The sequence below is a fragment of the Leptodactylus fuscus genome, chromosome 2 (assembly GCF_031893055.1).
Source record: "Leptodactylus fuscus isolate aLepFus1 chromosome 2, aLepFus1.hap2, whole genome shotgun sequence".
NCBI lineage: Eukaryota > Metazoa > Chordata > Amphibia > Anura > Leptodactylidae > Leptodactylus > Leptodactylus fuscus.
The window spans coordinates 64,643,522-64,787,700 of NC_134266.1; the positions used below are offsets into that span (position 1 = coordinate 64,643,522).

Consider the following 144,179-nt stretch of genomic DNA (forward strand, 5'->3'; position numbering starts at 1 on the left):
GTATCCAGGCTAGAGGCAGCCCAACAAGACACTAGAGACTCCTTTCAGTATTACAATTTTCCTCAGTAAACTTGTCATTTGTGAACTTGTCTAATATTAGAATCACTTACATACATCATTATAGTAATACAAAGTTTCATTCTGTTTCCTCAACTCCTTCTTGTATTTGTTAATTAGTGTATTTTACCAGCCTAATTGATGCCTGAAAATTACTCAGAAGTACATAGAACAAGGTAAGGTAAGTGAGCAGACATCTCATGACTCTCTCTGCAGATAGGTGAGGCCTGGTTCACATCTGCATTCGGTATTTCTTTTGGAGAGTCCGCTTGAGGACCCTCTGAATGGGAATACTGAACACATTAAAAAACGTTTAGCTAAAAAACCACACGGACCCCATAGACTATAATGGGGTTCATTAGTAATTTTCTCTCTGCATGATTCATGTGGACTCCATGCATAAAACACACAGACCCCAATATAGTCTATAGGGACATGTGGTTTCTTAGTTAACTGCTTTCTAATGTGGTTGGTATGCCATTTAGGTGGCCCCCCAGTGGACTTTCTGAACTAAATACTGAACGCAGATGTGAACCAGGCCTAAGTACTCTCTAGTTCCTCTTCAGCTGCAGGTAGGACTGTGGGGGGCCAATTATTCAGAGTGGGACCACTGTGGAGCATATTGTATTTTTTGGGGCTTCTCAGGAGCATATTATACTCTGTGGGGCCACTGTGAAGCATTATATTGTGTGGGGGTGGGCTCTGGGGAGCATATTATACTATATGAGGCTACTGTGGGGAGCATATTATACTGTGTGGATCCACTGTGAACCATTATACTGAGGGGGAACTGTGATTAGCCTTTTATACTGGGGCATATTATATTGTGTGAGGCTGCTGGGGAGAATAATATACTGTATGAGGCAACTGTGGAGAATTTTATGATGCTGGAGCTCTGGGGAGAATATTATACCGTGTGAAGTGTTACATACCGTGTGGGGCCACTATGAAGGGCTCAGGGGAGCATTTTTATACTGTGTGGGGCCACAGTGGAGCATTATATACCATGTGAGGACACTGTGGGAGGCTCAGGGGAGCCCTTTATACTGTTTAGGGCACTGTGGAGCATTACACAAAATTCCTGCTGGCAGCCCTGTGTACTACGTCTGCATCACAACTCCCTCACTATAATCTTGCACATACATATATAGCATGTGGCATCTATTGAGGCCTGCACAGTACTTCATGGAATGACGATGCAGGGAGCATACTCATATGCAAGATGTCAGTGAAGGAACAGCGGTGTATGCTATTAGCAGGAACAATTATCTATAAGGGGGCCTCTATAAAGGGAAATTATATATGGAGGGCTATTAAATGGGAAAACCCCATTTAATACCAGAGGAGAGGAATTCTACAGTTACTAATTCAGCACCGTGTTGGCGACTTTAATGCACTATATGCATGAGTACTCTGTGACCATATTTCAGTATATAGTGGAAGGCAAGAACCAGAGGTTCAAGATGAAGTGGAAAAACTGTGCTCCCTGGTTGTTGATAGATAGTGACACAAAGACCAATTGTCCACGTATGGATTTATTGAGAAACAAAAGCACGACTCGTTTCGGACCTTCAAGGGTCCTTCTTCAAGTGCAAGAACAAAGCTTGACACGTCAGGCTAGATGCATAGCTATGCCTCTCTCAGCCATCAGACCTCCCTGCTGTGTGGTTACAGAGGTCATTGTTTGCCATGGCAGCTGGAGGCTGAACAATGGCCTCCGTACCTGCCGTATACAAAAACCTACTAGGTATAGACAAAGGTTATACGTAATAGGTAGTTTAAGTAGGTGAAAATGACAGATATAATATATTGGCATACAAAAGCATGTTGATTTAATATACAGGTGAACAAATGCTGGCACAGTGTTGGACTAGAAAAAAAATAAGTAAAAAAAATAAAGTAAAATGTTTTTAGAAACATAAAAAAAATATATCATAAAACGGCACCTGCAATTTGCCCCATCAAGACCTTCATAGGAAAAATAAAAATAAGAAACCCCCCAAACTTTAAACCCCTTATCGCCACAGGCATTTTTCAATTTTTGCATTTGACTTCCCACCTTCAAAACCCCATAACTTTATTATTTTTCTGTTCAGAGCTTTATGAGGTATTAATATCTGCAGGACAAAATATACTTTGTAATAGTACCATTTAATATTCCACACAGTGTACTGGGAAGCTGGAAAAAAAAAATTCAGGATGGGGTAGCATTGGAGAAAAACTGAACTCTATGGGTCGGTATAATTCCATACCATGTTTATATAGTTTGTTTTCATGTTTTAACCACTTAAAATACCAACCTTTGCAAAAATAAAAAATTTCTCTGAATCGCAATATATATATAACTTTCTGTATAAGGCTTCTTTTTTTGCGGGACCAGATGTGCTATATATTTAGACCAATTTGGGGACTGCCTATTACTTTGATCTGATTTTATCTAAACTTTTATGGGAGTTTGTAAACAAGCGTTATTTTAATTCATTTAATAGTAGTTAAATGAATAGTTAATATAATAATAAAGTAAATAAAATAATGTCCACATTACCACATTGCGAACCGTGTAACACAGAGAAACCATAAAACAATGGAAACATTGCTGATGGTTAGTCATGGCGACTATAAAATTAATGAAAATTAAAAACTACAACTCATCCCACAAAAAATAAGCCCTCAAGCAATTCAGGTGTGGCCCTTAGAAGATAGTAATGCAGAAATGTATTTTCTAAACTATAGAGTAAAATTGAAATCAGGGACTGGTGCAGATATAATTCATGCAAGTTTTCATTTTCTGGTGTGAGGTATAGTATATTGCTCTACCCACTTTTCTTAAAAGTGGCAAGAGGTTTGGATAATGGAAAAAGTGTTGCATTTTTGCCAAAAATATACTATTTTTGCACCAGAAAAGAAGACCTTGTGTACTGGGCCATGGCAGTAGTTCCATTCCTGATAGCAGACCCGCTGGCACATATTACCTGTGGAAAATTTACTGGTCCTAACATTTAGAGAGTGTAACGTTATAGCAGGGAAGCTAAAGTTGTGCCAAACTGGTGAAAATGGCTCATGCTGCAATACAACTTACCATCTTCAAACACTTGTGTCTAATTTTACACTAACTTGGCACACATTGGTTCTTAGGTCTGCACCTCTCACACTGCAGAATAAGGGAACTACTATTAGCATGGTTGGCTAATCCCTCTGCAGTTCTTATCTAATCTTATCAGATCTTATCTAATCTCTTAAAGAAGCAACATAGGAAAAAGGAACTTAACAGCAAACCTCAATTTAAAGTGTAATCCAACCAAGATGGTTTTGTAAGTTTTTGAGAAGCTTTCATGGTTGGGTAAAGTTTACTTAACATTTTATATATCCTGCCAAGTCTTCTGAATTTATTTGATGTTACAGTTAGGGAATATTAGTCAGATTATTAAAGGGGTTGGCCACTTTCAGACCAATATTGACAAACAAATGTACAATAAAAAGATATACAATTTTCCAATATACTTTCTGTATCAATTCCTCATGTTTTCTAGATCTCTGCTTGCTGTCATTCATTCTGTTACTTCTAGAGGATAAAAGTCTGACCATGGTCATGTGATTTACGGTCCATGGTCATGTGATTTACGGTCCATGGTCATGTGATGAGCACACAGGTGCACAGCTGATTACCAGGCAGATGTCTCATTATTGTGCTGTGATTATAACGAGCGGCAGCTGTGTGCTCATCACATGACCATGGACTGTTAATCACATGACCATGGTTAGAATATACCTCAAGTGGTTTGTAAAATGGAAAACGATTTGGCTCCACTGGTTAAAATGGCCCAAATGCAGATTAATGTCTTGTGAATGTAAAATCATGCGCTTGGGGAGAAGGAACCCCCTATCCATGTATTGTATTGGCAGGTCTGTTTCAACCAGGATATCGGGGTCCTTCAAAGTGAGTCAGCAGTGTAGCTAAGTAGCAGGGAAAGCAAGGCAGGTGCTTGGCTGTATAGCTAAAGATATAACCTGTAGCGAGACAGATTGAGATACTGCTTTATAGAGCAGTGTGATGAGACCATGTATGATATACTGTATCCAGTTCTAGAGGCCCCATCTACAAAAAGATCTTATAAAACTACATTTCATAAATCTCCTCCTCCATCATAGGCTTCAAACAGTAGATGTCAGGTCTTTAAATATGGCGTCCGCTCATATAGCTGAAACCCAGTGGTAATTTGATCAAATAGTAGCCATATGTAACCCTATTACATATGTTTGTGTCAAACCTGTACCAAACCTTTTCCTTGGTCACCTACAAAAATTTTAAAAAGAATAGGACCAAGGACAGACCCCTGAGGTTCTCCCCTTGTCAGTCCTCAGAATGTAACCATTAACAACACTCAGATTCTATTTATCAGCCAACTATGGATCCACTGAACTATACAAGAATTATATCCAATCCTTATCTATCTATCTATCTATCTATCTATCTATCTATCTATCTATCTATCTATCTATCTATCTATCCATCTATCCATCTATCCATCTATCCATCTATCCATCTATCCATCTATCCATCTATCCATCCATCCATCCATCCATCCATCCTTCTGTGGCACTGTTTCAAAGAGATGTGGCTTGTGCAGCGACAATGTGCAAAATTCTGTCACAAACTAAAGCAAGTAATAGGTGGTATAAACATAGAGTAGACAGTCTACAGATGCAACACATTTATGATCTAGCATTATCCACTGTCATAAATCTGGTGCATTTTAAGACTGAAAAGTTTGTACCCTACCCCACCCCAGAAGTTGCCCCACCACTTCTCTTCTACATAACTCACAAGATATTACCTGTAAATGCATGCGACTGGAAGGAAACGATTATGGAGGAAACCAAGAGAAAAGACCAAGATAATGAAAATATACTTTATTATATTAAAATGTATTTGCGTTTGTAAACAATGAACATGTTGCAACACCAATAGGCGTCACTTAAAGTTTTCAAACAATTCATGGGCGTTGACCCAAACCTTCAAAACAAAATGCAACTTCTTTTCCGCTTGAAACATGCAAAATAAATAACATGAACACAGAAAGCATCAAAGTGCTGGCCTTGTGGTACAAAATGCTGGTTACAAGTACACAGTAATGGCTCTGATGTGGGGAGAGGAGAAGAACGGCAGGAAAGATGGAATACGATGCTCTCCACGTGGCTATGAATACATCACTCTGGCATTAAACCAACAACGCCATTGTCTGTTCGGAGCAGATAGGAGTTTTGTAAACAAGTTAAAAAAAAAAACAAAAAAAAACAAAATTAACCATTAAAATAAGGCAAAGGAACATTCAGTTTTTCCAACATGCACACGACATAACAAAGCTATTTTCCTTGAAAACGAGTAAGCGCTATCAAGTCTCGCCGAGGTCGCTATTTTGGCGTTTATTCTCTCCCGTATTGGAGGGAGCGTTTATGGCAGAAAGAATACTTTCTACCCAGCATTTCCCAAGACGTGGCATAAAAGTTAGGGAGAAAACAAAGTGCAAACATTCCTTATGGTCCTAAAAGACATAGTCACTTATCAAGTGCACATGGTATGAGCCCTGGGAGCCACTTAAGTATATAGCACAGAAAAGATTGCAGAATCCAGGCTTCTGGTTCCCTTTTGTAGCTCGTAGTGTATCAGTGCTTACAATCTGTTTCCTGTTCTCACAACGAATTCAGACACCATCCATGTACATTCATAGTGATCTCTTGCTGTCACAGACACCAAGAAACGTCTCACAAGCCATTTACCAATAAATACTATTTACAAGTGGCAATGCTGACCAATACCAGACAGGCCAACAAATGGACAGTGGCAGACATAAGTTTATCGCTGCTTCCACATCGTGAAGTGATATTATTGCTGTATGACAGCTTGGACACGCCAGGCCATATTTACAAGTTCTTTCCGGAGGACCCTAGCTTTTTAAAGAGTTTTCTTCCTTTAGAGAAGAAGCTTTTTTTTTTCTTTGTGGAGGCGATTCCTTGATGTAAATCTGCTTTTTCAGAATTCTCCTTTGATTTGACAGCTTGCTCACTGGGTTGGTTGGGAAGAGAGTTTGGCTGGTCAATGGCTGCGCTAAAACTAAACTACAAAGAAAAGAGCAGACGGACAAATTAGTATAAAAGAGGTTGTGCAGAAGTATTCTAGAAGCAATGCTGGTACTAAGAAATTCTAAAGACAAAATGACATACTTTTATTGTATGTGCTCTAGGTGGATGTCTACGTTGAACTAAATAATGAAAATTATACCAGAACACAATTTTTTTGTAGCATTTCATAGTGTTTTTTTTTTTTTACTATTGTCAAATAAATAAATAAAATTAGAAATCTTTTCTAAATACCAAAACGCAAAATTAAAAAACTTACTTCTCCAAGCACCATTGCTGAGAAGCGATAAACTACAAGGTTACACCGGTACCATCCTGCTGACAGTTAAGGAGCTACTGACCAGATTTAGCTTAAAAGGATTCTACCATTAAAAATCAATTTTTTCTCGTTAAGATGTCGGAATAGCCTTAAGAAAGGCTATTCGTCTCCTACATTTAGAAGTCCTCTCCGGACCGCCGTTCGGTAGAAATACCGGTTTTTACCGGTATGCAAATGAGTTTTCTCGCAGCACTGGGGGCGGGCCCCAGCGCTCAAACAGCACTGGGGGTGTCCCCAATGCTGCGAGAGAACTCCCTACAGCGCTGCCTCCATCTTCGTCAGCAGCATCTTCTTCATCCTCTTCTTCCGGTTCAGGTTTCCGACTTGTAGGCCTCAGGTAGAGCAGACTGCGCATGCCCACAGGCCACGAGAAAATGGCTGCTTACAATACTGTGCAAGCGGACATTTTCTCGAGGCCTGTGGACATGCGCAGTCTGCTTTACCTGAGGCCTAGAAGTCGGAAACCTGAACCGGAAGAAGAGGATGAGAAGACGCTACTGACGAAGATTGAGGCGGCACTGGAGAGAGTTCTCTTGCAGCATTGGGGACGCCCCCAGTGCTGTTTGAGTGCTGGGGCCCGCCCCCCGTGCTGTGAGAGAACTAATTTGCATACGGGTAAAAGCCGGGATTTCTACTGAACTGCAGGCCAGAGAGGACTTCTAAAGGTAGGAGACGAAAAGCCTGTCTTAAGGCTATTCCGACGTCTTAACGAGAAAAAAAATTGATTTTTAATGGTAGAATCCCTTTAAAAGGAGCCTTATGATAATCCACTAAATAGGTGATAACTGCTAGATTAGTTGGGACTCCTACTGATCGCCACAACAAGGGTCACATGTTCCCAGTCTTAATGGAATGCCAATTGAGCAAGGGAGAGGGTGGAGGGGGCAAGGGACACAGGACCCCTGTTATGGTGAATGATTGGTGTCCCATTGATCGGACCCATACTGATATAGCACCAATTACTTTTCCAGTGGACAGGGAAATACCCTTTTGAGTACATTTTTTGTAACTATTGTGCTGTGTTATAACATCAGGACACTTAAAACATAAGCAGAACTATGACATCTACAGAAAAAATGGGAAAGGAGTACAAAATAGGTTTTCTACTTTTGCTAGGAAAGGCGTTCTCACTTACATGTCTGTCTGTCCCTTTCTGTCTAAATCTATCACTTGGTTCTTCTTCTCAACCTCTGTTGATCCCAAGAATGATACATACAGGCACAGACAAAAAGATAACATCAATTATACTGAAAGCAGCACGATGACACCAAGAACAAATGCTGCAGATTTAGGTGGGACACAATAACATGGTAGAATCTGCCCCATTTGTCCTTGAAATACGATCATAACTTTCGAGGTTTTAAAACATATTATTTCCAATACTTTTAGCAGACGTTTACGTATGACACATTGTCATTACTACACATCTCCTCAGCCAACTAATGTATTCCTGCATTACATAATCTAACTGCATTCTTACAGGTCACCAGAGGGAATTCTTACCTCTTTTTCGCCTTTTTTATTGGCCACTTCTGGACATTTTGACTCTGCGATTTGAGTTTGTGAGACCTCTAAGTAGTTGGATGGCACCAGTCCCCTGCGACCATTAAGTTCCCCCTGTTCAGAGGAGTGATAATTATTAATGACATACAAGATGCTTCTAAAAATAATCTTCTGAATCATGTTCAGCTGTTACACAACTTTTTGCCTATGCTTTAACTAAAAGGTGATCTAAGCAATAGACATTTCCCAAAAGGGTATAACTAAAAAGTACATCTGGCCCCGCAAAAAAACGCTCTATACATCCCCGTACAGCTGCAGGGCAACACTACAACTCCCATGTATTAAATATTTTACCATTTTTTGCTGCAAATTTTTTTCCTATTTTCCTCCTCTAAAATCTAGGTGCATCTTAAAGTCCGAAAAATACGGTAGTTTGCTTGAACAAATTCCTATAAGTGCTCATTCCTGGTAACTGGCCCCATAATCTTGTAATGTAAAAGGACATGTTCACAGGAATCAAACACATGTGGGAAAAATCTGAAGTGTATTTGCAGTGAAATGCAGAGCAGAAAGGAAAGCTGGGTTATCTTCGGTGGGTCCACATGTAGATATAACCACATTCAATGGGGTTAATCCCCATCGGTCAGTAGCTGCAGTTTCACAGCTGAAAAGGTATCAAGATTAGAGATGAGCGAACACTAAAATGTTCGAGGTTCGAAATTCGATTCGAACAGCCGCTCACTGTTCGAGTGTTCGAATGGGTTTCGAACCCCATTATAGTCTATGGGGAACATAAACTCGTTAAGGGGGAAACCCAAATTCGTGTCTGGAGGGTCACCAAGTCCACTATGACACCCCAGGAAATGATACCAACACCCTGGAATGACACTGGGACAGCAGGGGAAGCATGTAGGGGGCATAAAAGTCACTTTATTTCAAGGAAATCCATGTCAGTTTGCGATTTTCGCAAGCTAACTTTTCCCCATAGAAATGCATTGGCCAGTGCTGATTGGCCAGAGTACGGAACTCGACCAATCAGCGCTGGCTCTGCTGGAGGAGGCGGAGTCTAAGATAGCTCCACACCAGTCTCCATTCAGGTCCGACCTTAGACTCCGCCTCCTCCGGCAGAGCCAGCGCTGATTGGCCGAAGGCTGGCCAATGCATTCCTATGCGAATGCAGACTTAGCAGTGCTGAGTCAGTTTTGCTCAACTACACATCTGATGCACACTCGGCACTGCTACATCAGATGTAGCAATCTGATGTAGCAGAGCCGAGGGTGCACTAGAACCCCTGTGCAAACTCAGTTCACGCTAATAGAATGCATTGGCCAGCGCTGATTGGCCAATGCATTCTATTAGCCCGATGAAGTAGAGCTGAATGTGTGTGTTAAGCACACTCATTCAGCACTGCTTCATCACGCCAATACAATGCATTAGCCAGTGCTGATTGGCCAGAGTACGGAATTCGGCCAATCAGCGCTGGCTCTGCTGGAGGAGGCGGAGTCTAAGATCGCTCCACACCAGTCTCCATTCAGGTCCGACCTTAGACTCCGCCTCCTCCGGCAGAGCCAGCGCTGATTGGCCGAAGGCTGGCCAATGCATTCCTATGCGAATGCAGACTTAGCAGTGCTGAGTCAGTTTTGCTCAACTACACATCTGATGCACACTCGGCACTGCTACATCAGATGTAGCAATCTGATGTAGCAGAGCCGAGGGTGCACTAGAACCCCTGTGCAAACTCAGTTCACGCTAATAGAATGCATTGGCCAGCGCTGATTGGCCAATGCATTCTATTAGCCCGATGAAGTAGAGCTGAATGTGTGTGCTAAGCACACACATTCAGCACTGCTTCATCAAGCCAATACAATGCATTAGCCAGTGCTGATTGGCCAGAGTACGGAATTCGGCCAATCAGCGCTGGCTCTGCTGGAGGAGGCGGAGTCTAAGGTCGGACCTGAATGGAGACTGGTGTGGAGCGATCTTAGACTCCGCCTCCTCCAGCAGAGCCAGCGCTGATTGGCCGAATTCCGTACTCTGGCCAATCAGCACTGGCTAATGCATTGTATTGGCGTGATGAAGCAGTGCTGAATGTGTGTGCTTAGCACACACATTCAGCTCTACTTCATCGGGCTAATAGAATGCATTGGCCAGCGCTGATTGGCCGAATTCCGTACTCTGGCCAATCAGTGCTGGCCAATGCATTCTATTAGCTTGATGAAGCAGAGTGTGCACAAGGGTTCAAGCGCACCCTCGGCTCTGATGTAGCAGAGCCGAGGCTGCACAAGGGTTCAAGCGCACCCTCGGCTCTGATGTAGGAGAGCCGAGGGTGCACTTGAACCCTTGTGCACCCTCAGCTCTGCTACATCAGAGCCGAGGGTGCGCTTGAACCCTTGTGCACACTCTGCTTCATCAAGCTAATAGAATGCATTGGCCAGCGCTGATTGGCCAATGTATTCTATTAGCCTGATGAAGTAGAGCTGAATGTGTGTGCTAAGCACACACATTCAGCTCTACTTCATCGGGCTAATAGAATGCATTGGCCAGCGCTGATTGGCCAGAGTACGGAACTCGACCAATCAGCGCTGGCTCTGCTGGAGGAGGCGGAGTCTAAGATCGCTCCACACCAGTCTCCATTCAGGTCCGACCTTAGACTCCGCCTCCTCCAGCAGAGCCAGCGCTGATTGGCCGAATTCCGTACTCTGGCCAATCAGCACTGGCTAATGCATTGTATTGGCGTGATGAAGCAGTGCTGAATGTGTGTGCTTAGCACACACATTCAGCTCTACTTCATCGGGCTAATAGAATGCATTGGCCAATCAGCGCTGGCCAATGCATTCTATTAGCGTGAACTGAGTTTGCACAGGGGTTCTAGTGCACCCTCGGCTCTGCTACATCAGATTGCTACATCTGATGTAGCAGTGCCGAGTGTGCATCAGATGTGTAGTTGAGCAAAACTGACTCAGCACTGCTAAGTCTCTGCATTCGCATAGGAATGCATTGGCCAGCCTTCGGCCAATCAGCGCTGGCTCTGCCGGAGGAGGCGGAGTCTAAGGTCGGACCTGAATGGAGACTGGTGTGGAGCGATCTTAGACTCCGCCTCCTCCAGCAGAGCCAGCGCTGATTGGTCGAGTTCCGTACTCTGGCCAATCAGCGCTGGCCAATGCATTCTATTAGCCCGATGAAGTAGAGCTGAATGTGTGTGCTTAGCACACACATTCAGCTCTACTTCATCAGGCTAATAGAATACATTGGCCAATCAGCGCTGGCCAATGCATTCTATTAGCTTGATGAAGCAGAGTGTGCACAAGGGTTCAAGCGCACCCTCGGCTCTGATGTAGCAGAGCTGAGGGTGCACAAGGGTTCAAGTGCACCCTCGGCTCTCCTACATCAGAGCCGAGGGTGCGCTTGAACCCTTGTGCAGCCTCGGCTCTGCTACATCAGAGCCGAGGGTGCGCTTGAACCCTTGTGCACACTCTGCTTCATCAAGCTAATAGAATGCATTGGCCAGCACTGATTGGCCAGAGTACGGAATTCGGCCAATCAGCGCTGGCCAATGCATCCCTATGGGAAAAAGTTTATCTCACAAAAATCACAATTACACACCCGATAGAGCCCCAAAAAGTTATTTTTAATAACATTCCCCCCTAAATAAAGGTTATCCCTAGCTATCCCTGCCTGTACAGCTATCCCTGTCTCATAGTCACAAAGTTCACATTCTCATATGACCCGGATTTGAAATCCACTATTCGTCTAAAATGGAGGTCACCTGATTTCGGCAGCCAATGACTTTTTCCAATTTTTTTCAATGCCCCCAGTGTCGTAGTTCCTGTCCCACCTCCCCTGCGCTGTTATTGGTGCAAAAAAGGCGCCAGGGAAGGTGGGAGGGGAATCGAATTTTGGCGCACTTTACCACGTGGTGTTCGATTCGATTCGAACATGGCGAACACCCTGATATCCGATCGAACATGTGTTCGATAGAACACTGTTCGCTCATCTCTAATCAAGATCGGATATACAGTTTTTTTTAGCCTATGATGTAGAAACTATGCTTGAGTTTCTCAATGGAAAGGGAGGCAGCATGAAAAGCACAAAAACCTGCATCAATAAGATGCTTTGTGAACAAACATACCCTTAGGCTAGGGGCACATGGACAAATCCAGCAGCTTTTTTTGTCATGACAAGTTTCAGCAAATTATACTGCTGAATTTCCCAGTCTTATATAATCTTTATTTAATTACATGCTATTAAAATATATTGTGCTCACGTTTCCACTATATACTGGAAATGTTATACACCTATCTAAGCAATCTGAGGTCTATGTGTTTGCATGTGGCATGGTTCTGAAATGCTTCTTATACATTTTAGCAACACACAATACAACACAAACTTTATAAGTCATGTATAATATAGCTCACATAGTAAAATCCATCTTCATCCATTGGTCCGAATACTGTGATGACATCTCCTGCAGTAAAACTCAGCTCTGCCTGTAAAAAAAACAAACAGACAAAAACCCCAAACTAACAAATAAAACATGAACAAATTCTAAGATTTAATATCTCATGTAAAACTACTGCCAATTCTGAAGTAGCGTACAAATAACACATCACATTATTTGTTAAAGATATGCTATAAGCCACAGCAAAACGCTCATTCTTATTTCCATGCACACAAAAGTGTGCGAGCTGCGGTTTTCACGGCTAGCACCCATTATAATCGAATGGCCACATACACATGCCTATGTATTATTACAGGTCCATGTATGGGGCCGTGAACCAAGGGCAAAACGTTTCCAAATGTTACTACAGTTTTGAAAAATGTACCTCAACATCAAGGTTTGGAGAACTTTCTTTCGGGTTATAGTCGAATATAGCGACCATTGACATGGAGTTGCTCAGATCAGATTTGCTGGCCTTCGGCTGTATTCCTATTAACAGAAATTCATTAATTAATATTTCACAAAATAAAATAAAAAATAAAAAAAACACAGAGACCCACATAGCCACAAATGAAGTTACACAAAACTCAAAAAAAAATAGCCATCTTGATGTTCTGCAAGCATTTTATATATTTTCCCAAAGCTGATTACACCTGCATGAAATATAGTTTGACGGTGTATGATTTTAGAAAACTGTGTCCAAATGACTTCCATATAAGAAGACACAATACATAGTAGTGATATGAGAAGGGAGAATAAACAACTGCATGAAAACAAATGAGTGCCCCTCCACCAAGGGGGGACACACCAATGAGGCGAGGTGAGGCGGCTGCCTCAGGTGGCACTTTCGGAGAAGGCGGCAATTTGACCTTTTTTTTTTCTAAAGTAGCCCAATACAGGCCGCTCTGAAAACAAAACTGAGAGGACCTGTCTTGGGCTGGCTTAGACCTCTGCGAATCAGCGCATGCGGCGATGATAAGAGGTCATCACGCACCCAGCAGACATCTAATGCGGAGCTGGGTAAAGAAGAGGAGGCGGAGGTGGGATCACAAGGTAGGTGAGTGGATACTTTTTATTAGCAGGTAATGGCCTATTTCCCTACCTACTGCCCAGTCCTGCTCATGATCGTCCCCCGCTTTCCCTTTTGCTATAGGATGCAAAAAGGGGGAGCAGAAGCAGCTGAGAGCAGGCCCAGGCTCGTGAACCCCAACAACTACTGCTGCTATTATACTCCAGCGTCTTTTCAGACCACAAAGTATAATAATAATCAGAACCCCAGGGGAGGTGAAGAAACTTAATAAACATTGTTACTAACTCACCTCTCCTGTATCCGGTGTGACTCCTAGCAGGTTTCGGGCCTTTATGGTAATGTCCCAGTCATGTGACGTCTGGGATATTACCATAAAGGCCCGAAGTCTTTAAACTGCAAATAATAAGATGGAATATTTGGAGTCCTGTTTGCTAATTCTAATTTTAATGGGCCTGATATGAAGGCAAGCTGGTTAGATCTCCATAGTCTTGCAACAAGGTTCTCTTATCAAGTGAGCTGCAAATATGACTATAGTCACAGCTCAGCAGTTCTGCTATGAAGCACACAAGCTCACAGAATCAAATTGAAGCCCATAGAAAAAAAAATTCTGTTCAGTTATAATGACCATTGCACAGTATATAACCTCTTCTAAAAGTCACAGCAGCACAAAAACTAAACTGGGAGATTTATGGATTGAGTCCTAGTCGAAATGACAAGTGTCAACTTGTTAAATATTATATATTTACAATATTCTCTAGCAGACATGGGGTTAACACTCTACTGACATCATATCTGTTGTATTTTGGGTACATGGGTGCGGTTAGAGTACACCATTTTAGAAATCTCCTTACATAGCTACAAGATGGAAGGTAACACCCACTCTCATGAACATAAATGAGTGACAGACACACACGTCGTCGTCGTCATCCATGGGGGGGATCCATGGGGAATCTATGGCAGGTCTGTCTGCCATCCCTCTCTGTCATCCTGGACAAGATGTTGTGAATATCCCAGATGACCAGACCAGATGACAAGCATGAACCAAGCTGTAACTACAAGATATCCAGATGATGTAACTTCTCTGAAGATGTAAGCTATTGACAATTGACTGATATTTGTGTTATTTGGACATTTTCCCTGTTCCTGTGTTTTCCTTCAAGATATTAATAAACCTCTACACTGATTTATAACAAGCTGACTTCTTCCTATTGTGGATAAGGCCTACAACACGTGACACAAGTCTATCCCACAATTTCAAGGCCAGGTACGGATATTTAACAGTGGACACAAGTCTCACCGGCAAATACAAGATATTTAACACAACTGGAGAGGGGTACAGTATAGGTAAAGTACAACTGATGTATACGCTCGTCATTCATAATTCTGGCCGTTTTGGTCCAAATAACGAAAATCTTAACACTATAGCATACCGTTACAATCTAGAGAACAGTGAGCTTTCTGTGCTAGCTGCTTCAAAATAGTCTGCTTCTGTTTTTTTTTTTATTTGTTAGTTTTGTGAGGAACTTGCAAGGTCTGCAGAGAGGACCTCAACCCCATAAAACTGCTTTAGGATGATCTGAAAAGCACACTCTAATAGAAAGGATTAGCAGAATAATGGAGACTATTAAAGCCACAAATGGACAGATGAATTCCAGAATAATGTTGATGGTTTAATTGAGATAATCTAGCCACATACTTGGCTATGGAACTTATTTTTATCATGTATTTTAGAGCAAATGTTTTAAGACCAATGTCATAACTCAATATGACTAGTAACATAAAATGCTATATGATCAGGTGATATATGGTTAATTTTACCAGAGGGTCACAATGTATTATAAATTATGTATTAGAGGACCATGAAAATACATGGTTGTGTGTAAGAAATGAACGGTGTCAATGTGGTAGTCATGAAAAACATGGCTAGCACATTGACAATGCAAATGATTGTCTGCAAGAGGCCTAAACATCAGGATGTTACTTTTGGGAGACAGTATTGATGCATGAGGACATGCTAATATTGGCTTATGGATATGTAATAAGCTCACTAATATTTACCTGCTGCATTATTCTCTTCAGGGGCAGATGAACGTTGCACTGAGAAAATAAAGAAAAAGGTAATTAACATATTTTAGGAAAAATATGACCAAATAAGAAGAATGTGCCATTCTCAAATTCCCTAGTAGAGCTGTGTGTGTAAAGTCGCTTTTCCACTGCATAGTACTTGTTCATCTCCACTCAACTCCATTTGAGTACCATGTGGGGATTTTTTTTCCATTCCAGAAAGTCCCCGCTCCATGTAGCTGGCTGTCATATAAGAGACAACCAGTTGGTGTTTGGACATGTGATATTCTAGTACCACTCTGATACAAAGTCTGAAGTAGGTTATAAAAAAGGTACCTGGACTTTCTGACAATGGAGAAAAGACAAAAGCAGAAAAGGGTCTTAATAGCACTTATCAGGCCTTAAGGAACCAAGCACAAAGACTGGAAAGCTGGAAAGACAAAAAAAAAAAAAAACTGGCTCAGGGGGATCATGACATGCCACGTGTCTCCACAGAACCAGGAAGAGTTTCCTATTCAGTCCTGCTGGTTACTGGGTACAATTGTACCACTGGCATCACGCTGATGGCCTTCTCTTAATACGTTTCTCATATTGATACGCAATTAAGCAACAGCCATTTTCATGCCAAAATCTGTACTTTTTTTCTCATGTAACCGATATCCCAATAATGCAGCGAGCTCACAATTGATGTTCCCAAGAAGAATACGTTCATATGGCCATATTGGTGGCTGTTTTTGACAAAGGAGGAGGATACAATTCAGATTTTGGCAAAAAATAAGAATTTTTTTTCCCCCCGCTAGAGATTTTTTTTCAGCTAGCGGGAAAGAGAAGCGACATGCTTATCTTCCCGCGGATTCCGTGGCTGAATTAGCTGCGGCGTCCGCGGCTGGAGATTTACTCCTGGTTAGGTCCAATCATTCAGGCCTAATCAAGAGTGGGATGTTGATGCACCCCACTGCGGCTAGCCATGCAGAAAAATCACACGGCGGAAAAGGTTTCCACTGTGTGAACTTACCCTTAGAGTTACTAAAGGGTGGCACTCCCATTAGATCATTATTATCATCAGATTTTGATGGGACCAGCCAAGCACCCATGTCCTAACTCCTCTTGGATGGCAGATACCAGATTAAAGAATAATGGTGCGTGTTGGGTTAACAAGCATTTGGCTGAAAGCTTTATTAGGTATATGGCTAACCTTTGTTCCCAAGGTGAATACTAGACGTAAACCAAAACCAAGTCTTCAGCTAGAAAGCTAGACAAGTCCACTCAAGATTTTTACTGAGGCATTTCTGGTGGTCAGTTTCATAGAAAGTATATGTAAAGAAGCACAGCACAAGGAGGCACAGACCTTTCTTGGAGCGCCGGGGTTTTGGCGGAGGAGTAGCGAAGCGGCCTGAAGGAGCAGGAGGAGGAGAAGAAGGAAGAGGAGGAGAAGGAGGAGGAGGAAGAGCAGAGAAAGCTCCGATTTCTTTAAGACAAAAAAAGCAGCACAAACAGAAGCAGTAGAGTAAGCGGTAGTCCTACAGAAAAAGCAACAAATACATCCCAAAACAAGCAGCAAACAAAACAGCATAAAAAGCGCTTAGCTATAGTGAAAATAAAAAGCATAAGATGGTGTCTACACCATGTGCAGAAGAAATGTCACAGCATAAATGAACATGCATATGTTTCTGTCGATTTACCAACTTCGTACACAAAAGGAGTTGTCCAGGAAATATCTGAATGTATTAGTTACACCACATAAAGAACAGAAAAGTTATGATTTCTGTATCACAATACTTCTCAAACATGTGATAGCAACGATCCTTCTGTAAAGATGTGACATACGTGCGTACTTCTTTAAGTACATGTCCAACCAATGATTCTACAGAGACACTTGTGAATAGACTGATCCCAAGAATGAGCAAATTAATACAACTGTGTAAAAAGATACACAAATTCTGTCGTATACTGAATAGTCCCCTAAATCTAGGATTTGGAGCAGTTTGTGTAAAGAATACATACATATCACAAAGCTTCAAGGACAAGCCGACCTCTCGACAGGTTAATGTTACATTATTTTAGGGTAGCAAAGGATAGCAGAGTAGCAGTCATATGTAGGTTTATACTCCATAGTGTAATATTTTAGAGTACTGAGTGATGAAAGGTAGACTAAACATGAAAACTGCCAAAAAAGTCAGCCATAGAAGTCAGGAGCATGCTGCGCATGTGCAGTACGGCCGGGCACTTCTCCACGAGAAAATGACGCTCAGGGGGGTGTTCGTTGACCCTGAGGAATGCCCAGGATGCTCAGTGAGCATCATTTGCATATCGGTTTTACCGATATGTAAAAAAAACCCAAAAAAACCAAAACAAAACAACAAAAAAAAAAAACAGGGAGCTCTTTTCAGGCTATTCAGGCATATCACTATCTATACACATGATTTTCCAATGACAGAGCCCATTTAACATTTTTATTTTTTTACTTGAATAGGAGCAGGGCTTCTTCCAGCTGTACACTCAGGGTTTGGGTGTCGGGCTCTAACCAATCTGATATTAGTGATCTATCCTGTGGAAAGGTCATCAGTATCAAAGATGTTCAGATCCTGGACAAACCCTTTAATAATGTTTGTATACAGTGGGAAATGAGACTTGCAGACTCAAGCTGTAAATCTAACAAATTAAAATTGTATTTTGAGATAAAATAATGTAATCTGCTAACAATTCTGTTAACGGGAAACTGTAAGGTGAATTTGAAACACAATAATAATTATAATAATTTTTATTTATATAGCGTGAACATATTCTACAGCACTCTACGTTGGCGCTATATAAATAAATACAAAAGGCATGTCCTTATGGATTGATGATTAGACGTCAGACTCGCCTCTAGGTATTAGTGTTAGCACATATTTGGGACACCAAATTACCAGCAGGTCCTTATGGAGCGTCTATGGCTTAATAAGACTCCACACACCTACATGGGGGTCTCTCCCTAAGGAGTGACGATATCCCCTTAACCCTGTCTAGAAGCCTCTCACCTCTGACAAGTCAGTCTTCTCTACGCCGGGCTGAAGAGATCCAAATAGATCGAAACAGCTGTCCTTGGCTGAGAGACTGTAATTGGTAAAATCCCACATCATTACAGCAAAGGCCTCTGGGAAGGTCGGGCATGATGTTAAAGGGAGCGCCCTCTATTGGGCTGTATGACTGAGGCACTGTCTACCTATTTACATCATGGAAGAGGGATTTGCGTATTCTTCCCATGATCTCTGACAGTGGAGCGTCTATGGCTTAATAAGACTCCACACACCTACATGGTGGTCTCTCCCTAAGGAGTGGCAATATCCCCTTAACCTTATGGACAAAAAAAGGCCTACTACACTGAAAACCCTGAGATTCATTTATAATCCTCTCTAGGCACTTTGAAATTCTGCTACAAACACCCTCTTAATTTTTGTGTCCAACGGTTACACTAAAAAGCACAAAATATTTGTATTGAGGACATGAAAAACTTTTTATAAGAATGAGAAAAAAGTTTTGTGTTCTTTTTCTGATAAATTTGATGTTAAAAATGGCATGAAAGGTTTTATTGTACTCTGCACACAAGGATCAACCATATTGAAAATCTCTATAGGATTGTATATAAATCTAATAAGTAAAATTAATGGGACGGAACAGCAGCATTGCTGTATAACAACGGACATGAGGTCACTTCCTGGGAAGAAGAAAGCAGCCATGTTTTCTAATCCTGCACAACTCCTTTAACATGGGATCAGAAAGTAGAGACCAGTAAAGACCCAGTAAGAATTGGACCAGAAGCAGCAGAGGCGAGGTTCGTATTGCTTCTTTTTTACCCCGCTTTCATGTATTTAGCATTTTTTTTCCCTGCTGCTAAAGCCACATGTAGCAAGTCTAATGCTGACTTTTTGATGCCCAATCCTTAGGGCTAGTTCACACGTTAAAACCTCCTGGCTTATTTTGGTCCTGAAAAAAACCGCTTCCTAATTAGGAAGCTTTTTTTTTTTTTACATTGCCAAGCTTTTTTTGGAGCTTTTTTTTTGTAAAAACCGCTTCCAAAAAAAAAAGCCAGGCTGTTTTCCCCTCCCATATGAGTGAATGGGCTGAAAAAACTGCTAGCGTTTTTTTTCCGCGCGTTTTTTTGCAAAAAACCGCGTCGCTTATTTTTGCAAAAAAACGCGCAGAAAAAAAACGTGCGTTTTTTGCCTCCCATTCACTTCTATTGCTTTCTTCAGGCGGAAAACGCCTGAAGAAAGGTCATGTCGCTTCTTTTTTCTGCTAGCTGAAAAATAACTAGCAGAAAAAAAAAGCTAGTGGGAAAAAAAAGCTAGCGGAAAAAAAAAAGCTAGCTGTTCACATAGGGCTCCATTGTAAAGGGGCTAATTTTGAAGCGAAATCCGCTGTCAAAAAACTCCCCTTTGCCCATGTGTGAACTAGCCCTTAGGATTCTTCATCAATAACTGATCAGTGGTGGTCCATCACCCAAAGCAACACTGCTCAAAGCAACAATGGCAGTAGCAATACCAAGAACAGGAGCTACACAATGCATGGCGTGGTGTTTGGTATTCAGTGAAGTGGCTGCAGTGTCTACCCAAATCACTGCACTCTCATCAGCGGATCGCTGGTTGTTCCCGGGTGTTAGACACCTGACAATCTGATATGGATGATGGAAGATATTATACCTCAAAGGTTTTGCTCATACTTAAAAGGCTTGGATTTTTTTTTTTATCTTCACTACAAAAAATGTAATAAAAGTAATAAATGTATGCATTTAGGAAAAGAAGACGATGTTACAACGGTTCTCGCTGAACAAGATATGGATTTAGCAATCAACATCATCTCATTCATCTACTCAGCATATCCGAAGACGACTCAAACTATTTTTAATAGATTACCATCGGGTGTGATAGTAATGTAGGAAGCACATTTATTGGGTTGTAAATAATATAGGGAGCACAAGCCATTACAATCTAATGAAGCAATGACAAATGCAGAGACAAACAGAACAAAAACAATATAGCTGTTGGCTAATGCTCATTTGGCTGGCACCTATTCCTCCTGATAGCCCTATAAATTTGCAACTCTAGGCCAATTAAAGCATGCATATGTTCTCAATGAAAATTGGGGTATAAACGGTTACCAGACACCTCTGGAGGCAGCTTACCTCCTCTGTCAAAAGACTGAATATGTTGAAATCTAACCTGTCTGATCAGTCTCTCCTCCAGAATCTTCCATTAAATGTCTACCACCTCCATACACTCTATAAGACTATATGACTGGCTAGTCCCTTTAAAATCAGTATGGTTATTTGAGGACCATCTAATGGGCACCTTTGGACACAATGCCTACCAAGTCTGGCAGCAATTACACAACACACAGCACCCATTCAAATCAATTGGATGTCTATAATGCAAGACAGGATAGGTCCCCTAGAAAGACCTGATTATTGGTAATCACTCTCATCTCTGCTCATGACCAGAGCCCCCTACTCCTTTTATCAACTCAGAATGAATACCATAACACATTGATGAGCCCAGTGCAAAGGTTTCATATGTACCCCCCATTCCCCATCACTTAAACAAACCTGACTCACCCAAATTAAAATGGCCCCCACATAGTATAATTCCTAGCTACTAGCCCCATACCCTGCACTTATAAATAGTAGTCCCCCCTTATAAATAATATGTCCTGTTCACAGCTAATTGCACCCTTAATAATAGGGCAGTCATTACTCCTATAAATAATAGTCCTCTTATCAGTAATAGTCCCCCAATCATTATCAGTAAATAGGGGAACTATTATTGATACGGGAGGACTATTAGGGCCTGTTCACACGGAGATTACGGGCGCGCAATCTGGCACGTATAAACGTGCCAGAGTTTGTGCGCTGAAATCAGATTCCATTCATTTCGATGTCGGGTTGCGGGCACAAAATTACGCGTTATATGCCCGTAATCCAACAATGAAATGAATGGAATCTGATTTCAGCGCGCAAACACTGACATGTGTATACGTGCCAGATTACGCGCCCGTAATCTCCGTATGAACGGGCCCTTATGAGGAGGAAATTTATTTGTAAGGAGGGCTCTTTTAAAGGGGAACTATTGTATATAAGGAAAAAAAATTCTATGTACCCCCACCCAGTATAATCCTCCTACAGTCACCCTAACATTATATGTCCCCACAATATTAATTGAACTTGTTTTCTTTGCATTAAGGTCTGACAGCGCTGCTTCTTTGTTATTATTTTGACGATTTCTCATTTACTGCAAATACGGTACATACAAAATTTGTTGCTTTAATGTCGGAGACATATTGTCAGTAGTGTATATAATAAAGGAACAATGTACATTTTACTCAAAAATATATCAATGAAGAGAAAAATCAGAGAAACTGAAAATTTTGCATTGGTCGCATTTTTATTCCAGAGCTGTGTGTGTGTGTGCATAATATATATATATATATATATATATATATATATATATATATATATATATATATATATATATATATACACACACACATATACACACACACTAGCTGTTACCCTTTTTTTGCCCCTATAAGTTTTAACAAACAGAAGATGTGAAAACACATCTTGATTCAGATCATGCAATGTGAATACACTATTAAGGAAGAAGTTCTTTGCTAATCTAATGTGACCACATTTTCTACAGAATGCCTCAGCACTACGTAACAATGTTATAAAATACTCCTCTTCCTTTTTTGCTACAATTTCTTCAGTTCTAAGCAATTTCAGATAAAAACAAATTCAAACTAAAAAATGAAAAATTTGTGTTATTAAAATATTACTTTCACTGCCAAACATACATACGATCCAAAGCAGAATCCAATCACAAAACAGAATAATCCTCAATTTTAGGACCATAAAAAGTCTCTTCTGCACAAATGGAAGAGGTCTGTATTTATGTAGAAGTCTATAAACGCTCTTTCAAAAGGGAAGTGAGCCTGTGAGCAGTGTTCAATTCTGAAGGATCGTAACAATAACTGCACAAAAAGATCTATATAACCATTGAATTGTTAATCTATGTTAAAGGGCTTATCCGCCTTCTTATCACTACTTTCTATGGGATGCTGCTACAATACACACAAACGCAGCTATTAAAAGTATGGTGAATGAGAACTGCAGTTTGTGTGAGGACTGGAAAACAGCTGATCTGTGTGGTTCTGACAGTCGGACCCCTGCTGATCTAAAATTGATATCCTATACATGTAGACATATAGTTGCATACAGTCTGAAAACCAACATGACCAGCACTAACAACAAACATTTACATTAGCCTGTCTAGTGCTGTTCCTGAATAGTCATAAAGCTCATTTGCAACTATTCAGAAAGTCATGATTGGCAGCTATATAGTTAAAAGCACTTTTCTTTTTCTAGTCATTATTGTTGTAAATATGGAAGAAAACTTTATTTGTACATATGTATAAATCTATGCAGCCTAAAAACTAGATTTATACACATACTTAAAATTGTGAAACATGATACTGAGGTATCCACAAGAAAGGGACTAACTGTATGATTGGTGGATTTCTGACCACTGGAACCCCCACCAATCCAGATCTAGGACCCCATTTGACCCATATGGATTGTTGCCACTCCATTCGGTTTATGTAACTGATGGAGATGTCGTGTGGCTTCTCTTCAGCAGTCTTATAGAGATAAATGGACCAACAGGGTACAGGTATGATCTGCCGTTCCATTTATGCTGGTAAAAGGGGACTGCAGTGTTCACAAAAAATGGGGTTCCCAATAGTCAGACCTAGACAATCAGTTATGCCCTATGCTTGAATGGGGGATAGCTTTCAACTATTGGAATATCCTTTAAGGAGCAAGAAGAAGGATAACACTGTGCATGAGACAAACTTCACCATGTGGTTAATGATTGAAAGATGTAAGAAATATGGAGAAGACCACAATGAAGACAGCTTACCCATGTCATTCAGTAGAGAAGATGGCGATAGGTGACCCTGTTTCAAAAGCTGAATTCTGACTTCTTCACTCTCAATATGTAATTCAGAGACCATGTTGCAAGGGATGTATCCAGTTCTTTCAGCACATTGCCCCTGATAAAAGCCGTCAGCATCTTTATCACCAAACACCTGCAAGATATTGAATGGGTTTATTTTTGCGCATGTGAGGACCACTTTAGTTTCCTAAAGATTAGCAGAAAGTCTCCTGCATGAAGCATACAGTCTGAGATCTATAGCAAGATAAAGGTCATTATGAGATACCTGCAAAATCTGTCCCTCTTTAAAGGGAAGTTCTTCCATATAGGCCTCAGGATTAGGTGACATCGTCTCTGGATCGTAATCAAAAAGGGCTACAAATAACCTCACAGATTCTGCTTCCTGCTCATTTGGAGGACAGTCTTTATCTTCTAATATTTTTTCTTGACAATACTCTGGCTGAGTCAAATGTGCAGCATCTGAAAGGGAGAAAACAATAATGTGGAAGGGGCTTTCAGGGTTTAGATTCCCGATGAACTATTCTTAGGATGGATCACCACCGATCAGTTGACATCAAGAGCTGCAGGCAACAGATCTATCTCAAGGTAAGGACACAGACACGGACACCGCCATACACTATGTAGTCCTACTGCCAGCTTACTACAATTCAGGAGCCATTTACTTACATGATAGCAGGGCTACAGTATTCAGACATTTCCAGTAGACTGTGTATGGAGCTATGAGTGTACAGATCTGTATACTGTGCTTCCTCCTGTATCTGTAGGTCCCAATATCAGCTGATTAGTGGAGGTACTGGGTGTATACAGTGGCTTGCAAAAGTATTCATACCCCTTGAACTTGCAAACCACTGTACCCTCACTAATAGGATATTGTTGAACTTGATATTGGATATTAATGGTGAGGCACAAATATCTATATTCCAAAAATCAATTTACGGTAACCACCCCAAAAATGAAATGACAAATCATAAAGAATATTTAAATATGCACCGGACTCAGAGTCTGAAGGCAGGCGACTTGTGCTGGGCTTTCTGTTTGATGCCATGTGTCCTGTAGGATTCAGCTGCAATTGTATGGTTGGATCTTCATTCAAATCCTCCTGCAAAAAAGTCCACAGAATAAAGAAAAGGAATGTTTTCTCTTTCAATAAATAATTAACAAGTCACATCACAATTTGTTAATAAAGTGAAGACCAAACAGCACATATAACTTGTACATGTCAAGGAACTAGGATTCCATACAATACTCCTCTCTTGAATTTACATCCATCTTGGTTTATGGCCGATACATTTTAATTGTCAGATCCACTTTCAAAGTTCTTGAAATACAACTTTTATATATATGTATATGGAGTATACATAATTTTTGGTCCTATAGCCTTGCATGTTTTGCTTTCATCACTATAAATATAGCTATTAAGTATTGAAGAGAATCAAGATCTTACGAGTAACTATCTGTAACCAGCAATGAGGGCACAACGTTTTAGTAGTTAACTTTAGATTTGTTACAAAATGTTAACCCCCATGTAAGTATGCAGTTGATTGTAGCCACTGTTTTGCTTATCTTTAAGGTAGGTCAGTGGGAGTCTGACTGTTGGGACCCCTGCTGATCAGCTGTTTTTACAGGACTCCAGCTGAGGACAGAACACTGCTGTAATGCTCAGAAGGTCTCTGATGCAAAAAAGATTGTATAAAGGATACACCCCCATGCCTAGTTGTCAACTTATCCATACATGTCTAGGGGAGTGGCACAACAGTTCTGAGAAATGACACTGGAGAACTGTTATTTCGTGAGGATTACAGTGGTAGTAGTGAAAGGCCCCCCTGAGACTAGATTTATAAATGATAAAAGCAAATTATGTAAGAGTTTTTAGGAGGAATATTGTATCTTTTAAAACATCACTCTACAAAGCACTTAATGCAAAGCAAGGAGTCGCAGCACAAGCCCCTGAATGCTTTATTTATTCTTTTCAGCCGACTGGCTTTTCACAACACATAGAAGCCAACAAGATAGCTATGGTGCCAATAAAGCTACAGCCACTACATACAGCATCTAGAAACCAGGGAAGGAAGGCAGCAGATAAGCACATAGCCGTAAGCAATGGGAGTACAAGCATCACCTTTCCATCACATTCCCATCGAACAGATCGCATACTTCTACTACTTGATGCTTTGCTAACTGGATCATCTTTTTTGCACCTTAGCTGAGCTAATCCAGCTTGGGAAAGTGAAGTCATTCCCTTATGGTATTCTCCTGTGCTCTGCTCTTTACTAGGCCTCTTCACCTCATTACGCCTTCTTGTATATTGGATGGGCTCGGAGTAACCAGAGCTTTCACTCCAACCATCCCTGTCGGTGTGAGAGCCATCTTCCCAAAGATCAGCTTTAACCCTGCTAGTAGTAAGGGCTGGGATTGGCGCCTCTTCCTCATCTTCTGTATCATATTCTACATCAATTTCTAAATCTCTGCTGCTGGAAGAACTACGAGCTTTTGGTGTGACATTTGTGGAACGTTGCAGGTGACGTCTTTGAGAATGTTTGGACGGTTTATTCTTAAAGCTCTTGTGGTTTATTTGGGAGGTGTCCCGAGCTGTGCCACAAGACGCTGGTTCTTTTAGTTTGTAGGACCTAGAATTGTAGCATGCTCCTTGACTGGAATTTGTGGCCATACGACTGCACTGCTCCCGACTATCATTTTGCTTTTTCCGGTTTGGCTCGGTGAAACCGCAACCTCTATCATTATCAAAGCTGATCTTTTTGGTCTTCCACACTTGGGTTTCAGAGATTGGTGACCTTATGTCAGAAAGAGATGGATAAACACAACTCTTTTTAGGACAAAAATCCTCCTCAAGAAAGACACAGTCTTCGTCGCACTCCATTTTCTTGTTATTCACAAGGCTCACTTTTGGAGGCTCTGTGGGGAAGTTTAAACAGCTTATAGGTGCTGGTTTTGGGGGCAAGGCTTTATGAGGGTTTCCATACTGGTACTTCTGTGGCTCCATGTTACACTGCGGAGCTTTAGAAACAATGTGAGGGGAAAGATCATCATCTTCGTCCTCTTCTTCGGTCACCTCTGGGATGCTAAACAATTTCTTACTGCATTGTTTCTGTAAAGGTAGATCCAAAATCCTTTCAAGGATTTCCTCATCGCTGTCCGTTTCACAACAGTCCAACTACATGAATTTTTAAAGGAAACCAAAAAGCAAAATCATGTAATGTAAAAATGGTAAATACAATAGAACGTTACAAAAAATTAAACAGATAGCTGAAGTTTTTGCTACCTGTAGCTTTAGCCTTAACTGGATTTTACCAGGATTTTGAGGGTCTGTCTGTCAATATCAGGTTTGTGAAGGATCAAGAATCCCCAATCAGCCGCGGCCAGTCACAGCTCTGCACTTTGTGAAGTGGTTGTGTCTCAATCCCATTTACTTGAATGAGACTGAGCTGCAGAGAACTACAGTACCAGGCAGTCACTATGAAATGTACAGAGCTTTGCCTGGTGAACAATGAAGGTTATGTGAAGTTTTCCAGTTTGCCGCAGCTCTACACACTAACTAATAGGTCATCAATACAAGAGTCCCAGCAGACCTCTATATACTGTATAATGCAGTCACATGTCTGCTTTATAACAGGTCTACATTTTGTAGTCTGTTTAAATACATTTTATAATGCTAATACCTAGGACTTTTATATGACCTACCTTCCCAGAACTGTTTCCACCTGTTTTTGTTGAGGAGTGCCCCCATGTTTTAGCACTAGGAACAATGTTGCCATCATTTTCTTCCATGTCCTCCTCTTCCTCAAGGATATCGGAGAGATTAGAACTACGGCTATGATCAAGGTGTACACTTGAATGTGTTTCCAACGGCAATATGACGGCATCCTAGTTTCATTTGAAAAAAATGTAGGAGATTCAGAATTATCCTTAAAAAGCAACAAGCACCATCAACACTTCATTTCAAACACAGGCTCTTAATTATGAAATATTAATAAACGAAAAAAAAAAACTACAATTTTTATTTTAACATGAAATTATTAGATATTCTTGACACAAATTTGTTGGCATCAAAAAGAGTGTTTGGCTGAAGTATTTATGTGGGATATGACAGATCAGTGACCTAAACACTGTTCTATGCAAAAAAGTAATGCTGTACCAAAAAAAATCCTCTCTCTAAAGGGAAGCTTAGGGTACATAATTACAGAAATCCACTTTTAATGGGAGAAGTCTTGATCACACTATATTAAGAAGTCTAACAATTGGCCCCCCACTGATCAGTCATGCACAACACTCAATGTAAGGCTCCGTTCCCACGGAGTAACGCGCCGTGCATTCAGACACGTATCAGAGTGTGAGCGCTTAAAACAGATCCCATTCATTTCAATGGGTGCCAACTTACGGGCGCTACACATTGAAATCAATGGGAGGCTTTTTAACCCAATGAGCATGAGCGCTCACACTCTGACACGTGTGTATACGTGTCTGAATGTGCGTCGTGTTACTCCGTAGGAACGGAGCCTAACATACACAGCTGTAAACAGATGGTATTGTTCTATGTGTAGTAGCCAAGCTAACACAATGCAGCTTATCAATTTTCTGTTATCAGCTTCAAACAGGTGTTAGACCCCCTAATGTCTGATACTGATAACCTATCTTAAGGGTAGGTGATGAAAAACTTTACAGCAGAAATCTGCTTTAAGAATTTATGCTACTTATGTAAATTCTTAAAGAGATCAAATGTTAGAATATGTTCACACGACGGAAACCTTTTCTGCCTTGTGGCTTTTTCGCGCGGCTTCCCACTCCTGATTAGGTCTAGATGAATGGGCTTAAGCAGGAGGGTGTATTCCACGGCAAACTCCGCCTACAAAACACCTGTGTGAATGTACCCTAAAATGTCATCTGATGACCACTGTGCTCCTGAACAATTAGGATTTTCTTATTTTTAAATCCGTCCATCTGTTTAAAAGTTATGGACCCTAGAAGGTTCTATGTAAATTAACTCTTATTCACCAAATGAGCGGTAAACGTGTTGAGGGCATGGGGTCATTCAATTAAAAATAGCCTCATACCTTTCATGGAAACTAACCTCTGTTTCATAATCTATTTTAGTCACAATTGAATTCTTGTTCTCATTTTTGTTCACGTCAAGAAAGTCTGCAATGGAGATTCCTCGGCAGCTTAAGTTGGTTGCCTCTGCTTCCTCTAATGTCCCAGTCTCTGGGCTTGAGCATTCCTCTTTGGAAGTTGTGTTTGATTCCAAAGTATTCTCCTTGCACCATGTAATACCCATCGGCAGGCCACTATTATTTACTTTTTCATTTATTTCAGGTTCTTTGGTGTTTGGAAGTATTTCCTAAAAAAAATGTACATAGAAAGTCAAATAAAGGAAACGCTTATCAAAATTCACAGTTCTTAAAAAAGTGAAGGCCTTTTTCTGACAGCACAAATCTCTAGTATCACAACAGAACAGTCTCTATTTTATTATTATTATACTTTTTAGAAATCTTGCATTTATTAGGACCAGTGTTAAGACCCTAACATCAACATACAGTAATCTAGCTGGTGAGACCTAATACAAAACAATTGAGAAGTCATGGATTATAGGAAGACTCACACTTGCCTAGAGGGCATAGTAAATGGCATAATGTACTGATCAGACTACACTAATGCTGATTTGAAAGCCACCAGGGCCCTCTACAGAACTGAATGTATTCTTCCTCCTGGAAACCTAAAAGATCTGATGATTTCCCATATATAGTATTGATATATTAGTGCCCATGATCAATGTGGCGTTAGTTGTTTTTTTTTTTAAATCTATCCACCCATTCAAAAGATATTGCCCCGAAGGTTATATGTAAGTTAAGCTCTTATTCACCAAGTGAGTGGGATACAATTTTCTGGTTGACTATAATAAAGCCAGTTCCCACAGTACATGTATAATATGCATGAGATCAGGAGAGGAGTTAAGTTTGGAGCGACCTAGGGATCAGGGATTGGTTATGATCACATGACCTGGGGATTGGAACCAATCCGGATCTCCTTGGTCCATGATAAAGAATTCACAAATAAATCAAGGTACATTTAAAATAAATTAACTGGAGAACCCCTTTAGGCCAAGGCCCCACGTCACAAGCCTCAGCTAGGGACTTTCTGTCCCTATTATACCTATACGGTGTAATGCAGGTACAGTAAAATGTGGCGTGGGGCCTCGTTCTAAGCTGATCTTCACCTGACTAAACCATATTTTTCATGGTTTCGTGAGGGATCCGTGTTTTTTTTTTTTTTAATGGGTCCATTCACTTGAAAGAGTCAACTGGGTCTGTGACAACATGCACTAGTTTCTCGTGTATCTTGGACAGCACATAACCCAACAATTCTGTTTCAAGAATATAATCCAAGTTTAATAGATAATAAATATCCAGTAAGTTCCTAAGCTTTCTCGATTGGTGGCAGGAGGTGGCCAGTAGGTTATAGTTTAACTCTTTGGCCATGCAAAGGCTTTACATTTGTATATGAAACTAATTCAGCTCCAATACAATTTATCAATTAGAGGAGAAGTTTAGATGTAAGACATCATTCCATTTTAACGGCATATAACACATGCACGGACTTTAACACACTAGTTTTTAAGAAGCTGCATAAATGACCATAATACTTACTTGACTATTTTCTTGCAGTGCTGCTGTTCCTGACTGCACTGTGAGTTCAGGTCCGGCAGCTTCAGGAAGAGTGGAAGGGACATTGTCCTGTATACCTTGGCATGACACTTGTACCTTAGCAGGCTCTAAACTGGAAGACCCTTGGCAGTAACCCGAGGCGGCACTGAGTGATGAGACCGGAACTGGCAGAGAGTCTACTGAGTCACCCCTAATACAGTTTGTATTGATGGAGAAATTGGCTTGGGAAGTGGAGGTTGTTGGATTATGAAGTGAACAGGGAGATGACGAAGTAAGAGGCATAGAAGGAAACTTCTCAGACGGAGAAGACAGGTTTTGCCCTGATGCTTGCTCACATATAAGGCTAGTGTTAGAAAAGGTATGAGACAAGGAAGGACTGTCAGGGACTTTTAAAAAGGCAGAGGGTATGTGAGCTGGCACGGAGTCCATGGATTCTCCACCAGGGGACATAGTTCTTACAGAGATTTCCCGAGACGCCTGCAGGAGTTGTAAGTGAGACGTACCCACTAATACACTCCCAGCTGTTGGAGATGTGACTTCAAGTACCTAAAAGGTAGAAGAGATCAGTAAAGCACAATGTATACATTCACTTCTTATTATCCATCATATCTCATACATTTATGTAAGACAGACGTACACATTTACAACTACTACAACTTGTCACTTGTGCTTTTATTACAATGGCTCTCAAATCCTAATAATTACTCTATGATATAATGACAGATCATCACTCACACTGGATGTATATGTTGGAGATCTTCAGGTGACAAAAATCTCTAGCATTCATAGTAGCGGCAAACTGTACAAGAGCTTAAGGCCTGGCCCCACATTGCCAAAACGCTGCATTTTGGCTGCAGCAGGACCCTGTCCATGCTTTGCAGAAAAAAATCCACAGCGAAAAAGCTACAGTTTCAAAAAGGTTTGCATTATTGTAACCTGCAGCATGTCAAGTATACCTACAGAAACATTGGTGGTTTGCGTATAGGTACAACTGTGAAAGAAAAACTCAATGCATTTCTGCTGTGGTCTTCTCTGCCGCGTTTTTTTGGCTGCAGCTTGCTATGTGGGACCTTAGCCCAAATCTGCAGGAAAATGTATGCTGCAGGTATTCAATACAGATTTTGCCAAAACAGATTTTTTTTCCACTCCACTTACATCCTATGCAGGCTTGCCCTAATACAGTGTAAATTTCCGGCACAGTGAAATTCTATTGCCACTTGATGAAGGGATTAGCAAGAAATAGAGGCTTAGTTAGTGCCACGTTCTACTATGCATTACAGACCTGGCTTACATAAAAGAAATGGATGTGCTTTAACTAATTCAGTACTGGGTCATTTTCTCTGGTCCAGGACCAGAAACATTTTAGAACTTTTTTGTACATGCAGCTTTTAAGGCTTCCGTTTCCAGTTTCGGGCAGGAAACGGAAACATGCATAATGGATCGGGCGTGGATGTGAACGAGCCCTTATTTTGCAACATTTTAATCCACACCTGCCTAAAACTTCTGGACAGAACTGTATTCTTTTTTTTACAATATAGACAAGATTGACATAGAAAATAAAAGAATCTCCAAAAATTCTTAAAAATGTGTTCAACAATGTCGCTATAAAGAAATAGGTAAATTTGTGGTGACCAAATTTCTTTGAATGTGAGGGATGTGCAGTTTTTAATAAAATGAAGTGACAGTAAAATTCCTTGCATACCATCATCCTGTACATGGCTTTGGTTATTAGCACCTCCTATGTTTCAGCCATTCACAGAGGGACAATTGTTACTGCAATTTTCTAAGTAAACACTGTATCATACAGAATGAAGCCACCATATTTGTTCTATAGGGGCGTTCACCAATTTTTCTGTGAGTCCACAAATGAAGTATCCTTCTCCCTTCCCCTATAACTTATAAAGCAAAACAAAATGGAATGACAGCAATATTTAGTGGTCATTTTATGATTTTAAACGAACCTTTTATCTTTGGTAGTTTGTTTCAAACTGGTAGCCAAACATATTTTTAGAACGTTTACCTTTTGTCCGTCCGCGTACACTGCATAGCCAGTTACTCTGACTCCATTAGATGTCCCCGCAGCATCTATTGTCACTGGTAACCATGTGATGAGAAGAACCCCAGGCTTTGGACCTAGCTCAACCTGAACATCAAGCGGTGCATCTGGAGGACCTGTAAGAAATTAGGCAACCTGATCACATAATGGGCCACAAATGTAGCAAAACACCTTATAAGAAGCTATAACATATTACAGTCAATGACATAAACAACAAATTAAAAATAGTACTAAAACTTTTATGTAAAAAAGATCATTCATGACAAACCTTAAAGGGAAACCTGTCCCCATGATATTCCTATTCAGTCTACCGGCATCATGTTATAATACAAAAGAAGCTATTCCGAGTAATATATAACCAGGTGTAAAAATCTAGGTGCAATAAATTGTAACTTATTGAAATCCCTGACCTTTATATGCTTAGGAGACCACCAGATAGTTTCACTCAATGACTGACCGCCTACCCGGTATGAACCTCCTCTTTGACAGACTGCAGTCAGGCTTCAGACCCCATCATTCCACAGAAACTGCCCAAACCAAAGTCACTAATGACCTAACTGCCTAAGCCAAGCGCCATTACTCTGTCCTCCTCTCCTCTGCCTTTGACACAGTTGACCACTCCCTCTTCTTAGAAATGCTCTCATCCCTTGGTATCTCAGACCTGACCCTTTCCTGGATCTCCTCATACCTCACATTCAGCGTCTCCCACTCGCACACCACCTCCTCACCTCGCCCTCTCTCTGTAGGTGTCCCCCAAGTCTCTGTCCTAGGACCCTTCCTGTTCTCCATCTACACCCTCGGCCTGGGCCAACTCATAGAATCTCATGGTTTTCAATACCATTGCTATGCCAATGACACCCAAATATACATCTCTGGACCAGACATTACCTCTCTGTTTGCCAGAGTTCCAGATTGTTTAGCGGCCATAGCCGCCTCCCTCTCCTCCCGCTTCTCAAAAGAACATGGAGAAAACAAAGTTCATTATCTTCGCCCCACCCCATACAGCCCCTCTAGCTGACCCATCTATCAAAGTTAATGATACCACAATTACCCCTGTCCCGTGGGTCCGTTGCCTTAGGATAACCCTGGACTCTGACCTATCCTTCAAGTCACACGTTCAAACCCTTAACACCTCCCTTAACACCTCCTGCTGCCTCCAACTCAAGAACATCCATCAAATCTGCTCCTTCCTCACCCCTGAAACTAAGATGCTAGTCCATGCCCCTGTTTAGATTACTGTAACACCCTTCAACATAGCCTCCCAGCGAAAACTCTCGCCCCCCTCCAGTCCATCTCAAACTGAGCTGCTCGCTTAATACACCTCTCCCCCCGTTCTTCACCAGCCACTCCCCTCTGCCAATCCCTTCACTGGTTACCCATTACCCAGCGAATATAATTCATTTTACTAACACTAACATACAAAGCCATCCACAGCCTAATCTCCCGCTACCTGCCCACACGTAACCTCAGATCCTCCAATGACCTCCTACTCCGCTCTGCTTTTATCCGCGCTCTCTCTCTCTCGTGCATCCCCCATACTCTGGAACTCCTTACCAAGACACATAAGACTGACCCCCACAATCACAGGCTTCAAGAGGGCCCTGAAAAAACTCACCTATTCAGGAAGGCCTACAACCTCCAATAACACTAGCACCTCACTGCCATCTGAACTGTCTCTCCCCTCACCTTCTGTCTCTATCCCTCTTCCCTCATAGATTGTAAGCCCTCTCGGGCAGGGCCCTATACCCCACTGTGCCAGTCGGTCATTGTTAGTATCATATCTATTTTGTGTACTGTATGTAAACCCCCAAATGTAAAGCACCGTGGAAGTAATGGTGCTATATAAATAAATAACAACAACAACAACATGTACATAGAGATATCAATCACTGGTTAGGATCACTCAAGGGACTCTTTCAGAAGAAAAATAGAGGGATTTTAATACCTATGTTACAAATACACAATCTTTTTCCACAAAATTATATGTAATTTGTTCCTTCTTCTCTATAAAATAGTTCTGGAAGATCAGACTGCATGTTCAACACAACAGGATTGCTTATGTATAGCCTACTAAAAATGAACAATTAAAAACCGCCATATTAACATCCAGAATAAGGGCCGATCACATAATGAAGAGGCAGTCTAAAGTCTCAGATTCCTTTCCAAATTTTGTCCCTGTGCAGCCCATAGCAGGAATCTGAAGCAGAGCTGGGTTTATATGCTCATTAGCCTCAGAAACAATAGGGTTAGTCAGCATTAGTCTAGCACCATGGGTTCTGAGGCTGAAGCAGATGCGAAATCCACAAGTTCAAGTTAGACGCTTCGTTTCTCAGCACCCAAAAAAAAAAAAAAGTGGCGCCCGCCACATCTTACTATTGAAAACAATGGCAGGCAGATTCCAGCTGGAATTTGGAGTTGATTTTTCAGGCAGAATCCGCATCAAAGTCAACTCTAAATTCTTGCATGAATTCTTTTTCTTCCAATAAGAAAAATGAAGCTTTACAATGGGCTCTGTGGTTTCGCATATTTAGGTTCCATTTATTTAGAATAGTCAAAGTTTCAAAACATAAGCAGCACAAAAAAAAAGTTGAAAGCCTCAATGCAGTAAGAGCGTCACGGCAGCCAGTGTCTTACCTGCAGCAGGCGTTGTCAGTTGCATAACGGTGGTCTTTGGCTCTCGCCTCTCAAGAGGTAACTCTAAAGGAATTCTCTGTGGTCGGGCTTCCACTTTTACATTATACATGGTGCTAGGCCTCAAACTGCTAAACGTGTGCCAATAAGTCCCTGCCTTGGCCAAGCCACAGCATTCCTCATTTAGAAACAAGGCATGTGAATAGTTACTGTTACATGGCTGCCATGTAATTTCAGCAGAAGTAGCTGATAGGCTGCGAACGCGTAATTGTGTTGGAGCAAGGGAGTAACCATGGCCAACCAATATAGTGCAACGCATCCGATCTGAACAGCCACTGTCTGTCATGCTCTGTACAGATATGCGATACGTACGAGTTTTCAGCTCAAGTTTCTCAATCAAGGCTTTAGTTTGTCCTCCACAGCGAACATTTTGTCGAAGTTCATTATCTACATAGATATTGTAACTTAGGATGTTTCCACTGCCTGCCGCTACAAGAGGAGGCTCCCATCCAACCACTATACTACGAGCAAGCTGTTTAATGAGGGTCAACTTTCGAGGGTAAGGCACGGCTGACACATCTCTCGCTCCCTCACTATTTCCTTGCATTGGCAATGGACTGAGGCTGCTTCCGTCATCATCTTCTTCACTCCTCTCTATACTGCTTCCACTTAAAAAGCTAATGTCTCGCCCAGAACTCTGTGACAACTCATTGGTCTCAGCAGGGTGAAAGGCTATCAAGTCATCATCAGAGACACGCTCCACAAAGTTTGATGGAACAAGTCCACGCCTTCCATCCATTAATTCTCCTGTTAAAAAAAGGAAGTTAAAAATTAAATTTTGTTGCAATCCTCATTGGTACCAAAATATGCAACTGTTGGTTAATTTTGCCCCACAGTCACCACTTTCTGAAATTGGTGGAAATTCTAAACCAGGGGTCCTCAGACTTTTTAAACAGTAGGCCGGAGGCAGAGCAGGTTGCACAGACATCGGGAGCAGTGCCCTCCAATAGGTAAAGTGAAGTGCGCTCCATGGCCTGGCCCGAGCTCCCCAGGAGCTTCATTATAAATGCACGCCTGCCGGCGTTGTCGGCGGGGCCAGACAGAAGTGCTTGGCGGGCTGCAGTTTGAGGACCCCTGTTCTAAACGCAAATATAAGGTAGCTCATAGCTGGTAAAAATTCTATTTCCAGTCATATTAATGTGACCACCGCCTACTTTTGACGTCAACGTTAAATAACCAATCACAGAAGGCACGTGTCATCAGCCATCTGGGTGTACTCATCATTGTGGAAGGCACGATGGATCAACACAAGTATGCATCTATCCTTGCGGACCATGTTCACCCCTACATGCAAAATGTTTTTCCTCAGGATGATGGCATCTACCAGCAGGACAATGTGACGTGTCAAAGTTTGCAGTGTACGTGCGTGGTTCAAGGAGCATCAGGATGACCGTACTCCCTTGGCCAGCAAATTCCCCGGACTTGAACCCAATCGAGAATCTGTGGGACCACCTTGATTGGGTTGTTCGCGCCATGGATGCTCAACCGCGTAACTGAACACGGCACTGGAGAACATCAACATCCCAGTGAACATCACCACAACATCCCCTCTCTTCCTGCACATCTCACAACGGTCCGCTCTGCCAAAGGTGGTTATTCTGGATTTTGACAGGTGGTCACATTAATCTGACTGGACCGTGTATAACAAATTTATTAAAGTTTTCTTAATAGATTTTTTATATCTCATTCACGTTCTGTTTAGACTAAAATAGGCATATGAAACCAAAGCTTTAATAAGTATTGTATAATAATAAATATTAATGAAATTAAATAGGTTTCCTGGTTTGGACAAATCCTATTCCTAGGTTGTAGGTCTTTGAGGACAAACTTATTGCCATTCATTACTGGTTATTTTCTCATGTGGCCCAGCTACAGGGAAAATGTAGAATTGCATGGTGCCTGCTAAAGGAGCTTTCTGTGACCATGATATTAAGCAACAATATGGTCATGATGCAGCTCAGTTCCATTCAAATGAATGGGGCTGGGCTGAAATATCCAGCACAGCCAGTATACAATGTGCAGAGCTAAGCTTAGTAAGTAGTGAAGAGGAAAAAGCAAACAATAGAATAGTAGTGGAAAACTACTGCATACTGTTGACCTACCCAATACCCGGCTCCCCCTATCGATCACCTATTCATATAAAGCGGTGCTCAAGCAAGTAACCCTTCCTTTTATAAAACCAAAAACCAGCAACATCATGTTCATTGGTCACATGTATATGTTGCAGCGCAGTCCCATTTATATTAATGGGACTGAACTGCGACACCAAGACCGCTACAACAAAACATAAAGCAGTGAAGAGGTTATAGCGCTTGTTCGAAAGCCACATCCACTTCATACACCTAGTAATCTGATATTGCTAAACTTTCCCAAGGATAGGTCACTAATATCATAGTCAGAGCAAAAAAAACCTAATTATAATCAAGAGATTTCCACTGAACTAACAAATGTACTTTAGAGCTGCCCTTCTGCACGTACATCTCCAAGGAATGTTTTTGACCCATTTAAAACATAGCCTTAAAGTGGACATGCAAAATGGAGTTACAAAATTAAGAATCCTTAAAAGTAAACTGCACATATGTTTGACATTATTTATACTACAATTTAAGAACATTGTGGATTGAACAAGTTCATTATCATTTAGAGGTTTAAATTAGTTTACAGCACCTACCTTCATAAAATCCATCATCATCCATGTCTCCATAGATGTAAATGTATTCCCCTGCAGTGAGGGGAAGTTCTGCTTCAGGATTTTCATTGGGACCATCAAAGGGATTGTAACTATAGGATGTAAAACAAGTTCTTACAAAAATTGTACCAAACTGTAAAAAGCAATTCTAATACAAATCACATGTAGAACATTAACAAGTCTGTATGTAAGAAAACATCACCTGTATCGTGCAAGGAAAACTTGCAATTTAGCACTGGAGCGAGTTTCTGGTTCAGGATTTAATGAAACACTGTCTGCTTCCAGCTCTTCCATTTCACTGGCAGTATCCACCTGCCAAATATTGGGAACAAAGTGAAGGTTGGCAAAAATGTAGAGGATACAAAGATGTATATATGTTGAAGAGAACCTGTCAGGAGAGCATTGGACATTAAACCCGCAGCATGTTCTTATTAGCCGGTAGCTTGGTGTCTCAAACCTGCATTCTACTAGGCACACATTTAGGGGACCACATATTAGGGATTTTTATACTGTGTGAAGCCACCTAAGAGACATATATACTGTGCAGGCTATTTAGTGGGCATGCTGAGTGCCAAGCTACTTGCTCATCTGAAAGTTGGGAAATATGTCTTAAGTGGTGGCTTAGGGAGAAGAGGGAAGGGGTGTACCTAAGAAACCTTTGCATTGGGCCAAGCAAGGTGTTAAAACAGGCCACTTTCCAATGTGGTTGGAGAGGCTGGGACAGTATACCACTGCTGCAATGAGCGTTCTCCAGACATCACATACATGCCTCAGCAAATATCAAGACTTTGAAAAAAAATGTTATTTTAAATTTCCTGGCTGGCCAGGCTAACTTATTTGGGACACCAAAGCACTGGTCTGTAAGGACATGCTGGTGGTTTAGTATCTTAAATCCCTTTAAACAACCATCTATAATACCACATATAGCCCACTGGGGGCGTTCACACTACCGTCGGTGTCCGACAGGTAGTGTCCACTACTAGTGTCCGTTCAAAATCTCTCACGGACATTAGCAGTGGACACTAGCTCTGTCCGTGACACCTGTCATTTATTTAAATGGGCATCGGGTGCGTTCTTTTGCACTCCGTGCCCTTCCTTCACTGTCCGCTTGTAAAGATGTCCGACTTTTCAAGCGGACAGAAAAACCTACATGTCAGGTTTTTCTGTCCGCTTGAAAAGTCGGACATCTTTACAAGCGGACAGTGAAGGAAGGGTACGGAGTGCAAAAGAACGCACCCGATCGCCATATAAATGAATGACAAGTGTCACGGACACACCTAGTGTCCGCTCCTAATGTCCGTGAGAGATTTTGAACGGACACTAGGAGCGGACACAGACTGTAGTGTGAACGCCCCTTTAGTAACAAATTCCTGTCTTACTTCTGGTGTGGGACAAGACTTGGAACTGTCATGTGTGGAATCAGATTTTGATGGGGTCTGTGGAGCTTCAAGCTTTTGTTTCCCTTTGCAAACCGCTTGACCAAGGGCTTCAATATTGCTGACATTGTTGGTTGGCTCTTGTGCTTCAGGGATTTTTTTCTCCTCCTCAGCCTTGATCTTTTCATCTACTGTGAAGAGAACAGAGTTGTTCACATCTGAAACAGTCATGAAACGATGAGCTCTATGACACCAAGCCTTCCCTAAAGACACACGGCGTTTACACCTTTAGAATTTCAGATGTCGTTTTTGAATGTAAAACCGGGTGTGGATAATAAAGGGAGTGAAGGTAGGAAGGGAATCTACTATTTTTTCCTCCAAACTAGTCCAAGTTTTGGCTTCAAAACGTCATCATGAAATGTGTGAACACATACTAGTAATGAACAAAGCATATTATGCAAAAAGCTTTCTTGCTTTCACTATTGCATGTTGGTTTGAACAATTACTTCATACCTACACTTCTCTATTCTCCTTTAACTTTTCAATCAAGTTGAGTAAACTCCTCTTTGGGTTTGTTCACATATCATATTTTTACATCTCAAAATTCCATACTGTGGATTTTTTTTTTTTTTTGTATATTATTACTCTTTAATAATATACAACTTGTTAAAAGTTAAAATACAGACTAGGAAATGAAAGTCAAAATGGATAATACCCCAGTTACACAATACACAAAAATGTGCAGATGCATAGGCCTGAACTCTGTAGGATCCATGAATTCCTACAGAGCCTACAACTAAGCAACCATAAAGGGAAGGGAGGCGATAAGGGGATAGATAACATGATGATGAGAAGGGAGAGTGGATTGAGAAAGAAAAAGCAAAACAGAGGAAGAGAGTGATGCGATGTCCTTTTTAAACACCCACAAAACTCCGGAGGGATGATACTCTAATCCATGAGCTATGATGGTTCTGTAATGATCAGAAGTTTGGTAAGTGAACTAGTAATGCCAAGTCTTCCTGCAGCTGGTGAATATGGGATGTCCTCCATGAGGCAAATACCCTTTATTCAGAATAGACATTGCTTTACTGATTGAGGGGGGGGGGGGGGGGGGGCAGGATTTCCATAGGTCTGCGATACAAAACACAGCTGCCTCAAAATTGAAGAGAATCTTTCTCCACCTCTAACAAGTCCAGATCTTCACATGAATTAATAGGCGCTGCCGCACTCATTCTGGCAAACTTGGAATTTTTCACAGACTCACTGCATGTAAATAACAGTGATACAAGGAGTCGCCAGTAAAATAAAGCCAAGTAAAGGCTGCACAAGGGAACAGTGAGTATTTAGCACTGCTGTGGATGTATTTGCAGATCATTTTTGGAAGCTGGATAACCCTTTTAAATTGCTTGGGAATGGTGGAAGCTACAAAGAAAATTTCAACTGTGCTGGAAAGAGTGCAGCAACGCCTATTAACAGAAGCTAGGAACTTGAATTGCTGGAGGTGGTGAAATTTCTTCTTTAAGACACATTATGTTGCTGTGATGCAATAGGAAAAATACTGGAGAGAAATGGAGGGTAAAGAGGTAATTCTTCAGCTCTACTTCCAGATTAGGGCTACAATGGGATATTCCCAGAACATGTGCAGAATTGAACCCTTTGATTCTTACCATAACCAGCAGGTATATAGTATTGATTGTATCAGGGCATGAAGTTTCACAGGGACTTTGTACTATCAAGACAAGCCCTGGAAGCATGCCTTTTGAGCCTGCTTGGTAAGGAGGATGGGATTTGGAGGAACCATATGACAATTACCCTTATTCAGTGAGGCTATTTAGCGCGTGATAACCCACAGCAGCATCTGCATTAATAAGTGACTTGCATTTATTCATGTATGTGTGTATGTAACAGTATGTACTGCAATGTACTGTAAATTCCAATTGAAAATAATGGGTCGTGGACAAGGCGTGAAATTCTACAGTTTGAACATACCCTTTCACTAGAGAGTTCAAGAATGACATTATTTAAAGTGCCAAACACCTTTAATAATTATTAAAGGGGTTTTCTGAATTTTTATAATTGATGACCTACCCGTAAAAAAGCTCATGAATTAATGAATAGTAGGGGGTCAGACACCTGGGCCCCTAGCCGATCAGCTGTTTGAAGAACCTCTTCACTACCTACCAAGCATCATGCCATACATTTGTGCAGTGGTTGCATTTGGTAACACAGTTTTGCCCATTTACCTGACTGGAACACAGTTGCGATCAGTCCATGTGACTGATGAGTGTGATGGTCACAAGGCCTGTGACGCAGAAGCAGTGCTCAGAGAGTGACACTGCCACTTCAAACAGCTGACCTGCAGGGTTCTCGGGTGTTAGAAAATTGCTGTGTATCCCGGAAGACTACACAATATGTTAATTTTGCCAATATGATCTCAAAATCTGACCCCCCCCCCATCCCTAAGCAGCTGAACTAATTCGGAAGGGCGGGGTGATTATTTTTTGAATTTTTTTTTTGTACTTTTCTAGTTGTATTCACCTTTTATATTACCATATACATAATTTTCTAAAAAAGGACACAATGTGTAAAAACTACAAATTGACTTCATAATAAAATTGTGATTCAGCTGCTGTGAGATTTTTATTTTATACTACGTGGTCCATATGTTGGAGTGCAGTTGCATCTTTTGTTACTCTGCACAAATCAAACCCACTTTCTCTGTCAAAGTAAAAAGCCTTGTGTGAAAGACATGAAAATCATTGTAAAAGAAAGATGAAGCCAGCATACATAGCAGAAAACATTAAATAAGTAGAAAAAAGATTAAGAGGCTTTATCAACTCTCCTCCATGAAATGTCTGAACCCCAAATACATCCATTTTAGACCTAAATATTATATTCTTTTAAAATGTAAGCACCTTTTCTCCAATACATCAATATCATGTGAAATAAGACCAATGTATAAATAAAGTCAACCTCTAAGAGTACAACCACATACAGGAAAGTGACAGACAAATGTCTATAAAAACCTTTGTGCAATAACACCAGTATGTGCAATTTGTTCCCCAATTTACGTCATGGCCGTACATGATAGAATGAGGCAGCCAATGCATTTTTTTTACTTTTTTCCCCCGCTTAATGCGAGTCTGTCACCAAGAATCTTAAAACCAAACCAGGCAACAGGAGACATTAGGCTGAACACCATCATACCTTCTGAATAATCCAATACATGCAAAATGTCCTTAACTGCTTCCGGACCGTCCACAAAATCGTGCAACTGCTGATACTGGGAGCCGGCTATAACTTCAGCCGGAGCTCCCTGAGAGAAGGCAGGGAAGATTTATTCCCGTCCCTGCCTTCTCAATCGCTGTGTATATAGCGCTCAATGAGCTCTGTATACACAGCTATGGGCGCTGCCATGATGCAGCCGCCTCTGACCTGGCGGTCACATGATCCACCGGGCTCAGTGTCTTCTAAGAGCTGCTGGGTCCTACAGGAACCAGATCAGCTCTATAAACTATATATACTAACATGCAGGAGGCTGGATTCCTCATGCAACTGGGGCTAAGTGTACCAGCCCCAGTTGCAGGGGAAATCATTCTCTAATACAAAAAAAAAAAAAAAAAAAAAAGATCAGATGTCCCCCAATCTGGAAAAAAAAAAGAAAAAAAGGAAAAGTAAAAAAATAAAAATAAATAAATAAAAATAATACACCAATAAAACGCCGTTATTAAAGGTTATAGCCCCACCACTGCCGACACCGTACAAAATAAAATTATCATAATGGAGAGGAAAATCTATTTTATAAAGTTTTTCAGTAGCACTTTGTGTTATTAGAAAGTGAAAAACAGACATGATTTCTCTCCTATTTTATATTTTCCCAGAAATATTTTTTTTTTTTTTAAAACACATTCAAAAATAAAAACATAAAAATAAAGCGCTCTGTCCCCGAAAAAAGACACAAATTAGTTGAATGAGACATATGAGAAAAACGTTATAGCCCTCAAAACAGCAGATACACAAAAAAAAACAAAAAAAAACCCTAAAATGTGTCTGGTCCTGGACCAGAAATTGGCCCAGTACTGAAGTGGTTAAAAAAGGCTGGTGGTTTTATAAACATGCAAATGAGGCAAGGGTCAATGGGTGCAAGGATTTTAAACCTAAATACAGGGCCCTCGGAGGTTCTGGCATGACCCATTTCATGTGATTCTCATTTAGATAGGAAATTGACTTTTTAACTAAAGGTACAATGGCGGTCAGCATAACGTTCGCCACAATGCACTATGGCTGGTGTGATATAAAGCTTCCTGGTGACAGACTCCCTACATGCAGTATTCATGCATAATATTATTCATATTGGTGATACATGCTGTACAGAGTGAAAGGTACTATATCACTTGGTGCATTTACTGTGTACACATAGTAAAATAGTTTGTCTTCTACCCAAAACCAATTATAAATCCACACCAACACCAAGTGGTATTTACACAAACATGTTCTGGGTTTCAGTACCCTCCATTGAGAGATAAATAATGCTTGCACTGCTGAATTCCATGTCTACCCAACTGATCACATCCCGGGAGGAGAACTCATCTAGAAGAAAGGATATGGCATTAGAAGCTTGGATAAAAAAAAAAAGTGCCAAACCTGTCAATTTGAGGAGGATTTGTCACTCTCTTGAAGTGTTTTAGTAAATACTTGATTAAAGGGGTTGCCCAGGCAAAAATGGACACTGAATTTATTGTATAAATAGGCCAGGGGAGGTGAAAAAAAATTCACTCCCCTTTCACGAGTGCTCCAGTCTCGTCTTCTCAGTCTAGTATTGACATGTGCTGGAGGTCCCAGCCACACATGACTGCTGAAACCAATCAGCAGCCTCAGTGAAGGGCAGGCGATGCCACTACCTACGACATCATGGGTCTCTTCCTGAGACCGCTGATTGGCCTAGCGGTCATGTGAATACTGAGGCCAAACAGTGGCTTTAGTGAAAGGAAACCATAACGTCACAGCCAGTGAGCAGTTTCACTATGGCGACCGTACTGGAATGACACCATTTTTTTTTCACCTCCTCGGCATATTTTTTTTTTTAAATTGCTTGGACAACCTCTATAAAGAATTATGATCATATAATCATAAAATCAGCCTAAAACTACACGGGGGGAACTTGTTAATGATCTCAAGGCAGCTGGAACCACAGACACCAAGAAAACCACTGGTAACACATTACTTCGTAATGGATTAAAAATCCCCTGCTCAATAAGGCCCATGTGCAGGCCCGCTAAAATTTGCCAATGAACATCTGGATGATTCTGAGAGTGATTGGGAATAGGTGCTGTGGTCAGATGAGACAAAAATTGCGCTCTTTGGCATTAACTCAATTCGCCGTGTTTGGAGGAAGAGGAATGCTGCCTATGACCTAAGGAACACGTCCCCACTGCCAAGCATGAAGGTGGAAACATTACGTTTTGGGGAGGTTTCTCTGCTAAGGGCACAGGGCCACATCAAGTGAGAATGGATGGATGGAGCCATGTACTGTAAAATCCTGAGTGAAACCTCCTTCCCACTGCCAGGACATTAAAAACGGGCCGTGGCTGGGTCTTCCAGCAGGACAATGACCAAAAACATACAGCCAAGGCATCAAAGGAGAGGCTCAAAAAGAAGCACTTAAAGGGGCTCTATCAGCAAAATCATGCTGATAGAGCCCCACATATGCGTGCATAGCCTTTAAAAAGGCTATTCAGGCACCGGTAATGTTATATTACCGATTATGGTTTTTTAAAAAATAACCTAAAAAAGAATGTGCTCTACTTACGGATCGTGCACTGTGGGCGGGCATTCAGGGTGTGTCTTCATCTTCTTCCCCGCCTCTTCTTCCTCTGATGTCCTCCGGTCCCGTCTCCTTCCAGCGCTCGCTCGCGGACACTGATATGAAAAAACAGCCTGGGCGCATGCGCAGTAGCACGCGGCTTCTACTACGGCTACTGCGCATGCCCCCCGGCTATCACTGTCCGTTCGCGAGCGCTGGAGGAAGACGGGACCGGGGGACATCGGAGGAAGAAGAGGCGGGGAAGAAGATGAAGACACACCCTGAATGCCCGCCCAGGGTGCACGTTCGGTAAGTAGAGCACATTCTTTTTTAGGTTATTATTTTAAAACGGGGGGGGGGGGGAATAGTTTAATACAACATTTACGGTGCCTGAATAGCCTTTTTTAAAGGCTATGCACGCATATGTGGGGCTCTATCAGCATGATTTTGCTGATAGAGCCCCTTTAAGGTCATAGAGTGGCCTAGGCAGTGGGCGGAGATACTAGGATTTAGACTCAACCTTATCTGCAGATGTTACATACCAGTGGCTACAGGACCTTTGATGACATCAGTCACGTGAACTCATGACAAGCCAATCACAGAGCAGTAGCACTAAAGGACCTCCTCCTTCCAGGTCCTTCCAGTTTTCTGTGCTCCGTGGACCCTGACTCGTGTATAAGCCAAGGAGAGCATTTTCAGCATGAAAAATGTGCTGAAAAAGTCGGCTTATACTCGAGTATATACGGTAGATTAAAGGGCTATCCAAGACCCTGCTTTATTTAGAAAAGAGGGAGGAGTGATTAATTAAATAAGCCTCAATAGACCAAGCAGACCCTTTCTCCTGTAACATATCATATTTTTCTCCTCTAGAGCCTCTCTAACTTTCACTGGTGTACACAGGTACATGAATAATGCATAGCTGCTACCTGCCAACAAAAGCAGGGTCTGACACCCCTATCAGGGCAGTGAACCAAAATGTAAAACACATGAATGCTCCAAGTTTGTCAATTACCTTCTTTTTCTTGCTGACCAGAAGTGAGACCTGGCGTGGAACAACACTGTGGTGGAGGCAGCTCTGAAGTAACCAAGGTAGACGTCAGAAGATCAATGTTCCCAGTCTGTAGACGAAATCTCTCCAGCTCTTGAGATAGGAGGCTGAACTGTTCTGTTTGACTGCGACATTTCTCTTCTAAAAGCTTCACTTTAGACTGGAAGACAAGTTAAAGGGAGTCTGTCACCAACAAACTTCATATCAAAATAGTTACAGCACATTGTGGGGGACATTATGGTGAGCACCATCAACCTCTTAAGATAGACCAATTGGAGCACCATTTAGTTGAAAAAGCGTTTTTTTTTTTTTTTAGACATATGCAAGTGAGACTGAAGAGCAGTGGCCATGTTCGAGCCTCTAAGTCAGGGTTCTCAAACTCAATTTACACGGGGGCCGCTGGAGGTACAGTCTGGGTGAGGCTGGGCGACATCTGGTTTTCCACAAGCTATGCTCACCACAGCAAATTTCGCTCGGCCCAATTTTATGATGTCTCTGCCCATTCTTATTCATTTTTCATGTGCCCCCACACAGTATAATTCTCCTACAGTCACCCATACATTATATGTCCACACATTATAATGTTCCCTTCCAACTGTCCCACAGTATTAAGTCCCTCTCCTGGTGCCCCAGTTTAAACTGGGGGAAACTAGAGGGGGCATTAAACTGGGGCAGCTGGAGGGGGACATTAAACCGTAGGAGTAGCTGGACGGTGACAATAAACTGGGGACAACTAGAGGCAGACAGGTCCCCCTCCAGCTACTTCCACAGTTTACTGCCCCCTCCAGTTGTCCCCATTTTATGTCCCCCGTCCATCTGCCCCAGTTTTATATGCCCCCTCCATCTGCCCCGAGTTTCATATCCCCCCCTTCATCTGCCCCCATTTTCATGCTCCCCTCATCTCTGCCCCCAGTTTTCATGTTCCCCCCCTCCATCTCTGCCCCTAGGTTACTGACACACACACACTCCACTCTGCATCTCACATTCCTCTCAGTACTACATCTCTTCATCTTCCGGCCGGCACACTAAGACACGCCTCCCTAGTCACGTGACATCTGACGTCACACACAGGTCCTTGAGTTTTAAACTTCAGTAGTACTAGCTTTCCACCGACCACCCATCACTTTCTATTGCTGTTATAAGAGCGGGGGAGTGATCGGAGGTAATTTTAAGTAAAACACTAAAGGGACATAGCGGGACATGCAGGGAGCTGCGCGGGGGCCGCAAACTATCGTCCCGAGGGCCGCAGTTGGCCCGCGGGCCACAAGTTTGAGACCCCTGCTCTAAGGGCTATGTCTTCAGGTGTGAATACCTGGTGCCTCTGGTACGTCCCATTGTACATATTGATGAAGAACTTTTTCAAGAAAATGGTGCATCTATGAAACTATGATGGTGCTTAGCATGATGTTACCTACAATGCACTAAGACTGGTTTGATATTAAGTACCAACCATATATACAGCGCATAAATCAAGACTAAAAATGGTTTCATACACAGCATTTATCCCTGTGGGTTCTCCACTGGGTTTTAATTTAAAAAAAAAAAAAAAAGCTTTCTGTGCCTTTTTTGGGGGGGTCCATGTGTTTTTGTTTTTTCCTGAAAATGAAGTATGCTTATGGTGTTTTTTTCCAGCCACTTTCCCATAGACTTCTCTACAGGACTTGCAAAAAAAAAAGAAAAAAAAAAAAAAAAAAAAGTCTGAAAGTCATGTAAAAATATACAGTCATGAGAAAAACATGGTACAGCTTCTTTGAAGTCTATGGTTTTAGGTAATAGCAAGAAAACATGCGGTCTTTAGAAGGTCTTAAAATTCGGCAAATGCAATCGGAGATGAATCACATCACATGACAGATTCCACCGTTTCATTACTTAACAAAAATGAAGCCATAATGGAAAAGCCATCTGTGAAAACCTAAGTCCACTCCATGAATCAAGAGTTTGTGGAAACATTTTTAACGGCATGAACTTGAAACCATAGCTTACAATAGGACTTAGCCTTCTCATCATTCTGGAAGAATTTTGGACTACTGTTCAGTACAACGTTACTTCAGTTCTTCAAGATTTGTAGGCATTTGTTTAGGTACAACTCTCTTAAGGTCCACCACAGCACTTCAATTGGTCCTTATGGACTGGGTGCTTAGTGTCCCAAATCACCCTGTTACAAAGCCATCGGTGCCCGCAATAAAGCTTTACACTCAACCTGTCGATGTGATCCCAGTGTCGACGCTGTTCTTCACTAAAGCCAGAGGAGTACTGTACGTGCCCCGTACCCCCGGCACATGCACAGTGAAGCGGGGTGTACGTCCTTGGCTTCACTGAAGAACTGAGCAGGCTCTGTGAGCAACAATCTGACTCATCTCTATGTAAGAATCAAGATTTTTTTCTTTAAAAAAAAAATAAAAAAATGCAGGCATGTATTAATTTAAAACAGAGCAATTTGTGACACTAACCCCCAGTCTACAAAAACTTGTGGATGGTTTAGTGTCCCAAATTGATCTGACAGGTTCCTTTTAAGCTGTGCTAACTTTTTTGAACAAAAAGCATCCTCCTGGCAACCCTTCCAGACAAGCCAACTTGTTCAATCTCTTTCTAATTGTGGCATCATGAACTTTAACATTTAACATGCTAGCTGAGGCCTGTAGAGTCTTAGAAATTGCCGTAGGGCTACATCTCATAGCATAGTACAGTCTGACCTTGGAATGAATTTTCTGAGATTTCTACTCCTGGGAAGATTGTCAGCTTTTGAATGTTTTCCGCTGTAGGATGACGGACTTCAAATTACTTTGAAACGGCCTCATAACACTTCCCAGATGGATGGGCAGCAACAATTGCTTCTCTAAAGTCATTGCCAAGTTTTTTCCTCCTTGACATTGCTGATCTGGAGCATTCAGACGTGTTAACACAAACTATCAAACCTTCTGCTCTTACCGGGGTGGTCACATTTGCCGATCAATGAAGGACGTGCATGTGGTTAGCAGCTCCTGGCTGTCACTTACCCTTTCAATTCCTATGGGGCAGTAAGGGTGTATTCAACTTTTCACACACTGCTTCTGAATTGCATCCTGGTTTTTGTCAAATAAGTAATGACACATTGTAATTTACCATGTGGTATTGTTCACCTGAGGCTGTACTTACCTAATTCTAAGACCTTCTAAGGACGAAATCTCTTTGGAATTAAGTACCAATATGTAAAACCATAATTTAAAAAAAAATAAATTTAAAAACGGCTGAGTTTTATGGTACCAATATAGCCAATTTGATTTTGTGTAATTTTATCCTCATGTTGCTGAAAAAAAGAAGCTGTGGAAAAGCTGCATTTCCAAAATACAGTGAAAACGATATATAGCCTTAAAGGAATTTTTGTTTTTATTTTTTTTTTGAAAGGTGGAAAGACCTAAATCAGTAACAGTAGTTGACTAGTGGAATTTTTTTTAGCCATACCTGTAAGGTATCCAAAGTGTTCTGTGCGTAAAAATGAAGAGAAAAGGAAAACATGTTAACTACCCAGATAATAGTAAATGGTTTAGCATCAGAGTTCTAGATAATTTTCAGTAGATTACACATGGAAAGATTAATTAAATGTCAAAGGTCTTTTATCCTTTCTTTTTTTATGTGAAATTGTCTAAGAAATACAGTTTGGAAAAAAATAAATAAATTATTAATTGAAGCATAAAAACAACCTTTCACCACCTCCGCTAAGCACATCTTTAATTTTTACAACTAACAAATTTATTACAGTTTTGAGCCAATACAAAGTGGCATGAAGAAAAGGTGCATGAATAAAGTGCCTCCTTCTAATAGGTGCTGTTGCACTGATTCCGGCAGAGTTGGATTTTTTTTCTAATCCACACCATTCCTGAGCAATCTTTGCAGTTACTTTTGGTGCCTGATATGTTAGGCTCTGTCAGAAGCGCAGTATCAGGCAGGGGGTGCAATTCTGAACTCTGACACTGGCTGCCTCTGATTGGAGCTCTGACTCTCACCCCCTTTCCTGCTCCTGCATGACACCGCCCACCTGACAGGTGCCCAAGTAGCATTCCAGGCACCAAAACTAACAGTACTAACAACACTCAGTTTTTTTCCTTAATTTTCTACCTCTTTGGCATTTTTTTTTTTAAAGCAGCATGCTCTGAGTCTGATGCATTCCTACCGAGTTCACTATAGAAACAAAACCCAAAGAAAACTGAAGTGTTAAGAAAGCAGAACATAAGCTTGTTGTTTTAAGAGACACACTACCTCCAGAAGCTGAACTGCTCCTTCATGTTCTTTTTTGGCTTCAACCTGGGCCTGAAGTGAAAAATAAAATTATATTATTTAAATTGTATGTAATATGCACAGAAAACAATTATCCCCTAATATTCCCACTCTGCATGGAGACAAACAATGCATACTGTATGGAGGCTTAAAACGTAACCTGTCACCAAATTATAGCAGTGTCCCTTATGACCGGTAGACATATTTTACTTTTAAACTGTGTTTTACAAATGAGATGGGACTCCCTGCTTGGCTTGACTGGCAAGTATGTCCCTGTATGCTTATAGGGAAAGATTTGCCAATTCAGCGAGCAGTATGACCAACCTCCAATAAGCCATATGTACATTTATTCTGACACTGACTTTCATTTATGGTCTTCAAAGTTATGCAAATGACAATTCAACTTAAAATAAAATAAAAAAAAGTCTCAAGGAAAAGTCACCCACCTGCTGGAGCCGCTTTACTTCCTCCTGTCTTTTCTGCAGAGCTAATACAGCATCTTCATGATCTTTTTCCAGCTGTTGCCTTCTCTCCGCCACATCTCGCATGTGCTAGAAGAACAAGCAACACTGACAAATTAGTGTGTCCTCTGACAATCTAAAGACCATAGCTTCTGATCACAGAGGCTCCCTATTGATCGAAAAGATAATTTTACACTTATAGTTTTCAGGTGTCACTGCTACATTAAGCAAATTATTTATTATTCCTGGTAGTGGATATTTAAATAGGGCTGTTGTGTTGGCCTGCCTTTAATAACTTTGACAAATAAAATAGTAACAGAATTAATAGATACCCCCCAATCTTTGATTCCAGTCTAAACATTTCTTTTCTTGATTTTACAGTTGAAGGCCTATCCTTAACATAGGTCATCAATGTCAGATTCCTGACACCTAGGCCGATCAGCTCATTGAAGGAATTGTGGTCGAGCAAAACCGCTTCGTTGTTTATCAGACAGAGCACCATCCACTTCCCGGTACTTCAGCTTATTGCGGCTCAAATCTATTCAAGTAAATGGAATGGCAGGCATCATCAGGCACTATAAAGGTACAGCAACATGCCTGATAATGAAGAGGCTTCAGTACTCCCCCAAGTAGTGAGGCTGCTAGAATCAGCTGACTAGTGGGGATAGTGGGAACTCCACCAATCTGATATTGATGTTCTGTTCCATGCACTTGTCTAGTTTATGCAGATTAGTATGTTACAAGATTGACCAATTTACCCATTAAATATTAAATTTGAATGCATCTGATTTCTCTACAGTGTACCACATACAGTATAAATCTAGTATCCAGCTGATCCACCTTTATGATGTTCTATTATTGAGTTTCCCTTCTATATAGCATTCTATCCTTCGTAAACCCTTCCAATATCATTATGTTAAATTATATTAGTAATTTTTGGAACAATGCATCCTGCATTGAACTGGATTAGGAATGATTATATTGCAGACTTGCATTATAGTGTGGCTGATACAGTATGTCAACACCATAATAAATCTGAGTATAATAACATCATGCAATATTTTGTCTTTTTGTCACAAAAGTATCAAAGTGTTGTAGGCATGATACATTTATTGGCTAACCAGAAAAATTACATTTGCAAGCTTTCAAAGCACAGGGGCTTCTTCTCCAGGTATTTACAAGTAATGACTGAAAACACGGCACAACACGTGCTAAAATACCAAAACACTCATGTATGAGAACCTAGAACACCTACGATGCCTTTGAACAGTTCATTCATAAGCTAGAGAGAATACATCGCAGAGCTGGATATATATGAGTAAATATAGTAGCAGTTCCTAATTCATTTTTTTTGGTTATTTTTGCTGAATATAATAACTGTCTTTTTAATAGACTAATTTGGCAAATCATTATATATTACATGGTCGGTGAATACACACTCCCTATGACTACAAATCTCGTACGCCACCATACACTAAGGATTTTAGATGTAGTTCTCTTATAGACTTATTCTTCATGAGTGGTCTGTGATAATGAGATAAATCGTGGTCCATTTCTGCTGTGATCTGGGGTGCGGACTGGACTTCTACTGATAGAATACAGATATCTCACTTGACAAGAACAACTTTCACCTCTAAAAAAAAAACCCAAAAACCATTATGGTAGAGGAAGAAATTGGTAATTGAATTCTGGTTTTTGTCAAGAAAAAACACTTATGGTGAGTAGAAAATGGTCCATATATAATTCCTTTCAGCCAGTCATAATGTCTAGTGTATGGCGGGGTCAACACCAGTGACACCACCATAACTGTGGGGATATACAACACTTTCTAATGCAGGATCACCTGCGTCTCTATCATTCTCCAGCCACCAGCTGCCTCCACCTGCCCTTCCCCTCACCATAAACTTCTATAGGTAGAATGTAACCTGTTCCCTCTATGAGCTGAAAGCCCATCTTGTCTTTTAGGCCAGGGCTCCACATAGTGTAAATGCCACATGTTTACATATACTGCAAAGTGGATGGAATTCTGGCTAATCGCAGCCACACATCGCAGAAAATAATCTGCAGTGGAAATGCTAGGATTTGTGAAATGATTGCATTTTTGCAAACTGCAGCAAGTCAATCATCCCAACGGAAATGCTGGTGGTTTCCCTATAGGTATAATTGAATTAGAAAATCCACAGAGAAAAATACTACAGTCTTTCTGTAAAAGGAGCGGCGGGAAAAACCATGGTGCATTTCTGTAGGCAAACAGGTTTTTCTAAAACAAGTTAATGTAAAGATGGTCAAAGAATGACTATAATCACACCAGAATATAATAAAGTAATAAGCGTTTAACAGCTGAAAGGAGGAAATCCTTATATGTAATTACAAATGATGCAATAGCTCACTGGATGGGGAGCCCCATTATGCATCATGCCTTGATATATAACGCATCATTCGATGATTTCCAGTGGTGCCGGACATCTTCTCACGAGTCCAAATGAAGCTAACTAAACAATAGCCCCTACAGCTTTTATAGGGTCAGTTCACACGTGAAAACCGCCTAGCTTATTTGTGCGAGGTAAAAAACCTCGAGGAGTTTTTTTGACGCTGTTTTTTGCATTCCACGCGGTTTTTGACGAGGTTTTTGACGCGGTTTTCGCTAGCGGTTTTCGCTAGGGTTTTTTTTTCCCTATATGTGCTATAGAAACTGCAGGCGAAAACCGTGCGGTTTTTTGCAAAAAACCGCGCGGTTTTGTGTGCAAAAAACCGCGCGTTTTTTTACCGTGCGGTTTTCGCCTCCCATTCACTTCTATGCAATTCTTCAGGCGTTTTCCGCCTGAAGAAAGGTCATGTCGCTTCTTCAGGCGGAAAACGCTAGGAGGAAAAAAAAAGCTAGTGGTCTACATAGACCACCATGTTAAAGGAGAGGTTTTTGAAGCGAATTCCGCTGTCAAAAACCTCCCCTTTGCCCACGTGTGAACTAGCCCTTACAGTACTCTTGGGGTGGGTGAGGGACTGATATAGTAAACTTGTAACATGACCATTTATGGTACAGGAATTTGAAGACATTCTTATCTACTGAGCAGTATAGAGTTATAGATTTACAAGCCTTAGTATACAGAAATTTATATAAAGTTTGTTGAAAGAACAAGAGATAATCAAGTTGTTCTCCAGTAATAAATCTTGCATTGTGGTTGATTTTATATGGTGGTTTTACAAAGTGGTTAGTAAAGCTGTATGTTGGGAAAATCCCTTTAGGCTGAGAACCAACATTGAGGAAAAGCAGCTTTTTTTGTTGCAGATTTTGCTGTAGATTTTTGAGTCAAGAAAAGGAACAGGAGATATATAGGAAACCCTTATACTTCTCCACCCTGCTCAATCCAAATCCATTCCTGGCTTTGGCTCAAAAAACCTAAGCAATGTCTGTAAAATAAAAAAAAAAAGAAAAAAAGCAGCTTTTCAGCAATGTGGGGTCTTAGCCTTAATTGGAATTGCTATACACACCTTCAGCACTTGCTCCAAGTTCTCCAGCTTGCTTTGCAATCTATGAATCTCCTCAAGAGCAGAATCCCGTTGCTCAGTCACCGCAGCTAGGTGTCTCTTCAAGTCAGCATTTTCAGACTCGACCTATAGAAAACAAGCGATATTCAAAGATCCGGCAACTAATAGGTTATCTGAAGAAATTTTAAAAGAACATATACTGACCTTGGCTGTCCGCTTTACTCTAGTGCAGAGCCTTGAATTTTCTTCCACGAGATGTTCATTCTCTCTTTGCACCTCCTGAAGCCGGAGTTCCTGATTTTAAACAAGGTTAAGAGAACTGATGTCAGGAGGAATACGACAGAAAACTGATGTATATTATGTTAGCTATTACAAAACAAGTACAGTGTATTTTTATGGAATTCTATGTGAAAAATCAGTAACTACCCTAATAAATTCCCAGCCCTTCTAGTGCAGTCACTTTGGTCCTCCCTGCTAGTGTTCGTTTACATGGCTGCAGAAATAGTATCATGTCTACAATAGTGCAGATACCTTTTTTGTGGTATCTCTCCACTAGATTTTGAGTTATCTCTAACAGCAAGTCCTTTAGCCCTTACATGGCCCCACGCAGTATTCAGTTGTGTTATGCTGCTGAGACACCCACTGGCAGCTCCTGGAATCAGATATAATTCTGGAAATTTAAAAGGGTTGTCCCATGAAAAGCATCCTATCTATACTGCTAGTTTATGTGGATTTAAGACTTTTCCTAAATACACTGCTTTATCAAAACTGCTTTGTTTGGCCGCTATCTTAGTTTATTCACTTCATTGTTGTCACTATGTTTCTATGGCCACTGGGCTTATCTGCTCATTTCCCAAGTGACGTAGCTGCCTGCTCTCAGGGGGGAGGGAGGGGCTGACAAGCAATGGAGCTCCTCAGATAGGGGAGGGGGGAGGTGAGAGCTCCGGGATTACTGTGCTGTCTATCTTCAGCTTTTTCACTTTTCAGTTGGTTTAATTGAATTTGGCTGATAAGGGCTGAGATAAGGAGTCCATTACCTCTGTATGTAATGCAAACTGACTCAAATCCTGCTCAGCTATATCAGTTCCCACATCAGCTTTATACTGTGGTAATGCATTTACAACCAGTCCCTCATTACTGACTGCAAACATAGCAGATAGCAGAGCAAGTGAAACCCCGCCCACCAATGTGCAGAGAAATCCAGGAAGTGAAGAGAGCACACAGGCTGCAGAACAAGAGTTATGGGAATACCCCTTTAATATAGAAAATATCCCTTTAATTAAAATTTACACATAACGCTTACTAGAGAAAATGGAGACACACACTTACAAATGAACTTCAGTTTTACAATACAGTTAAAAATAATAGATAGATAGATTTGGAATGGGAACTCCAGGCTGCAGAACAAGAGTTATGGGAATACCCCTTTAATTTCTTATTTGCCACCTTTACTATTGACAGAACATCTGTATGGTTAGACAGGAAGAAGGTATTCTTCTGTCCCTCCAAATTAAGGGCAGGGCTAAATGACAAGCTGTCTCTGGACTGACTTACTACAATACTGAAGTTAGTGCAGCATTTTGGGTTCCAATACATTTTATGAAAAGTTAGATGCCATCAAAAACCATAACGTTCCACAAAAAAGTAAACAAAACCTTCTAAGACAAAGTCAGGGCTCGTTCACATCTGCGCCCGGTCTCCGTTATGCAGGTTTCCGTTTCCTGCATAAAACAGAGCAGGAGACGGAAACCTGCAGGATTCTCTCTCACCCATTGAGAAAGCTGTCCGGCCGTGAGCGGCAGTGAGCGTTTTATGCTCTCCGCCGGGAAACCGGGTTTTTTATCCGGACACAGAGTCGGACATGCAATACTCTGTGTCCGGATTTTAAAAAAAACGGTTTCGCGGCGGAGAGCATAAAACGCTCACCGCCGCTCACGGCCGGACCCGGTCTGTGCTTTCCGTCTTCTTGCATGTTGCATGTAGAAGACGGAAAGCTACAGCTCTTGCATGGCAGGGAGGAAAATTTTAAATGAAAACACAAACTTGGCATTCAAAAGGTTAAATAGGATCTGCCACCAGGAAAACCCAGTGACATACATCATCTGATTATCTGATAGGTGCTGCTATCATTTTTTTTTCTATTTATTCAAATCCGTTCAGCCTTTTTAGTGTTGATGCAAATCAGAGTATGCTAGCCAAGTGGGCAGGGTAACCCAGCATGATGTACAGCACCCAGAAACCTCACCACCAGCGAAACCAGTGTGTTACTACTGAGTTGGCTAGTACACCCTAAACACCACTAGCTATATGGATCAACACGAAAAAGGACTTGTATCTTTGGAACAATTTGGATAAAGAAACTATGAAAATACTCAGAGACAGTGCCTAGAATTCTGGAATACCTCTCTAGGCTACATGCACACGACCCCGTGCATGTGCCAGGTCCATGGTTAAATGTGACTTCATGGACCCACTAATAACCTACAATGAGCATGAGCCACAAAGCGGACAAGTAATGGACCTTTCTTGTACCTGTCCTGAGTTTTGTCCTGGGCTAATGCCCCCATATATTGTCTCAAACATCACATGGTCGTGTTTATGGGGCTATTACTAAATAATGGGTCAGCGTGCTGTGTAAAGGATGGCTAGCACACTGACAACGCAAACGTTCACTAATCGATGTACGACTGAAAAATACTGCAGTTCATCGGCTTATCATCACATAATCTTTATCAAAGGCTGTCTATACCTGCTATGTACAGCGAACTGTTCCACTAAGTCACTTTACTGAAATTAAATATTTACTTTCATGTCTAGATTTGTTACTAGGTTGACACTGCTGATATTACCGACGTCTTATAAAACGGAATAAAAAATTGGCTTCTGCTCAAAGAAAAAAAATAAAGAAAATATGTCATGCATATTGGTAGAAAAAGAACACAAGCGATATGAATATTAATGCGTTTTGCTGTAAAGTATAAGCACTCAAAGTATAGATTTGCATTCATTTTGAAAAAAGCGTGATCAAAGTCAAGGACCATGAGCGCTATCTTCAGGAGACTTAGAGGATGTCTGTATGCCTAGGGTGAAATTCTTAGCAAATACTTAGTGTAATGAACTAACAGGCTACAGATTTCTGCATTGCAGGTCAATTCCCATTTACTAAAATTTCAGCCCCTTTCCTGCAAGTGTTATATGCTGTAGATAATCCTTCTGCAAATCTGGTTGTAAATCTGCATTGTGTCCACTCTGTGTGAACATACCATAAAGAATTTAGTTAAATGCAGTTTATTTTTTTTTAGGTTTGATTAAAACCCCTTTCCGACATCTGCCATAATAGTACAGTGGATGTTCGGTATCTAAATATGGCAGTCACTCAAGAGCTGAGTGGCCATAAAATCCGCTGGATGTCTGCTAGATTATACAGCAGACACTCAGCGCTAATGCCCGCTATCTGTGTCCACACTCACCGCATGCATTAAGCCCCCGCCCCCCCCAGCACCTCAGTCAAAACATAAAAGGGCTCTATCATTGGGAAAAGTCATTTTTAACTAATCACATCCTTGCATAGGCTTTAGAAAGGATATTCCACACCTACCTTTAGTATATGTAGATTGCCTCAGTGGTTTCTGAATAAGTCAGTTTTTATCCATATGCTAATGAGCTTCCAGCCAGCACAGGAAGTTCCCAGCAGCACTCATCTTTGCTATTATCTCCTATGTGTGTGTGCAAACAGGAAGTAGGAAGTCATCAGCAGCCTGTGCTGTACACTCCCATAGGAAACAATAGCAAAGAGGGTGCACAATGCATCGTGCTCCAGTCTAATTAGCATATGAATAAAAACGGACTTATTCAAAAATCACTGACGCAATTTACATACTAAAGGTAAGTGTGGAATAGCCTTTCTAAAGGCTATGCATACATGTGATTAGTTAAAAATGACTTTCCCTATGATAGAGCCCCTTTAAGGAGCTGCCAGGGATCACCTGCCTCCTGAGCAAGATCCAGGGCTGGCGTTCCATTGCCATGACGGCCAGTGAATTGCATTAATGATCAGATTCCCTGGGGTTCAAGAAGTCTAAGGAGTCTAATAAATGAAATATATATATATATATATATATATATATATATATATATATATATATATACATATATATATATATATATATATATATATATATATATATATATAAAAATTCAATTCCCCCTTTGCTAGGCACATATAAAAGTACTTAAACACTGTGAAACATTTTTTACACTGCTTTGCCTCTGATAAAAATTTGAATAAATAAAAAGTGATCAAACCAATAGACATTTCTCAAAATGGTCTAACTAAAAAGTACATCTGGCAATAAAAGAAGCCTTATACATGTCCGTAAATAGAAATATAAAAAAAGTTATCAGTATCGAAATATGGCGACCCTAGAAAAAAAATATTTTTGTAACATTTTGGATTTTTGTTAAGAGATTAAAATGCAACTAAAACTATATAACTTTGGTATCCCTAGACTTGTAACAAAACACAGAATACAGATGACAAGTCATTTTAGCTGCAAAGTGAACACCGAAAAAACAAACCCCATAAAAAAGTCGCACAAATGCACTTTTACTTCAAATCCATCTCATTCTGACTCTTTTTCCAGCTTTCTAGTACATTGTACAGAATAATAAATTGAACCACTATGAAGAAAAATTTGTCTCTCAAGAATTAAGCCATAATATGGCTCCGAGCAGAGAAATAACATTATTGGGTTGGAAAGGTGTGGAGTCAAAAAATAAAAAAAAAAATAAAAAAAAAAATTTAGTTTGTGTAGAGCCCTGTAACAATGTAATTTCGGTAGGTTGCTTTACATTTAAACCACAGGGACATAAAATTATAGAACAGAATACTGTGTATAATAATGGAGACTGTTTAGTACCTTATCTTACAATATGGCCTCTCATTTCACTACATACTAGTACTTGCCAGGGGCATTTAATTAAATACAATTATAGATACACAAGAGTGTGCTGAATACTTGGCATAGGATCTGAGGAAATGTCCGCAGGATTTCTGCTTTAATCCTCAAAATTAAAGAAAAAAAGTCAGCAGTAAATAGATCCGTTTCTAATAACTCTGTGACAACCAACATGGCCATCCCTGCACTTCCTACAGGTTCATCGTCCTGCTGGAATACAGTATTTATATTAATTTTTTTTCTTCAAGTCTTAATTTCAAGTTATTGCATTCAGCTAAAATATCTTTAACCCCTTCCTGACATCCGCCGTACTAGTACGGGTGTTTGACTATGGCGGCCACTCGGGAGGCAGGCGGCCACCGGGTGTCTACTGTTTATACTGTTTTATACAGTAGACACCCAGCGCTAATGTCCCCGGTCGGCATTAACTCCTCCAGCGCCTCGGTCAAAGCTGACCAAGGCGCCACTTTCCCTGTGATCGCTGGCACCCAGAGCAAGCTCCAGGGCCGGTGTCACGTTGCTATGACAGCTGTGAGCCTTGTGAAGGCTTATCGGCCTGTCATTCTATTGCAGACTATGCTAGGTAGCCTGCAGTAGAAGCGCTGGTATTTTGCAATGCATTAGCATTGTAATGCATTTCATTAGTGATCAGATTCCCAGGGGTTCAAGACCCCTAGGGTGTCTAACAAACACAAAAAAAAAAGTTGCAAAAAAAAAGTTAAAAAAAATATTCAAATTAAAAATATTAAAATTTGAAATAACCCCTTTTCCCTAGAACACATACAAAAGTACTTAAATACTGTGAAACACATACACATTAGGTATTCCTGTGTCTGAAATTGCCTCGTCTACAAATCTATAAAAATATTTTTCCTGTATGGTAAACGCCGTAGCGGGAAAAATAGTCAAAAGTGCCAAACTGCCGTTTTTTCACTGTTTTGCCTCTGATAAAAATTTTAATAAAAAGTGATCAAAGCAATAGTATTTGCCAAAAATGGTAGAACTATAAGGTACACCCGACCCCGCAAAAAAGACGCCTTATACATCCCCATACATGTAAGTATAAAAAAGTGACGGGTGTCAGAATATGGCGACTTTTAGAAAAAAAATTTTTTTAACACAGTTTTGGATATTTGTTAAGGGGTCAAAATGTAAATAAAACCATATACATTTGGTATCAATGGAATCGTACCAAAACAAAGAATATAGGTGACGTGTTATCTTGGCTGCACAGTGAACACCGGAAAACCGAAGCCCGTAAAAGTCACACAAATGAATTTTTTCTTCAAATCCCCCCTATTCTGATTTTTTTTTCCAGCTTCCCAGTACATTGTACCGAATAATTAATGGCGGCATCATGAAGAAAAAATTGTCTCGCAAAGATTAAGATCTCATATGGCACAGAGCGAAACAATAAAAAAAGTTATGGGGTTTGGAAGGAGGGGAGTCAAAAACGAAAATCGAAATATGCCATCGGCGGGAAGGGGTTAAGGATCTTCAGAAAATTACATATTGTAGGGGCCACACGGTGGCTCAGTGGTTAGCGCTGCAGCCTTGCAGCATTGGAGTCCTGGTGTTCAAATCCCACCAAGGGCATAAAACCATCTGCAAGGAGTTTGTATGTTCTCCCCGTGTTTGCATGGATTTCCATCCCATATTCCAAAAAAGACATACTGATAGGGAAAAATGTACATTGTGAGCTCTATGTGGGGCTCACAGTCTACATTAAAAAAAAAATAAAAAAAAAAAAAATTACATATTGTGTGAATCAGCTTTTACACTTAATTTTTCATGCTATGACCTTCGGTGCTGTGTAAAAGCAGGTGTGGAAACATGCTGCAAAGTAAGAATGCTTTCAGAAATAGAAGTGTTAGTAGTTTAATGCCTAAAACTTCTGTGCAGTATTGCATATGGGGAAAAAACCCCTGACATTCTGCAGTTTTCACTTTGTCCAATGAGCCTCATAATATACTGACATTTCCTGTTCTGTAGAGATCACTTCACAGCCATCATCTCAATATCAAAAGAAGGTTTATGAATCACAGACAGCATCATTCACAACAGGGGACTGTCACAGTTCACTACCTCTCCTTCCCCACAGTGACCTCTGCGCAGATCACAGAGCAGGCTCACAGCACCTTACATAGAGAACTCTCTAGCCTGCAAATTTCTACATCTAAGGGTCCTTTCACATCACGTTTTTCACATCAGTTTAACTGATCAGTTAAACGGATCCGTTATTTTAATCAAAAAACTGATGCAAACTGATGTCAATTCTGTCCTTTTGAAATAACGGAGTATTTTTTTTTCCATTGGAGTCAATGGGTCCGCTGATTGACACGTTTTTATAAGGTAAACAGCTGTAAAAACGTGTCAGTCAGGCGGACCTACAAAACGTGATGTGAAAGCACCCTAAGGGATCCTTCACATGATGTAACGCTGCGCTCATTCTAATCGTAGAAATATGTTCAGAATGAGCGCGTAAAAAGCAGCTCCCATTGACTTTAATAGGAGCCGGCATACATGCGCTCCCCATTGAAATCAATGGGAGGCTTTTTTCCCTATTGCTTTCAATGTATTACGTGCGTATCACATTGAAAGCATAGGGAAAAAAGCCTCCCATTGATTTCAATGGGGAGCGCACGTATGCCTGCTACCATTCAAGTAAATGGGAGCTGCTTTTTACGTGCTCATTCTGAACGTGTTTTTACGATCAGAATGAGTGCAGCGTTACATCGTGTGAAGGCTCCCTAAGTTGCTTCTGTAAAGCAAATCTATGAATGCTGTTAGCAGTGGTGTAACTAGGAATAGCTAGGCCCCAAAGCGAACATTTGACATGTTGGGGTTACTCCAGATGGTAACGACATATTACATTTTTTTTTAAAAAAACACCATCAGGGGCTCGGCAGGCCTCCTAATGTCCTGGGCCCTGTGGCAGCGGCTACCACTGCTACTGCGGTACTTACGCTACTGGCTGTTAACAGTGGTTCAGGCAATATGGTAATAAAAGAAAAAGATCTTCACAGATGAGAAAAAATGCTGCAAAATAAAAATTATTTTAAAAATAGAAGTGTTAATAGTTTATTTCTGTCAATTAGCGAAAGGAGTTGAATGAGCATAAGAGAATCTAAATCAAGTCAAAATCTGGTTTAACTGCCCTTTGGAGAAGTTCTCTAAAAGGACTTAGGGGTTTAATAAATGGAATTTATTTTTAAAAAAAATGTACAAAAAAAAAGAAGTTTAATTCACCCCCTTTCCCTAGAATACATATGAAAGTTAAAAATGTCTGTTCAACACATACACATTAGGCATCCCTGTGTCCGAAAAGCCCAGTCTAAAAACTTAGAAAAATATTTTCCTGTACAGTGAACACCGCAGTGGGGAAAAAATATATAATTTACAAACTCTAACAATGATCAGTCAGAAATAAATAAGTCCCAGAAAATCCCTTTAAGGATAGTGCCCAGAAAAGCAGCTACATAGAGCAAAAGCATCCGCCACCGGTTGATACATTGATCCCAACAGATATCCTAAGCAGCTTGTGACAGTCTTCTTACAATTACACCCATGTGTCACAGGTCACAGAAACAGCACTAAAGCCTGCAGAGGGAAGAAACACTGTGACCACTAATAAGAAGCAAGTCACATTTCATCACTTATTCACTCAAGACAATTTGTTTTTGTTTTGTTTTTTTTATCTTTAGGCATTTCTAACAAGGTAGGATTTCCAGGGGGTCTCATACTTGAAGTGTCTATACTTCACACTGTAAGCCATATCCCAACCACCTAGGGGAAAAAAAAAAAAGGATAGAAATTCAAGCAGTCTAACAGTGGTTTCTGTTTTAGTCAATGGGGAAAATGAGAAGACACTGATCAGAAATTTGGCTTACACTAGGTTCATATTACTGTTCGCGTTTCCGTTCTTCAGGTCCACTTCAGAAAACAAAAAACAGAAACCCTATCTGCTTAAAAAGCCGTTAAATTATAGTCTATGAGGTCTGCCGGGTATCCATCCAAAATCGGCAAAGAGAAAAGTCCTGCTTGCAAGACTTGTATCTCCACATATTTTAAGCGGAAAGGGGGACAAAGTCCCCAAACACAAGGGTAAACGACTGTAAGGCTGGTCTTACACAACCGTATTGAATGTACGGTCTGCACGTTGCTGATCAGCAACACTAGTTGCTGATCGGCAACATAGGCTCCGCAGATGTCCGTGTCCTGCCGCACTCGCCCATAGAGTTCTATGGGCGAGTCCGTGCAGTGCCGCAATTCACAGCCTTTACGGACATGTCCTATAAATTGCGGACCACGGTTGTGGCCCGGCCACATCACAGATAAAATATCCGGTGGTGTAAGAGGCCACATTGAATATAATGTGTCCGCGAATGGTCCGCAATTGAAAACCCTCAATTGCGGACTTACATCATGGTCGTGTAAGACCAGCCTAAACCTAGCTAATCTTATTTTTTCCGCTATTCTTTTTTTGAACTGTAATTTTTATTGAAAGGATATTTGTAAACTACAATACAACACAAGAGTTGAAAACATAAAAAACATGAACGTGAAGCAATGCATATACTGTAAAATAGACTGAGAATGTATACACATCACAAAAACCTGAGAGTGGAAATGAGGAGGTGGGGGAGGAAGGGAAGGGGAAGGAGTCAGAGACCATTCAAAATACAGTATGTGTCCCAAAACGACCATATAGCCTGGAACGCCTCAACAGTATGGTTAAGTGTGGCTGTCAAGTTCTCCATGCTAATTTTTTCACTATTCTAACCAGTACAACAAAGTAATACGGCCATTTAGAACATCTCCTCAGTGATTTGGAGCAGCTTTGCCATGTCAATTCTTTAAGCTAAAATTTAAAACTGGATCCAAAACAAAAGACCTGCACAATTCTTCTCCACCATTTAGGATCCACTCCTGGCCTGGTCTCACTCAACACACTGGAAATAATGTCTCAGCCCGACTAGTGACAGTCTAGTTATCTCCAGCGTATTAAGAGGGATCAGTAAGTAGGGACCAGTGTCAGAACAGGAATGACAGGGAAACAGAGAGACGAGAGTATCTTTAGGCATTCTGAGCCTTTAAATAAATAAAAAATAAATAAATAAATAAAAAAAAGAGAAAGATCCCCTTTGATCTGACATTGTATATGCAAGAATTCTGAAACTGTCATTTTTCTGCATAAAACTAAGATAATTGATGACGTTTTATATGCTATACTATTTGATCACCCCCAGCTGGACATTAGGGATTTTACGGCCTTTCTACTCTGACATTGCAAGTTTTGGTAGTTTTGAATAAACCACCTAACATTTATTGGAGGTATGTAAAAAGTCATTGGGATAAAAAAAATTTGTAATAAAATAAATAGCAAGTGTTGTTAAAGAATACAAGAGCTCCTCTCCCACTGATTACCACAAAGGGCAAGAGGGGCAGATTTGGATGCCGAATCCACGTCAGAATCTGCCCCCTCACAATTGAGGTCTATGGAGACCACTAGCTTTCTTTTTTCCATGAACGGTATGTTCCAGCTCACGGAAAAAAGAAGCGAGCTGCCCTTTCTTCAGGTGGATTCCGCAGCTGATTCAGCCCCAGCTTCTGCCTCGCAACAGCACCCTCCGGACTAGGCCCATTCATTCATTCATTCATTCATTCCGGAGCAGGAAGCCGCAACTGTTGGATTCTGCAACAGGCGCATTTGGGTTCTATTCAGTACCAAAAGACGCGGCCCCGTGCCCTGTGTGAACTAGCCCTTACAGATTCACTACAGCAAGTATCCTGCTTGTACAAAACCACATTAGTCAACATAAAAATGTTTTTAAGCCTCATGTCCCTCTTTTTCTTAATTACTATATTACTAAAAGAGCAGATAAAGAACAAAATAGACAAACTAATGATAAGTAACTTAAGAAAATATTATTATTATTATTATTATTATTATTATTATTATTATTATTATGTGACTCCCCTCAGTGATACCTCACCATAGTCTACCACCTGACTACTTACACCAATACTAGAGATAGAGTGAACCTGATCTGATGGAAAGCATCCATGTTTTTCCAATCTTTGACACCCCTCTTAAGACATTACAAGGTCTTACAATGTGTTACATAAAGGTATTGTATATAAAGGTAAATGAATACTAACACACATGTACATCTGCCTGTACAGGTATTTATTTACTCCAGTTTATACTTGCAAAGTTCTTATGTTCATTAACAAAGCCTGGCATTGTATATTATATGCAGTGCTAAACCATTTACAGTCACAGCACCCACTGAAATCAATGAGTGCTATGGAAACCCACAGCCATTGACAGTGACTGCGCATACACAATTACCACACTCAATGTATTTCACAGATGATAGAAGGCAATTCATGTGACTTTTATGACTCAACCCAATTCATACACCAAAATGGACCATTTCAATAGTAAAATCTATACACCTAGTAATTATTATATATTATATATATTATTGTTATAGAAAATAACAGCATTTGTTTAGTACTTATTACTAGTTGTGGATCCTATTAATATTATAAAATATGAAAGTTTGGATGTTTGTGTGCTTGGATGTTTGTTCCTAAATCACGCAAAAACGGCTGCACGGATTTGCCTGAAATCTGCCACATACATAGATGGGCACCCAGATTAAAACATAGGCTACTTACTATTCCCGTACATGACCAGACTTCACGACCGCTAACAACGAATTGCAGTTCGGACTAGACTAAAGAACCCGAGATGACGTCATCCCAGGTCCTTGACCCGTTTCCTGATTGGATGGCGCTACTGTGTGGGCTGAGTTAACGGCCAGACTGCAAGCAGCAGAAAATGGCGTCTCATGCACGCTCGGGAGAGGACCGAACATGCAGCCTTGGTTTGGGGGCGCGAGCAGTGAATTGGTGGTGTTCTGCCTCTGTCGTGTGTGGGGGGGGGGGGGGGGGGTTGGAGGCAAATGTGACAAAGTTCCGCAACATCGGTTTAGCCATCTTCCCACAACTGCTGGTATCCGCTGAGGTAAATGGCTAAATTGCCGGATGTAGCCGAGCTTGGGCACAGTATGCCCCCATATGAAGAGACGTCCATACACCTGCGTATGCTGTGTGTCGGCAAAGATGCAGCAGTGCCGAGACGCGGACCTTGGCAGATGATCGCCACCAGCACACATATACGCGGGGCATCACTGTCAACAACACATGGATGAAGTCGCGGCAGATGCTAGTATAAAATAAAGTATATTTTCTAATGTAAACGATTTATAGATATAATGTTATTAAAAGTGACTGGTTCATAACTGTTTCAGGTTACATATAGAGGAAAAGACAGTTATTCTATAGAGATGTTATAAGTGCACGATTCACATAGCAGACATATTTTCTTACCAATTCTTCACATCTCTTCTGCTTCTTTGTTACCTCTTGCTCTAAGACTTCACATTCTTTCCGTTTTCTACTCAATTCAACTTCCTTAAAAATAAAGAAAAACCCCACACGTTAGGAAGTATAAATATATTACATTTACATTATGTAACCATCTGACTTCTGCTGGGTTTTGTAAGTGATAACAAATCAGGCACATCAATGCAAGTCACATCCGTAGATATATACAAAGCGGTCAAATAAATAAAATAAATAAATCACAGCACAATAATGTGATCCTTTTAAAGCTGGAGTCTTAGAAGAATAAAAAGCTATATTGAGCTGAATACAATTTGTGTAGCACAATGCCTCTGCGGGAGGAAAACCAAGCGAGCTGACAAAAGATGTCCACAGAGCAAGAGGCAATAGGTATCAACAGAGTTACCCTCTACCTGTCAGCCGGTGGAGAAAGCGGTGAGGTTGGGTAGAGTTATCTGAAAGCCTACGACCAAACGGACACCCAAAGGAGCAAGACAGAATGCTGGCAAGTGGGAAATAAGCTATGAGGGTCACTTAAGAGCCCAGGCCAAAGTTCCCATATGGGGGTCTAAACAGTGTGCAAAGTCCATCAACAGAACAGGTAAATGCCATAATCAAGAAGCAGAAAAGTCAAAAACATGAGCTCCCATCTAAAGAACAAGAGTTAGTGCTGCTATAAGCTTAGCCAGTGTCCTGGTGCAAGGTGTAACAGAGCAAAGCAATCATTAAAGCCAGACCCGGTGACATCAGGGCCCTCTGGGATATACAGCCTTACTGCTTAGAAGGTGAAAGTCAGAATGGTCAAGTGGGTGACTGTGCTGAAGAAGAGAGGCCTGGTGCTAAAGGATCCATAGGTTAGGGATAATGGCATTCTGTGGGGCCAGCAGAGGAACAATAGGATGACAGTCCACTGTTGCTGACTGCACAAGAATCCTGATAATGCCATCAGGCTAGTGGAGAACAGGAAGAAGGGTCCTATAACCCTGAATGCCTTAGCCCTTTCTGCTAGGGTCCTGTTTTCCCACTGGAATCTGTGCAGACAGGCCCGCAGAAAACATAGCTCCAAATATGTAAAGTTAGTAAGGAAAAGCTGAATCCAGGGCACAGATGAGCAAAAGCATGTCTAATCCCAAGTGCTGGCGACCACGTCCCCACAGATGAAATGTTTTTTTATTAAGATCTTAAACTCTTGTCTTCCTTCACTTGCTTCAATGTCATACACAAAGCTGTCTTCATCTATATTTACATACAGTTTACCCTCTACTGACTAGGGTGTGTAGGTAAAATGGTTGGTTATCCAGGTCAGAGATTCTGTGTGTTTTCGAATGACTGAAAACAAATTAAAGTTAAATAGACTGCATTCATGATTGTGACATAAAATAATTCTTACAAAAACTGTAGTTTACAGGTGTGTGAATACAGCCAAAAGATGGCCACATATATAAAGCTATCTTTAGGTCTCACATTACTTTCCTAAAATATGCACAGGGTGGAAATATGCACTTACAGGGGCAGGATGAGTAGCTAGAATGTAACAGGTAGGGAAAATGTCCCACCTACACTTGGGTAGGGCTGCTACGGCTACATCACAACCTGCCCCTTCTGCTCTCCCAACAGAGCTGCAGAAGTGGACAGGCTCCATCCTTTGCTCACCATACTTATATACATCTCTGAGATGTGAAAAATCTGCAGGAGAGGTGAGTACATGTAGTGTTTGTCACTATGTGCGTGTATATTGTGTATGAATTAATCATATATTCATACACATTGCACACTCATTGTACAAACTACTAGAGATGAGCGAACAGTGTTCTATTGAACACATGTTCGATCGGATATCAGGCTGTTCGATGTGTTCGATTCGAACTCCCAAAAAATTCGATTCCCCTCCCACCTTCCCTGGCGCTTTTTTTGCACCAATAACAGTGCAGGGGAGGTGGGACAGGAACTACAACACCGGAGGCATTGAAAAAAATCGGAAAAAGTCATTGGCTGCCGAAATCAGGTGACCTCCATTTTAGACGAATAGTGGATTTCAAATCCGGATCATATGAGAATGTGAACTTTGTGACTATGAGACAGGGATAGCTGTACAGGCAGGGATAGCTAGGGATAACCTTTATTTAGGTAGGAATGTTATTAAAAATAACTTTTTGCGGCTCTATCGGGTGTGTAATTGTGATTTTTGTGACATAAACTTTTTCCCATAGGAATGCATTGGACAGCGCTGATTGGCCAGAGTATGGAATTTGACCAATCAGCGCTGGCTCTGCTGGAGGAGGCAGAGTCTAAAATCGCTCCACACCAGTCTCCATTCAGGTCCGACCTTAGACTCTGCCTCCTCCGGCAGAGCCAGCGCTGATTGGCCGAAGGCTGGCCAATGCATTCCTATGGGAATGCAGAGACTTAGCAGTGCTGAGCCAGTTCTGCTCAACTACACCGTGTGCCGGTCAGCCCATCTGATGGCTTTAGCGAGAAAAGTCATTTTTAGCTAAGCACATCCTTGCATAGCCTTTAGAAAGGTTATTCCACACATATCTTTTGTATGTAAATCCCCTCAGTAGTTTTTGAATGAGCCCGTTTTTATTCACATGCTAATTAGCCTTCAGTGAGTACAAGAAGTTCTCATCGAGCACTCCTCTCTCCTGTGGTTGCTGCTGACTCTCCCTGCTCTCTCACACATACAGCAGAGAGAGGAGAGAGCAGTGCTGCTGAGAACTTCCTGTGCTCACTGGAGGCTAATTAGCATATGGATAAAAATGGACTTATTCAAAAACTACTGAGGCGATTTACATAAAAAAGGTATATGTGGAATAGTCTTTCTAAAGGCTATGTAAGTATATGTTTAGTTAAAAATAACTTTTCCCAATGATAGAGCCCCTTTAAATTTGTAGAGAATGAAAAGCTAAAACAATTTTGCAAAATCTAAACTAATTAAAAATTTTGCAGAGTTTTAAAGATTTTCTCTAAGCATCTAGTGGTGACAGTCTTTTCTTTTGTTTGGTTGCCAATGGTTATGACCATGAATGCAGTAACTTTCTGTAGTTTGGGACTTGCTCAGTTATCAGGCAGGAACACTACATGTACGAGAAGATATCGCTAGTCACAGTAAAGAAATCATGGTTGGGTTTCTGACAAGTTGCATGAATGGTTGTAACCAATGGAAACTGATCATGACAAAATGATTAGAGAAAATCTGTAAAACTGTAAAATGTTTTAATTATTTCTATTTGACACAATGTTTAACATTTAATACTGTACAAACATTACAATCGTTATATTCATGGGAAAAAAACCTTCAAGTTAACAGAAGTGTTTTAACCAACACATTAAAGGGGTTTTCCAGGCAGAAATATATATTTTATTATTATTATTATTTTATTTTTTTTTAGAAAGGTCTGTTAGTGCTAGTAATGGTTTAATAAGTAGATCCATATATCTCTAGCAGTGTTTGGAGTGATTTCTGGGTGTCTCTGGCAACTGCTGGCATTCTCTGCGTTTGTTTACAAACAGTTAGCTTCCTGTTGTGTGACGTCCCGTGTAGCTTCTACATTAGTTCCCTCTCACTCAGTCCCCACCTCCTCTCTCACTGTGTTACACTCCGCTCCCTGTCTCCCTAGCCTAGTGATCCCACCCATTACTAGCCTCTCCCTGTCTCCCTAGCTAACCTATTCTGCTCACTACTAGCAGACAAGAGAGGAGGAGCTATTCCCAGACACAAGGCGGCTTGGTAAGTATTGTTGGGAGAGTAAGAGTACTGGTGACATTGCGTTTCGGAAGCAGCGAAACGGAACGTTTGACATGACACATGACCACTTCAGGGATATGGGTAATTATAGATTTAATTGTAGTAAATTAGAATTTAGGCAGGAGGTAAGGGGTTAAATATTAGTTTATCCTGGACAATCCATTTCAGACCACCTCTAATGTCTAATAATGCTTAGGCTGGAGACCCAAGTTCCTGTTCCCGGCCACCTCTAGTCTCTTCTCTTCACTGTGGATAGCAGCTATTTGAGCCTTTTGTCAGCTCTTCAAAGTGCATTTAGCTGTTGAGCCCTGATAAAGACTAAAACTGTATGGACAGTGTCTCTATTACACCTGTATCTATATCCAGAGATAACAGTGTGCTGTTTAGTCTCAGTCTCAATACGCTACTGGCTGTGCAGTACATCACCCAGGCTCAGCTTGCCTACCAACATTACACTGAAACCTGGAAATGGAGGCGGAAGGAAACAGGATAGCAGGTGAAACCCCTGTATAGGACAACCCCTTTAGGAGGTTTCATATTTTTAGTATTACATTGTTACATGTAAATTTAGAAATTAACGTGTGTATTCTATGGATAGGGCTGTTATTCATAGCATGGAAGTTATACTGGAATGGCAACTATTGTGTAGTAGTTAGCATTTACGGTCCATGGTCATGTGATGAGCACACAGGTGCACAGCTGATTACCAGGCAGATGTCTAAATATTGTGCTGTGATTATAACGAGCGGCACCTGTGTGCTCATCACATGACCATGGACCGTAAATCACATGACCATGGTCAGAGTTTTATCCACTAGAAGTAACAGAATGAATGACAGCAAGCCAAAATCTAGAAAACCGTGAGCAATTGATACAGAAAGTATATTGGAAAATTGTATATCTTTTTATTGTACATTTGTTTGTCAATATTGGTCTGAAAGTAGCTAACCCATTTAATTATTAATACCCAAACTTATTAAGTGTCTGTCTGCAGTACAACTTATAGCATGTACAAATGTTCTGCTTTCTCCCAAAATGTCTTAAAGGGGGAAATAGGACCTCGTCTCCCATTGCAAAGAACATTAAAGGGGTTATCTAACTTCCAAAAATTATCTGCAAATATATCCACAGCAGTGCTAAATACTTACTGTTCACTTGTGAACCCTTTGCTTGGCTTTATTTTACATGCTGCTCCACTGTATAACTGTTATTTACATGCAATAAATCTGTGGTCAAACTACATGTCCCATGATTCATCTGCCTGCTCTCACTTTCTGAGGGCAGGAGTGAACTTGTAAATCAAACATCACAGCAGCATGTGAGCTCAGATGTAAGAGTGATTTATTAAATGTGATTTAGTTGCAGGGGAGAGTGGAGAAGCGAGGGGTACACAGAGTTTGTGCCATCCCCTAACAAAGTTCCACAAATAAACATTTTGCTAAACACTTGAAGGGGAATACACACTCTCAAGTTGCTTTAAACTCCTTACAAGTGTACATAGATAGAGCTATATGTTTGACATTGCATATAATCACTGTCTGGACTCCAAACCCCAAAATGAATAGAGACGTATATGAGTAGGTTACAGGACATATTTAATTTTTTTCCACAAAACTATAATCAATCTGCTCAGCCCCTCTGCACTGTAACATGCTGCCGGCGGATGCACAAAATACATCTGCCCTGGCTTATGGGGATGGGCAAATCCTGAGTGTGGGAACCAGGCATGCTATGATGTCCATATGTCTTATCTGATGCAATATGTGACACTTGTAAAGATAATGGAAGTCACCAGAAGATTCTAGAACCAGCTCAAAATTAAAACTTTAAGTAGTAATATAGTACACTACTACGCACACGTTACTGTGTGTGAGGTCTCACTATCCCACATGAACTTCTTTCACACATTTGGGTAATTTTGTAAAAATTGGGTTCTGTATAATACAACCAATGCAGAATGGATAATAAACCCATGCAAATAAACGTGGTTTTTATTTGCCTGGAAAAGGGTTGTAAAGACAGCTTTACTAGGCCTGCACATGTCAGCCCATCCTGTCAACCAACACTGGGGGTATTTTATAGTCATTTTTATCATGCTGCAAAATAGTCATAAATCACCATCTGCTTTTCATTTTCTAACTTTTCAGCTTTTAGAAACAATTTGTGGCAGCTTTGAGATCCGCTATTTTACAGTAGAGGTTACTCCGCACAGATGGCACAAGATACTAAATATATTCTCATCTCTGTCACTGGTTAATTATATTTGCTATCTTTATCATTACTGCATGAGAAGTAAAAATGGTTATCGCAGCCTGAATTAGAGGGAACGATAATTCTGATAGGAGGCAGGTGAAACATATATTTATCCACCAACTTACTGTTAAGTCACCAAGAATTTTGCAACTTGCACCCAAACCCATGTTCTACAATAAACGGAAACATTCCTACCTGAAGTCTGGTGCGTCCTGTTTGATGCCGGCAATCTAGCAAGAAGTAGAGTTGTGCCCTACCTGCTGCAGTAGCCCAATCCTCACTGCTACCACAGCAACCAAAGGGATTAAGTGGATCAGACCACTGTACGGCAGGGGAGAAGGGCACGCAAGACAGGACTGATGTCTGTCACATAAAGACGGGCTTAAATGCAATAGTATCCAGAACTCTGTACTAGCACATATGTAAAACTCTTATACAAGACTGATATCCAGAGCGTTTTCTTTGGTATAGGTTTCCTGACAACATCTGCTGTGCTCTTGTATGTAGTGGAACAAGCTTAAATCCCTAAAGGCTGTCCTTAGCAGGTGTCATGACTGACAGCACGCAAAATCCTCTTCTGCACTATGCAGCATCTACAGAGCAAAACGTTCTTGCTTTAGTCACTGACCATACTTCCCTATAGTACGCAGGTTACCTGATACACAAACTGGCTTTGTAGAAAGCGCATAATACATGAACATTGCAATGAAAAAGTAAAAGAAGATATGAGGAAGAGCCTAGCTTTTTCATGAGGGGTCTTCCATTTTATGGGATTTGACCTGTCGGCACCATAAAACTCTTCTGCCCAGCTGACACCACTGCCTTGAAGCAGCTTCACGGAAGAAAGTACGGTAGTTAAGATATAGGAACCTTGTGCTCCAATTAATTTTTATTAATTTAACATGTACAGGCTCAAGTTTGTAGTGCAAAACACAGCACCAAAATAAATAAATAAAAATACCCAAATCCATATGCTACGTATGCAATTTATCAATGGTTATTTGGTTGTTTTTAGCTTTAAGCAGTGATCCGGGAACAATTTATTGCAGAAACCTTATTGTGCTACAGGTGTGAGTCTGAGTGGCAAGAATGGTTATACCGCGAACCCCACCGAGTGGTTTCAGGAAATACTCCACATATAGCATGTGGAAGAGTTGATGGCGGACTCTAAGGGGACATCTGAGATCCTTTATCGTGCATAGAGACAATGGCAAGACTTTCAACTATCTCTCAACTTTTATATATGTAGCAATGGTTTTCAACATAAAGAGGCATTTTTACTTGTTCTTCATCCGAGTCATCCACCCAGACATCGTAGCTTACAGCTGCAATAAGAAAATCTGGTTTTACTTCTCAAAACCTAGATCTCAAAAATACAGCAAGCAAGAACTAAATCATGTATTATTTTGTGTGGCCAAAGACGGAATTGCTACTCCAAAGTCTGGAAAAATTGTTGCTGTTAAAAACAATTGTTAAGGAAACCTGTAGTATATTTTTTATATTATTAATATCAACTGTATGACTGACGCAAATAGAAGTCACCAGCAGAACTGGGCAATTTGTGTAGAAATGTAAGAAATATAAGGCATTATAAGGCATAGAAATGTAAGGCATTTGATAAAGTATCAAATAACCTTCTTATTGAAAAAATGATTAAGTATGGCTTTGACAAAAAATCAGTTAGGTGGATTCACAACTGGCTTAATGATCGGGCACAACGAGTAATACTAAATGGCTACACATCGAACTGGAAGAAAGTCAAAAGCGGGGTGCCACAGGGCTCTGTTCTGGGCCCAGTACTTTTTAATATCTTTATAAATGATCTGGACGATGGAATTATTGGGGAACTCATAAAATTTGCAGATGATATGAAGATAGGAGGAATAGCCAACACTAGAGAGGAGAGAGAGTGTATTCAAAAGGACTTAGACACACTGGAACAATGGGCTGAGGCGAACAAAATGGTATTTAACAGGGACAAATGCAAAGTTCTACATCTGGGTAACAGAAATGTAAAAAACATATATAGTATGGGAGGAATAGAACTAAGTGATAGCATAGGGGAAAAGGACTTGGGCATAATAGTAGATCACAAATTCAACATGAGCCAACAGTGCGGTGCTGCTGCAAAAAAGGCTAATAAAATTCTGGGATGTATTAAGACAAGCATTGAATCTAGATCAAGAGAGGTCATTATTCCGCTGTACTCTTCCCTGGTCAGACCACACCTGGAATACTGTGTACAGTTCTGGGCGCCTCAATTCAAGAAAGACATCGATATATTGGAGCAAGTCCAGAGAAGAGCAACCAAAATGGTGGAAGGTCTGCAAACCATGTCCTATGGGGAGCGGCTAAAAGAACTGGGATTGTTTAGTTTGCAGAAGAGAAGGCTGAGGGGAGATTTAATAGCAGTCTACAAATATCTGAAAGGTAGTCACAGTGCAGAGGGATCTACCCTATTCTCATTAGCACAAGGAAGTACAAGAAGCAATAGGATGAAACTAAAGGGAAAGAGATACAGATTAGACATTAGGGAAAACTTTCTGACAGTGAGGGTAGTGAGAGAGTGGAATAGGCTGCCACGGGAGGTGGTGGGCGCTCCATCAATGGAAATCTTCAAGCGGAATCTGGATAAACATATAGCTGGGATGATTTAGGAAAACCTGCACTCGCAGGGGGTTGGACCCGATGGCCCTTGAGGTCCCTTCCAACTCTACCAAAAAGTAAAAGTAAAGTAAAAATAAAATTTAGATTTACATCAAATTTATGGGCAATTTTGATCTTTAATTCCCTGTTTTTGCTTAAAGAAACAAACAAAAAAGCTGGCACCGTTAGATATATCTGATTCAGACTTCCTTGTCTTATCACCCAACTATAGACTACAGGGAAGAAACTATAATCTTAGGGTCCGTTTACTGGTGAGGATTTTGACGCTGAATCCCTCCAAATCAGCCTCCAAAAAAAGCCTTTCAATAGAACTCTATTGGGAGGCTTTTTTTGGAGGCTGATTCAGGGACGCAACTCGAATGAGGCAAGGTGAAGCGACTGCCTCAGGCGGCATATTGGAGGGGGCAGCAGCTGGGCCAATTAGATTTTTTATTTTTTTCTAATCTAGTGCAGGAGAGGGCTGCTCTGAAAACAAACCGAGCAGCCGGGCAGTCCTCTCCTGGGCTGGTTTAGACCTCTGCGGCTCTACTGACCGGTCTCTGCACTCACAGACGGATCCACTGTATTCTCCTCCTTTTGATGCTCCGGTACCAGATAAATACAAACATCGCCCTGAGTATCACAGCACCAGAACTGGCCACATGCTGCAGTGTGATCCGGACATTTGCTTTCCTTGGATGGGACTACGCTGTTGAGCCGCTGCCTCTTGCAACCAGGGTACGCATTTGGTAAATAAGCCAGTCCATTCAAGAAACGCAAGTGTCCGGATCACACTGCAGCATGTGGCCAGTTCTGGTGCTGTGATACTCAGGACTAGATTGGCAGCAGATAAATCACTGGCAGATGCAGGGGCTGCTGATCACTGCTTGTAAAATTTCCCCGGCACACAGCAGCTTCCTGTGCCGCCCCTCCCCCTCATCCTAGCATCGGAGTGTGAGAGGAAACGTCGCTGCTTTCTTCACTGCCAGACAGAGCTGCAGATGAGTTTCCTCCCATGTCCTGTGCACCCAGCAATACACCCAAAGGTAAGTATATATTCTTGGGTAAAATATGTATAAATGTGTATATTTGTTTACATTATGTGTTTTATATACTGTGTGAGTCTTGTATGTGTGCAGATAGGTGTGTGTGTCTATGTTGTATATGAATGCACGTGTGTGAATAAATGGGTATATGTGTAGGTATATACAGCATATCAATGTCTGTCTGTCTGTCTGTCTGTCTTTGCTTCCATATACACTCACCGGCCACTTTATTAGGTACACCTGTCAAACTGCTCGTTAACACTTAATTTCTAATCAGCCAATCACATGGTGGCAACTCAGTGCATTTAGGCATGTAGACATGGTCAAGACAATCTCCTGCAGTTCAAACCGAGCATCAGTATGGGGAAGAAAGGTGATTTGAGTGCCTTTGAACGTGGCATGGTTGTTGGTGCCAGAAGGGCTGGTCTGAGTATTTCAGAAACTGCTGATCTACTGGGATTTTCACGCACAACCATCTCTAGGGTTTACAGAGAATGGTCCGAAAAAGAAAAAACATCCAGTGAGTGGAAGTTCAGTGGGCGGAAATGCGTTGTTGATGCCAGAGGTCAGAGGAGAATGGCCAGACTGGTTCGAGCTGATAGAAAGGCAACCGTGACTCAAATAGCCACCCGTTACAACCAAGGTAGCCAGAAGAGCATCTCTGAACGCACAGTACGTCGAACTTTGAGGCAGATGGGCTACAGCAGCAGAAGACCACACCGGGTGCCACTCCTTTCAGCTAAGAACAGGAAACTGAGGCTACAATTTGCACAAGCTCATCGAAATTGGACAATTGAAGATTGGAAAAACGTTGCCTGGTCTGATGAGTCTCGATTTCTGCTGCGACATTCGGATGGTAGGGTCAGAATTTGGCGTCAACAACATGAAAGCATGGATCCATCCTGCCTTGTATCAACGGTTCAGGCTGGTGGTGGTGGTGGTGGTGTCATGGTGTGGGGAATATTTTCTTGGCACTCTTTGGGCCCCTTGGTACCAATTGAGCATCGTTGCAACGCCAAAGCCTACCTGAGTATTGTTGCTGACCATGTCCATCCCTTTATGACCACAATGTACCCAACATCTGATGGCTACTTTCAGCAGGATAATGCGCCATGTCATAAAGCTGGAATCATCTCAGACTGGTTTCTTGAACATGACAATGAGTTCACTGTACTCCAATGGCCTCCACAGCCACCAGATCTCAATCCAATAGAGCATCTTTGGGATGTGGTGGAACGGGAGATTCGCATCATGGATGTGCAGCCGACAAATCTGCGGCAACTGTGTGATGCCATCATGTCAATATGGACCAAAATCTGAGGAATGCTTCCAGCACCTTGTTGAATCTATGCCACGAAGAATTGAGGCAGTTCTGAAGGCAAAAGGGGGTCCAACTCGTTACTAGCATGGTGTACCTAATAAAGTGGCCGGTGAGTGTATATCTACCATTATACATACTATTTTATAATGTGATATTTAGGCCTGATTCCCACCTGCGTTCAGGTTTCCGTTCGGAGAGTCTGCTTGTGGACCCCCCAAACAGAAACCTATACGCATTAAAAAGCGGTAACCTTCAGGAAACCCATGGGTCCCATAGACTATAATGGGGTACGTGTGGTTTCCGCACAAAAAATGTGGAGAGAAAAAAAGTGTTGCTTGTAGGACTTTTCTCTCCACATTTTTCATGCAGAGAGGGGAACGGAATGGCCCAAATGCAGATGTGACCTGGGCCTCTGTATATTACGATGTTAAAGGGGTTAGCCAGCAATTACAGTTTTCTGCAAGAAGGTTGGGTAAGGTGTAAAATAAGAAAAAGAAAACCCGTACTCACCTGTCCCCCGCGGCCGTCCGGTCCAGCGTCGGGGGCTTTGTCTGTCTGGCCGAAGCAGCCAAAGGAAAGGACACGTGACATCACAGGTGACTTATGTGAGACATCCCAGTTCCTTTCTTTAGGCTGCTGTGGCCCCTCGTTGGCCTCATTGGTTACGTGTGGCGAGGAATGCCGCTGGAACAAGCCCTGGGACGCTATTGGACCAGACAGGGGTGGAAGGACCAGGGACAGGTGAGTGTGGGTTTTATTTTTCACCTTCCCTGGCCTCCTTGCTGAAACCTGTAGTTCCTGAACAACCTCTTTAAGGCCGGGGCCCCACAGGAAAAATCTTAGCATTTTACAGTCAGGAAAACGTGGATGGAATTCAGAGTCAAGTCACAGCTGGAAGAAGTGGTCATGGCGGTCCAAAGGGAAGAGACGGGAAATGTGGGAAGACGTCTCCTGTGAGTATTACTGCACAAAATATTACTGCCTCAGGCAACAGAAAGGCTAGGTTCACCACTGGGCGGATTCAGCGTCAAAATCCTTGCCAAAAAACTCTGTGTGAACTGACCCTTAGATTGTGGTGGGAAGAGAAAATCTGCATGGACTATATCACACTCCTGGGTGAAGCGAACATCGAATCCACAATTTTGATGAAAATCAGAATTTAGCATTTTATTGACCATCCCTAGTCACCTGTTATATCTGGCCTTGGTGAATTTTGAGAATTAAAATAAAACAGGTACAGCCTCTTTTTCAGTCTCATGTATGCAGCTTGTTTTACAGTCATCTAAAATCTAATAAAATACACAAATAAAACCCTCCAGAGAACATATTGAGTACATTAACCAAGCATTGCAAATTTATTAAAACCCATTACTGCACTCACTTGTGAAGACTAAAAACAGATCCCATCTCAATGGACTTGACTAATACTTCCTTTTTCTCATAAATGCAGGGATTTAATCCTCTAGCAAATCTCATGAAGTATAACCTTTATCTGTTCACAATCGCTCCAGAAATCCTGAGGCTAGGTACACATGGGGATAGTATTCAGCACACTAGCCACAGCAGAATTGCCGCTGGCAATGTACAGTAACAGCATAGTGGATGAGATTTAAATAGAACCCATTCACACACTGCAGAGAAAAAAAAAGCTTTACGTTGCAGGTTTTGAACACATAGCACGTCAATGATTGCTGTGCGTTCCGAGTCATTCACCCAGACATCGTAGCGTACAGCCGCAATAAGAAAATAGATGATGTTCTGTGCGATTCTGCCTTCAAAGTATTAGTCTACTGCACAGGTTATTTAAGGTCATACTAAATACATAACATCTCTAACTACCCAACACTACACTGGCTAATGTCAGAAAATCATGGAAAATAGAACATGTTCTCTCAGTGCGTGTTCAGGTGTGTGTCCCTACATTGGACAATACTAGACTAACAGAGCTGACAATGCCCCTTTAACAATGGTAATTGATAATTTTGTCATAAATATGCTGGAGGAAGAACAGAGAAACAGCAGAATGTGATAGAAAATGATGCTCCATGATTGGCATTTTATGGCGAATACAATGTTTTAGTAAAACATAGGACAGACAAGCGGACGGGGGCTCTTTAACAGGTATTTAAGAATTACTTAGAATGGTCTAAAATCATAAAAGCAATACTCACCTTACCAATTGATCCCCCTGTCCCTGTTGACCCACCAATCACTTTATTCTGGCCTCAAGTAATGATGTCACAAGACTGGCACAGGACTCATGTAGTGGTGATCGCTCACCACCACTGACGTAACCACTTCAGCCAGGGACTGTATATTAGTGTGGGGAAGACATTCCTCAGGTTCTAAATACAGAGCTTAGCATGAGACTCCCAAGAAGCGTGCAACTGGAATAATGGGGAATCGTAAAGGAGAATATTCCTTCTTTTTAATATATATATATATATATATATATATATATATATATATATATATATATATATACTCCTATGAGCCTAGAAAAATGTCTGCACCTGTGAATACTGCTTTATGGCTCATGCTTCCTTATATACAAATATGACAGATGACATTGACTTGGATCATCAGAGTCTTATCATGCATTAGGCAGAATAGCAGAGCAGACTATCCAACTTGAAGCAGAGTAGAATTAAAACCTTATGGAGTTGGCGCTGCCAGGTGGGGGTGGGTATGTTATGCCACATTTTCTGGGAGTGTTCACGGATCCGCACTTTCTGGATGGAGGTCAGATTCCTTACTCAGGCCCTCTTTATTCAGGGTGTCCTCCTAAATCCCTTACCTACTTGCTTAATCTTCTCCCCAGACACCTAGGTAAGCAGATCTCTAAATTATTTCTAGATTTATGTGCTGCCGCCAAAATCCCTTATTGTTCTCCACTGGAGGAAGACCTTCTCCTCGCAGCGGTCTGGAGCATATTGCCCTGTATGAAGGACATTCGTAGTATGGAGAATATAACGGGCCTCCCTTACTCATATAGTGGAGGCTTTGGACACTGTGCGGTCATCTTGGGATACATATTGCATTTTACATGGTCTCTGACTCCTCCTTCCCCCCTTTTTTTCCTCCATCCCTCTTTCCCTTGTCGTCTTCCCCTTACATCTTGTTTGTATTGCCATTTGATAGTCTGACATGTATATTTTTCTCTATTTATCTCTATACTATTGGGCATTCAGGCCACATGTTGCAGCTTTTCCACCTTTGCCTTATTATTTTGTTCTAGTTTCTTATTTTGTTGTAATTTATGAAAACTTTAATAAAAACTACAGTTTAAAACAAACCTAAAACCTTATGGAACAGAACCTAACATGCAAACACCATTTTAATGGGGTGATGTGATTGTTAGAGTTAAGTCCTCCATCTTGGCACTCCATTTTGGCAGCCATCTTGTACTCTTTCACATATAAACTGATTTTTTCTGCTTAAGTCAAGGAGGCCCCTTGTTAGACTTTAAGGAATGTGATAATGAACGTTAATGCAGAGGTTGCTAATCCTTATCTCTCAAGGGCCTCATTTTGAGAAGATGCAGCTGACTTTGTATATCTCTTACCTCCTTTACATGATGTATGGACACATAACCAACAAAAGTATTAATCTTACGGTATCTGGGCACTCTGTCATATTTTATGGTATATGAAGGTCACTTAGAGTGTATAGACACAGGGTCTATGGAACATGTCATCTTATCTCTTTTGCCATGATATATACATATAGACATAGTCTGGGATGTTAGCTCACACAAGTATTTTGAATCCTTCTTTGTTTCATGGGAAAGTCCATCCCAGTGTGGAAAGCTATAATGAGATGCAGATCATATCAGGCCTCAGCCAATAGCCATGTGCCAGGCTTGTCTTATATCTCTATAACCAATCATGTTGTATATTGATTAGAATAGCCAAGCCAGCTCTTTGTCTGTAATGTATTTAAACTACCTTTTTCTTATAATAAAATCAGAACTCTTTTGATACACTACCATCTTGTGTCTTTAATCAGTTCTCCAGGCTAAAAGAAAGATGGCTGCAGTCCATCTAGGCCTGTTAATTAATTACCTAATTTGGAACTCTGCAACATACTCTTATGAGGACCCTTTAATGTCCCCAACAGTGATAAAACCACAAACTAAGCAATACTTACATGTCACATTCGCTGCCACTTCAGCCATCCTTGGCCTTTGTCTTGTACCGTGCATGGAAGAGGACAGGGATTTTATAATTTAGTCGCGTGGGTTGAAGTCATTGCTGCAGCGGTGCAAATAGAGACCAGCAGGGACCACTGGTTTTGCCTTTGCCCAAGTATTTTATTATCCAATACAGCTCCTTTATATTACCTTTTAAATATGAAGACTTGGAACCAAGTTTAGACACCCACTCCAATAATTTGTATCGCTCTTATAGTGACATGCCTTTTCAGCAGGTGGATGGATCAGCACGATGAAGGGGCCATGCCATTCACAGCCTTACCTACCCCCCCCCCACCCCCCACTAATTCAGAATTCCCTAGTAAGGCATTAGAAAATGGACTTCTAAACCAGATAGCCCCATTTTAGGTGAGACAACGGTTTCATCTGTGACTTTTGAAGCAAAGTCATTTTGTTAATGAGTATTGTGAAAGTACTACTGGACAGAATAATCTTTGGTGATTGCTCTTTTCTCACCTGAACAGAGTCCATTGACATTGCAGTTATGGAATTGTCTAGATCCCTTGTTGGTTGCTCTGAAGGAATCAGTCTTATACACTTGGCTTCAGTGGGCTTTGGAGAACTATGAGCCCCAGATCTTGACAAATTAAGTGATTCTTTCAAGTATTTCATAGCGATTTGCCTCTGCAACCGAAGAACTTCCTTTTGAGACTCGTGTAACAAACGGTTGAAGTCACTCAACTTCAAGTAATTTGGAAAATCCTGCATAACAAAACAATAATAATTGACAGTAAGTATGTGAATGATGACATTACGAATACCAAAAATGCTCATTTCTGGGTACATAGATACTTGAAATTGCCTTGAGATTAAAGACACTGGGGAACTTTTTTTCAAAAATAACATTTTGTACAGCAGTTTTATCCTGGGCGAGTGGAAGTAGAGATGGCTCATGTCTCTTAATAAATTAGGCACACTGCTGTCCCTAAGAAAGCCAGGAGGTCAAATCTACAAGAGCTAGGAAGTTGCAGAGATCGGAGCTATAATTTATGCCACTTTAGGACAATTATAATGAACTTGCCAGCTCACGTAGGCTAAAAAAATGTGACAAGGAGTTCTAAAAGCCAGCAGGGGTTTTACTTCCACACAGTACTGGTTTTAGGAATCAGAAAAGTTTTCCTAGTGGTCATCAGCAAAAAGCATCCTTGGGCGATACGGCTTCATTCATCCCTGTCACAAAACAGCTGAGGTCAGAAACTAAATTGGAGTGCGTGTGAAAATCACATTCCCTGCTGTGCGCATAAAGAAAAGCCTGGCAACTGGCAACCCTAATGAGAGGAAAAGTAGCCTAAGTGCAGAGCACTAAATTATCCCCATAAACAAATGTAATGAACGCTTTAGTATTCCTCAACCATCTTCATCAAAAGGCTTATACACACACATTACACAGGATTACGGCCACATGAGAGGCAAACAGACACCTGTAGTCTGAAAAGCAGGTTATGTTGAAAAGGTTTAAAAGGGTTATAAACAGAGTCGGTAACCATAATCTTTTTTTTTTTTTTTTTTTTTAAACGTTCACCCCCTTTGCACACCCCACAGTTCTGAACGAGCCCTGTACAGGGACTTTGTAAGATTAAATGGCTCTAACTCTGGAGAGCCACAATGTTAGTCTTACTTTAAAGGGATTGTCCGGGATAAAATGGAATTCCTACATTAATCTAAACACCTTGCCCCGCCTGCTTTATAAATTATAAATTACATACTTTAGCAAAAACGTATTGTTACCCATATCCCTGCAGCGGAATATCACCAATACTCCCTTTTCCCTAAACCACATCATACTTATGCATCTTCCTCTCCAGACTTCCCTTCTGGGATGACTGATCCTCTTCTATGACTCTGCCGGCTCGTGCACATGCCAGAGGAGCATGCGACACACGCACAGTAGAGATGGCACTCCATTTCTACTGCGCAGGCCTGTGCATACTCCGGCAGAGATGCCATCTCTACTGCGCAGGCATTGGAGGCACCTCTGGCATGTGCATGAGCCAGCAGAGTCAAAGAAAATGAGGACCCGTTCCAGAGGGGAACTCCAGAGAGGAAGATACGCAAGTATGATGGGGTAGAGAGGTGAGCAAAGTTAGTTAGTTGGGAAGGGCTAGTAGTGGGCAGGATAGATAGGGAGACAGGAAAGGTGCGTGAGGGAGTGAGAGAGGAAGGGGAGGGGGGGGGGGTGAGAGCATTAGCTAAGACACCAGGAAGCTACACCGCGCAGACGATGCCAGAAGCTCCCAGACAAACCCAAAAATCCCTCAAAACCATGCAAAAGGTATTTGGGAGCACTTTTTAACCAATTAATAGCATTAAGACTTTTTTTTGCCTGGAAAATCCCTTTAAAGCCAGGAATCTTGGCTTTAAAATCAGACTAAGAACAGCAGACGACCTTGGGAAATATAGGGCCATCGGTTTATCACAGTTCAGTCACATCAATGTCCTAGAAATTTATGTGGTTCCCTGATTCCTTTACTTGTTAGGCTGGGTTGACACTACCATAGGTGTCCGACAGCTAGTGTCCGTAGATAATGTCCAAGCAAGATTTTAGTATCGGACACTAGCTGCATCAGTTTACAATTTCCATTAATTTATATGGGATATTATGTTGTGTTCTTTAGTGTCTGTGGGTGTCCTAAAGGGGTTGGCCACTTTCAGACCAATATTGACAAATAAATGTACAATAAAAAAAATATACAATTTCCCAATATACTTTCTGTATCAATTCCTCACGGTTTTCTAGATTTCTGACCATGGTCATGTGATTTACGGTCCATGGTCATGTGATGAGCACACAGGTGCACAGCTGGTTACCAGGCAGATGTCTGATTATTGTGCTGTGACTATAATGAGCGGCACCTGTGTGCTCATCACATGACCATGGACTGTAAATCACATGACCATGGTCAGAAATCTAGAAAACCGTGAGGAATTGATACAGAAAGAATATTGGAAAATTGTATATCTTTTTATTGTACGTTTGTCAATATTGGTCTGAAAGTAGCCAACCCCTTTAAGTGTCCATTTACAACCATGTCCAATTTTTCAAACGGACAGAAAAATCCAGCCTTAACCCCTTCCCTCCGATGGCATTTTTTGATTTTCGTTTTTCGTTTTTGACTCCCCTCCTTCTAAACCCCATAACTTTTTTATTTCTCCGCTCCCAGAGTCATATGAGGTCTTAATTTTTGCGGGACAATTTTTTCTTCGTGATGCCACCATTAATTATTCTATATAATGTACCGGGAAGCAGGAAAAAAATTCAGAATGGGGTGGATTTGAAGAAAAAATGCATTTCTGCGACTTTCTTACGGGCTTTGGTTTTACGGCGTTCACTGTGCAGCCAAAATGACATGTCCCCTATATTCTGTGTTTCGGTACGGTTCCAGGGATACCAAATTTATATGGTTTTATTTGCAGACCGGCTGGGAGCCTTTAACAAGGCTCCCGGCTGTCATGGCAATGTGAAGTCGGCCCTGGAGCATGCTCCAGGAGCCGGCAATCCCTGCCAAAATGGCGGCGCCCATGCGCCGCCGGGAAAATGGCGCCTCCGGCGCCTTTGACAGCAGCGCCGGAGGGGTTAATGCCTCCGATCGGTCCGGGGACCGATCGGAGGCATTAGAGCCGGTTGTCTACTGCTTAAAGCAGTAGACACCCGGCGGCTATGACGGCCGCCCGGCTCCCGGGCGGTCGCCATAGTTACAGACCCGACACGCGCCATACTATTACGGCGCATGTCGGGAAGGGGTTAAGAAGTTTTAGAGGGATGTATCAATCTTTAGAAAATTTCTAAAAAAAATAAAAAAAATAAAAAAAATACAAAACACTGATTACAATAGTATAAAATAAAAAACAATAGTGCCAAACCTCACCTAAGGAATCCCCTGGTGCACCAGCGCTGACTTCCCCACTGTTCTTCAAGCTCCAGATCACATGTTGACATGAAACACCTGTTCTCAGCTTATACACAGAGAATGGCGCACAAAGCACACTGATCTGTTCTTTGTTTAGTGGCTAAACAAAGTCCTTGCAGCTAAGCTCCTACTCAAGAAAATGGAAACTGATTTTCAGCAATCTTGTCTGACCAATACACAGAGAACAGAGCTGTCTTCTTCCTGATCCATTCTCTGTGTATCAGCTGTTTTGAAATTGCCCTAGAATCAGTGCAGCATAGGTCATCAATATTTTTATCCTTTTATGTCCTCATGTCATTTTATATACCACTAGAAAGCAGACAATGCGATGAATTCAGTGCACTGCCAGCTTTCCCGTTATGTGCTTCGAGGCTGGAGAGTTTGGCGCTGTTAATTTCGGCACTGATATCTCCCTACTGTCAGGAGGGCGTTCCTCACAGTCTGTCACTGCTGGGCTGTGAAGACTGCCCACCATGACAATACTCGTCCATAGCCCTGTACTGTCAGGGCTATGCTGGGCTGTGAGGAGCGCCCCACTCAGTGGACAAGTACTGTCCGGGGAAAGGGGGGGGGGGGCATTCCTACAGCCCAGCGATGACACTAGGCTAAGAGGAATGTCCTTCTGACAGTGGGGAGATATCTCTAGTTCCAGGGCACATAATGGGAAAGTTGACAGTGCACCGAATTCATCTTTTGGCACATTTTGACACTGTATACAGTATGTTACCTAGATAGTGCTCACTAGACATTCTCCTTGCTGAGGTTAGTAGCTCACACTAGTCAGAGTCATTAATAATCTCTAAAGTACAAGCTATCTTCAAGATATTCATTTATTTATTTTACTTACGGTACTTTATTTTTGCTCACTTACCTTACCACCCGACAGCTTCGCTTGCAGCTCTTGACACTCTTGCTTTAGTGTTTCAATCTGTTTGTCTTTTGCCAATAAAGCACTAGCCTGTTCACTCATATCCTTGGCTCGCTGACGTGCAAATGCCTTCTTACACATTTCCAAACTGGCACCTCTAAGGTGTATTGGAGTATTTACCTAAGAGTAATAAGGAATATGTACAAAACTATGGCTTAGAAAACTTGAATATTACTCATCTATTTCTGCAGAAAGGTGAAGATTAGTGAAGGGGAAAAAAAGGATGTTAAGAACAACAACAACTAGCTGACATGTTTACAAGACTGACTTTCCATAGAAGGGAATACGAACCATTTTTAGATTTGCTTCTTGAAGTTTTTGAGCTCTTTCTTCCAAACGTTTAGCAATAACCGCAAGTTCTGCGTTTTTTCTCTTTAGTCTTTTCACCTTCTCTTCAGTCTCTGGAATACAGCTTTTCCTCTGAGGAAGATAAATAGTAGAAGGAAAATGACACATTCATTATAAAGGACACCTTCACTAGACCACCAGGAGTGCTACCATTAATCCCTTCAATAACCACTACCCTGGCCACTTTCAAGAGGTTATATAGGGGAAAAAATAAAGCTTTCTAGCGAATTCCCTGCACTGTATAAGCTTTATTACCAATAAACAATTTTGCACTCCAAAGCCCTGATGACTACCTTTGGAAAGTGAGGGCAGCTGGGTCTGCCTCCCCTGCTTATGCTGCGACTGTCACATGACTGATTTCCCATATATAAAGCTTATCCCGTACGTGGAAAACCTTTAATACATTATACTATTCACACTTGCTTACTAGCCTAAACCAAAAGGATTATTACTTTTAGTGGTCGATATTAAAAGCTTTAATCACTAGGTCACAATATAACCAACAGTATATTTCACCCTCAAGCCATCCATACCACAGGCAATATTCCACATTAAAGGCATTAACCACAATTTGGTTTTCTATGGCTTATACTTACGGTGGTCATAAATATCTGATTCTAGCTGACAGCTGCCCCTACACCAATCAGCTGTACAGGGCTGCTTCAGAGGTCTTACTATACACAACATGAAGCCAGAAGCTCCCTCCTATGTCGGCTCATTCATTTGATGGTCGCGGCAGGCGGGTTTTGACAAGAGAGAGACGCAGCTTGCCGCGTCTCTCTCGGTGTCAAAACTCGCGCGGGCAGTTCACGTGTGAACTGACCCTTTGTCTATGTTCCCTGTATAGTGGCCAGGCATCGGTACTGCAGCTCAGCTCCTGTGGACTTCAGGAGCTGAGCTGCGGTACCAGCAACTGAGCCATTGTTCTGTATAGTACGGGCAGTCAGCCTCCCACTAATCACATATTTATGGCCTGTTCTATCATCTTTCTTATTGCCCCCCCCCCCATCTCCATAGAGCTTTGTCCACAGCTGCTGTCTTCTTGTCAAGAAGTGACCTCACACTCATTGGTCATACCCATTGGCAATGCTACAGCTTGGGTTCATTAAAATGAGTGACACTGAACTGCAGAATACCAATGTGAACAATGGACATGATGTCACTTCCTGAGAAACCTAGAAATGTAACCCTGCACAATCCCTTTAATAATAAATAATAATAAAATGCACTACAAAGTTTCTTATATTCACGTGCACCATTCATTCACACATGCAGAGCTGTTTATAACCGGAGGTATACTTTAACCCATTTAGGAGGACATTCTTAATGCATTTCTTTCATGCATTCAAAACAATGTGATTGTTACTTCAAGACATTGACAATTCTGAATGAAATACTGTCTGAGATGGGAGAGATCATTTATACAATTCGAGCTTAGCTGCTTTACAAGACATATCTTTATTTGAAAGTGATAAAGCAACTGGAGAAAGACACTTGCCTTAGGAGAATGCACAGTAAGGCTCGGCTCACACCTGCGCCCGCTTCCCCATTCCAAAAATGTGGAGAAAAGAAGTTCTAGAAGCAGAACTTCTCTCCACATTTTTCTGACCTTTTCAGGCGGAAATTGGATGGAAACCAGACAGACCACATTATACTCTATGGATTTGGCAGGTTCAAAGGGTAACCGCTCTTTTAAGCGGATTAGGTTTCCGTTTGGGGGATCCCCAAGCAGACTCCCTGAACGGAAACCCAAACGCAAATGTGAACCTAGCATAAAGTAAAAGGTTATTCTGTCTGAGTAGATCTCATCTTTCTATTAAAAAATAAAAAAAATAAAAAATTCTATGGTCCTCAGATATTCTCACCCCATAACAAACCTTACTATGCCTCTAAAGCATGGTCTTAGTAGTACACAGAATAATATTGAAGAAGAACTTGCTGCAGTCTACAAGAGAACTGGGACTTACAAAAACATTCTAAACCAAACTTCCTAAAAATAACACCATGGCTACCACACAAATGGCCAAAAGTAAAGAATGGAAATGGGATAGAAAGGCCACAACATAGAAAATAGATATCCATCACTTATTTCCTCTGCAGGATTTAAAAGGAGCATGCCACAAGCACAATACACTACAATACCAAAGTATTGTATCATATTGTATAAGTGACCAAATGATCGCACAATCGCAAGTGCTCTGTAGGGGCTAAAAATAAAAAAAGTTATATTTTTAAATATATCTATAGAAGACAAAAATTCTTAAACATTTAAAATACCAACCCTATAAAAACAAACAAACAAAAATCTAAACTTTATTATTACATGGGGGTTGCCAACTTCAAACGGATTATACAGAACTAGAGATGAGCGAGTACTGTTCGGATCAGCCGATCCGAACAGCACGCTCCATAGAAATGAATGGATGCACCTGGTACTTCCGCTTTGACGGCGGCCGCCGAGGCTGAGCCCGCGTGGCTTCCGCCTGAAGAGAGGGCATGTCCTTTCTTTTCTCCGCTAGCGGAAAAAAAAAGCCCGGTGGTCTACATAGACCACCATTGTAAAGGGGCGGATTTTGAAGTGAAATCCGCCCCTTTGCCTACGTGTGAACTAGCCCTTAGAAAGGCAGAGGAGGAAATAAAAAAAATGACAAAGCATTTTGTCTTCAAGATATTAAAATATAACATGATTTATTCAGCACCTTAAAGAGGACCTTTCATATGCCCTGGGCACATGCAGTGTAATACACCGCTAGAAAGCCGACAGTTTTCTGAATTCAGCGCACTATCGGCTTTCACGTTCTGTGCCCCAGGTGAAGCGCTATCGGTGCCGGTACCGTAGCTCTTCACCGTCAGAAGGGCGTTTCTGACAGTCAGCCAGGAACGCCCTTCCTCACAGTAGCGTCTATTGTGCTGTACTGTGAGAGGGGGCGTTGCTTACCACCGAGCGATGACGCAACCCCAGTACTAGTCTATGGATGAGCACTATCAGGAGGGGAGGGGGCGTTCCTCACCCCTCTCACAGTACAGCGCAATAGACGCTGTGAGGAAGGGCATTCTGGGCTGACTGTCAGAAATGCCCTTCTGACAGTGAAGAGCTATGGTACTGGCACCGATAGCTCTTCACCTGGGGCACAGAACGGGAAAGCCAATAGTGCGCTGAATGCCGCACACTGTTGGCTTTTTAGCGGTGTATTACACCTTTTTTTTTGTTTTTTTCCCCAAGATGGTGCCGCATGAGTGGCAGTCTCGATACAGAGCTCCAAGCTGAAAGCAACCTTTATCTTTCCTTTTCACTCTTTTTGTCTGTATCTTCAAGAATCCTCTAACCAAGCAAACTAGCACTATGAATTAGCAACTATAAATCGAATGGAAGACCCTGTGGAGTATTTTTTTCCCTTTTGTTTCTATTGTTAAAGCATGTACAAGACTCAAGACCTGGAGTTTCCTGTGTGCACATGTGCCTGTTACCATCCCCCCAGGAGCTAAGGACAGCATGTCTCACCATGCGGCATGGAGGAGAAACCTGTATGGAAGCGTGGACTTCTTCTTTCAAGGAGACGATTTTTGACATCTATTGCTGATGTGTGAAGATGCTACAGCTGACTGGTATTTCTTTCTTTTACTGTGTTACAGCCTAGGAACCTACCATCACCCACCTACCCCATGAGTTTATGAAAGCTTGGCAAGAGAGCAGCAGCCTGTCTACCTGGATGGCTTCAGACTTCTTTGGGCAGTAGAACACAGTGGTAAGAAGAAAGGAGGAGGGTTGTGATGAAGGACATTTGGGGCATTTTTTGTGGTTAAGGAACAATAGTGCTGATGCAAGATACCGAACTATCAGCTGTGAGCAGGAGATCTCAAGTCACTACGTACCAAAGAACTACCACATGTTATCATGATAGCTGCCTATGTCCCCCACCTCTGCAAAAAAAGGTTTCTGCCTGTTATAACTACATGCTGTGACCCCCCCCTCCTCGTGTCCTCCAACCACAGTCGGGCTGTATTATCAACATCACTTCGCACATGTGTTTTCTCTCTTGTTATATACTACTGTACCATCCATGAAACTGTATCACTGAAATTTCCCCATTGTGGGACTATTAAAGGAATATCTTTTCTCTCTCTCATCTTATGTGCCCCAGGAGGTGAAAGGTCCTCTTTAACCCCTTAGCGACCCTTGACGTAACTGTACGTCATGGGTCGCATGGGGATGTATAGAGCGAGCTCACACGCTGAGCTCGCTCCATACACGGCAGATGCCAGCTGTATAATACAGCCAGGACCTGCCAATAACAGCAGCGGTCGGTGCCCGAGCCGATCGCTGCTGTTAACCCTTTACACACTGCGGTCAAACGCGACCACAGCGTGTAAACAGCGCAGGCGGCATGGGCGCCACCATGTTTCCCCGATCGCCGCCCTCCTGAACGTCACATGAGGGCGGTGATCGGTTGCTATGACAGCCGGAAGCCTATTGAAGGCTTCCAGGCTTGTCTCTGCCTGAGATCTATTAGATGATGCCAGAGGCATCGTCTAATAGAAGTGCTGGGATTCTGCTATTCACTGCAGTACTGTAGTATTGCAGTGAATAGTATGAGCGATCAGACCCCCTAGGTTTCAAGGTACCTAAGGGGTCTGATCATAAATGTAACAGAAGAAAAAAAAAAGTTTTTAAAAGTATTAAAAAAATAAAAAAATATAAAAGTTCAAATCACCCCCCTGTCCCTAGATTAGCTATAAAAGTAATTAAAGAACATTAAACATAAACATATTAGGTATCCCCGCGCTCCAAAATGCCCGAACTATTAGAATATTAAAACATTTATCCCGTACTGCGAACGGCGTAGCGGCAAAAAGCGTTTTTTTCAACACTTTGCCTCCTATAAAAAATAGAATAAAAAGTGATCAAACCATCAGATCTTTCCCCAAATGGTATCAATAGAAACGTCATCTTGTCCCGCATAAAAAGACACCACAACCAGCTCCATACATGGAAATATGAAAAAGTTACAGGTGTTAGAACATGATGACACAAATTTTTTTTTCTATTTTGCAAAGTTTATCATTTTTTTTAAAAGTATCAAAACATTTCAAATACTATATAAATTTGGTATCACCGCGTTCATACTGACACGTAGAACACAGGTAACATGTCATTTGTACCAAACAGTGAACGCTGTAAAAATTAAACCCATAAGAAAATGGCGCAAATGCATTTTTTCTCCAATTGCACCTCATTCTGAATTTTTTTCCAGCTTCCCAGTACATTGCACAGCATATTGAATGATGCCATTACAAAGTACAATTTGTCCCGCAAACAATAAGCTATCATGTGACTCTGTGAACTGAAAAATGAAAAAGTTATGGCTCTTGAAATGTGAGGAGGGAAAAACGAAAATGCGAAACCAAAAAATGGCCTGGTCCTTAAGGGGTTAAGAACTGTCCACCTCAACATAAATGGAATAAACAGTCGTATGTATGCCAAAATAGTACCAATAAAAATTACACCTCACCCTGTAAAATATAAGCACTCACAGTTTCATCCACAGAAATAGCTATTGGTGTCAGAAATTTTTTTAGTACTTTTTTAATAGTAGGAAAAAAAAACAAACAACAAAACTACCAGTATATCAATTTGGAATTACTACTGTACAATAGTACTGACCAAAATATAAAGATGACATGTCATTTGTACTGCACAGTGAATGTTGTAAAAATTAAACCCCAAAAAGAAACGGCAGAATTTGGGATTGTGGCGACCTAGATTACATTTCATTTTAATTACATTGAAACATTTGTTCACTCACAGTCTGTATGCCCCAAAGTAGTATGATGAAAACAGCAGCTGTCAATATGACAGTATTCATACAGCCTCAAGGCTTTACATTTTTCCTCCGTATAATACAATATATAGGGGGTGCATTTCATTATTTTGTGATTAATACCACTCCAGAATAAAGATCATTTATCATTAAAGAAAAGGTACTGTACGGCTGAATAAATACTATCCATTTATAGATATTCGGTATAAATATTAGAGGCATTTCCAAAAAATTTTATAAAATGTGCAGGCACTGCAGAGAGCAACTTATGTAAAGCCAAATATTAGATAAATATATTACATTTCTCACCAATATGATATTTTCTTCTTTCAAATCTTTACACCGCTGCTCCAAGTCTCGTAGCGCGCTCAGCAGGTCGGGACCTTGTGCTGAAGGAGAACTGTCACTGATATTCTGCATAACATATTAGAACATTAATATTGCATTACACTTATATTTGTTTCCTCAAACCTTCATTATTAAAACAGGTGAATTTTATTTTACACATTGAAAATCCTGTTCGCACAATGTGACCATGCTGTACTTTTGCAATAGAAAGTCATAAAACCTTACACTAATAAGAAGACTTAATTTAGCAAATAAAAAAAAAACACAGAACGCTCATCCTCTTTAGCACCCTAGGACGGTTTTAAAAGCGAGAATTTGACAATTAAGAGCCCCAGCTTTACTTACAGGAAACCTATGGTGGCTAGGGTTGATCGATCGAGATCGGAAAAGATCAGATTCCCATCGGCGATCGAGTAAATTTCACAATCGCAATCGGAATTCCGAGCCCGATCTTTTCCATCGGGATGGAGGTTGGAGATTATTTCAAGATCGGCTCAACCCTCAAGTGACTTTTCCCATAGAGAAGCATTGACTAGGGTTGGGATTGGAAAAGAGTTCCCGATCGGCGATTGAGCAAATTTTACGATCGCAATCGGCTGGAAAATGATCAGAAACTGGATTTTGAAATTCATCCTGAAATCTCACAATCGGCTCAACCCTAATAGTGAACCTCAAAGATTTCGGTTGCTGGTGTTGGGACAACTTGTAAATGACACAGGAGGAAACCTGGAAAGGCGAGATTTTACAGGGAAGTGGGGTGGAGGCAAGGAAAGGTGACATTATACTGCAAAATGGGGGGGGGGGGCACAACCTGGAAAAGAAGAATTATATTGTGGGGGCCAAGTGGAGGAGGACATTATAGCAGTTTGTCTGAGGGGCCAGCATGGAAGGGGACGTGTTAATGTCTGATGCCTCTGCAGGGGCATTTGATAGTGTGACAGGCCACATCATACAGTATTTAAGTAAGTATTTCTAAAGGATGGTTGATGGGCCCATTTATGAAACCTTTGCACTGGGCCCAATCAATCTGTCATAACAGCCCTGATACAAAGACACAATGAAAGTACAGTCAGACTGATAGGAGGAAAAGCAGAATAGGACATTGTCCTTCACGTCAAAGATATGGAGAATGTGAAGAAGGAGTATTACAGATGTACACAGTTATACATTTGGTCCTAAGATAAAAAGTGATCCCCTGCTTCTCTGGACAGGGGTGGTCTTTGCAACTTAACCTCTGTAATACATTAGTGTGGTGGCCTTGGTTGTTCAATCTTGTTGAAGGAAAGCTGAAGAGAACATTGCTAAAACATGGACCAGTGCAATATGCAGCTAAATATAGGAAAAGAACAAAGGATTCTTGCTAAAAATAAAAGACCCTTGTGACAAGCAGACAGTATGTGCCAGGATGAGCAGTTTCTTCTTGGGATTTGGCCTGCTGGATCATTAATAAAGCATGTAATAATGTATAATAATGTAATATTCAGACTAATGCACTCTTGCTGAACCTCGCAAACATAACTTAACTCTGTGGCAGAATCTGGCAAAAGCTAAATAACAGTTTAAGGAAATAAGTGATGTGTGTATAAAACACAGTTGATCAAATAACATAAAAACACCATATAATTACATAATATACAGGCTTATTAATTTGGGCTAACCACAAATACTTCAACAGAAAATGGTTAGTAAAATTTCCACATAAAGACATTGTTCATGCATTTATTTGCTGTCAGAATGAAGTATTCTACTGCAACATTCAATCCAGTAATAAAAGCAATAATCTTATGGAGGAGATATGACAGATAAAAGTCAGGAGAGCTCATCTTACAAGTCATGGTTCTTGTAAAAACTAAAGCCATGATGCCAGTATGAAACCTAGGACTGACCTTCACATTAAGTTACTAAAAAATTATTCTAGAACTCAGTATTGCTCAATAAATGTTGTTTCAAACACAATGTTAAAAACAGAGAGTTAGGCAGCATTCACACGGGGATTCCACATGTCATATTCTGTCGCGGCTTTCCGCTTTGGATTAGGCCCAAATGAATGGGCCTAGTTCAGAGGGAGGTGTCGCGGGGCGGACACTGCGGCTGATTCAGCAGCAGAATCCGCCTGAAGAAAGGGCAGTTCGTTTATTTTATTTTTTACGCTAGCGGCAACATGCCCCTAGTGGAAAAAAAAGAATGCTAGCGGTCTACATAGACCACTATTGTGAGAGGGTGGATTCCGCACCAAAATCCGCCCCCACTTGCTCCGTGTGAACGAGCCCTTGAAAGGAAATCCGTCACATTGTACGTTCTGTTCTATTAGAGTGTTAATAATAATAATACATTTTATTTATATAGCGCCAACATATTCCGCAGCACTGTACAATTTATAGGGTTCAGATACAGACATACATAACAAAGAACGTCATTTCACACAATGGGACTGAGGGCCCTGCTCAAAAGAGCTTACAATCTATGAGGTAGAGGGGGGTGACACAAGAGGTAGCAGGGGCGGCATTGCTTATACAGTGTTCAGACAATTTTGTGCATTAGGAATTGTGATAGGCTTGTCTGAAAAGATGCGTCTTTAGTTTGCGTTTGAAACTGTAGAAGTTGGGAGTTAATCTTATTGTCCGGGGTAGAGCATTCCAGAGAAGTGGTGCAGATCGGGAGAAGTCTTGTATACGAGCATGGGAGGTTCTGATAATAGAGGATGTAAGTGTTAGGTCATTGAGTGAGCGGAGAGCACGGGTTGGGCGGTAGACAGAGATGAGGGAGGAAATGTAGGGAGGTGCGGCATTATGGAGAGCCTTGTGGATGAGAGTGATAACTTTATATTTTATTCTATAATGAATAGGCAGCCAATGTAGCGACTGGCACAGACCGGAGGCATCGCTGTAGCGTCTAGCCTGATAGATGAGCCTGGCTGCTGCATTCAGAATAGATTGTAGAGGGGAGAGTTTAGTAAGGGGAAGACCGATTAGTAAGGAGTTACAGTAGTCAAGGCGAGAATGAATCAGAGAGACAATAAGTGTCTTTAGTGTATCTCTGGTAAGGAAAGGGCGTATTCTGGAGATGTTTTTGAGGTGGAGGTGACTTGAACGTGCGAGTGATTCAATATGAGGGGTGAAGGAAAGGTCTGCGTCAAACATGACCCCGAGGCAGCGGGCCTGCTGCCTAGGAGTTATAGTAAGTTATAGTTAAGTTATAGTAAGTTATAGTTATAGTGTTGTATTTTATGAAGCAAAACAAGCTGAACAGATCAATATACTTTTTAGTCAATGGATTTAAAGAGTACCTCCAGCTATAAACAATTGCATAAATGAATAGAAGAGCTGAATATAAAAGACTTTTAAATACATATTATTAAATAAGTTTTTTTCTCCACTTTCAGGCAGAGTTACTTTCTACATATTGGTCTATGAAAAGGGGAGGGGGAGGCTGCAACAAAACACACTTAAATAATTGCTGCTATGTGCATAGATAAAAGACTTCACAAATGAGGCAATAAATCAATTAACCAGCTGGCAAAAGCCTCCTACTCCTCCCCTATCTTCCTCAGAGTCTTGTATGTGAGGCTGATGGAGACAGAATCTTATACAAACAACAGTCAGGCTGAAGATAAGGAGCAGCAGATCAGCTCAATAAGTAGTGAAGGAAACAGGAAGCCTGAAAGGGGCTTTCAGACCAATATTGACAAACAAATGTACAATAAAAAGATATACAATTTTCCAATATTCTTTCTGTATCAATTCCTCACGGTTTCCTAGATCTCTGCTTGCTGTCATTCATTCTGTTACTTCTAGTGGATAAAACTCTGACCATGGTCATGTGATTTACGGTCCATGGTCATGTGATGAGCACACAGGTGCACAGCTCATTACCAGGCAGATGTCTGATTATTGTGCTGTGACTGTAACGAGTGGCACCTGTGTACTCATCACATGACAATGGACCGTACATCACATGACCATGGTCAGAGTTTTATCCTCTAGAAGTAACAGAATGAATGACAGCAAGCAGAGATCTAGAAAACCGTGAGGAATTGATACAGAAAGTATATTGGAGAATTGTATATCTTTCTATTGTACATTTGTCAATATTGGTCTGAAAGTGGTCAACTCCTTTAAGACATATTACAGAGTTTCTTGAAGTCACATGCACTAGTCATTATTTATGAAAAGCGGTTTGTAACTGGAGGTACACTTTAAGGCTGAGGCCTCACGTTGTGGAAGCGCAGCTTTTTTTTGTTGCAGATTTTGCTGTGTTATTTTGAGCCAAAGTCCAGACTGGCTATAAAAGAACTGACAAATATAAAAGGAAGCTCTGCCTGCTGTCTCTTCTGCTATTTCAAAATCTATTGATTTCAATGGGTTGTAAAAACCATCTGCAGGTCTGCGTTTGCAGCATTTCCGTCTGGTATCCGCTCTTTTGAACGGAGAAAAAAAAAAGTAGTGTCACCGTGTTCTGGACACAGAGGGAGTAGTGTCACCATGTTCTGGACACAGAGGAAGTAGTGTCACCATGTTCTGGACACAGAGGCAGTGTCGTCACCATGTTCTGGACACAGAGGCAGTGTCGTCACCATGTTCTGGACACAGAGGCAGTGTCGTCACCATGTTCTGGACACAGAGGCAGTAGTGTCACCATGTTCTGGACACAGAGGAAGTAGTGTCACCATGTTCTGGACACAGAGGCAGTGTCGTCACCATGTTCTGGACACAGAGGCAGTGTCGTCACCATGTTCTGGACACAGAGGCAGTGTCGTCACCATGTTCTGGACACAGAGGCAGTAGTGTCACCATGTTCTGGACACAGAGGCAGTGTCGTCACCATGTTCTGGACACAGAGGCAGTAGTGTCACCATGTTCTGGACACAGAGGCAGTAGTGTCACCATGTTTTGGACACAGAGGCAGTGTCGTCACCATGTTCTGGACACAGAGGCAGTGTCGTCACCATGTTCTGGACACAGAGGCAGTAGTGTCTTGCACAATCAACGCAATAGATTTTTACAGACACGTTATAGGGGTTTTACAAAAGTATGCTACAACCGACCTATGCTTAGAATAGATCATCAATAGCAGAATCATGGCAACCTGCTGATCAGTGGTTTGCGACGGCCATTGTGTACAAAAACTAGCACAGCTCTGGACACTGTAGCAGCGCGAGAATGTACTGCAATTCTGTCCCATATAAATACAGTGAAACCTCCGAGATGACCACCCAAAATTATGTTATAAGTTATTGCAGGATGGTCTTCTTAAAGAAGATGACCCGTATGGAAAACTGAAAATCTATCATAGAAAATGTGGTCTGGGTAAAAGGATGGTCTTCTCAAAGAGGAGCCAGTTTAAGAAGAACCCAGAAAATGTGGCACTTACAGAAAACCAGTTGTGTACAGAAAAACAGACTTGGGATATCATCATTTGTTTGCATGAATTGATGTGTTTGTAGGAGACATGATCGGTATCAGCTCACTACGGCTTCATGGGTAATCCAGAGTTACACTGTATATAGGTACGTGCGACTGCAATGTGAAGCATCAATATGAGTCACCAGCTCTTTCCGCTGCTTAGTTGTCAGATTTGTGATTACCTGTTAAATCAAGTCCTGTAATATCTACCACAATAATCACACAATATAATGAAAATATTCACAATACAGTTCTAGGAGCGAATAACACCCGGCTAAAAATAATGAGCCACTAAAGCTAATAAACAAGAAGGATTTTTGTGGTCAGCAGGTCAAATGTGTCTGTAACAAAGGTTGGAATTTGCCATTGACAGTACGATATGCGGCACTGAACATGCTAGAAGAGTCCATTTTAGTAAGAGCAGAGCTCCCAGGACTGATATATTTAGCATTTTAACAAAATCATCAAGGATGTAACAATTATGTACAACTGCAACAACTGATAGAAATGAAAATCCCACAAAGATGGAAATTTCCAAGCAAGCAACACAATTCTAAGATAACAAAAAACGTAAAAGGGGTTATGCCACAAAAATGAGTTCTCCTCTATTCATAGTCTGATTGAGATCCGCCACTAATCCTGAGATTGGGGGGGGGGGGGGTGAGGGGAAGACTCCTGCCCACTGCGTATTCAGCCTGATGGCAGCCATGTGGTGTTTGGTGGATGGACGATATACCAGCCAGGTGCTTTAGGTCTATCTCCAGCACACCCAATGAAGTAAATGGGATTGCCGTCCAGCAAGTGACATGCTTACACTCAGACTACACTCAGGCTGAATGAACTGCGATGGGAGGACACCCCCGTTCATGCTATAACCCCCTTGCGCTGTATTCACACATCTCTATTTTACAGACATGAGGTGTCTTTGATAATCATGGACTTCTCCCCACCCTGCAGGTAGAGTCCTGGGAGGAAGATGTTGGGACCAACAGTGGAAACTACATTGTTATTTTTCCATATTTTTATTGTTGGAAAACACTTATATGTATATAAATCCAAGGTGATAAGAATCATATAGATTTACTGCATTCATGCATAAAATGTGATCATATCTTCTTCTAAGCTGTTAAAGGGGCAGGTGCCGATTGTTGCTGTGAATGTGGGGTGATGAGGCCCCGAGTTATGGGGCTAAGCTTGACAGCAGGGGTACTGTTAGGCTACTGTATTTAACCCCCGGCAATTTGCACTGCAAAGGCAGCAAACGTCATATAGAGCCACAAATATTAGTATAGGGGCGCACTAACATGAGGTCACCATGAATTGGTTAGTGGGCTTGAGTAATTTTATCAAACTGTATGCCAAGAACCTCATGTACAGTTTTATTCATTTCACCTAGTGGTAATAGATGAAAGCATAACATATGATGTGTGTCTTTCTTTAGTCAGTGTATAGTAATGCACAAAAATATCATAAATAAGCTATTGCTAAACAATCAAAACTGTCAGATCGCCCATAATAAAGGTTTTGTGGTAAACGCACTGTCCCTCTAAATCAACTTACTGGTGGCATCTAATTGATGGAAATATCCAACATGTGCTAATAAATAATTTCAGAAAAATTTATGATCTATTTGTGGCTAAAAAAAAAAAAGTTGTGTGTGAATAAAGTAATGGGATGCTGGTGGATGCGGCCAGCTTCTTGCTGCTCTCACCACTGCTTTGCTACCGCTATAGGGTCAATGCACTAAAATAAGGGCCATCTCAGCCCTGTTACCTGAACGTTCCCTGAGCAACAAGTCTCTTTTGAGAGTAAAGGGGAGATTATTATTTGTTACATTTGGAGTGATCAGGACTGTTTATGGACACGGTTTATGGGTCACTGCCTGCCAAAGCCTTAGCCTGTGTACCCTTATTGACTGAACTCTAGCTACTCTAAGGTGAAATGCATATGACTGTGTGCGTGTCACCAGGACTGGGTGACATCTGTGTGCTGCCCGTGCCTCCATGGCCCTACTGATTGAGATCTGCAAAACGGACAGGAATAGGACCAGTCCTGAGTTTTGCTCCTGGCCCCATACAAGGGACTGTGAAAATACATGATTGTGTGTATGAATGGTTCAATGTGATAGCCATTATGGTCAATGGGGTCTACCAGGCTCTGCTTGTAACCAGTATTTAAGCAGTCGTCCTCTTCATTGTTCTGGTCCTCCGATGGACCAGAACGGAGAGCCATCGCTAGTGTGAACCTAGCGTACCTTATAACTCTCTGCTCTCTCTGAGCCTTAGAGTCCAGTCAGTGGTCTTAGTCAGTGACTGACAGCCTATTCTGCATAAAAAGAGATCTGTGAATTCCACCGTCTCAAATCCTAAACTCAGAATGAGCAGAACTGTAAATGACAAGTCCTACAGGAACACTTCCACAAAATTATATATTGATCTGCTCATTTTCTGCTCTATAACTTGCAGATTCTACTGCTTTGTAATGGGACACATTTGATTTAAGTTTTGCTATATTTGTTTTTTTAAGTTCTGGATCTATCAAAATTCTAGATTGCCATAATTTTGGGACTTTTGGTTTCCATATTACAGCAATTTTATTATATTTTATTTATTTAATATGTAATGAAAGATTCCTTTACAACGATCAATGTGAATTCTTCCTAAATGCTTACCTTTATGTAAATGCACTATTCTGCAGCGGCTCTTTTATAATATGGTTATTACATTTCACTAGCATTGTGGGCTACATTAGTAGCCCACTATCATTCCACAGCCGACATGCTTACAAATGCAATACAAGAAGATATGTAATACATATTTACATATTTGTCTGATCAGCGCTCACCTAATGTCAGTCTAAGGCCGTGAAACATGTGTGAATGAAGGAGCAGAGCGGTTCATTTGTATGCGACGCAGCGTACACAGCTTATTACAGATTCCCAGCAAGTACAGTGCAGACATGCTGGAAGGAGGGGTACTGGCTAGAAAGCACACGGGAAAAAAAAAAAAAAAAAAAAAAAAAAAAAAAAGAAAAAAAATGATTTCAAGTAGAGGCAAGCAGACCGAATGCAATGAACGCAAGCCTCTAATCGACTCATTTCATTGCAGTTATTAAAGGGATTATCCAATACCTTGTTTACATAAAGGTAAAGCAATGGCAGCTTTACATGATATTATAGTGAATCAGCGCATAAAAACCATACATTCAATACTTCACGGATAAGCTCAGACTTTTATGGGGTCCAAATGTATCTCACAGCCCGTCATATGCCGCATTAATGAGCGATTCTCCCTTGTGGCACAGATGAAAGAATTCTTGATCGCCTCCATACATGAGGCCCTGCCATCGGCATAACATACTCCCTGCACACAGAATGCTTAGGAGCTCAGGCTGCAGGCCCACCTGACAGTAGTGGAGTCTACAGAATGGAAAAAAAAAAAAAAAAAAACTTTGCAAGTCTTTGTTTTTTATATTTTATAACCACTGGCTAACACGGTACCAAAACAAACATTTTCCTTTTACAGAATGGAAAGTCATTTTTGAGTTTTTTTTTTTTTTTTTTTTTTTATAGATTTCTAGTTTTAGCTGCAAAAAACAGCATGACAATTCAGTTTTAAGAAGGACATTTTATTCTTTACGTGTTGTTCTCCTATAAGCTGCATTGTATGCTCTTCTTATTCCTCTTAGGAAGAGAACATGGTAACAGAGGGCAAATAAAACCGTTGTGAAGCCCAGTGAAGTAGAGAAATGCAAAAAGTACTTAGATATAGCTTTTACCATCACAGGAGAGGATCCAGCAGAGAAACACTGGACACAATCTGCCTAAAGCCTATACACTTGGACAGACCTATGTGGGGCAGATCAACAGCAGCCACTGATCCAGTCGCAGAAGAGATCCAAATATAGAATGTAGTAGATCCATCCAGGAAGACAGCGATCGGATTTATCAGGAAGAAATTAGGCTGTTAGAGGCGATAAAATCAGTCCACAATGTCAGAACTAATTCCCTCTTCTTACTTAGGTCTTCAGCTTTCTCCAGGAAACAGATCACTTCTCATTCTCATTTGGTTTAATGTGGGTTTATACTAAACCTACTGATATTAAATGCTAATTCCTGACCATTTCTTTCACTAGGGAGATGCAAGTTAAAATCTAACCATGTTAAAATGTATGTGAAAGAAAGTCCACAGCAACACCAGGAGAGAATGGGTGCTATAGCCCAGAGGTCCAGGTCCCAACTACACGGCAGAAGACAAGAAAGAGGCAGAACTCCCAAATAAGTTCCAAAACAGCAGTAGTCTGGTGTATTACATGCTGAAACGTTGCTACATGTAATAAACCAAATCACTGCGATCTTAGAACTTATTTGGGAGTGATGCCTATTTTTTGTCTTATGTTAAAATGTAGCTTTCGAACAATTTTTGAGCATCATTTGTAACATTAATGTTGGAATATATTTTATTATTTAAGTTTGGCTCCTTGCAGTGAGAATCCACATTGAAATTCACTGTGTCCCTTCTGTATTTTTTCCCTTTTTTTGTCTCACAGCTCCTCACTAGAATACTAGTGTACAGGTTTTAGTACATCACAGGAACAATGAGGTGGGGGGGGGGGGGTGTCACCTCAAACTGTTATAGCTTAGGCATTACAACACACAGAACATTTTACTGCCATAGAAAATATATTACATTTTTCAAGGTATTTCCAGAGATGACATCATTTGCAAACAGTCGGACAGGGAACAGCTGCATATAAATATGTTGGTCCTGTCTAGGGTTCAACTGGTGTTGTCTCTAGAAATATTCCAGGTAAGACATTTGCATCTGCGTTTTATATGGAAAGCACAATGACAACATTTATTAATGGCACACATGCAGTCAGACAGTCATATGTTATTCAAAGGTTCAGATACGCTTTAAGTATAGAAACAGATGGAAGGGAATACATCCATTTATGGTCCAGACTAGATAAGGCTAGCCTGTAGTCTGTAAATATGGCCATATATAGGTCTGCACAGGAGCTGTATATACAAAATAATAGTTAAAATAACCTGCTAACATTACGCGCTTGCTTATGCATACTAGTATACACAGACAGAGGATTATCAACAGAAATGTCACAATTTAGCCTTAGACACTTTCTTGTTTGGTTGAAAGGGGATGGAGCCTGTGAGGGAATAAAGGGGCTAAACATGATGCAGTGTGTAAAAGATACAGATAACAATAGAAACGGCCGCGCTTCTAGAAATTCAGTATGAACAAATCCTTTTTTCCACTAGTGGAATGGTATAAACCCATACAACGTTCTACAGTAAGGATGGACGTGATCAGGTTTCTTTCACACCGTCTGGATAAGGCTGCGTTTTCGGTCATTCGACTCCAGGTCGACTTGAATATGAGAAATTGTAACTAAGGGATATACCCCTAATTTTCTTGACCTACTCCGAGCTCATTTACGGTAAAATGAAGAATCGGTTTGGATGTATTAACCCCTATTTTATTACAGATAACGCGTTTCGGAGTTTTTGCACTTCAAAAGTGCCACCCCTTCATCAGATCTCTATTAATCTTTTAGCAATATCTTGCCCGTGCCGTAATATCAGGAGGGGAGAGGGCGTTCCTCCCCGCTCACACTGTACAGCGCGATAGGCGCTGCTGTGGAGAAGGATATTCCTGACTGTCAGAAACGCCCTTCTGACTGTAAAGCGCTACAGTACCAGGACTGATAGCGCTTTACACCGGGCACAGATTCGGAAAGCAGACAGTGCGCTGAATTCAGGTGGGAGGGGGGGGGGGGGGGAATACAGGAAGTGAGAAGCAGACACTGCGCACAGCCTGGCTGAATGGCTCACATGGGAACACCCCTTTAAATGCTGCTGGAATTTACTCCAATAATGAAACCATGATGAAAGCTTTCCAGGTAAAAGAATGATATTCTGTATGGAAATTTGTAGACCTGGCAGGCTAAGTTCACATTCCTGTTCTTAAACTGCATTGCTCTCATTCATCATAGGAATGCTCTCAGACATGTTCTATGAAGCAAGAAAGCTGTTTTTTGTTTGTTTGTTTTCTACACTGAAGTCAATTCAGACATGGGGCTTCTGTCTACATTAGCGCTGTTTTTCTGTTTCTATCATGATACGATGGATGAGAGCAATGAATTTTAAGAATGGAAATGTACCGTGCCATTTCCACACACTTCCGTACAGAATATAAACCTTTCATCTATATAAGATTACCTGGTAGAACTATTTTATATGGCTAACAAGAGCGTACAACCTTACAAATACCCCCAAATAAGTCCATTTACACCTCTGTGTTTTAAGATGGTTTTAAGACTTTCCTTAGTTATGTATCTACCTACAATATAATGCACATGTTAATGAAACCATCCACCATAGTCAATGAAAGGGAGTAATGGCAGGACAAGCGAAGACTTCATTTATAGGGAACATTAAATATTCCCAAGATAAATTAATATCCCCCTTTTTTGCATAGTATTCATCTCCCCTTTTCGGCATAGTATTTCTCTTGCCAGAGCCGCTGTGCTTTAGAGCTTCTCTTCGGATACTTACTTGGTATAGAACATTACAACATGTTTTGTACATTTTTCAACAAAATCCATATTAAAAAGAGAAAATTCACCCAACACCTATTAAAGCAATCCATGTGTAATTGACTAGAAGAATAACAGGAAAAGAAAAAAAAAGTTCTTAATATATTCAGAGTCTACTGAGTGCTGTCCAGGACTTTACAGGTATAACAAGACTCAGAATCTGAATTCTATAGAGTGTAGAGAAATGCAAGAAAACATTTTCAAAAGTAAAATACTGGGCAAGAGTTCCAAAAAAGCGTATTCCAGGACTTCAGTATTAATGATCTATCTTTAGATTAGAAAAGCAGAAATCCAAATCCTGGCACCTCCACTGATCAGCCGCACAGAAGCCTCAAAACACAGTCAGAACTATTCACTACTCAGAATATAATATAGAGCTAATGTTTGTCCCTCCCATAGTCCTTATGAAAAGGATATATGGATTTCACTACAGGAGGGGACTGTACATGGAGAAAACTATAGAAAGTAGCAGGAATATACTTCCTTAGATACTCAACTATGATGAAAGCACAACATATGTCCATCAAGTCTAACCTTTCTTACAAAAAACAAAACAAAACACAATTTCCCTATTTCCCTGGATGTATTCCAGAAATAAGCCTCAGCCCCATCGGCCATTAGATAAGAACCAACACTACCTCTCGTGCTAGATCACCCTATAGTCTAGGTCTTTCTTTCACATGTACTACTATAACAGGACATCATTGATACCAATATTTCAATCATTATATCAGACCCATTTCTTCTGTCAGACCCTCATGTAAGTGCTTTTGCCCCCTCCTATTCCACAGAAGGGCATGTTTGAGTAACTTTAAAAAGTTTTATCAAAAGGTTCTCAGCCGTCCTCTACTAAAATAAGCACCACCTAAGCATGTAAATTATGGGGTTTCATCGTGTCCCTTACTACAAGAGGCCAAGTACGTTTTTATCCGGTTACATTCCCAACAGAATACTTAGCACAAGTTGTTAGATTCCCCTTAGTAAGGTAAAGCCCTGTAACAATCCCAAAATGTATAGCTAGTAACACACACCTGTATACTCACTGTGACCCTCAATTCAATACTGCCGAGGAGCTACAATCTTCCCATACTCGCCGCGGCAGTGATTCAGTGCATGGCTCTTGTTTGCTAAGCTTGCTCTCCCTTTGATCATGGATTTGCTGCTCCACCCCTCAGAAAGTGGACTGTATTATAAAGAGGGATCACTATTTAATAGGGATAACTTTATAGCAGTTACTGTAGTCAGGAAATTGCGGTCAGGGCATCTCAGAAAGGCTTAGATCGCTGTTGTTTAATCCTCTGAAATCTCAAGGAAGCATTTCCTAGTGTGTCAGCTTAGCTTAGACACCGGCATGTGAAGCTTTAGATAAACTTGCCCCCCGCACAGGGAGTAGAAAGTTGTCTCCCCTCGTATAATGAAAGAAAAACCCACAATGGTCACAGAAATAACTTGAATCTAACAAAGTAATAATAAATAACAATTCTATGAAAATGAACAAATGAAAGTCAGACATTGCTTTTCACTTCAACAGAATTTTTTTTTTTTTTTTTTTTTTAAAATAAATCTCATGAAACAGACTTTGAAAGAAATGATGGTTTCCTTCCTTAACTTAATATTTTGTTGCACAACCTTTTGAGGCAATGACTGCGATCAAACGATTCCTGTGACTGTCAATGAGACTTCTGCACCTCTCAGCAGGTATTTTGGCCACTCCTCATGAGCAAACTGCTCCAGTTGTCTCGGGTGTGAAGGATGCCTTTTCCAGACGCCATGTTTCAGCTCTTTCCAAAGATGCTCAATAGGATTTAGGTCAGGGCTCATAGATGGCCACCTCAGAATAGTCCAATGTTTTCCTCTTACCCATGACCTGCAACTGAGACCAAGCTTTCTGACCCTGGCAACACATTTCTCTCTAGAATCCCTTGATAGCCGTGGGATTTCATTGTACCCTGCACAGATTCAAGACACCTTGTGCCAGATGCAGCAAAGCAGCCCCAGAACATAAGAGCCTCCTCCATGTTTCACAGTAAGGACAGTCTTCTTTTCAAGATATGCTTCATTTTTCCGTCTGTGAACATAGAGCTGATGTGCTTTGCAAAAAGTTGGATTTTTGTATCATCTGTCCATAGGACATTCTCACAGAAGCTTTGTGGCTTGTCAACGTGTAGCTTTGTGTCCAGTTTAAAAAAAAAAAAAAAAAAAACGGTTTCGCCATGGACAGGTACAAAACACTCATGGGCGCTCACTTTTCAAACCCATTCACTTGAGTGGCTTTGAAAACTGACTGCTGGGTTTCCATCCCCTATTAAGTTTCTCGGGCCAGAAGACAGAAACCCAGCTGGATTGGCTAAAGCGCGCACAGGCGCAGATGTGAATCCGCCGTTAGGGCATAAACTAAAGATGCCATCAGTCTTGTATCCCACCTCCCACAAGTAAGGTGATCCCGGCTAATCATTACCTTCACTGGCAGAATATATACAGTATTACAACAGTCATCACGTCTGTCAGCGTCTATACACAGGAGTGGACACTGACAGCAAAGGGCCTGTGTGAAAGACGTTATCTGGGCCACCTCCAACAATGAAACCACTCAGATATATAATACAGTACATTCTATATTGAATAGATGATTCATACATCACACTTGCACATCAGACATCCCACATATGGGACACACAAATTTGACACATGATGTGCACAAACACTTGTTCACTTAACCCATTAACTGCCATGATCCCCAATTGGGGATTGGGTACTTTAACCCGCCTACAAACGCCATCTGTCATTGAGGAATATTATTATTGTTTATTTATTTATATAGCACCATTAATTCCATGGTGCTTTACATTTAGGGGTTACATACAGTACACAAAATATACTAACATATAATACTCACAATGGCCGACTGGCACAGTGGGATAGAGGGCCCTGCCCGCGAGGGCTTACAATCTATGAATAGAAACAGAACATGCACGTGTTCCAGCAGGATGTCGCCCATGATAGGAAACCTAAACTGATCACTTGCAGGCATTGCCTTGAGCGTACGAGGTCATTTTCACGGTGCAGTTCCCAGTGTAGGAGAGGCACACCTTTACTGCATGGACCCAACTTACGTTAAAGATGGGCATCCCGTCACAGCTAGACGCACGAAAAAGGCGGTGGCGGAAAGTGATCCTCTTCACTTTGCGCCATGTGAACTTACCCTAGATGTGTCAGTATTAGCTGAAACCCACTACAGCCCCTGGCTGGTGCAGATTTCAATTAAGGCACACGAAAGCTCCCTGTAATAATGCTGGCACATCTCAAGCCAGTGGGAGAACTGACTACTGATGTAGAACGCCAGTCTTATTAAATTCTCCCCCCTGTGTCACACATAACCCTGAAGCATACAGCACACATACATAGTATATAACACACACGTCAAAGTGCATATTTTATTCACTCATACACAAGACACATTCATTGGTAATACTATAGACACATCACCTAAACATCTCGCGCGCATCCCTTAGGCCAGGGGTGCTCACACTTTTTCAGCATGCAAGCTACTTATAAAATGACCAAGTCAAAAGATCTACTACCCACTTCTTGTGGGCGGGACCTGGGCCGCAGCATTGTCAGAATGACATCGGATCCCGGACAGGTAAGTAACATTGTTTATTATGCTCTCTCACCTCCCCTGGGGCTCCAATTATTATACTCAGGGGTCTGAAAAGATCCCCGAATATAATAATAGCAACAGTGGGATCACGGCCTGGCCCGGGCCTACTCACTGCCGCCTCTGTGGCCTATGGTACAAGGGGAGCAGGGCAGGGGAGGTTGGTTAAATAGGCCGCTATCTGCTGGGAATACTCCAGAACAGACCTGGGCAAAGCCCGGCCCCCGGGCCACATCCGGCCCTCTGACTGATTCAGACCGGCCCGCACAGCTTGACTAGGGAGGCGTGTCTAGGGGGCGTGTCTAAGGGGGCATGTCTTAGTGCCGGCAGAAGATGGAGACATGTGGAGTGTGTCATAAGGTACTGAGAGATGTAAGGTGAGATGCAGGGGGGAGAGTGTGTGTGTGTGTGTCTATATGTGTCTGTCTTTGTGTGTGTGTCTCAGTAACCTAGGGGCAAAGATGGAAGGGGAATGTTATACTAGGGCAGAGATGGCAGATAGAGGGGGGACATGAAACTGGGGGAGAGATGGAGGGGGGACATGAAATGGGGAAAATAAAGGGGGACATGAAACTGAGGGAGAAATGGAGGGGGTGGGGACATGAAACTGGGGGTAGATGAAGAGGGCATTTAAACTGGGGGGACATTAAACTGGGGACAACTGGAGGGGGCATTAAAGGGGTATTCCCACATCGCATACTCACCAGTCTTCGTTGCTGTAAATTCTTCTGTCTTCATGCTTTGTTGCGTTATTGGTGGGCGGGGTTACATATGCAAAGCCAGCGGCGAGATGCTGCTGGCCCTGCGTGCACACTCATAGACCAGTCTAGCCTTCACAATGCGAATACAGACCCGGCATCCACCTCTCTCTATTACAGCGGATGTCGGGTGTGTATTCGCATTGTGAAGGCTAGACTGGTCTATGAGCGCGCACGCAGGGCCAGCGGCATCTCGCCGCTGGCTTTGCATATGTGAATATAGACCCGGCATCCGCTGTAATAGAGAGGCAGATGCCGGGGACGGTTAGACGCTGGCACAGATGCACAGATGCCTGCAACATCGCTACGCTCCTGCCCTGCATGAAGCCAGCAGCGGCAGGCGTGATGCTGTTATTCCGCTCCCCCCCTCCATTGGCTCCAACACAGCATATTAACCCCTTTATTGACTGCTATACAGTATTTCACCTCCTTTTATTGGGCCGCATACCTCCTTAATTGTCCCCCAGACAGCATATTGCCTCCCCTCACACACAGAAGTTTCTCCCTTTTCTGACCCCCACCCCCACGCACAGGGACACATTAGACCACTACCTACTGGATTATTCCAACGGGCAGCAGATGATACTTACTCACTGATCCTTGCTTCTGTCCAGGCCAGTCTCCATAGGTCATGACACACATTGGCTGTCCAATTAACATCAGAACATCCAGCCATAGTGTGTATGAACCAGCGGAGAGCAATGAGGAAGCAGGTCTAGACAGAAGCGCAGACCAATACCTCATAATCCATGACTCATGTTATGGCCAAATCGCCCCTGCCTCAGAGGAAGAGGAATAAGGAAGATAATTTTGGGGAAAAAAAGTACTCAGCGAGAAGAATAACATCACTACTATTTATTCAGTGGCCATTACAAATGGTGGGAAAAAAATAAACTTTTTGCTGGAGCTACATTTTAGCAATGAGAACCACTAGACTAAATAAGCAACTATATGCAATACAGCTGCATACTTTGTGTGAACAAGCCCTAATAAGGCTATGTTCACACAGAATTTTTTTACAGCGGATTTTGACACGGAATCCACCTCAAAATCCGCTGCCAAAAACAGCACCCATTGACGTCAATGGAAGCCGCTCGCTTCTTTTTTTCCGCTAGCTAGTAGCAGAAAAAAAACGACATGCCCCCCTTCTTCCCGCAGCTGACTCAGCTTGGTGTCCACGGCGCAAGGCTCCCTCCCGATTGGGCCCATTCTTTAGGGCCTAATCCAGAGCAGAATGCTGCGACGGGATGACACTGCACTGCGCCAGCAGCCCGTCGTGGCTAGCCGCGCGCAATGTTAACACTCAGAATGCAAATTCCACTGTGTGAACATACCCTACCATACATACTCTAATGATACGCTATGTGTACCATAGGAGAAACAGGAAAAACAGATGGACTTTACTTCAGGGGGCAGGGATGGGGGAACATGAGACTGAGGGGCAGAGATGGGGGGGCAAGACACTGGGGGCACATGAAGTGAACTGGAGGCAGAGAAGGGGGGACATGAAGCTGGGGACAGAGATGGGGGTGAAGAAACTGGGAGCAGAGATGGGGGGGGACATGAATCTGGGGGAAGAGATAGGGGGGCAACATGAATCTGGGGGCAGAAATGGGGGGGGGACATGAAACTGGGGGCAGAGATGGGGTGAAGAAACTGGGAGCAGAGATGGGGGGGACAAGATACTGGGGGCAGAGATGGGGGGGACAAGATACTGGGGGCAGAGATGGGGGGGACAAGATACTGGGGGCAGAGATGGGGGGACATGAATCTGGGGGAAGAGATAGGGGGGCAACATGAATCTGGGGGCAGAAATGGGGGGACATGAAGCTGGGGGCAGAGATGGGGGGGTGGAAGATAATGGGGGCAGAGATGGGGGGGACAACATACTGGGGGCAGAGATGGGGGGGGACAACATACTGGGGGCAGAGATGGGGGGACAACATACTGGGGGCAGGCCCGCTCTGGGCACAAGTAGAGGGGCGTTGGGGCCCACGACGAAGTCGCGGGTTAAAGCTAGTATTTATATAAAAGGAAAGGAAAATAAAGTTAAAGATTCAGTATTATACAGATACATTCTGCATGGGTGTCATTCACAAATACTATAATTATCTCTGAAATGTTACGGCAAAACCACCCATCTCCAACATTGCTGCTATATATACACAACTATTGTTTACTCCCATAATGCTCTCACACAGCTGCCCTACTCTTATTATGGCTTACCAACAATAGTTTTCTTATAACTGTTTGCTACAGAGAAACTTTCTATTATATTCCAACCAACGCTAAACTTATTCTCCAAAAACAACCTAAAAACACGCGGAGGAAAAATTATGGCAGCTGTGTTTGATTCCTGGCCTAAGGGTATGTTCACATGGAGTTTTTTGCCAGCAGATTTTGACGTAGAATCCGCCTCAAAATCTACCAGCAAAAATGGCTCCCATTGACTTCAGTGGGAGCCGCTCGCTAGTAGCAGAAAAAAGAAGCAAGATGACCAATCTTGCCGCGGATTCTCCAGCTGATTCAGCCGCGGTGTCCACGGCTCGAGACACACTCCAGTTTAGGCCCATTTATTTGGGCCTAATCAGGAGCAGGATACCGCGACGGAATGCCGATGCACTGCGCCATTTTCCACCGTGTGAACATACCCTTAAACAGTTAGATACTCGACAAAAGAAAGCCACATCTAGTATAAGGCCATACTTTCTGACTAGCTGAACGAGGGGATGTGCCATAGATTAGTGTGGCATAGTTTAGGATGTGACAATATGCGCTACAAAAGTCCCAACATGGTGGCACAAAACTGTGGCATAGATTAAGCTAAGTAAAATGGTGACGTTCTCTTTCAGAAGCAGTGAAACGGAATGTCAATGGATTATCAGAAAGTGTCCCTGGGGCAGTCACATGGCCGCTCCAGGGGTATGGGCAATTACAGGTTTTTTTATTTTTTTTTAATATAAGTAAATTAGAAGTTGGGGGGGGGCAGGGTTTAGTTTAGGGGTTAATTCTTAGTTTATCCTGGACAACCCTTTTAAGGCCAAGGGCCCACGTTGCGGATATTTATGTTCCAGATTTTGTGTGAGAGTAATAAACCCAAATTTAATATATCTGCTCCATTTACACCTGAGAATTTGTAACACTGATGAAGCACATGACGAAATCTCAGCGGTTTTTGTTGCAGATTGTGCTGCAGTTTTTTTGAGCCAATGACAGGAGTGGATTGGGCAGGAGGTAGAAGTATAAGCACTTCCCATATATTTCCCATTCCTTTTGCAGCCATTCTTAATGCTGGCACAAAAGATTTTGCAGCAAAATCTGCAACAAAAACGCTGAGATTTTCTCACATAACTTGTCAGTGTTAGGGCCCCTTCACACGGAGGATACGCTGGCTGATTCTGAACGTGTAAACGTTCCGAATCAGCGGCGTTTAAAACAGATCCCATTGCTCTCTATGGGAGCCAGCATATGTGCGCTCCCCATAGAAATGAATGGGCTGCTTTTTCCCATTCATTTCTATGGGGAGTGCACATATGCCGGCTCACATAGAAAGCAATGGAATCTGTTTTAAACGCCGCTGATTTGGAACGTTTACACGTTCCGAATCAGCCAGCATATACTCCGTGTGAAGGGGCCCTTACATGGTCTCTGGTGTGAATGGGGAGCAGATGTGTTAAATTTGGTGTTATCGCTCTCACACGGTTTCATACTGGTCTTTGGAAGTTCAACATGGCACTTAATAGCAAAGAACTGTTGCTCTAAATAAAGATAGCCTGGGCTATAAGAATATTTCCAACAAACTGAGCTGCAGCACACTGACAAACACAGCACGTTTAAAGGGATTCAATCACCAAAACTTATTTGGATCAGACTGTGTCGATCATGTATGGCGGCATCCAGGTCAGGATCATTGTTTGGGGCTGCAGGAGTACTGTCGGCTGTAGGAAGCTACAAGTTCATTGAGAGAACCATGAATGCCAACATGTACTGTGACATACTAAAGCAAAGCATGATCCCCTCCCTTCAGAAACTAGGCTACAGGGCAATATTCCAACATGATAAGAGCCCCAAACACATCTCCAAGACAACCACTGCCTTGCCAAAGAAACAGAATAAAGGTCCTGGACTGGCCAAGCAAGTCTACAGACCTAAACCCTATTGTGCATCTCTGGGACACCCTCAAATGGAAGGTGGAAGAGCGCAAGGTCTCTAACATGTGAGGTCATCATGGAGGGGTGGAAGAGGATTCCAGTGGAAACTCCATTCCCAAGAGGGCTAAGATCGCACTGGAAAATAATGGTGGATACTAGAGATGAGCGAACAGTAAAATGTTTGAGATTCGATATTCGTTTCGAATAGGCGCTCAATATTCGACTATTCGATCGAAACTCGAACTCCATTATAGTCTATGGGAGAAAATGCTTCGCTACAGGGGATCCCACCATTAGACCCAGGAGGGTCACCAAATCCACTATCACACCCCAGGAAATGATGCCAACACCCTGGAAAGCAACTGGGACAGCAGGGGAAGCATGTCTGGGGGGATGAAGTACCTTTATTATGTTGGGATCCCCTGTCAGCTTGCGATATGCCGGAGCTGACTTTTTCGCATAGAAATGCATTGACCAGCGTTGATTGGCCAGTCTACGGGATTCAGCCAATCAACGCTGGTTCTGCCTGAGGAGGCGGAGTCTAAAATCGGTCGACAGCAGTTTCCATTCTGGTCCGATTTTAGACTCCGCCTCCTTAAGCAGAACCAGCGCTGATTGGCCGAATCCCGTAGACTGGCCAATCAATGCTGGTCAATGCATTTCTATAGCGAGATATAGCAGAGCTGGCCTTGCGGTTAGCCCGGCTACTCCGGACAGATGAAAGAGCTCTGCACTACACCCTACCATCCCTCCAGCTACTCCTCCTGTACTAACACGACTAGCTCAGCTTGGCTATTCCTTAGTACTACTAACACGCTCAGCTCGGCTATTCCTTAGTGTAATAGCCCAGCTGAGCGTGTTAGTAGTACTAAGGAATAGACAAGCTGAGCGTGTTAGTCTGCTGCATATCTGCCAGCTCTCCTACATCTCCTACACACTCAGCTTGACTATTCCTTAGTACTACTAATACGCTCAGCTCGGCTATTCCTTAGTGTAATAGCCCAGCTGAGTGGGTTAGTAGTACTAAGGAATAGCCCAGCTGAGCGTGTTAGGACAATTTTGAAATGGCAGATACCCGGAGGTCCGCTGGTATTTCAGTGTACCTGTTATTTTAGTGGTCCAAGCTCTCCAACGTTCAGGTCTTCTGATGGACCCAGAAGACAGAGAGCACAGATGTAGTGTAAACCTATTGTCATGCTGACTTTTTTTAGGCAGAAAATGTAATGGAGCTATGGCGGTTGCAGGTCTTGGAAGAGACAGCGCACAGGAAGTCTTTGAAGTCACAGTTACTGTGTAAATGGTTTATCTGCACGGCTGCTTAAAGGGGTTGTCCACTTTCAGACCAATATAGAGATACAAAGGTTATTGTTCAATGTATAATTAAAATTTCTACAATTTTCCAATATTTTCCAATTTTTCTTTCTGTATCAATTTGTTATGGTTTTCTTGATCTCTGCTTGTAGTCCTTTGTTCTGTTTACTTATAGTGGATGAAACACAGTCCCTGGTCATGAGATGGACACACAGGTGAATAGTCATGGTTATAGTCACAGCACAGTAATCACATCTGCCGGTCTGGTAATGAGCTGTGCACCTGTGTGCTCATCACATGACCAGAGACCATATATCATAGGTATTGATACTGTATATCACATGACCAGGGACCAATTTTTTATCCACTAGAAGTAAGTAGAGTGAATGAAACAAGCAGAGATCTAGAAAGCACAAGGAATTGATACAGAAAGTATATTGGACAATTGTAGAACATTTTATTTTTCTAATACTGGCCTAAAACTGGACAATACCTTTAAAGGAGGACCTTTCATGTCTCCCTGCATGTGCAGTTTTATATACTGCTAGAAAGATGACAGTGTGCTGAATTCAGCGCACTGTTGGCTTTCCTGTAAGGTGTCCCAGGACTGGAGATATTGGTGCCGTTAGTTTCGGCACCAATATCTGCCCACTTCAATGGGAGTGCTCGTAGTGAAAAAAGCAGCCCATTCATTTCTATGGGGAGCGCTAGTATGCCGGCTCCCATAGAAATGAATGGGAACTGCTTTATACGCGCTGATTCTGAACGTGTTTTACGTTCAGAATAAGCTGGCGTATACTCAGTGTGAACTCACCCTTTGTTTGATATTTTACACTTACTCCTGGCAGAATTACATGTAAAGAAACCTGTAGAAGTAATAATGGACAGGGGCTAGACTACTCTATACTGTACACCTCCTGCCTCTGACTAAAATATAAAGTGCGCTGCAGCTATAAAGGGGCTATTAACAACAGAAACTGATCGGCACCATGTATGAAGGCTTATACAGGCAGACAGCAGCCTGCCCAGCAAGATACTTTTGATATTTAAATTTTTGCTGAAAAGTTCATGTACCATCTAAATATGCATGGAGGGACAGTGAGGACTGATATACAGTAGACAGGTTTGCAACAATAAACCCCAGCTGCATAAAGTACAACTTCCCAAGTGTCAAGTTCCTTAAACATAGCACACTATGGTGGCAGCATAGTAAATCACATTTAATGTCCTAGACTTACAGCATGGAGGTGGCTGCACACATGATCAATCTATATTATAGGCTATAATTGAGAAGGCAGTGCTTTCAGCTGTATATGTATCTCCCATTCATTATACTGGTGGGTGAGCCATTTTCAACAATAGTCAGGGTCCCCATAGACTACCACATATTAAAGAGGACCTTTCATCAGATCGGGCATATGCAGTGTTATATACTGCTGGAAAGCTGACAGTGCGCTGAATTCAAAGTTTTCCTTATGAGAAAATGTGCATTATGTACCAAGAGAGCTTAAAGGGGTATTCCCAACTGGCTTGTTCACCAATCTGCATGCTGTGTGCTCTGTGCACTTCCTGGTATTCTCGGTACATTGGTGGGCGGGGTTTCACTTACTGTCTCCCAGGTAAAGCCAGCTCTGCTATCTCTCTTCATAGCAGTACATGTTTACAGTCAGTAATGAGAGATGGTTGTACATAAATTAGCACAGTATCACTAGAAGATGCACAGTATGAAGCTTATTTAGCAGAGCTGGATTTGATGAGAATTCCAAATTTACATGCTACAGGAACAAGAGTGAGCTTGCAGTAAACTCAGTTTTAGGTCTGTGCTTACATATAGGGGTAACGGACTCCCTCTCTCAGGCCTTATCAGCAAGATTCAATTAACCGACTGATAACTGGAAGAGCAGGAGATAAACAGCTCAAAAATACAAGCTGCACCAGAACTCAGCTCCCCCTCCCCTCTTAAGAGCAGGGAACTGCATCACTTGTCCTTGGCGGAGAGATAAACAGCTCATAAATACAAGCTCGTTACCGTGCACTCAGCTCCCCCTCCCCATCTGAGAGCAGGGAGCTACCTCACTTGTCATCCCCATGTGGTTATGGAAACACAGTGTAAACAATGAAGTGAATAAATTAAGATAAACAGCCAAACAAAGCAGTTTTGCTGAAAGCAATGTATTTAGGAAAAGTCTCAACTCCTCATAAGCTAGCTAGCTAGCACCCTTTAAAGGTGAAAAAACAATAAGCACAGCAAAAAAACACATTCACACAATGGTGGTGATCTTTGATCTCGGTTTGGGTAGTATATCTATACAGTATTTTACATAAAAAAAACATGGACCACATACATTATGGCAGAGCATGCTATCGAAAGGACATATTGTGAAATAATCCTAATGTATAACTCCAACATAAAGTATTGAGAGTGTGAATCTAGAGGGCGCTGTAGAGCAACCAAAAACAGGGTTAAAAAGGACCTTGACCACACCCATACCAGAAAAAGGGGCTCAACTCCAGAGGGAGTGCACACAGCAGGGGAGTGCTGCTGGTGAACTGCAGGAGCAGGTGTACTGTGGACCAGTTGGAGACAGACAGGAGGTCTGTCCCAAGAAGACTGAATTCCAGAAGGAGCCCAACTCCATAGAGAGAGTGCTGTTGGTGACCTGCAGGAGCAGGTGGATCTTGGACCAGTTAGAGACAGACAGGAGGTCTGTCCCAAGAGAACTGGAATCCAAAAGGGACTTGGTTAAGCTCAGTGTGAGCCAGGCTGCTCACAAGAAGCCTCAGTAGAATATCTTGCCCTCAGTAGATTAGTCAGGGTTCAAGAAGTCAGGTATTGACCTGTGTGTGGGCTAGGTTGTTTGTTATTTTTTGTTCCTGTTATGAGATGAATAAAGCTGCTTACTTTGGATTGCCATTACCTGCCTTGCTGTTTATTTGGCACCCAGCGCCACCAACACCTCTGTTAAGTCCAAGAAACCACTACCTTTGATACTAAACTACCCCCAATTGTCACAGGTACGAACAAGAAGTCAACAGAGGCTAAGGGTACATACACATGTAGCAGTAGCTGTATCCTGCTAGTATTCACATGGTTATAATGTATAATCATGCAATGACCGCTATGTGGCATGAACCTTTACATTGACTGTAAGAACAAAAAAAAATATTAAAGTTGCAAAATGAATCTTGTGTATACCGCAGGCTTCATATACTGAAGAACAGACATGTAGTCTGGGCCTAAACCCAAATAGGAAGTGAAGGTTACAGCTGCTGCTGACTAAACATAATAATAATAATAATAATAATAATAATAATAATATCAAACTTTGGGAAGTAAAATAAGATTATAAAATTATGGAAAACGTCCAGCAGAGTTGAGTAAATGATATAAAAACTGCTACAAAACAATTTTGTAAACCATCCAATAACAAAATGACTTACAATAACAGATTACAGCACCCAAGATCAAAATCCTTCTAAACATTATGTTTTAAGATAAAAAGAAGAACAGGGTCATTAAAATGAATAGCCGCAAAGAAGAAGATATTAATAGGTGACATGTAAACTACAGATACATGTGCATTTATGATAACACGCATGGTAATGAAGACTCACATAGGTGAGATGTACACACAACACATACTGTACCAGGGAAATCTCAGACATGTCCTTCGGGAAGAAAAAAAAAAGGACAACAGCGTAAGCACTGAAAATAGCAAGCACATAATGTTGTCCAGCAGCAAAGTTTGAGCTGTCCATGGTTCTAACACAAGATTAACCGGCACAGACCTCGTGTCAGGGAGAAATGACACACTTACAGTATCTAGTGCACCAAGTTACATACGACACTCAGGACAGGACAATGATCACGTCTAGCCTCTTACCGTGCAAGGACTGTTACATTTTTCTCCATTCTCACTCACAGTGTTTACTGGATTTATGAGAGAATCAGTGCTACTAGGCCTAATCCCATTTTCCAGGGGGCAGACGGGCATTTCCTGCTTATCTGTTGGCACGGAAACACATTTAATACCCTGAAGCTTAGTCCTAGACAGTTTGGTGACGGAAACATCCATGCTTGTAGAATCAGCAGAAATCATTTCTATATGCTTGTTAACCAAGCTAACACAGTTCTGGACATCAGAGGTGACAGTAAGCTCCGCCGGCGAGTCTTTAGTGGGAAGCATTGCTGCTTTCAGGTCCACATCCATCAGCTCCATTGGTGGAGCGCCGATTTGCACCTGTACTTCAAGATGCTTACTGTCAGATGATACCTCACAAGATGGGAACATTAATAGGGGAACCACGCGGTCAGTCAATTCCTTAGCAGCAGTGGCGTCACACTCCTGACTTTGGATAGCTCCAGCCAATAATGGGCTGTGCATGAAACGGCACCTTGCTACGGCTTCTAAAACCCATGCCTCTTCTGTACCCTCACTGGTTCTCTGCATGATGCTGTGCTGCCCATCACTACTCATACAGAGCATCATGCAGTTGGAATTTCATCGACGAATAACCATTTGGGAAAATAGAAGGAAAGATGAAAAAATGAACCCTTAGGTAAAGAGGTCTTGAATGAGGAGAGTCCAGATTTTGTCATAGTAGGTAACCATTGCATATTCATAAGCTAGACGACGGCTTGTGAGTCACCGACGGCCTGGCAGAATCATGTAAAAACGCAGGGCTCCTCCGCAGGACGTATTTCAGTCACTGGCAGTCCTCATGCTTACAGCAACGTGGTCATATAGCATACAATCCAGTCTCCATTTGGAAGCGGTGCCTTGTATTTAGGGCCGTGTGATGGGCAGGAATAATCCGTGTTAGATGGAGGGTGCTCTGGTTAAAGTTAGCTGCATTCTACCTCTGCTAGCTTTTGAAGTCATCAATATTAATAGAGGAGTTAAAGCTAGCAGATCTGTATAGCAAGCACTGGGCGACCAATGGAGAGGAAGACAGATGGTTGCCATGGAAACTGAGCTGGAATGGAGTGTTTGCTGCCTAATGATGAAAGGTTAGGGTGCTGCTATACAGACGCCTCTTACATGAACCCGAACAAGCTTTGTCCCCAGAAGAGAACGACAGTAAACAATGTCTTAAGGAAAAGATCTTCTCCACGTAGAGTTCAATAAAAGCTGCACAGCAAAACAAAGAAGGCCAGCAGCACAGCATGTAGCCCATGCAGCAGGCGCTGTCAAGAAGGAAGCTTTCACTGCATAATAAAGGTAAAACAAGGGAGCGGACGTTCAGGATAAAATCATTCTGACATGAACATCCGACGGTCCATTATCTCCTCCATGCAGAACACATAGGACAATGACGCATACGAGCCCTGCTGCATAGAGCCGTGAACATGACACCTGTCATTACTAGGTATTAAGATATTACATGTATATATGCCTGGAACAGCTGGAAAGGACATACATGGTGCTAGTAATATCTCAATGCACACAACACACACAAATATAGGACTAAAAAGTATAAATCCAGTGCCAAACCTTCAACTACAAGTCTACACACAATTGCAGAGATACAAATGACAATATGTAGACCTGAAACCACTGTGACCACCGCTATACACTCAGCATGGCCAAATCGGGTTTTAGCAGCACATTAGAGCATGCTGCAGTGACAGAGGGGTACTCCAACCCCCTGCAAGGAAAAAACAGCTATATAGCAATATGCAGCATGATAGCAAGTCTAAGCCAAATCATACTACCAATACATTTGTACAACTAGCTCGCTGAAACTATTTTACAGATGCAATGTGGCTGAATAAATCCCTCAGCCAAATCACAGGTTAGGTGCAATGGCATGCGACTTAGTAATCCTACTAATATTATAAACTAGCATCTGCCCGCGACTTTGTCCGCAGGTTAGCGTTGGCGGTGAGCCGGTGATAGTAAAGCATGCGCTGCCACGCCTACTCTTGTGCGCCTCGGCCACATATGTTTCAAGGCCACCCCCCGCACCTAACGGCGGCCCCTCTCTACTCCCGGCCACCCTGGTACCCTGCGCTCTTGGGCCTTCCTGCCGTGGCGGGGCCCCCTATGCTTTTTATGGCCCTGGGCCCCACCCTGACCCACGATGCCATGGCCCACGGCCCCATCCCCTGCCCGGACACTTTCGCGGTGCCCCTGTCACCCTCTTCCTCCTGGGGGCCCCCTGCCTCTAGCTACAAAGGCCCCCCCCCGCCATGGCCCCCACCGGACCGTTAATCCCCGCACCTCCTACAAACCCCCACTTCAGTAACCCGCCCTCCCACTGCCTAAAGTCCCCTAACTCCCTTGCTGTGACATCCCCGATGCCGCTGCCGAATGACACTGCGCATGCACCACACCTTGGGCCACGACACTGTGGCAGAGAGCAGACATGGGGAGCAAGAAGGAATCAGTTGCAGAGCAGTCAGCTGTATGCTGAACAGGCACCGAAGACAGCGTAGCAGGCAACCCCCTGGCCGGCCGCGGCAGATCAATGTGGTCACGGGGCGGCCGATGCACTGCTGGCTGACCCACAGTATAGCTGCTTGTTCGGAACACTGTGCAGTTCTCCGAGACGCCATGCTGTTGTGGATGCTGGGTGGCCGATAGCTCCGCCCACAATGAAGCGGCAGCCAACCGTGCGAACGGCTGAAGGGCCTGGGATGACGTCGTCTCAGGTCCTTCAGCGAATTCAGAACGGCAAATTAGCGGGCGCAGCTGTGAATTCCGGGTGTTTACAGCCACAGCATGTAGCCTATGTTTCAATACGATACCCCAGGTACATGTGTGCCAAATTTCAGCCAAATCCCTTCGCCAGGCTAGGCGTGAAAGCGGAACAAACATCCAAACACACAAACTTTCACATTTATAATATTAGTAGGATGTGAAAGCTTGTGTGTTTGAATGTTAGTTCACATTTGGCACATACATTCCTTGGGACCTGGAAAGAAGCATAGGCTACGTATTCAACCGGTACATGCCCGCACCTCACGACTGCTAACATCTGCTATAAAACAGATACTTTGTGACATACTGTGATCCCACACAGTACAATCTGCCCCGAAGTGGCCCCCAGACAGTGTTATATGCTCCACAGCAGGCCTCCCCCACATAGATTTATATGCTCAGTAGCCCCCCCTCCCCAAACAGTATTAAATATTCAACAGTAGCCCCCCCCCCTCCGGAATAGCAGCATCGCTCCTGCTGGCTTCATGCAGGGCAGGAGCGTAGCGATGTCGCAGGCACCTTCGCCTAACCCTCCCCGGCATCTGCCTCTCTATTACAGCGGATGCCGGGTCAGTATTGGCATTGTGAAGGCTGAAGAACTGACTGGTCTCACCATCTATGAGCGCGCACGCAAGCCAGCGGCATAGAAGTGACGTCATCTCGCCGCTGGCTTTGCATATGTAACCCCGCCCACCAATGACGCAACAAAGCAGGAAGAAAGAAGAATTTACAGCAATGAAGACTGGTGAGTATGCGACGTGGAAATACCCCTTTAAAGTGAAGTAGTCGGTCATTGAGTGTACTGCCCAGTCCTATCATGGTCTCATACATGGGGTGGAACTTATCCTACCACATGGATCTCACCACGGACTGCATCCTTCTGTCACCCACCACCTGCACTGGGTCCAGGGGGCTCCCCAAGACAGAGCTGGCCCTTCTGATCAGGTTGTCAAGTCTATTCCTATTATTGGTTGATATGCTACTCCCCCAGCAGGCCACTCTGAAGAAGATAACTGATGCCACTACAGAGTTGAAAAAGTCCCTAAGAAGTGGCCCCTGGACTCCAAAGGCCTTCAGCCTCCTGAGCAGGTAGAGCCTGCTGTGGCCCTTTCAGTACAGTGCATCCATATGCAATTTTGCAACGCACCTAGGGCTACAGATTAGTGTATCATGGAGACTGCAATCTTATATTACAACCCTACAAGTGATGCTTGATATGTGGCCTTGTTGAACATCCACATAACACAAAATGCAAACCTTGATTTTTGGTTGCAAGTACATTAGCAGGCTACTTTGTCAGGCTAACAAAGTCACAGACAAGTTGACCATATTTCTCTGACCTCCTTTCCAATCCAATCATTTGCAGTGATCCATTTTTGACAATTCTCTACTTATTTCTAATAGGCAATAGTAGTCCTATATGGTTAATGCTGAGAGCCCCACTGCTGCATTACAGGACACACCATGGAATTAATGGGTGCACATTGACATTTACGTTCTATGCTTAATTCCTTCAAGGTAATGGTAGTGAAGACACTGGACAGGTGTCAGATACGGTTTTCTACATAGTGATATGCTACTTCTTGCAGTAAACAAAACTCAGTCAGTTTAGCAAAAAAAAAACCAAAACAAAAAACACCAAAATCTACTGTATGTACATTACTTAGTTGCTATAAGATCATCCTGCAGGGGGTGCTCAGCACAAAGCTATATGTGGCAAAATCATATGTGAAGGATAGGCGTAATCTGAATAGGGAATCCTATACACGGGCACAGACACTATTGGTTTTAGATAAAATATATCTCCAGGCAACACACCTGCAAGAATTAGATCAAAGAAAATGCAGTTGTCACAATAAATTGGATTTTTACCATCTGGAGACATGCAGTATAGCCTTCTTTTGAGCTGCACTTACACCAGTAGGATGAGAATTTACATCAGCAAAGTGACTGCTAACATTATGAAAACGAATATCCTAGTGAGAAACATTTTTATTACATCAGCTCATATAACATGTAGGAGTTATTATTCGGAGTCCATGGATAGAAACGTGAGAAACTGTCCTCGAGAGGGAGAGAGAAAGAACCCTCCACAGAGGACAGGAAAGTGAAGACTCTCCTCTTATCAGTAATGTCCTGTCCCTGGGAGTAGAGAGCTGCCGTAGGTGCTGCACCAGCCAGCACCTATATACCTGTATTTAACTTTTTTTTTTTCTTTTTTTTTAATCCTTACAGTAAAACAGACAATGTAGAGAGTTTAGTGGAGAGTGTGAAATGCCCTGATCACCATCACAGACATCAGTGGTCCTCATGACTAAGGATTCTATCCATTTCACTCTTGGATACTCCCGGAAACCCCAGACCTTCTCTGCCGTGCCCCATCTTTCATTCTCACTTCAGTATCTTCATTATTGACAGCTTGGAATTTGAAAAGAAAGCCTTAACTTCAGGGGGGGTTTCTCTTACATCTTCTTTCTCTAACCTACTAAAAATTAAGAACTCTCTAACAGCCAGAATTTACGCTAGAACATGATGGAGTGTTCTGCTTATGGCTCCGACTCCAGTATTGGTTCTGGAACCAGATGAAGCCAGGAATAGATGAGCTGCACACGGTCTGGGTTCAAAGGCCCCCCCTGGGTTCAAAGGCCCCCTTTCCCAGAAAACACCTTTAAGGCAGACCCTAATAACTTGCCTGTCAGTTTGAATGGATTCACACATTTTGCTGCTAGAATTTCAGGGACAAACTCTTCCATTCTTCAGAAAGGGGTTGTTGTGGCAGCAATCACATGGAGTTCTGCACATTCAGTTAGATCGCAGATAGATGGATAGATCGAAAAATGAATTTCTGCTTGATGTTCTTTATGTATGTCCAAATGACTAGGCCAAGTGCACAAATTTGGCACAGATAAATCAGGCGCTTACTACCATTCTTGCCATGTTCACAAAAGCAAACATAGCATGACTGGCTTCCACACATCTTTATCACATCACCAATATCGTCCAATAGAAGCTCCCAGGTCCTTCTTTCTTCATAGGCTCATTGACATGCACCATTACCAGAGGATTGCAGTACTAAGTGTCATCATCCATTACCACAGGATAGTATATTCTTAGCTTCACTCATATACAGCATTATCAGAAGATTGCAGCACTCACTCACTCATCAGACAATTACATATTGTAATATCTATCTATCTATCTATCTATCTATCTATCTATCTATCTATCTATCTATCATCACACAACAGAATTTCTGGCCATAATATTGCCTATAACACACAAATGGAAAATTGGCCTTCATCTGGCAGAGTCCCCAGGATTTGCTGTTTTTTGGGTTTTGTTCCCCCTCATATTTTTATCCACCAGTAGCGTGTTGTGCACTTTACTACATAATCCTACAATGGAAGATACCGTGTTGTGGTTGTCTATACCAACCAGATTAGATTTTCATTTTCAAAAGGCCCTTGGACAGATGATGGCTTTTTTCCGCCAGTGGCATGTTGCTGCTAGCGGAAAAAAGTATCGACATGACCTTTTTTCAGGTGGATTCCGCCTCAGGAGGTCAATAGAAGTGAATGGGAGACAAAACAGCGTCACGTTTTTTGGCAGAAAAACGCAACGCGGTTTTTGGCACGATTTTTGGCTAAAACCGCAATACAATTTTTTTACAGCCCATTCATTGTCCAGGAGGGGAAAACCACCTGGCGTTTTCTGAAGCGGTTTTTACCAAAAAACACTCCAAAAAACACATCAAGGTCCAAAAACCGCTTCCTAATTAGGAAGCGTTTTTTTTCCGGACCAAATGACGCCACACGTAATTCACCTGTGAACTTAGCTTTAGATCTTCTCTTTTAGCCACTGCAGCCGCTGCCTGCAATTGACTCTGCACATCAATCTCAATGTGGTTAGAGCAGGTCACTCTTTCTATAGCTGGAACTGTTTTCTGCAACTCTCCAAAGATCAGCCCTAATTATGGAAACCTCTTCATTTATGGCACCAATCTGACAAGTCAGCGATGTTACAGACTATTACATTGGCTAATAGCCATAAAACATACATGACAGTGAGGCTTGACTGCTTGCTGCTCAGGTGCTGTCTCCTCCTCACCCAAGTTTTCTTTGCAAGAGAGCGTTTCAAAGCAAGAGCCCCCCTTCTATTTTCCCTATATTGTTGGGTGTGGAGGCAGCTGTCTCTACTGCAGGAATTTCAGAGAGCGCGAAGCCCAAGCAAATATACGATGCAGCTCCATGCCTACCTCCCTTTTTCACTCTGCTGCTGCTGAGGTGCCATCTTGGATATGTGCCTCCAATCCATTCTGGCCTTTGATCTCATTATGACTCCTACACGCCCTCAGGATGCCCTTAAACCACCAGTAAGACACACCATCTCCAAGATCCCACCAAATTATTACAGAAAATATCTACCAAAGAATTTCTCCTAAGTGGTGCCATCCTATCCCACCAGTAATGTTGAATCCTTATATTCTTCAACTCCATCAAACCCATGGCCTACTACTGCCACATTGAAGATATCCAAATCATCTGAATGTAGAAAACAAAGAATATAATTGTTTGAAAGGCTAAGGTGCTGATTGGGGCTTGAAGTGCATATTTGGTTCAACAAAAGGGAAAAAATGTGCACCTCAATATCAAAGCTCCACATAGTTTTCTTGCATAAAGGAAATGACAAATTCGTCCCATTGTGATCAAGAATTTTTTGCCATCGAACACACCAAAATAAACCTCACCCTGCAATTTTAAGACCACAGACAAGATACAGATACCCAGCACTCAGCAGGACTATTCCTGGCACATTTACATGTTCTATATTCAATGTTGTGTACTTGATTCTGTGCACCAAATGTCCAGGTGGGGTACTATATGTAAGAGAAACAGGACAAACTCAAAATAAGGATGAAGGCTCACTAATATACAATAAAGGACAAAGAGAAACACTTACCTGTGGCTACACATTTTATGATCCTGACCAGAATATCGTGGACATGCAAGTTTTGATGTTAAAGGGAACAGGGATTGACATATTGCTAAAACAGCCAAGAAATGTAATCCAGGGAAAGTAGGGTCACCATCTCCCAATTTAGAGACAATTGAGTTTTCACATTGTTTACGCCATATTCACCCCAATGTCTATTGTGCTGGTCCGTCAAAGGACCAGAGCAGACACACAGACCGCTAAAATTGAGGACACCAACAGTGTCCAGTGGACCCCTTTGACTATGATGGGTTCAATCATTCTTTTAAACTCCACCAGCCTGACTTGCAGAAAATGAAGAAGAATCCGAGCAGAACTCCTGCCTCAAAATCCTCTTCATTTTCTGATATCTGATCAGGGCCATAGACTCTACTACTTCAAAGAATGAGGCAATAGTCTTCTGTGTGTGAGACTGAAGACCAATACATTATTACAGATAACAGAGTAAAGGAAAGGAGAAGGTGAGCAACCCGATTTGTGAGGGAAACCGTTCTTTAAGACCTATTACAAGGTTTGCTTATATTCACCTGTACTATTCCTTTATGAACTTGAGGTTTATAAATGAGAGTTGAGCAGCAATAGTGAAGCTTGGCTATTATAATGTATAGAGTCATCTCCTTCTGGCTCCATACTCTATGCTAGTCCAACAGGTTACTGAGAACAGATGACTGACAGGCTGTGCCAACAGGAAAACCACTGGGTGTCCGCACAAATGCAAAGGATGGACATCTCATGACAAAAATTATGTTGTTTCAAGCTGATCTTATGACACGCATGTCTGGACATCACAACCAAGAAGAAAGTTAAGGAAGGAAACATCTGTACCAACAAAACATGTAATCACAACCTACATTGACCACTTTAGTGAATATTATTATTTTATTTTTTTACTCAACTCCCATTACCATATCTATATGATTGATTAGAAACCTCTTACCCGCGAAATCTGCCAACTATCAACATTTTGTACATCGTGGCTTTGGTTGGAATTAAAAGTTTCTTCTGATGTTGTACAGTTGTTACCGCTGGTCATTGTACATAGACCATGACACGATTCCCTAGTAGTATTTCCAGAAATCTCATGCACTTCATTTTCCAAAAAGTGCCATGGTAAAAGATCAGTTTTCGCATCTAAACATGTGATTATGTCAGATGTGTGATTCTCAATGCAATCTACCGAATTCTGTGCTTTGATTATTTCCTCCTCCACAAATTTCCATAACTTTTCATTCGAGTTGTGTAAGGAGTCATGTGGGGGAATATATTCAAGTGATCTTGCCCTTGTCAGTGCACCCTCATGAGAATGTGGCCTAGATGTAATATTTTGGTGTCTTGGTGATGGTTCTTCTAATGACCATGGCCTGGTGGTACGGCTACCAAGAGAATGTGGGGGAACAATAATATCTTATGAAAAATTGTGTATAGAGGTGGGGGCTGAGATGGTTCTATCTGTCCATCTCTCTCCCAGAGAGATGCAGTTTGGATCTTGCCAGACTGGTTATGTAAATACTATGCTCTGTGTATTGGGTGATGCTATCTTACAAAGAAACTAATTAAAATGGAGACAGTTCGGCAGGAACCACGGGCATTGTTAGGAAAGGATCAAAGACCAAAGACCCTTTTTAAGATAAAGGGACAAGAGAAGGGTAATTAAGTTAATTGTCTCCAACAAGGATGTCTATTGTCTTTAGAATACCATGAGATAGACATCTAGGATGTGTATTTGAGACATGTGCTGATGGCCGCCATTTTGTGTGATCATGCGGTCACCAGACCATGTGCTCACAAGACTCCATTTTAGAGTCCTCAGGGGGGTGTGACCTCTCTCCAGTTTCTTATCCAATAGATATGCATCAGGGCTATTGTTACAAACTTCTCCACCAATGGATGTATGCTAATTATACTAGCCAATCCTGTTCTGTCTATGCCATGTGATATATACTTTGTTCTAGCCACCATTAAACCAGAATCCATTTTGATACACGACCACCATGTGTCTTCATGATTCTCCAGGCTAAAAGATGGCGGAGGCCGATCTTGGCCTGTTAATTAATTTTTCCTTTACAGACAGCATATCTCTGGGGTATTATGATTTGACCTCGACAGAAATTGGCGCCCAAACGTGCGGCTTGAGAGATGAGGAGACGGTTTGCTGATCCCCCGGACGACCAGATTACAGGAGTGCTTGGAAATACAGATCCAACAAAGTCAGCGCTGCAAGGTAAGAACTTTAATCTTACCAGTTTGATCTGTGTTTCTAAGAACTTTTGTATTCCTGTCCGAGTGTGAGGTAAACACATATGTTCCTTATATAGATAGCTCAAGCTTTTTGCAAAGAACCTAAAAGAATATATATTGTCTGTAAAGGGGGATGGGAAATCTCACTCTTTGTATACTGTCCATGCTGTGATTTGATTGATACATCTGTTATAAAGTGTATAAGGCGGTACAGGCAGTCTCCATCCTTAGTTAAAAGACAGAGATTAGTTCAGTGAAAATGGGGAGTAATCTGTGTGATCCCCCAAATAAATCTGTGTGGTTCTGGGGAGTAATCTTTGTGATCCCCCAAATAAATCTGTGTGGTTCTGGGGAGCAATCTGTGTGATCCCCCAAATAAATCTGTGTGGTTCTGGGGAGTAATCTTTGTGATCCCCCAAATAAATCTGTGTGGTTCTGGGGAGTAATCTTTGTGATCCCCCAAATAAATATACCCCATATGAACTAATAGAGATGAGAGAGAGAAGTTGCCGCCCAAGTAAAAGAAAAAATAAAAAAAATCCTTAAGAGAGCAGGGGTTCCTAAGATAGGATTGTTTGATAGTAAATGTTGGGAACCAATGGAGATTAGATCATGCAGGACAGATACAGGAGCATAAGTTACAAAGAGGAATAAGCTCTGATTGAAAAACAGAATGGGGGGAGTGCAGAGTCAGCCGGTATGGAAATCAACCCAAAAGATAGTTTAAGGAAAGAGCAGTTAGAAATGGAGGTGAGAAACTGCTGATAAGATATTGGATAGTTGGATAACAAATTAAGTAAGGAATGGTTACAGAAATAAGGTATTAAGTGTTTGTATATCTTTCTTAGTGTAAGGGAATATATAGTGAGCACTCACAGTCCAGATAAAGGGTTAAATCTGGTCTGCACATGGCATTGTGTTGTTGGTGCCATGTGAGTGATGATGAAGGTCAGGCCCATCCCCCCAGTGTGACTCGTATATCTCCACACCAGAGGTATACAGGATACAGGTTTTGCTATAATTCAACAGAAGGGGGGAGGGGAGACACGGCAGGTAGCTAAGATTTCAGCTATGAGTGATACAATGTAACATCATTGGTATAATGTATGGAGAATTATGAATATATGGTTTAATAATTTGTAACTGTATAATGTAAGCTGTTTTTAGAAATGCCAGTATTTGATTTTTAAACCTTGTGTAACAGTGGTAAAAACTTTGATTGGAATCTCATAAAGAAAAAAATGTTAAAATTCTGGCAGTTGGCCCTTAAGGCAAAACCTCAAATATAGTTTAAGAGTTTCTGAGCATCTGTAGCAACTAGATGAGTGGGGTCTGCCATGGAAATATTCGAAGACTGCACAGAAATATTAATATGTAATGTTGGTATCAGTATTGGCTGTTTAAATCATATTTAATGTCTTTAGAATTGGATTAATGTCATAAATTTTAGATAATCATCATTATGTTTATTTTCCAGTGATATACACATTGAGGAGAAGACGAAGGCATCTAAATCACATGTTTTGTTTATTTTTCTTCAATATTCAGCTGTGCAGGAATTATAACTAACTCTGTGATTATTTGTAGGAAAATATGAAAATTTGACAAGTTCTTTATGATTTAATGGATGTGTGTGTGTCTGGAGCTCCAGTGTGAAGTTTGCATGTATGTATATGAATGGGCCCATATGTGTTACATGTATTGCTATATGCACATGCTCTGTTTGTTCATGTTTATATTGTTACATTTTTAGACTCCACAGGGAGCAGATGAAGAAATTGAATGCTGATAGTCCCACAGAGGGTGGTGACAAGTAGATATGAGTTCTTTTCCATCGTTGAATATATATATATGTCTTCTGGTGAATATGAGATGTACTTGATATACCATGTACATGTACTAGGTACTCTAAACTAGGTGTTTATTGGTTATGAGTTTATACTGTAAACCCATGAATGTTAACAATCGGGAATTATTTTGTGAAAAAGTTTTATCTAATACTTGTAAAATGTTATTGGTAATTTCTATTCAGATTGATCCTTCTGATATGGGATTAGGCACCATAAAGGGGTAGGCAATGCATGTGAGCTATCTTAATATGTACACGCAGGTAAAGATAAATCGTAGTTTTGCAAAACAAAAGTGGTATTTCTGTGGCATTGTTTGCTACAAGGTGATAGACATCTGACTAAGTAGATTAGAAGTCACTCGAATATCTGCTCTGTAATGTGTTTTTGTGTATAAATTCTTGTTATGACGGGGGAGGGGGGAGATAGATTGATCCCTTAAAGTTTTTGCCTTTTCTGCTGATATATTTTGAGCATTTAATGAATTAGTTGTAATTCTGGAATAATTAGAAGTTGTAGAGAATTGAATTTACTTAGGATTGTATAAATAAGTCTGAATACAGGTTTGGCAAGTTTTAGCCAGCCACTTACAATGGCTGTACCCTCATGTCTTAATTAGTGTCTTAATTAGGTCTCAAAAGTCCTATTGTATAACGGCTAAAGGGCAAATAGAGTATTGTATTGCCCTGTATAGCTTAAAGTGAGACACTGGAAATCTAATTAGAAGTGTCTCTTATTGTCACCTTAACTAAAAAGAGTCAAGAGAAGTAATAGGGGATGTGACACTGCCAGAAATAGGCAGAGTATTAAAAGATTAGGCAAATGTTTTATGGGAAATTAAGTGAATATTATTGTGATATGTTGATAATTTTAATTTTTTTGTGCTACAGATAGACAGACCTGAACCTGATGTGTTTTCCTCTATCAGAACGGTGGTAAGGCAATCCTCACACAGATAGACAGATGTCATATTTCTTTGGCAAGATAGAGTAACATGGAATTTGCTCTACATCCTCCTCAAACATCTCATTTCAGCGTTATTTGACTTTTGAATCCTGCAACTCTTATACCAGTAGGAGTTCATGATTCAAAGGGGGGAGTAGATGATGAGATATTAGTAGATGAGATATTTTTAAACTCCCTCTCAGAAGAGGCGGCTTCGGTCATGTCACTGATGCCCCATTGGAGAATCCTGACTATGAGATGTTTGTGGACGGTTCCAGGTACCTAACAGAAAAAGGCAAATTTGAATACAGGGTATGCTGTAGTCATTATACATGACACCATAGTATAAGAAGCCCTTCCACCACACATGTCAGTATAAGAGGCTGACCTTATAGAAGCCTGATAGCACAGCAAACATTTACACTGACTCCAGGTATGCGTTTGGCATTGCACATGGTTATGGTCCAATATGGAGGTCCAGGAACTTCCTGATGGCACAGGGCAAACCAATTAAGAAAGGAAACTTAGTAAGTCAGTTGATGGAGGCCACATTGCTCCCTAAGAAGTTGGCAATTGTGAAAGTCAGAGCTCACACAAAGGGAAGAGACCCTGAGAGTATTGGAAATTAGAAGGCTGATTGAGCAGCGGCACTACCGCCATGGAAGGGTCTCAACCAGGTGAGAAAAATAGCAGACCCCAAGGGGCTGTACTCTAAGGTGACTGGTGAGGAAATTGAGAAATGGACAAAGGCTGGTGCCAGAGAATGTGAAGGAATGTGAAAATGGGGGATAAATCAGTGTACCCCCAAATGGCTGGTTTGGCCCACGGTAAGGTGCATGCCTCTTGAAATGCCATGGAGTCACTAGTGGGTAAACTATAGTTTGCCTCAGGGTTTGGAAGGGCTGCAGGGAATCACATAAAAGCATGTCACATATGTGCTCTACACAATCCAGGACAGGTAGTTAAGACACACCGCATGCACACCAAAACCCCTGTATCCATTACATACAATTGCCTGAATCTGAACATACAAATATGTGTTGGTCTGTGTGTATTTTGTTCTCAGGTTGGATCAGCCGAGCAACAACGCAGGTAACTGCCAAGAAATTGATATCTGAGCTTGTGTGTAGATTGGGGATACCTGAGATGAGAGAGTCTGATAGAGGGACACATGTCACAGGTGAAATAATGAAAAAAATAATGTATGTATTGGGGATTGAGCAGAGTTCAGGCAAAGTAGAAAAGGTTCAAGTGCACACTAAAGTTAAAAATCTAAAGGGCCATGGCAGAGACAGGAAGGCCCAGGCCAGAGTCTGTAGCATTATACTCAGTAGGAACCACTCCTAATACTAAGACAGGTCTGTCACCACTCAAGGTGCTTTATGGAAGGGTGCTTAGACTAAGGGTTGTATTTTCCCCAGACTTCACAACTTAAGTGTGATAAGTACTGCCAGCTATGTCCAGAGCTCATGTCAAAGACTGAAAATAACACATGAACAGGCGTTTTCTTCTATTCTAGACCCTGTTTGATCTTTTGATTTTTTTCCAGGAGCACATAGCTTGCAGGTGGTGATTGGGTGATAGTGAAAAGACATATCAGAAAGACGGCCCCTCCAAAGTGCTGATGACAACTGCCACCTCCGTCAAATTGGAGGATACCTGCTTCCCATTATACAAAGATTCCTGAATCACGGCAGGAATGAAGAAATGGACATTATTTGTTTTTTTTTTTGTTGTTTTGCTTTCCTAAAAGGATAATGGGGATATGGCAAAACATTCTACAAATTGCCATGGGCATATTGTGTATATAGTATTTTCTTTCAAGTTAATTTTGATATGTTTTAATAGATGTTATGATAAAGATAGATATAAGTGGTAGACATTTATAAAAAAAAATATCAGATGGGGAATCCAGCAGGGCTGGCATTTAGGGAACTAAGTGAACGTACTCATCTGATATGAAAAATAATAAATGTCTTAATGGGGGAATTGTGGGGGAACAATAATATCTTATGAAAAATTGTGTATAGAGGTGGGGGCTGAGATGGTTCTATCTGTCCATCTCTCTCCCAGAGAGATGCAGTTTGGATCTTGCCAGACTGGTTATGTAAATACTATGCTCTGTGTATTGGGTGATGCTATCTTACAAAGAAACTAATTAAAATGGAGACAGTTCGGCAGGAACCACGGGCATTGTTAGGAAAGGATCAAAGACCAAAGACCCTTTTTAAGATAAAGGGACAAGAGAAGGGTAATTAAGTTAATTGTCTCCAACAAGGATGTCTATTGTCTTTAGAATACCATGAGATAGACATCTAGGATGTGTATTTGAGACATGTGCTGATGGCCGCCATTTTGTGTGATCATGCGGTCACCAGACCATGTGCTCACAAGACTCCATTTTAGAGTCCTCAGGGGGGTGTGACCTCTCTCCAGTTTCTTATCCAATAGATATGCATCAGGGCTATTGTTACAAACTTCTCCACCAATGGATGTATGCTAATTATACTAGCCAATCCTGTTCTGTCTATGCCATGTGATATATACTTTGTTCTAGCCACCATTAAACCAGAATCCATTTTGATACACGACCACCATGTGTCTTCATGATTCTCCAGGCTAAAAGATGGCGGAGGCCGATCTTGGCCTGTTAATTAATTTTTCCTTTACAGACAGCATATCTCTGGGGTATTATGATTTGACCTCGACAAGAATAACGTCCAAATTTTATTTCACCACAATCCGAAGGCTTTGACTTTGCCTTTAAAAGGGTTAATAAACTACTATTATTGCTGTCCAGAATGTATTTAATAAACAGATTTCTTGCCAAGTCCAGTTCCACTTTTAGGTGCCGAATGCGTGCAGCCTGTTCACCGTCATATTCCCAGCGAATCTTAGACAAAACATCCTGAAGTTTGCACTGGCATTCGCTAGCAGGTGGAAAGTTAAGTTCATATGTTTTACTGTTACTAGTCTTTGCTGTATAACCTTTATTCACCAATTCATCGATAAGTTGTTTCTGCAGCTCCCGCGCTTGTCTCACAGCTGTATCCCTCTCTTTTTGCAGAAGTGTCTGAAGCTCTTTTAGTTCCTCATCTTTACATCTAATCAGCTGCTTTATTTCTAATTCTCTTTCTCGCAATACGGAGTCTTTTAGCTGTTGGAGCTCACGAGCTCTTTGTTGCTCCAACTTAGACTTCAAATCATCTACCATCTTCCTTTTTTCTCTTTCAGAAGCCTCCTTATATCGTTTCACCTCTGACATGCACTTTTTTCTGGCTTCTTGTGTTCTCAATTTTTCACTTTCTAATTCCTTTTTGACCAGTTCAAGTTCTCGCTTATATTCCTCTACTAGGGCATTTTCTAACTTTTTGGGTGAGAAACGGAAATTATTATTGCTTTCTCTTAACATGGTTTATCTTCTTAGGTCAAGCAACAGTGATGAAGTCATGCACAGAATGAAGATGATGAGTTGTCAGCAACACATACTGGTATGAAGAGAGAAGAAAATAAAAGATTATTAGTAAAAAGAGAGGTTACGGAATAGTGAAGAAGTAGTAAAGAAAATACAAATCTGCAGGTACTACTACAACATAATGCAAATAAGATTTTCAACCACAATTATGGCATCTTTCATGTTCTGTACTGCCAAATTTTGATTAAAAGGGTGAAAACAAAAGTCAGTGAATAAATAAAAAAAAATGTGTACGTTGCTGCATCACTGGATAAAAAAAAAACTACCTAAAAACATTGCTAATCCTGGACAACTTATTCTAAATCACCATTTAAAAAACTCCAATGTTTGTATGACTTGTCATGCAGCTGACAATAATCTGACTGTACTCCACAATTGTTTTGTAACTGCTCAATTATAAAAGGCCTCACAGGAGCCGTACAAGCACGTTCAATAACTAATGGAAGGAAATATCTCCTAAGGGATTAGACCTTCCTATTTATTTCCAGAAAGACGCTGCACTCCTGCTTATCAGTGAACTACCAATTCATTAACTGTGCAGTTATGTGGAGATTACCCGGATCCTAAATAGTCAGAAGGCCGAGTTTACATTGCGCTATCATGTAAGGCCAGCCTTATTTAACAAAATAATTCATAATACTGTGTAATCTGCATCTGTGAAAAAGCAGCTACTCCTGGAAGGATGGCGTCCTAATGCTCTTTAGGCAAGCTCAAACCAAGAAGACATAGCTTGTCGAGGCTTTTTTTTTTTTTTCACATCCACGCAAAGCCTGCAATTTTCTGTGTATCAGCCTACTACATTTATAAATTCTGCGCTGAACATGTATAGGGTGTATCTCTCATAGATCATAGAAGTGACCAGGTGACGTCACTTACTCCCTCAGCTAATTGCACTTTGCTGATAAAGCCAAGTCGGTTATCTCTATATGTAAACACAGATTACACCGAGTCTGTACAAGAATCTGCATATTATCTGACCTTCAGAAGTGTTGTTTGTCCCGATCAGCAGGAATGGGGGGGGGGGGGGGGGGAGAAATACAGGAAGTGTGAAGCAGACACTGCATACAGCCTGGCTGAAAGACTGAGATGGGAGAACCCTATTAGCTTTATTCTGCAGGTCAGTACTATCACAGTGATACCAAATTTATATAGTTTTTTTTCATGTTTTAATAACTTAACAAAAATTCTATATATTTTGTAAAAAAAAAAAAGTCTTTGAATCACCATATTGTGACCCCTGTAACTTTTTTATATTTCAGTGTACAGAGCCGCGCAACATGTCTTTTTTTGCAGGACAATATATAGTTTTTATTGAAACCAATATGGTGAATATATGATGTTTTGATCACTTGTTATTCCATTTTTTTAGGGATGTAATTTGGCAAAAGAACGCCAAATCAGGCATTTAGATTTTTTCTCCTGCTATGCCATTTACCATATAGGACAAATGTTTTTGTATTTTAAAAATGTGGGCATTTTCGGACTTGGGGATGCCTAATGTGTTTATGTTTATTTATTGTGATATATGTGATTTAGGGAAAGGGGGGATAATTTTAACTTTCTTTTAACTTTTTTTTTTTTATAGCGAAGCCCCAGGGGAGGTGACAAACGAAAAATAAAAAATAATGTTACTCACCTTCCCTCCGCTCCAGAACCACTCTGTTCTCTTCGGCGACGTAAGAGACCACCGATAGGGCCGCAGGGGTCACATCAGCGTCATTTCACATACGTGACCTCTGAGACCCAATCAGCGGTCGCTGACTTCAGGCAGAAGTGCCAAAGACAACAGAGTGGCTCCAGAACACTAACAAGGTCAGTAAGGGAGCGTTCACACTACCGTCTGTGTCCGACAGCTAGTGTCCGCTGCTAATGTCCGTTCAAAATCGTGTGCGGACATTAGCCTCGGACACTAGCTGTGTCGTGACATTTTGTATTGATTTAAAAGGAGATCGGGTGTGTTCTTTTACAATCAGTGCCTGTCCTTAACTGTCCGTTCCCAACATGTCGGGTTTTGCTGTCCACTTGAAAAGTCGGACATCTTTGGGAACGGACAGTTAAGGACACCCATGGACAGTAAAAGAACGCACCCGATGTCCATTTAAATCAATACAAAATGTCACGGACACAGCTAGTGTCCGCTGCTAATGTCCGCGCAAGATTTTGAACGAACATTAGCAGCGGACACTACCTGTCGGACACCGACGGTAGTGTGGACGCCCCCTAACATTATTTTTTAATGCATCACCACCTACCCTGGAGCTTTGCTTAACCTCTGGGGTCTGAAGAGACCCCACAGTATAAAAATAGCTAGCGAATGTCAAAAATTGGAATATTGTTAAATAGTATTATTATACTATGTGGAGGGGTCACTATGGGACAGAATACCATGTGGAGGGGCCACTATGGGACATAATACTGCATACATGAGCCGCTATGAGATATTAGATTGTTTCCACCATAGGGATGCTACCATACGGTGCTACGGGATGCACAAATTTACCAATAATTGGCGGCTGCTGTACTGTCATTACTTCTAATGAAAAGTACATGTGCATCCCAGGAAATAGCAGTAAGCACATGTGTCCTGAAGCATCTGGTGGTGGCACTTCTGTGTGATGGTTTGTGGTATATGACTGACGGAGGGAGAAGAGTGAAAGGGACAGAAGGAGGAGTGAGAGGGAGATAGTATGAGAGCCTACAATTATCAGAATGCATTGCAGCAGGAAGCTACACCAGGAAAACAAATGCAGAAGATGCTAGGAGCTTCCACAGAAACCCAGAAATCATCCAAAACACTGCTAAAGTTATATGGGTACACTTAATGACCCATTAATAGCACACACATACATTTAAAATAAAAAATTTTCCAAATATAAAGTTCTGTGTTTAGAATCTTATCCATATTGTATCTCTCTACGTAATAACGTGTACATAGATAGAATTATATATTTTATAAGGTATGTGAGCGCCTCCATTTTTTTTGGTTAGCTTCTTTTTATGAGAGCCTGCACTTCTTTACTCTTAGTGTGCATTCACACTACGGATACGCTGACTGATTCTGAACGTTAAAACATGTTCAGAATCAGCACGTATAAAGCAGATCCCATTCATTTCAAAGGGAGCCGGCATACGAGCGCTCCCCATTGAAATGAATGGGCTGCTTTTTTCTCTACGAACGCTCCCATTGAAGTGAATGGGAAGCGCTCACGTGTACAGCTCGGAATGAGCTGAGTGAGCCGTACACGCGAGCACTTTCCATTCACTTCAATGGGAGCGCTCGTAGTGAAAAAAGCAGCCCATTCATTTCAACGGGGAGTGCTCATATGCCGGCTCCCATTGAAATCAATGGGATCTGCTTTATACGCGCTGATTCTGAACGTGTTTTAACGTTCAGAATCAGTCAGCGTATCCGTAGTGTGAACGCACCCTTAGGCAGCACTTTTAAGAGAAAGTTCACAGTTTTCCTTTGCGGACTTTCCCTTAACATTATATCTACGGAAAAGCAGCCAGCGTAGATATAATTGACATACTGCGATTTGCAAAGCCGCAACGACTTTGCAAATCACAGCGTGCGGTTTTTTCCGCAAAGTGGGCAAGGGATTCGCATGAATCCAATCCCCTTAGCTTGCACTGTAAAACGCCGCGATTTTTACAGCAGCAATCGCGGCGTTTACGTCCCATGGGGCCCCGGCCTTATACAGGTTTTTGTTTGGGTTTTTTTAACCATTTTGGGTAATGTCTGATATTTTATTCATCTTTTTGTACACCGTATGGGAAATTTATATTTTATATGTTTGTCACGTTTTTGGACTTGAAGATGCCTAAATTGTTTATTTTTAGTTATGACCTAGGAAAAGGAGGAGGGTGATTTTTTTAAATATATTTTTTCATTTATTTTTTTTTTTTTTTAATAGCAATACCACCTCCCCCACCAGGAGACCTGAGCCTGTGCTTTAGATCACCTGTGCGATATTATTTATTTTTAGAGCACCATTAATTCCATGGTGCTATATATTTGTGTTTACTCACATGTACTAATTGGGGGGGTTTTCTAATCGGGTTTTTCTGTCCGCTTGAAAAGTCGGACATCTTTACTTGCGGACAGCGAAGGAAGGGCACGGAGTGCAAAAGAACGCGCCCGATGCCCATTTAAATAAATCACAGGTGTCACGGACACAGCTAGTGTCCGCTCCTAATGTCCGTGCCAGATTTTGAGCGGACACTACCTGTCGGACACAGACGGTAGTGTGAACGCCCCACTTAGTTAGGCTTTCCACAGGTACATCAGGAACATTGCAGGGTTCCCGTCACCTCGCCACATGACCTCTTCCACACCCAGCCAGTACCTGCACGGTTCCTCTTTTAGAAGGAAGTATTCTAGATTGGCTAAATTTCCAGATTATACCACCAGGCTTCTTGAAGATCAGGCTCTGATGTATAGGGAGCCATCTCTCAAAGGGTTGCACTAGAACAAATTTTCCCTTTCTACCAATGAGGACTTATTTTTAATAGCCATCTGAGTGAATGGATCAGTGCATTGGGTCATACAAAAAAAAAAATGCCAATGAAATGCATTAGTTTTTCAATTTTTTTTTTTTTTTTTTTTAATAGCCTAAGGCTACATCGACATGGGAGTGCAATCCATTTTCACGGATCCCTCAGACAGTAGTCTACTGAGGAATAGGTGGACTAGCTTCTTCTATTTGTTATGGGATCGGTCACACGGCAGGTAAAATAACATTCGGGTGAATAGATCCATTTATTGTTCATTATTGGGTGGATCCTACTGAATGACAAGGCAGCTCATCTATACACTTGAATGGATTTGTCTCTGCCGCACGCTTTTCCATTTAGATGAATGGAACAGCAGTTTGGGTAGTCGCTTCCCCAAAGTCTGTGACGGCACATGATGGATGACACAATACATAAGACAACCACAAGCTCGGCAGGGCTCGTAAAACATTTTGGAGGGAAAAAAAAAAAAAAGTCCTTCACAAATAAGCGGCTGCCCAGCGACCAATCACATCGCTTCTCACACGCCACAGAACAATGGGTTACTATGGGCAACAGCATGCAGGATTTATACACCCCCTCAGGCTGTGAAGCAAATACACAAGTGTCCTACCTGTAGCAGCAGCCCTGAAGTCTGAGGGGGCAATTACCAGACTCCTCTTATCAAAGCCACTGACTAACCTGCCCCTGCAGCCGGCTGCACCACAATGGCCCACACTCTGGACTCAACAGAAACTAATGGCGCTTGTGACTCGCGTGTACTGACACCAAGGACTTGTCATTTACTTCAGCAACTCTTCATATACAAAACTAAGGGATAAGTACAGACGCCATTACTTGGCCTCATCTCCCATCACTCACCTATCCCTCCCCACACGAGCGCGCCCCCAGTGTAACGGAAACCAAATGTCCTGGAGGCGCGCCCCTGTGCGGCAGCTTTACGTGTGTGCGCGCTCCCGCCAGCCCTCTCATGTCCGCTCCTGTCCTGCAGTCTGGGGCCACAGTTCGCGCCTCCTTGGAAATAGTATTTCATGAACAGATAACTTACCAGCACAGGACAGGTACTGGACCTGTACTGCACCTGGGCGATATGTGGGCCATTTTATTAATGCTTTTTATTTGTTCCTTTGCTGTAGTGAACAAGTAAGAGGCCATATTTAGGGAAATGACGTATTCACTACTGTGCTCCTATATACCGAGTGTATCACTACCCTGAGTAGGACTTTACAACTGGACATGCCATACAAGTCATTGGGGCAAATTTAATAGTGTTGGCATATAGTATATCAGCCATAAACTGCCCCACTGGCTAAGGGGCCGAGAGGTTTATAAAGAAGCCGCGACCTCATCAATAATCTGTCGCAGCTCTTGGGGCCACAATAGAAATCTGTCAGGTAGGAACTGGCACCGATTTCCTTTCTAACTAATTCCAGCAAACTGGGGAGAGTTTTAGTAAATCAGGGATACCCCTATCCCCATCTCACAACGCCCACGTTCGCAGAATGTGGTGGATAAGGTGCAAGAAAAGTCCTTGCGGCAAATGTGCCTCTATGTTATGCCTCTAATGATATGTTCACACAGTTTTTCTGTTTCAGGAATAAGGAGACATTGTTAGGCCCGGTTCACACGGGGCAAGAGGGGGGGATTTGGGCGCGGAATCCATGTCATAATCCGCCCTCTCACAATAGTGGTCTATGTAGACCGCTAGCACTCAAGGAAAAAAGAAGCGAGCTGCCCTTTCTTCAGGCGGATTCCATGTGAACAGAGCCTTAAACAGGACCTTTCATGGTGTTATATACCACTGGTGAAGAGCCCTGGGTGAAGAGCTTTCGGTACCGTAGCTCTTCCCAGTCAGAAGAGCGTTTCTGACAGTCTGTCAGGAACGTCCTTCTGCACAGCAGCGCCTATAGTGCTGTACTGTGAGAGCGGGGAGGAACGCCCACCTTCTCTCCCTTCCAGTGGCTGATCCAGGCTTTGCGGGGCCCTGAGCAATTGACTTTGGCGGGGCCCTACTTACCAGGGTGTCTGGGGGCTATGGAAACATTTTTTTAAAAAACATTAGCCCAAAAAATGCGTTTTTGAGACATTTTTTTAACTAGTTAGCTGTGCTTGACCAACTTATAAAACTGACCTTATTTGTGTACTATTAGCTGCATTGGGAGCGCGCATGCAAGGCCAGCGGCATAGAAGCAACGTCATCTCGCTGCTGGCTTTGCATATGAAAACCCGCCCACCAAGCCTCGCGCTTGTAACCCATACCTCCCAACTTTTGAAGATCAGAAAGAGGGAGAAAATGTGCGGCGCGCTGTGGCAAACTTGGCTCCGCCCACTTTAATGTTGACTCCGCCCATTCTCATTCATTTTTCATGTGCTTCCACACAGTATAATCCTCCTACAGTCACCCATAAATTATATGTCCCCCCTCCATCTCTCCCTCAGTTTCATATACACCCTTCATCTGCCCCTAGTTTCATGTCCCCCCTCCATCTCTGTCCCCAGTTTCATGTCCCCCCGTTTCTGCCCAGTTTCATGCCGTTCCCCCCTTCATCTGCTCCAGTCTCATGCCGTTCTCCCCCCCTTCATCTGCCCCAGTGTCATGTCGTTCTCCCCCCTCATCTGCCCCAGTATCATGCCGTTCTCCCCCCCCTTCATCTGCCCCAGTGTCATGCCGATCTGACCCCTTCATCTGCCCCAGTGCCATGCCGTTCTCCTCCCTTCATCTGCCCCAGTGTCATGCCGATCTGTCCCCAGTTTCATGGGCCCCCTACATTATGTTCCATCTTAAAGTTTAACACAAAAAAAAAACACACTCACCTTCCCTCGCTCCCCCGCTGCTCTCTCCGCAGTCTCACTCATACACATATTGTAGGCGCGATGTGATGACATCACGACTACAAATGCCGGAGCGCAGCGTTAAAGCAGGAGCTGAACTGTGACAGCTCCTGCTTTAAACGCCTATGTATTCAGCTCATCGGCGTCCGTAGGATAAAATCGGGACATGCCGACCGGGACCATTTTGTTAGGTCGCCCGGCCCTGGATTCGGCCCTGCTCCCTTCCATAGACGAGTGCTGTGAGAAGAGGGAGGGGGCATTCCTCAGCGCTCACACTGTACAGCGTTATAGGCGCTGCTGTGCAGAAGGACATTCCTTATAGACTGTCAGAAACGCCCTTCTGACTGGGAAGAGCTACGGTACCGATAGCTCTTCACCCGGGGCACAGATCAGGAAAGCCGACAATGCGATGAATTCAGCGCTCTATCGGCTTTCCAGCGGTACATAACACCTCATGTGCCCAAATCCATGAAAGGTCCTCTTTAAGCATTTTTTACACAATGCTTTTTGATGTGGTTTTTTTGTCTGCTCTCATTCATAATTAGTAATAAGGAGAGGCAAAAAAAACAGATATGGGAACAGTAAACCCAAGAAAACAACCACATCTGAACACAGTCTTAAAAAAGTACAAATAATTTTTATTTCATGATACATTTATTAAAGAAGGAGGAGCCATCTCGCAGTAGGAAATCTGGAAAGAAGCTAGGGAAGTTTGATGGGGGTGGGCCGAGTTAGTTGGGAAGGGCTAGTAGTGGGTGGAATAGCTAGCTAGCTAGGGAGATTGCGAGTTAGCCTTCAAGTTCTGCCTACAAGTATCATGATGCATTAACTAAGGGCTTGTTCACATCTGGGTCCGGTCTCCGTTATGCAGGTTTCTGTTTCCTACCCAAGAAACTGGGCAGGAAACGGAAACCTGCAGGCATTTTTCAAACCCATTCAAATGAATGGGTTTGAAAAGTGTCTGGCCGTGAGCTTTTTGTGCTGTCCGCGGCTGGACACAAAGTTGGACATGCAGGACTTTCGCCATTTTTCAGGTTTCGCCGCGGAGAACACAAAACGCTCACCGGCGCTCATGGCCGGACACGGTCTGACAGGTTTCCGTCTTCTGTCTGCAGAAGACGTAAACCTGAGAACGTAGACTGGACGCTGGTGTGAACCCAGCGTAAGACAGCGGGAATCTACTCCATGTAAACAAATGCAGAAGATGCCAGGAGCTCCCAAAGAAACACAGAAATCACTAAAAATATTGCTAGATATTAGAGTGCACTTATTAACCCATTATTAGCACTAACAGAATATTTTAAAAAATATATATTTATATTTTTTGCCTGGAAAACCCCTTTAAGCACATGCCATCAGTTGGTGAAACGTATTGGAATCCAGTGGTATGGCAGTGACTGCACTACCAGTAGCTTGGCAAGATGCAAGTTAAGGAGGACCTTTCATGACCCTTGTCCTTGGGCACACGTGGTTTTATATAGTGCTAGAAAGCCGACAATGCACTGAATTCAATTACTGATAGCCCTTCACTGTCAGAATGGCGTTCCTGACAGTCTTGCTCCGAACGCTCCTCCTGACAGTACTGTCCGTATACTGTCAGAGAGGGCTTCCTTACCGCTCAGCCATGATGCTGAGCAGTGAGGAATGCCCCCCACTTCCTAACAGTACTCATCCGTAGACTAGTACTGGAGGGTTCCTCACTGCTC

General features: G+C 41.9%; 1 protein-coding gene across 5 annotated transcripts; it reads right to left on the reverse strand.

The window, feature by feature from the left end:
- Positions 1-5,329: 5,329 nt before the first annotated feature.
- TSPOAP1 (TSPO associated protein 1) lies at positions 5,330-119,783 on the reverse strand. Of its 5 annotated transcripts, XM_075263882.1 has the most exons (31): positions 118,813-119,783; positions 92,995-93,099; positions 86,810-86,938; positions 86,462-86,638; positions 82,139-82,384; positions 66,441-66,524; positions 54,286-54,375; positions 54,085-54,207; positions 50,581-50,685; positions 50,117-50,167; positions 49,322-49,342; positions 45,845-46,040; positions 39,033-39,220; positions 37,856-37,965; positions 37,636-37,745; positions 34,908-35,711; positions 32,238-32,389; positions 30,200-30,763; positions 28,627-28,893; positions 27,240-27,422; positions 25,660-26,712; positions 24,531-24,639; positions 23,806-23,999; positions 23,505-23,673; positions 16,898-17,017; positions 15,544-15,582; positions 12,841-12,944; positions 12,433-12,504; positions 8,018-8,131; positions 7,650-7,704; positions 6,052-6,174 (listed from the first exon to the last, which is right to left on the reverse strand). In XM_075263882.1, exons 1-30 carry the CDS (start codon positions 119,416-119,418, stop codon positions 7,681-7,683), a joined length of 6,309 nt encoding a protein of 2,102 aa, XP_075119983.1. In that variant the 5' UTR covers positions 119,419-119,783; the 3' UTR covers positions 6,052-6,174; positions 7,650-7,680. The 5 variants fall into 5 exon arrangements, with proteins under 5 accessions (XP_075119980.1, XP_075119979.1, XP_075119984.1 ...); XM_075263879.1 differs by lacking the exon at positions 7,650-7,704 and having other exon boundaries at positions 5,330-6,174; positions 39,033-39,217; XM_075263878.1 differs by lacking the exon at positions 7,650-7,704 and having other exon boundaries at positions 5,330-6,174.
- Between the last annotated feature and the right edge of the window lie 24,396 nt (positions 119,784-144,179).

Excerpts from the sequence above, each read along its gene's own strand:
- TSPOAP1 (XM_075263878.1), bottom strand. The coding sequence starts at position 119,418 with ATGATGCTCTGTATGAGTAGTGATGGGCAGCACAGCATCATGCAGAGA. Across the intron at positions 86,639-86,809 it reads AAGAAGCAAATCTAAAAATG|GTAAATACTCCAATACACCT; the intron begins GTTCGTATTCCC and ends TATTACTCTTAG. Across the intron at positions 37,746-37,855 it reads GTTTTCCTTGCACGATACAG|TTACAATCCCTTTGATGGTC; the intron begins GTGATGTTTTCT and ends TACATCCTATAG.